General features: G+C 38.0%; 1 pseudogene; it reads right to left on the minus strand.

Annotated features, from left to right (window-relative positions):
• Positions 1–44782: 44782 nt before the first annotated feature.
• LOC149226975 (protein RRC1-like) lies at positions 44783–112960 on the minus strand (annotated as a pseudogene).
• Positions 112961–144179: the final 31219 nt, after the last annotated feature.

The raw sequence follows: 144179 nt of genomic DNA on the forward strand, positions 1-144179 counted from the left end.
GAGTTGAGGAAAATTCTTAAGACAATGGCAACCGAGCCATCATACCAGATGGGACTCCCATACCAAACGGTGTGAGTTCTAGTTGGGACTTCATACCGGGGCGATCCCTTGAATGTTGGTGGGCCCAATACCTTCAACACCTCTTTAAAAACTTTTTTAGGTATAAAATTGTCATATATCAAGGGTATATCATATATAAGAAGTCCTTTCCATGAGGTTGGGTTCAATGGGTCCCATTTTATCACAACCAACTCCCTTATAACTTCCTTCTATGTTTCCTTTTCTCTTACCAGATTAAACTTTGGATTTAGCTCTATGGATTTTCTTACCAACCAATCAGGCTAGTTTCCTTGTCTAACTATGTCCACTCCTGTCCTTGTCCATTAGAACGTTACTACTCCTATTTGTGGATGATCCCTACATTCCTTAGTAGTTTTCATCTATACATTCTAAAATTTATTTTCCTACCACTTGCAATGAACTGAGGACAATCCTCTATAGCATGATTCAATTATTTGTAGTATGTACAATTAGTAGAAGGGTTGGGGCAATCCCAACAGTATGTCATGGATGTGCACAATTATAGTATATCAATGGATCCCTACCTCTCCCAAATCCTCCTCCTCCTCTACCTTGAAAGAGTAGTCCTCTTTCGTGCATTCTGTTAGCACTCAGGTTGTTCCCTTTGACTCCAAAGGGAATACGGCTGAGGTAACCACTAACCAATCTTTTAGCCACAGGTCCTAGCCTACCTACAACCAGAGAGGGCTCTCTCTTTTTGATTTAGCTTTGTTTTGGTGTAATTTTAGGCTAGTTATGATGCACAGGATTTTGTTTTGAATTTGTTGGGATGATGATTTCAGTCAGAACTGGTATGTTTTTTCAGAATAATCTAGGCCATTGGGCATGGAGTCGATGATGGTGTACTGCTGGAAATGTTTCTTGAGAAAAAAGGTTATGCTACAGAGCCAGACAGGCATCCATGGAACAATTCTTCAAATCTGTAATATGATGGCATGAAATCAGGGAGTGAAAGGCAGCTAAGGATCTTTCACTATACTGATAGAGGGAAAAAGTGGGAACATTATCTAGGAGCATTTAAGAATTCCTGAATAACATCCATAATGATAGAATGAATACAAACATGAGCAGTTAAGAATTCATGTTTATGATTAATTCTGAAGAAAACACAATTAACAACAGAGATTGAGCAGAGGGTGCATTCAAACAAGTCCTCAGCTATTCTTTTTCTCTTTTTCTAAGTTAATGAAACATATATTTGTGTTAAGCAAACATAGAAAGACAAAACATGGTTTAGAATAACTTATTGCTTCATCAAACAACACAGGAATTCTGTAGCAGAACGCAGATCATCACTTTGCAATCAAACAATGCAGAGATCATGAACTTTCCCAGCCATTTGTATTAGATAGTCTGAAAATTTACAAGACAGTGTCTCAGAGAGAAAATCACCAACCCCAAATAAGTTCTATGGGGAGGTATATATACAAAAATAAGATACAAAATATCTAGCTGATGAGTTAATAGCTCATAACTGCTATGCCAACTCTTGAGGAATTATAGCTGAAAGAGTAAATGTTGCAGTAAATATTTAATGCATTAGCTGTCCATTTGTCAGAGAGTCTTGACTTTTGTGACCAACTGAGTTGGCTGGGGCTGCGTTGTCTAAAATCTGCGTTTTTTCCTTTTTGAGCTTGTTGTCTAAGTATTTTGCTGAGTCACTGTTCTCACCTGCTCTGCCTATTGTCTCCATGTTGTATTCAATTCCGTTGACCTGAGGTGGACCAAAAGAGATAGAACCGAGATCATTTTGGCAAAATTTGCAGCCTTGCTTGCCACCAATCTTCCTTAGGCAATTGGTGTATTCGTATTTTTATTAAAGTCTCATCTGCCTATTTGTATCTGTAAAAATTAGGTGGGACCTCAAACAAGTGATTAATTTCATGTTCAATGTAAAATACATTTTCCAGCTTAACATAGAGGCTCTGCCTTGATGGAGGTCCTGCTTCTTCTGAGGTACTTGTGGATGCTGTGATCTGATTTGAAATGAAATTAGTCATCCTGGTGGCATACTGCTCACGGGTCAGCAGTCTTCCAGTGCCGGTCAATAGGCTGGGCAATCCTTTACCTTGCAATGCTCCCATCCTCAGCTTGTAATCATCTACCTCTGCCTGCATTTCCTGACATTTTCTCTCCAAACTTTGCACAAAATTTCTAAGGGTCAACACCTTTTTTGCTGTTAAAACAGTCTCTGTTCTGTTACTGATGTCTAAGGCTGCCAACTCCTCTTTAGTGTGAGTGTTCAGGAAGTGTATCATCCTGCTAGCCTGCTCAGGCATATTTCCTAGTGCTGCTCTGGCCTTTTGGCTTTCAATTTGGGCTTGGCCTATTAATTCGATCTGCTCATGCACAGTTTGGATTGATTTCCACTGTCTAGTGATAGAGTGGTCAATCTTGGTCCACAAAATCTTCTTTATTTCAACCAGATTCTTTTCTAAATTCAGCTCCTTCTCCAAGGCCTTTATTCTGTCCTTCAGGGCCTTAATTTCTCTGGTCTGTTCAGCCACTGTCATTTTGGATTTATCATATTTTGCTTCTAGCTCAGGAAATTTTTCTTTGGCCTGCTTAATGTCTATTGCCTGAAGCTCTAGCTCCTTGACAACTTTTGTCAATTCATCCATGCTTATGCTAGTCTCAGGAGCTGTTGTTTTTGCCGCTGCAGCATCTGGTTGTTGTAGTTTCTGTAGTAATAGGAGGGGTCACTGCTGCTTGTGTAGCTGTAGCAGTAGTTGGGGCAGTTTGAGATGGCTGGGAGGTTGACTCTCCCTGCTTGTCTTGTAGTGCTCTCTCCAATTCTCCCTCCATTTGAACTATTCTCTCGTTCATTTGCATTAGCAGGTCCAGTATATCGTCAACTTCTTTCTCTTTCACCAGCTCTCCCGTTTGTGGGTGCATAGTCGAGGAGAGCCTCATTTTCTTTTTCAGGGATAGTAATATCATCCTCCTTTTTCTTCATTAGGGCCTTGATAGCTTTGGGATTCTTAGGATCATGCCCCAGGTCCATAATAATGTCCTCCAATGTTTTAATTCTGTTGTCTTTGGCTGTGGAGGATATTATTTCTAAATCAAGCTGAGTATTTGTGTTCCTTAGAGAGTCCTTTAACTCATGGGCCAGTGTGGCCTTGTCTACAAGTGTGGCATAGACCATTTCCCCTGTTTGCTTATGTAATTCTATTTGATACATGGGGTGAATGTCCTTTGCCATAACCTCTAACTTTGTCCTGACATAGTTTGCAGCTGACTGAGGCTGTTGAACCTTGGGGGTTTAAAATGGCTGAGAATCATTTTTTCTTCTTTGATGTCATATGCTGCCATCAACCTTTCCTACTTGGCAGGTGTTGCCTTAAGAAATTGGTCATATAATTGTACTCTTAACAGTTCATTTTGTGCCTTAATTTCTTTGAAGGTGACCTTGATGCTAGCTGGCCTCTTGCTTTGCTGTGTGGAGGAGGACACCTCCATGCCATGTTGTCTATCTTGTTGTTGTTGGGAAGAGCTTGTAGCTGTTTGTTGACTGTCTTCTCTATCTTTCCTTGGACTTCCAAGGATTTCTTCACTGAATTCCTCCACAATTGGAGAATCAACCTTTTGCCTCTTGGCTTCGGGCTACTGAGTGGACCCATTAGTAGGTGTGGAGTCATCTCGGTCTCGTTTCCTGCCTCTTTCCTCATGGGAAGGAGTTTGTAAGGCAGGCACTGTTGGTGCTTCTGTTTGTTGTAGAGGAGCCTGTACTTGAGGTTGCTCCATTGAAGAGGCAGGTTGTTCTGTAATCACTTCTTTCTCTGCATCCATTATCTCCTTTCCTTTTGTCGTACCTGTTGCTGATGTAGATGGTCCCTGGGCAGCTTATGTGGCTGCAGCAGCAGATGTGCCTTCTCCAATTTGATGTGGCAACTTGAACGTTACCTGCTGCAAAGAATCCAAGTCAAGAGTTTTTTCTAAATCCTTGACATTTTTCTCCATTATTTCCTCTTGAGTCAATTCCTCAACTAAAGTGCCTTGCAACCACTCATCTTGGTTGGCATATTGTTCAATTTGTGGATATTTAGAATGGTCATAACCTAGCAGCCTGTATTTAACTCTTCTGGCACTGATAAAACCTTCCGACTCATAAGGGACCCACCAGAAGCTCCTCTTTAACTTATATTTGTCCCTGAGAATTTGATCAGCATCTTGCCAACCTTCTTTCTTGTTCATAATGAAGGGGCCTAGATGGTCTTTGAATTTGAGGTGAGATTTCTTTTTGGCACTATGAAAATGGGTAAGATCAGAACTAATGAGTTGCCTATAGTATTCCAAGGCAAACAGTCTCATTGGTACATACCTTGGGAGCCTGTAAGGACAGAGCTCACAGCCATAGATTCTAATGACAGTGTGATTTTGATATAGGTACCAATCACCTATTTTATAACTCTTGGATAGCTGCAAGATCTTCTGTATCTCAAATGACAATTTGGGAGGAGGGGATCTCATTAGGAGGCAAGAGACCGGGTATACAAATTGGTCAATAAACTCATAGTAAGAAAATGGGGAGTTTTGAACTTCATGGAAAACTGATGACCAGAAGATGACAAACCTCTTTTCACCCCTAGAATCCAATTTCTTGATGGGGCATTGGAAGCTTTCAGACTGGTAATACATGAATAAGTGGTAGATATATGATGAATATTTGAATACTCCCTCCCTATCCACTTTCAATAGCTCATCATGTATTTTATTGGCTATGAACTTGGCATAGTTATACTTGTAAGTAGGGGGTTGTCCTGGACTATATGCAGCTAATAACACCAACACTGTTTCATCAATGTGCTCACTTGTTTTAAAACTCAGCACATAAGAGATCGTATCAACTAGTAACTTGCCCACCTCATTGAAATGGACATATAGGAAAGGAGGTGGTCCTGTAGGCTGGCGGTCTGCCCTCATGAATGTCTTGGTAATTTTTTCAATTTCAGAACTGGAGAGTTTGGAGCTTGCATCCAGCAAATAGTTCATGGAAAAGGAAAACAACAACTGAGTCTGCTTGAAGTTGAGCATTTGGTTGATGGAGTCAGGAGTAATGTGGAAAAGTATGCTCCCAGATGGAGACTTAACAGCTCTCTGAGTTGGCTCATAGTTCTCGGCACATAAGCGGATGATCTCAGGAAAAATATCGACAGATGGGAGGAAGTAATAAGGCAAATTGGACTCCCATATACCATACATGTCACAGTTGCTTTGATAGTTGTTTCTCAAGTGGAAAAAGGTCTGCAAGTGATTTCTGTCACCAACTAGATCTTGAATAAGGTAATCTCTATCAGCAAGAGGCATGGCTTCAAGATCTTTGTTTGGTGGATTCATAGGAGTGACACTAAGAGCTGATGGAGTAGCCATTATAGAAATTTTCAGATGTTATCTTTAGAGTGAAGTTTTTGAACAGGAACAGGCTGAGGATAACTACTTGTGAGGATTTGTAGAGGAGTGGCAGAATGAGTTCAGCTGAACCAAAAGTTCTCAATATTTGTGGCTGTGGTGAAAAGAACAAACTTTGCAGAGTTTGATTTAAGCTTTGGTTTCTTTTTAGAAAATTCTCTGAATTTAGAGACTATGAGGGCCAAATGCAGAGGGGAAATGGATCACACAGCTCAATGCACTGAGGTTTTGTAGTGAAACACGGCAAAAGGGAACAATGCCGAGCAGGTATAAAATTATATCGTGAATTCAAGCTCGAAAATGGATTTTGGCACGGTGAAATCGTGAATGGACCGTGGTTCTCTTAAACAGGGGGTGTATTAGTGAATTTAGGCCAAATTTATGAGGGAAAGAACTATTAACTTAGGAGATTGCAAGCAATTGAGTGAACAAATTCGAGAAAATGGGGCGAACAGGTGGAATTCGACAAATACCTGGTTTAGCTAGCGCCGAGGGTGGTTGAGTTGATTGAATGGCGAGTACTGACGTCAAATTTGTAGGTGGCGGCATCTGAATTGTTCAAATTTGAAATCTGGAGGCAATATGGTGTGAACAGCAAAACGGCGCTCTCCAAACTTTCTAATGAAAATGACCGAAAATGGTCACTTTGCGCATTTTTAATAAAAAAATTGGCACATATGCGCTTTTGGCGCTTTCCCGCGATGACGTTAGCATGACGTCATCGTCAGGTCCCGGGTACGGACGGGTGACGTGGCCACCGACTCGGATGACGACGTGGCGGGACACAGTGGCACAACGTGGACGCGGGCAGATAAAGTGGCGAGTGACGTGGGGCAGCGACGGAGACAGGGTGGTGACGTCATGGCCGAAGGGATTGCTGACGTGATGGGATGGATGGTGGTATCCTGTTTCCCCGCACCACCTTTGAGCAGAGGCGGTTTTGGGGGGGGGCTCCGAACACCCCAGGCGGTCGACACGTGGCGGGGGTACGGCAGGGGAACCACCCATCCCCCGGACGTTAACCCCCGACGTGTTGTGGGCTGAAAAAACCCGCCCACTGTTGGATCTGGTGCGGCGGGGAATGGATGGCTGGCGGGGCGTTTTGGAGTGGCGTACAGCTTTGGCGCGGGTCCCTCCCATATATTAAATAATATTGCACTGCGGTGGGTTGAAACTTTGGTTTAGGTGGGTTTTGTGGGTTGGGTTAGTGCGGGGTAATATAGCTTAATGTTTTAATTTAAAACATTTTAACATTAAACGTTGGGATTTGACTGCGGGGGAAAAATTGCAAGGTTTAGATGGGTGGGGGTTTAGGCATAGGTTATTAATCCTAACCAAAGGTTAGATTAATTCCAGGGTTAGGACGCGGAGGGGTTAATAATAGCCCCAAATGGACTAATATCTCCCATAACTATGTTACCTAGCTATAATGCTAGGGGGTGGGATAGTTAATATGTTTTTTGGGAATTTTATATAGTTTTTTGTAGAAAATAGGGGTGGGGATGTAACTAGGGAGCTATATAATAGAGTTAGGAGTTAATATGGGTATGTGAGGTGAAGTGTGAGGGAGAGATTAAGCTTGTGAACTGAAAAATTAGAAACAAGAAATGGATGAAATATGGAATGAGGGTTTTACACAAGAAATGTGGCTTCCTTTATTGAAGAAGGTCAAAACTTGACATGATTTTCTCAAGGGGGAAATGCAAGTAGGACTGTTTAGGCAGATCCTAAAGTCCTAAAGAGGATATTAGTAAGAAACATTTTAAGGGGAGTGAGGGGAGTTAGACATGATTTGATAGTTCTGCAATTTATACCATTGCTCTGACCCTTCTCTTATTGATGAGATAAGATATGATTTTCAATATATCAGGTGGTCAGACCTTGCTTCTGCAATCTCAAACTACCTACCCAGCCTAATACACCTAACATTTTTTCTTCTTTTGAATGGGTCCACTTAACCTTGAAAACCCTGATAATCCTCTTTTCTTTTGACTACCCTCCTATCTAAATCTACCCTTATCTCTTCCAAGGGCCCAGATTAAGCAGTTGGGCTCCTTTATTTCTCTACCTAGCTACTCATCTCCCAAGCTTGAACTATTTGGGCAGATATTCATTCCCTAGTCTAGAACAAGCAATTTAAATCATGGCATGGTCCAGTTTGAACTGTTGGGCCATCCAACAAGCTAGCAGTGGCATTTTGGTTAGCCACTTTCCTGGTCTTTCTTTGGGGTTCATTTCAATTATTTTTTCTGACGAATTCATTTTCTTGCCTTCTGATCATTCTTTTAAGGCATACCCTCTTTACATTTTTTAACTCTCTTTTCTTTTCACAAAATATGGAACCTTTGTAGCATCAAAGATGAACATTTTTGGCACTTCCACTGTCAATCATGAAAAATGAAACCTATTGGTATAGGAGACTAACAGTGGCTCCACTTGGGGATGGTTTTTCCAGATGAAAAGGCAAGAACAACAGGTCAGATCGCCTTATTTTTCCATTCTTGCTGTAGTCTGAATTTTCCTTCTGTTATAGACCATTGATCTGAATCCTTGTAACTTGTATGAAGTACCCTTTGAGCTGATTTTCTGTGAAATCACAGCTATGCTTTTACTGGTTTCTCTGAGTATTCATCACCAACTTCATAGCTCCCAAGTGTTTTCTCTTGCTTTCCAATGATAGAATCAAAACATATATCAAAAAATGGTGCAGTACCCTGATCTTCCTCAAAATCTACTTCACTTGGTCCTTTATCTAACCGCTTGTTGGGCTTCAGTTTTGATCTCTTTTTGCTTTGAGAAACTTATCTAACTATCCATTTATCCTTCATTTTCACTTCATCCATCTCATTTTAATGAATATTTGAAGTATAATCAGGTATTTAACTTTAATTTGTCAATTTCTAGAGTTTTTATAAAAGTTTGATTTTAAGTGCAATATTGGCAATTTCAGAAATTCCCGTAATCACTTTATGGTTGATATGGATGCAGGCCACCTTAGCACGAATGGGATGCATGAATGTAAAGCTTGGGAACTAGGACCAAGCCACCTATGCTTGGTTCAACCAGATCGAGCTTTATTATGCCTTTTTGGAGCTAGTCAATCATGACTAGTCATCCAGAAATCCCATCTAAATAGGGCTGTTTTGGGATTCCAAGATATTAGTCATATTTCTTGGGATGAGGAAGGTGGATTCGACTTGGATAGGTGGATTAGAGTAGATATGTTTGTTAGAGTGATTTTAGATCAGTTGGTTTCATGAACCTCTTATTTAAGAGCCACACTTTGATGGCTCAAAACACTTGACATATGATACTTTTATGCTGTAATATTTTTGGTGTGAAGACTTAAGTTGGAGACTTGTGTTACTTTCATTTTGCTGATCAATACATGGATGTTTTGCTGATATAAAGCTTCTGATATCATCTTCATAAGTGTGCAAGGCAAGGGTGGAGGGCCCCCACTCCAAGCTAAGTACACTTTCAAGTTAGACTAGATTTATTTCATTGCAAATCTGGTTGACGGTAGCTTTAGTTTTTCAAAGTTTTATTTCAGATTGCATCATGATTATGAATAGTGATTGATTTCAGTTGTTAATGGTTTATTTATCATCTAATTGAGTTGGGAAACAAATGTTCAAGTTGGGCATTCTCTCTATGAAATGGTGAATTAGAAGTAGTCTCTTTTATTTACATGCAAATAGTTTGTTTTCCTTTAGATTTATATCTTGAGATGAATGAGTTATTATGGAAAGCTTTAAGTGTCTCTTAAGTTAAGAGCCTTTTTGATGTATGATTTATGCATCTTTAGTTTCTGGTTATCATCTCTAATTCATGAAGTAATAATTGAGTTGGAAGTAGACTTCTTGAGTTCAAGAACTCTTTCAATGTTTCCTCTTTTAAGCTGATTGAATCAAGAGTTTTAAGATATATTTTCTCTTAGTTTTTAATCATTTATCTTTCAAAGTTTGATTGTATTTGATCTTCACAAATAGTGAATTTGCCTCCAAGAATAAACAACCCGGATTGATAAGTAAATAATTGTGTTAGTTTAGGAACATAAATTAGCTCAACATTTTGGCGCCGTTGCCGGGGAGGCAAATATCAGCATAGTCAATAGAGAGATAAAATCCAAAATACACAAAAACATTAGTTATATTTCATTTCTTTAATTATGTTTCTATATGCCTAGAGTTAGAGATCCTCAAGGTAGATTTATCAAAAACCCCCCACAAGTAGAGATAGGATCATCACATACACCTGTTACTGGTAATCCAATCATTGAAGAACTGATAGAAAAACAAAGAAGTGGCCAAAGATTAACCTTGATTGAAAGGCAAACTTTGTCAGCTTGGGAGACAAAGCAAAAATTCTCCACTTCCGGAAAACTAAAAGAAAAAGGGAAACAAGTTGTTTTTCCACCCATTGATCCTCCTATCTTCCCGCAACTTGAACCTCCACCTGAAATTGAAACAACTCCACAAATGGCAGAAGAAGAGGGACATGGATCCATTCATCTTACTCCTGAAGAACAAAGAGCTGAAAATGAAAGACAAGAAAGAGAATGGAGAAGGAAGAGAGAGGAAGAAAGGAAACATGAAAATGATAGGAAGTTAGAAAATGACAGGAAAAGACAAGAAGATGGACTTGACCAAGAATCTACTTTTGGTTTTCCAATAATAGATACAAGTGCAATACTAGGAGAAGAAGTAAAGATGAAAAACATTCCACCTTCTGTGTTGCCAAACTTCTATGGAATGTCTACAGAAGATCCGGATTCATTCATGTTTGAATTCGATATCTTATGTAGAACATATGGTTATACTGATGATGTCCATAAGCTCCGTCTTTTCCCTGCAACATTAAAAGCAGCAACCTTAAAATGGTTTATGGGTTTAGGGGAACAAACAATAGCCTCCTGGGATGATATGCGAACTGTCTTCCTTAAGAAATATCAGCCTTATTGCAGATCTAGAGATTCAAGGGAAGATGTGTTTAGACTGACACAGCAAGAAGATGAAAATCTAGAAGAATATTTAGAACGGTTTGCATATAATCTGCAGAAATCTAAACAACATTCCCTAAACCAAGAAACTGTTCGAACAATCTTCCTCAAAAGCATAAGAGATGAGTACCTTGACATTTTAAATGTAATGGGTAAAGGAGATATTTCAAATCTTCCATTTGATGAAATTGTCGAGTTATGTCAGAAATATTCTAGAGGAAGATCAAAAGCCGGAAGAAGGGAAGTGAGTTCCAAAGCAGCAAAGTCAGCCACAGGAGGGATAACAAGGGCTGAAATAGGAAGTCTATTGGAAAATTTCAAAACAGATCTTTTGAGTACATTAGGGACACAAGTAGATGTGCTAAAGGCAAATAAGAAAAAGGAGGAACAAGAACAAGCCTTAGCAATATTTTGTTCAAAATGTAAAAAGAAACATCCTTTGAGAGATTGTCCTTTAGATAGCATTCAAGTGTGTGGTCTTTGTACAGGCAATCATTCCACTGAAAATTGTGTAACATTAAAAGAATTACAAACTAATTCAATGGAAGAAATGCAAGGAGAAGAAGGCTTCTATTATGTAGCACCAAGAAGACCATGGCCACCTAGAATGCCACAACCGAATCAGCCACAAGTCCCTCAGCAAAATTATGCTTATCCATCTTATAATCCTTGGGCCCCTCCAATGCCATGGCAAGCTTGGCCTCCACAACAATATCCACAACAACCTGCACAAGGTTGGAGGGGATATGGTTATGGAAACCAACAGCCACAACAGTCTCAACAATATCAACAGCAATACCAGCAACAGTACCAACAGCCATTTTCATACCCACAATATCCTTCATCCATGCCATTTCCGCAACAAAATTCTGCATATCCATTCCAGCAGCAGAATCCACCACCATTCCTGTCACAACCACAACAGTTACAGTTACCTTCAAATCAACCCAGACCAACACAATTACCATCCCAACCGGTGGCAAATCCAAATAACAAAGCGGACAAATCTGCATATACAGTAGAGGAAGCAGCATATTATCCTGCATATTCAATTCTTCCTCTTGATGATGTCCACTTAAGGTCTGGAAAAGTACTTAAGAAAGATTCTCCAATTATAGAAGAACCAGTTGAACAAGGGGAATCATCTGAAACCACACAAACTAAGGTACAAAATCAGAAAGGAGCAAATATTACACAAACACCACCTTATCCTGAAAGGTTGGTAGAACAACAAATTCAAAATCAAATAACCCTTCCTGAATTTGATATCTTAGATGAGTTAAAAAATGCATATGTTAAGATTCCTTTATTAAAAGCCATCAAAGAAATACCGATATATGCAAAGACAATAAAGGAACTGTGCCTTAGGAAAGAAAGAAAGAAAAAGGATCCTGCAACAATCCAAGTCATTGGTAAATTAGCAAGTCTCATGTCTACTCAAACTGTAATAGAAAAATATATTGATCCTGGTATCCCAATGGTTACCATATCAATAAATAATTTCTCTGTACCTAATACATTAATAGACTTGGGAGCAGCTATCAACGTAATGACAATGGAAACAATGAAAACTTTGCAATTAAACAACATTAGATCAACCTCAACGGTATTGGAATTAGCAGATAGATCTAAGGTTGTTCCTGAAGGAATGTTAGAAGATATCATAGTTTCCTTGGATTCATGGGAGTATCCTGTTGACTTCTTGATCTTGCAACCAAAGACAAACTTGGGAGGACATCCTTTGATATTAGGCAGACCATGGTTAGCCACTGCTGATGCCTTCATAGGATGCAGATCTGGAAGTATGATAATTTCACATGGAGATGAGAGGAAGCATGTCACTCTTTATTCACCTGCACAAACCACTTCTTTAGAATCAATACTTGAAACCCAGGAAAAGCAACAAACAAAAGCAGTTTTAAGTATCAATCAATTCTTTGATTTTAGAGAAGAAGAGGAGAATGAAGATTTGATGGATCTCTTTATCTCAGAACCAAATATTTCAGAGCAGCTAAGGAAAGTTCAATATGAAGCTGCAAATGAACTTTTGAATCAATGTTTTCAGGAAACATGTACTATTAGAACATTGCAGCACTCTTTGGGAGACATCTTTCCTATAAACACAATTAGCAACCCAATAATCAAAACAATTGAGGTACAACCTGGAAAATATTTAAATATTGGAAACCAGCTGCAATCCAAACAAGAACAAGAGGTAATTGCATTACTACAGAAATACTCAAAAGCATTTGCCTGGGATTACACTGACATGCAAGGAATCCATCCTAACACATGTATCCACCACATCTATACAGATGATAAACTTAAACCTGTTAGACAACCACAACGAAGAATGAATCCAATGATGAAAGAAATAGTGAAAGAAGAACTGCAAAAACTGCTAAATGTTGGATTCATCTATCCTATTTCAGATAGTCAATGGGTTTCACCACTGGTTGTTGTACCAAAGAAAAACGGAAAATGGAGGGTATGTATAGATTACCGAGAATTAAACAAGGCTACATTGAAAGACCATTTTCCTCTACCATTCATTGACCAGGTGCTAGATTCTTTGGCTGGAAAGAAATACTTCTCTTTCTTGGATGGGTTTAGTCGATACAATCAGATTAGAATAGCAAAAGAAGACCAAGACAAAACTACATTTACTTGCCCTTGGGGAACCTATGCATATAATGTTTTGCCTTTTGGTTTATGCAATGCACCTGCAACTTTTCAAAGAGCAGTGCTTGCGATATTTGCTGATCTAGTCCATGAATGTGTGGAAGTTTATATAGATGACTTCACAGTGTATGGAAACACATATGAAGATTGTTTGAACAATCTTGAGAAAGTCTTGAAGCGATGTATTGAAACAAATCTGTCATTAAGTAACGAAAAATGCTATATGATGTTAACAGAGGGTATAGTTCTGGGACACCATATTTCCGGCTCCGGAATTAAGGTGGATCCAGCCAAAATTCAAGTCCTAGTTAACTTAATGCCACCTACAACTCAAAAGGAGGTTAGAAGTTTCTTGGGCTATGCGGGCTATTACAGAAGATTCATAGAAAACTTCAGCAAATTAGCTCAACCCCTGTTTAAACTTTTAGCAAAAGATGTTGAATTCCAATGGACGAATAGCTGTCAAAATGCTTTTCAAATTTTAAAAGATAAACTGTCAGTGGCACCCATACTTCGAGGGCCAAATTGGTCTTTGCCTTTTCATATTTCCACTGACGCATCAGACACTGCAATAGGTGCCTCTCTGGGGCAGAAAGAAAATTTGTTCAACTATGCAATATACTTTATCAGTAAGAATTTGACACCTGCAGAAACAAACTATACAGTCACTGAAAAGGAAATGTTAGTCGTTATACATGCAGTAAATAAATTCAGGCATTACATTACAGGATATCAAGTTTTTATTCACACAGATCACTCAGCAATAAAATACTTGATGAACAAACCCATCACTAATGGACGAATTACTAGATGGCTCCTATTATTGCAAGAATTCAACATTACAATCCAAGACCGGCCAGGTAAAGAAAACCAGGTGGCTGACTTTCTGTCCCGCATCCAATCACCTGAAGACCCAAATCCAGTTATAGACAACTTCCTTGATGAACATCTGTTTGTCATAGCAGTTAAAACACCTTGGTTTGCAGATATTGCCAATTACTTGTCATCTGGAAAATTTCCAACTCAATTCACTAGCAAGCAAAGAAAGAAAATTGTTAGAGAAAGTTCTAGATATAGTTGGGTGAATGGTGATTTGTTTTATACAGGTTCAGATCTAATGATTAGAAAGTGTGTGCGTGAAGATGAAATCCTAGATATTCTCAGGGCATGTTATGACGAACCATGTGGTGGTCATTTTGCAGACAAACGAACAACATATAAAGTGCTGCAATTGGGCTATTACTGGCCATCTATCTTCAAAGATTCTAAGGCATATGTCAAACAATGTGACAGTTGCCAAAGAATAGGGAGACCTATCATGTCAGATGAAATGCCGCTAAAGCCACAAGTCCTCATTGAGCCATTTGAACAGTGGGCACTTGATTTTGTTGGACCCATTAATCCATCATCAAATGGAAAAAGATACATCCTTGTGTGCACGGACTATGTAACAAAATGGGTGGAAGCTAAAGCAGTGATCAGAGCGACAGAAGACACAGTGGTTACCTTCCTCTTTGAAGAAATTTTTGTGAGATATGGAGTTCCAAGACAAATAGTGACAGATCAAGGAACGCAGTTTACCTCAAAGTTAGTGCGGGATTTGACAGAGAAATATAAGATAAAGCATAGGAAGTCTACTCCATATCATCCTCAGGCAAATGGTCAGGTAGAATCTACAAACAAAGTCTTAGAAAACATCATGACTAAGACAGTGCAGTAGAATAGAAAAGATTGGTCTGAAAAGTTGAAGGACGCATTATGGGCCGACAGAATCACATGGAAAAACACAACTGGTTTTAGTCCATACCAGTTAGTCTATGGGAAAGAGGCCTTGTTGCCTATTGAATTTCAGATACAAACCTATAGACTAGCAGCAGAATTGGGCATGGACCTGACTGAAGCACAACAACAAAGGATCATGGAACTCAACCAATTGGATGAACATCGTCAACAAGCAATTAAACAGACAACATTAGTACAGCAACAGAGAATCAAATGGCATGATAGATACATAAAGACAAAGACATTTCATAAGGGAGACTGGGCCTTATTATTTGACTCCAAATTCGAGGATTTTAAGGCGAAATTTACAACACATTGGCTAGGGCCATATGAAATCGAGGAGATCTTTGATAACGGAGCAGTGAGGATAAAGACCATTGACCAGGACCCCACCTCATTTGTTGTAAATGGTCATAGGCTGAAAGTTTATCATCAGCCTATTAGTAAAGAGACATTCATGAAACAACTGGTAGAAGAATCAGGACTGGAAATTATGGCTCTGCCATCTTCCAGTTCAGAAAAAGAATAAAAAAAGAATAAAAAAAATATCTAAAAAAAAAAAAAAAAAAAAAAAAAAGAAGAAGATATATGAAAAAAAAACAAAACAAAAAAAATTAAAATTGTTTGCTGGTGAAAGCCAGGCAACTGGCACTAAGAAAACATGAATTCATAGGGGAAAACCAGGGAAACTTGGACTCTATGAATTCAGTATTCTTGTTTTACTACTCTCACAATTTCAATGCAGGACCTTTGCACAATTGACTTGAGGACAAGTCAAAACATTCAACAAGGGAGAGTCTTGTAGCAACCTCTTAGCTGCCACAGCTAAGGGATTGTGTTGTTCACTTTGGACCTGAAGCAAATTTGTTGCAGCAGAACCAGAAGGGACCTGAGAAGAAACATTATTCAGTGGGACCTGAAGCAAACTCAGTTGCAGCAGATCAAATCATTCCAGAAGCATTGCAGAAGGGACCTGAGAAGAAACATTATTCAGTGGGACCTGAAGCAAACTCAGTTGCAGCAGAACCAGAAGGGACCTGAAAAGAGAAACATTATTCAAAGGGACCTGAACAATTCAAGAAATAGAGCATAGTAAACAAGGAGCAGTAATAAAAGTCTACTTTTCATCTATTCCACCTGTACAAACAACATTCAACATTCCACCTGTACAAACAGTATTCAACATTCCGCCTGTACAAACAACAACAAGGGAGTATATTCATAGCCATTTTGTGCTTGAAATTCAAATTTTTTTTAGAAACTTCTAGTTTTGATCTAATTGAAGTTAGTATCTGCAAATATTCATTGATATTCATTCCCAGTATATATACCCTACATTCCCTATTCATATTCCATTTCATTTCATCTCATATAATTTTCCCTAGGTATTTTCCTTAAAAGCAAAAGAATCAAACTGGGACCACTCTTTTCACCTGCACATGAACTCAGAGCATTAGAATGATTATAATTTTAAACATGACCCCAATGGTCATTTTAAAATTATAAAGTTATGTTATAAAGAAATGCGCTAAAAGAATATCAAAGTATTAAGCATATATATCAAAGGTTATATGAGCGCTAAGGTTCATACATTATAATTATATGAGCGCTCAAATTTTGTGCATAACCTAATACCATTGCAAAACAAACACGGTATGCACACATATATATATCAACGAATATGGTATAACATTATTGCGCATGCAATAAAAAGTTAGAGGATATATATTATAACCTAATGCTTATAACTTAATGCGCATTATTCAATAGACAAGGGCATATAACATGGTATATAAGGCCGCGGGTTATGATGAGCAAACAAAGCAATAAAGTGAAGCCGTAAGCATACAACACGATGGTAAGGAGTAATGATATGGTATGATGGTCACGGCAAATGGTATAACATTCAAATGATATAACGATTTAACCATAACCTTCAACGTATATCATAACAAATGTTTGGCGTATTATCACACAACCATATGATAATAACCATACAGTCATGCAACAGCCACGTAATGACATATTGTATGCAGAGGTCAGTGCAATGAGAACGCACGACGACGGCCAGCATCAACAACCAGTGCAACGCTACAAGGAATGATCAGCCATGAGTGCCACGATGGACAGCACACAGGTACGAGGAGGACACGGTGGTAAGGCAGCGTTTAAACATTGGGTAATGAAGCGGCGGAAGGACAGCCATGAAAACGCAGCTACCAAGTAATGAAGTGCCGGGTACAGTAAAAAACGGTCATAAGAAACCCGCCCGGCGTTGATTCAAACCACCATTCTTCATTGCCAGAGCTCAGAGAGTTGTGTTTGAAGCCGAGACGTAGCAAAGAGGGAAAGGAGTGTGTTGAGAGAGTTTTTAAAGAGAAATCTGAGTCGTATGAGCAAGGAGCCGAGTGTTGTAAGCAGATAAGGTGAGAGATTGAGTTTATTCCGCTCAGAACTGTAGATAGGGATGAGTTCGCCATTAACTCACGAGTCTTCATTACTTTGACACCAGTTCGACGGACCAGAGAAGGAGGAATTGAAAGTATTGTTTGCATCCCACGCGGCCATAAACAATCAGGTAAGCACTAAATCCGGGATAACTCCAAGTCTACAACACGTATGAATGGATTGACCAGATATTTATGCGTAGATTATGGTGTGAAAATAATGGTAAATCGTCGGCATTTAAAGTTAAATATGCATGCATAACACGGTAGCAGAGTCGAGTTAGAATGAGGAATGTAATGCATAAAATGCGGAGTTTGTTTAAATGCCGAGCGCACTAAGGATTGTGATATACATTGCCTGTCAAAACCTTCAGTTGCACCTAATCTCTAGTCGTTGCATTTAACCTTTTGTTTGCCTGCACGCTAAGTCTCGGTCATTGGCATATTGAAAACATTTTGGCTGTGTGTAAATTGTATTGGTTGTCATCAGAGGAGCGCCGAGATCATAGACCGTTTGTCATATATGTTTGCTCAGATATACGCACACGGATATATGGTTGCACAGAACAGAGAATGCATTAAAACACAGAGTATGGTCATATGTGTTTTGAATATGTTAAATCAAATTGCTGAGAGCTGTTATATATATGTATAGGCTGTAAATCGATGCGCATTTGTTAATGCTGAGAAGACTTGTCAAAGAAAACAGAGGAACGCTGTTCATACTTCACTGTGCCTGTATATTAACATGTTAATATATATGTTTGTGCCATGAAAATGCGTAGGGTTACTTTCATACATTCGATATTAAGTGCAGATCTTAATAGAAAACGAATGATGCATTGTTTTATCAGGAAGCTCTGCGTTTTATTTGTTTGACATTTGTTTGACATGAGCAGTGAGGAATATGAGGCGAGCGAATGTGATTAGACCTCTAGGCTATAGCTCTGTATTTACATTTGTAAAAAACGATGAGAATTCAGTGAGGCCGAGAGCAAATTCTTCGTTTATATAGTCATCATTTTTGAGAATTCAGTGAGGCCGAGAGCATTTTGCTTATATACAGTCATTATTTTTGAGAAATCAGAGAAAGGCCAGAACACTTTGCTGTAATATAGTCAAATTTTCTTGAGAGGCTGAGAATAATTTGTATATTATACAGTCATTTGTCCATTTGTGCACAAACAGAGAATAATGTGCTAATAAAGCATATTCAGCTGATTGTTTGCCTTAAACAGGGATTGAAATAGAGTTTGTGCAGAAGAAAGACAACAGAGGTTACAAAGGACAGAGTCAAGCAGATTAACAGTTGAGTCAGAGGGGGAAGGTAAGCCTCGTTGCTTTTACAATTTCATTTAAAAACAATAGCCATAATTTTTGTTCAAATGAAGTTAGTAACAGCAGAGGATTATATTGATTGGTTCACAGAAAACATGACAAACCGGGTAGAACCAAAATTTCAAATTGAGAGTTGGAGCAAAGAAACTGTAGAGAAATTGTATCAGTCAGGAATGATAGGATTCCTACAGAAATTTAATGGCTATTTAGATCAGATAACTAAAGACTTCATCCATAATTTCAGTCATGACCAAACTCAAGTAGGAGAAGTCAATATCCCAGTAACTCAAGAGTATTTGTCCAAAGCCTTAGAGTTACCGATGATAGGGGAAAATTATCACAAAGGTGTACATTTCAAGGAGAAAGGCTGGACTTTCTTCCTTGAAAAGAACCGAAAAGGAACATTTGATAGGACTAAGGGGATACTCAGGGAATGGTTCAATGAACCATGGAAGGAACTAGTCTTGGTTGTTTAGAAGTTTCTAACATGTGATCGTGGTTACAGCATTGCTCATTTATATCATGTTAGATTACTACAGCATATTAAAGGGGATGAAAGAATCAATTTACCATATTTCCTGCACAAAAGTCTTGTAAAAATGATTGAATCAGTGAAACAAGAAAGTAGGCCAAAGTCAGCACAAATCTATCATCAGGGGCTAATTAAAATCTTAGTGGAATACCAGGTAAAATCAAAGGGCCTAGAATGGAAAGAATTCATGCATAAAAATCATTTTATAGAACATCTTATTGATATACAGGAAAAGGTAGAACAAGAAAGTAGAAGCATGATGAATTCTCCCCTATATCCAAGGACCAGAGCTAGGAATATGGCCATGCATGAGACTGAAACATCTTTTATGTCTGTTCATAGGAATAGAACTTCTATTGATCTTGAGAAGGAAGTAGAAGTTTATTCTCCTAGAAAACCAGAAGAGCAGGATATAGCACAAGAGCCCCTTGAAAGAGATTCCATATATAATGATGCAGGAGAATCCTTAATGAAAACCACTCAGGATTTTGAAAAAGAAATTCATTTGGCCAAAATCCAAGACTTAACAGATCAGATAGAAATAAGCAAAATTGTGGAAAAGGAATTGAAATCAGAGAACAAGGCACAGAAAAAGGACAATGCAAAACTAATGAAAACAAATGAAAAGTTGCAAGAAGAAATAAGCAGGCTAAAAAGGAGAAATGAATTGCTTTCCAAACAGGCATTTCAGTGGTTAAAAGATAAAAACATGTGGAAAGCTAAATATGAAAAACAAAAGGTGAAGGCAGCGATGTTAAAGGCAGGGTAGGAATCAGAATTTGATTGTGTGAACAGGGAACCAGCTACAGGTACAGCGTCTACTTCAGAGGGCAGAAGGTCCAAGAGGAGCAAGCAAGCATGGGGACATGCTTGATCATAAGCATGGGAGAGATGTTGGGCTTCAGTTTTGATCTCTTTTTGCTTTGAGAAACTTATCTAACTATCCATTTATCCTTCATTTTCACTTCATCCATCTCATTTTAATGAATATTTGAAGTATAATCAGGTATTTAACTTTAATTTGTCAATTTCTAGAGTTTTTATAAAAGTTTGATTTTAAGTGCAATATTGGCAATTTCAGAAATTCCCGTAATCACTTTATGGTTGATATGGATGTAGGCCACCTTAGCACGAATGGGATGCATGAATGGAAAGCTTGGGAACTAGGACCAAGCCACCTATGCTTGGTTCAACCAGATCGAGCTTTATTATGCCTTTTTGGAGCTAGTCAATCATGACTAGTCATCCAGAAATCCCATCTAAATAGGGTTGTTTTGGGATTCCAAGATATTAGTCATATTTCTTGGGATGAGGAAGGTGGATTCGAATTGGATAGGTGGATTAGAGTAGATATGTTTGTTAGAGTGATTTTAGATCAGTTGGTTTCATGAACCTCTTATTTAAGAGCCACACTTTGATGGCTCAAAACACTTGACATATGATACTTTTATGCTGTAATATTTTTGGTGTGAAGACTTAAGTTGGAGACTTGTGTTACTTTCATTTTGCTGATCAATACATGGATGTTTTGCTGATATAAATCTTCTGATATCATCTTCATAAGTGTGCAAGGCAAGGGTGGAGGGCCCCCACTCCAAGCTAAGTACACTTTCAAGTTAGACTAGATTTATTTCATTGCAAATCTGGTTGATGGTAGCTTTAGTTTTTCAAAGTTTTATTTCAGATTGCATCATGATTATGAATAGTGATTGATTTCAGTTGTTAATGGTTTATTTATCATCTAATTGAGTTGGGAAACAAATGTTCAAGTTGGGCATTCTCTCTATGAAATGGTGAATTAGAGGTAGTCTCTTTTATTTACATGCAAATAGTTTGTTTTCCTTTAGATTTATATCTTGAGATGAATGAGTTATTATGGAAAGCTTTAAGTGTCTCTTAAGTTAAGAGCCTTTTTCATGTATGATTTATGCATCTTGAGTTTCTGGTTATCATCTCTAATTCATGAAGTAATAATTGAGTTGGAAGTAGACTTCTTGAGTTCAAGAACTCTTTCAATGTTTCCTCTTTTAAGCTGATTGAATCAAGAGTTTTAAGATATATTTTCTCTTAGTTTTTAATCATTTATCTTTCAAAGTTTGATTGTATTTGATCTTCACAAATAGTGAATTTGCCTCCAAGAATAAACAACCCGGATTGATAAGTAAATAATTGTGTTAGTTTAGGAACATAAATTAGCTCAGCACCGCTGTAAATGAAAATACTGGAAATACAAATATTTATGTACAATATATAGTTGTGTTGTGTTTCATCAAAGGGGGTCAAAATAATGTTTGAGCATCCTCCCATTGACTGGGCCTTCCTCAGTATTTAAGCCATCCAAACTCTTCAGAAAATAGGTGTTATTACCTTGTACAACATAAATGACATAAGGTCCCTTCCACAAGAAATCGAACTTTCCATGTTTTCCTTTGTCCTCTCTCCTGGAATCCCATCTTAGCACTTTTCTTCCTATGAAGAAGTCTTCATCTTTGGTTCTTTTGTCAAACATTCTTTTGAGCTTCTCTTGCAGTACTTGGGTTCTATGATACACTTCCTCTCTTGTTTGTTGTAAGTGAATTGTCTGATTGATCCTTCTTTGAATATCATTAGGCTCAGCTTGTATTTCTTGCAGCAACTTGATTATAGGGATCCCTAAAGATGAAGGAAATATTGCCTCCATTCCATAAACTAGCTCATATGGGCTTGTGCCAATGGATCTTTTGGTGGTCAATCTGTCTGCCCATAGTGCATTTACCAACTTCTTATGTCAATTCTTTTTGTTCTCCTCCAAGACCTTTTTGATGATGTTGATAAGACTTTTGTTGGAAGACTCAGCTAGGCCATTACCCTGAGGGTAATAGGCTGTGAAATGGCCCAAGGTCATATGGTATTTATGGAAAAAGTTGATCATTTTTTTGGATTTGAAAGCAGGAGCATTGTCTGTAATAATTTTGTTTGTACAGCCAAACCTGGAGAAGATGTTGGTTTCTAAAAATTGCATAATAATGGAGTCATTGGCTTGCCTATAAGGGATGGCCTATATCCATTTGGTAAAGTAATCTATAGTAGTCAAAATCCACCTATGCTGGCTAGAGGACGAAGGGTGGATTTCACCAATGAAGTCTAAACCCCATTGCTGGAATGGTCTCTCAGTTGAAACAGGTTTAAGTGGTAAAGGTAACAGCTTTCTCTTGCCTTCGAAAATTTGGCATTTGTGACAAGACATTACAAAATTTTTCACATCAGTAAACAAGGAAGGCCAATAAAATCCAGCCCTTAGGATTTTATCAGCTGTGGATTTCCAGTATAAGTGTCCTCCACAATCACCTGCATGAAATTCTTTGAGGACATTGTCAGTTTCATCCAATGTTAGGCAATTAAGTAAAATTCCTTCATGATTTCTCCAAAACAAAACATTGTCTATGATACAAAACTTTGATGCTTTCATTTTCAAGAACCTTTTCTTAGTTCTGGAGAACCCTGGAGTAGCTTGCAGGTTTAACAATACAAAACATATATCAGCATACCAGGGAGATTGCAAAAAGGCTTGATCGATCTGTGGAGTCGCCATCTCCTCTTCGTTGTCCAGTTCATTAATATCAAGGGATTGGAAATTGGTTTTAGTCATTAGCTTGGCTAGCCCTTGTCCTTTTATCAATTTGGTAGGCTTGATTTCAATGTCATATTCTAAGATATTGGCAATCCATTTGCCCCTTTTGCCTTCAATTCCTTCTTAGGTTAAAATGTCCTTAACTACTGCATTTGGGACATAGGCAATCACATGAGAGTATAAAATATAGATTCTGAAGTCTTTGATGGCCTTTACCAAGGCATAGGCTTGCTTTTCCATAATCTGATATTTTAAGGGAGCATCTCTAAGGGCTTTGCTAAAAAATGCAATGGGTTTTTCACACCCTTTGTCATATTTTTGTAATAGGACAGCAGCAATTGTATGCTCAAATGCGAAAGAAAAAATGATGAAATCCCTATCAAACCTAAGACTTGTGAGGACTGGTGTGTTTGTCAAAGCTCTTTTGATATCCTCAAAGGCCTGTTTAGCTTCCATGATCCATTTGACCTTACAATCCTTCTTCAACATATTGTTTAACAATCTTATGAGCTCAGCCAAATTAGGAATGAATCTTCTCAAGAAGTTGATCTTTCCTAAGAAGCCTTGTAGTTCTTTGATGTTTCTCGGATGAGGCACTTGAAGGATAGCTTGAATTATATCCGGGTCGATCCTAATGCCATCTTTTGAGATTATATGACCTACGAGCTTGCCTTCCTCTGGGCCAAACAGTGATTTCTTTGGATTCAAAGATATGCCATATTTTCTGCAAATTAAGAAAACCTGCCTCAAATGTTCTAAGTGTTCTTGATCTGATTTTGAAAAGGCAGTGAGATCATCAAGGTAGACTACTAGGAAATCATGGATTTCTTTGGCAAAGGCTATATCCATTGCTCTTTGGAAAGTGGCCCCTGCATTCTTAAGCCCGAAAGGCATTTTGACATATTTAAAAGTTCCCCAAGGTGTTATAAAGGCAGTTTTGTCTTGATCATCCGGGTGTACTAAAATCTGATTGAATCCAGAGAATCCATATAATAATGAGATCCTAGAGGCTCCCACTAACCTTTGTAGGATATGATGCATTTTTGGTAAGGGGTTATGGTCTTTGACAAAGACTTTGTTCAAATTCCTTAGGTCAACACACAGTCTAATCTCTCTCGCCTTCTTCCTAGTAGGCACTAGGTTTGAAATCCACTCTGAGAACCTGATTGGAGCAATGATTCCTGCTTCATACATACGTTTAACTTCTTTTTCAATGAGGGGAAGGAAAACAGGATTCACTCTCCTAAGCTTTTGTTTAAAAGGTTTTATGTTTTCTTTCAAAGGTATAGTGTGTTGGATGACTGAGGTATCATAGGACTTGAGCTCCTCATAACTCCAGGCAAAGATATCTTGGAACTCTTTAAACAATTCAATGTATTTCAACTTCTGATCAACTAGTAATGCCTTGGATAATTTTACCATTTTGGGGTCTTCTGTGGTTCCAATGTTACAGTCTTCAATTTCAGCATTCAGTGGTTGCATTTTTGGTTTCCTTGAGATATCATTTGAATCAAACAAATCCTCCAAAGGGGTTAAACCTATGGGCAGAAAATTGTCTTTTAGATTAATTACTTCGACTTCTGTCTCAGCTATTTCATCAAAATATGTTTGCTTCAGCTCCTGTACATTTTCGTTATTAAAGGTAGTAGGATGAAAAACCAGATTTGCTATTTCAGCTGATATATTCTGCTTAATTGTGTATGCCTGTTGTTGATCATCCATAGTGCTAGTATCAATGTTCATGCCGGAAAATTCTTCCTTTAAAGTGAGGAAGTTATTTATCTGTGTGTCACTTTCAAAGACTTGCCAATTTTTTATGTTATCCGGGACTGCAGGTCTATGTTTGATTTTAGCAGTGAAACTGTGGTTGGGTTTAAAAGGTAGCTTGCAAATGCTGGCAAAGGTTGCCAAGCTATGAGCATGTAAATTGAGCTTTCTAGAAATTTTAGTTAACTGAGATTCTGAGAAGGTGTCAAGTATTTGAATAGCTACTCCTTTATAAGCCCTTAACCTAAGATCATTTGTGATAAAGTTTCCCTTCATCTGTTGTATGATCAGATCTGAATCCCCTAGAATTGAAACTTTGGTTGCACCTAGATTTTTGATGAGTTTGAGACCTAACAAAAGGGCTTCGTACTCAGCCATATTGTTTGTGCATCGAAAGTTTAACCTATATGCATGGCCTTCAGCTTGGTCATTCTGCATATTGTGAATCCAGACCCCTGCCCCTGCTCCCAACTTGTTTACAGAGCCATCAAATTCTAAATACCATAAGGTTTCATGGTCAAGGTTTGCATTGAGACTTTTAGAAAGTTGGACCATGGGCAGATTGGTTTCTTGCAAGTCATTTGATGTGGCATTCTCCTTTGTTGTATCAATTATATCAAAAGTTTTTTGATCTTGAGAAGCAAATTGTTCATTCAACCCCTCTGTCTGTGCTGCCACTAGTAGTTTGGGATTAGCTTTGGTACACATGTCAGCATTATACAAAATGAATGAATCCATGTCGGAATGTATTGAATAGATGGGGAAGTTTTGGGGCTTTTCTTGACTACTCACCACATATTTCATTAATGTTTCACGGTATAACCTCTTTGGCTATCCAAAGACTGAAATGGTGGCATAGGACATGTCTAGTTGCAAAGATCCTTGGAGTTTGGCCCCCCAAGATCAGGATAAAAGCATATCGTACTTGGGTGGAATGTCAGCTACCACCACGTCCATCAAACTTTTTTTGGTTGGGTATTAGACCAGGGAAACACACAAATCTTTAATTAGGCCTAGACACCTGACTTGGCTTGAATCAAATGAGAACAGATCTTTATATGGTCTTGTGATATCTAGGTCTAGTTTTTCCATTACAGATTTGGGAATTAAGTTGTGTGAGGCCCTGGAATCAAACATTACATTGTGTAACACCTTGTCATGAATGTTTAAACTGACATAGAAGGGTGGAACCCCTCCATTTGCTGTCTTTCCGTTCACCTCAGGACCAAACAGTAATTCAGGTTGATCATCTAGAACATTCACAACATCCCTATTGTCTGATATTTGGAGTGACCTATTAATTTGCTGTCTATACACTTGATGTTTGGCCAATTCAGAAAGAGGAACAACTATCTTCAGCTTACTTATTTCTGTTTCCAAGTTGAAGGGTTTTTCCATTTGAGTCTTAGCATTAAGTGCAGCAGATTTTTCCTTTTCAGCTGAATTTTCAGTAACCCTTTCTTCATGATTGGTATGATTTTGAATGGAATCAGTCCTAAATTTATTTTCAGGAATGCTGTTTGAACTTGCTTTTGAGGGGAGGGATGGCTGGTTTCCCGAGGGCTGTACATCTGATATATCCTCCACAGTGACTTCTCTTGGATGTAGGTCTGTTTTATCAGAGGATTCTGGAAGAACAGTTTTATCTTTTGTCTTTTTTGGCTGTTTATTGTCCTTTGGTTTGATAGGTTCAGGCACATCTATGGTTCTACTCCTTAGTTTATACTGTTTATGTACCTCATAAACCGCTGCATCATAGCCTTCCCTAAAGTCAAATGACTCTCCTGATTTGGTTTGAAATTGATTGCAATTATGGGCCTCTTGATCTTCTTGTGTTAGAAAGACCTGATGTTCGTTGTCCAAACCCATTAGGTTGATGTGAGGGTCCTCGGTCGGTTCACTAGATGTTGAGGCCTCAGCATAATTTTCTTGAAAAGGAGGTCTAATGTTTTGGTTGGGATCAGCCCTTCCAACATTTGGATTTTGATTCTTTCTAAAATTTGGGTTTCTAGCAGTACTTGGTTGACCTTCCCATGATGATTTTCTCTCTATGGTTTCTACCCTGTCCCCAAGTCTGTCCATGCCTTTGATGATTGCATCTAGCTTTTGTTCAAATGCTGAAGGTTCTTCCTTAAAAGTAGTTCTTCTCTCAGCTCTTGCCCTATTTCTTTTAGCAATCGGATTTTCCTCTACACTAAAAACTATGTTTTACATGTCTGCCAAGGTTAGAGGGGCTCTTTCCCTTAGTTGATATGCCATGTCAGAATCAAATCCATCAGGGAATTTGATTAAGGCTAAATCAGGTGGAGGTCTAAGGTTTTGAGGGATGGCATTGTAAACATTGTTGAATCTTGCACGATAATCTAGGACAGTTTCTTGTGGGCCTCTTTTTATGCTGTCATACTCAGATAAGATATGCAGTGGGTCTTTTTTCTTTTCCCATATGTTTAGGAAGGATTGGTAAAGAGCACCCGGATCGGCAATGGAATTTGCAGCAAGTGCTCTGAACCAAGTTCTTATTTCACCTATTAAACTTTGGACAAAAATTTTCATTCTCACATCATCATCGTCTATTTCATAATTCTAAAAGTAGTCTTGCATTTTCTTGGTATGCTGTAAGGCAGTATATGTGTCGGTACCATCAAAATAAGTGATCTTACTTTGGTAGTCCTGAGGCATAGCCCCAAGATTACCAGGTAGCTATAAAGGGGCATAATGATTCACCATTTTTACAGGGATAAATGGGACAACAGGAAGGAAGGGAACGACTGGAACAACAGGGACAACAATGGCAGTTTGTGCAGTGGATGGAGGTGTGAAGAATATGTTTTAAGAAGTGGATGAGGAAGAAGGAGAAGAAGGAGTTATGTGAGGACGAACCAATGGTTTAGCAGGGGTTGGGATATAACTTTGCTGAACTGCTTCAGGGCTAGAATCAGTAAGATCTTCTTGTTCCTCTTGCCTCCTAAGAATCTTCGAGATTAAATTAGGATTGTCAAAAATAGCTGGAGGATCTGGGTCAGGATTTGACCTGGTATACCTAGTTTTCTTCTTGGGAGCCAGCTTCCGAATTTTTTTTTGGTATTTTTGGGAATGTTTTTAGAATTAACAAGGAATTGATAAAATTTTGGAACAATTATCTAGAGTTTAAAACTAGCATGAAGTTTGACTGAAGAAGCTTTTATTTACTCCTGTAAATGCAAAGCAAGAACAGTTTCAAAGGCTTTCTGGCTGACATTCAGGCTTCATCTGTAGTTTTAAAGAATAGACAGCAATTGAAAAATTCGTTCATCCCCAGTGGAGTCGCCAATTATGTTAACACTCAGGTTGTTCCCTTTGACTCCAAAGGGAATACGGCCGAGGTAACCACTAACCAATCTTTTAGCCACAGGTCCTAGCCTACCTGCAACCAGAGAGGGCTCTCTCTTTCTGATTTAGCTTTGTTTTGGTGTAATTTTAGGCTAGTTATGATGCACAGGATTTTGTTTTGAATTTGTTGGGATGATGATTTCAGTCAGAACTGGTATGTTTTTTCAGAATAATCTAGGCCATTGGGCATGGAGTCGATGATGGTGTACTGCTGGAAATGTTTCTTGAGAAAAAAGGTTATGCTACAGAGCCAGACAGACATCCATGGAACAATTCTTCAAATCTCTAATATGATGGCATGAAATCAGGGAGTGAAAGGCGGATAAGGATCTTTCACTATACTGATAGAGGGAAAAAGTGGGAACATTATCTAGGAGCATTTAAGAATTCCTGAATAACATCCATAATGATAGAATGAATACAAACATGAGCAGTTAAGAATTCATGTTTATGATTAATTCTGAAGAAACCATAATTAACAACAGAGATTAAGCAGACGGTGCATTCAAACAAGTCTTCAGCTATTCTTTCTCTCTTTTGCTAAGTTAATGAAACATATATTTGTGTTAAGAAAACATAGAAAGACAAAACATGGTTTAGAATAACTTATTGCTTCATCAAACAACACAGGAATTCTATAGCAGAATGCAGATCATCACTTTGACATCAGACAGTGCAGAGATCATGAACTTTCCCAGCCATTTGTATTAGATAGTCTGAAAATTTACAAGACAGTGTCTCAGAGAGGAAATCACCAACCCCAAATACGTTCTGTGGGGAGGTATATATACAAAAATAAGATACAAAATATCTAGCTGATGAGTTAATAGCTCATAACTTCTATGCCAACTCTTGAGGAATTATAGCTGAAAGAGTAAATGCTGCAGTAAATATTTAATGCATTAGCTGTCCATTTGTAAGAGAGTCTTGACTTTTGTGACCAAATGAGTTGGCTGGGGCTGTGCTGTCTAAAATTTGTGTTTTTTCCTTTTTGGGCTTGCTATCCTAGTATTTTGTTGAGTCACTATTCTCACCCGCTCTCCCTGTTGTCTCCATGCTGTAGTCAATTTCGTTGACCTGAGGCAGACGAAAAGAGACAGAACCGAGATCATTTTGGAAAAATTTGCAGCATTGGTTGCCACCAATCTTCTTTAGGCAGTTGGTGTCTTCGTATTTTTATTAAAGTCTCATCTACCTCCGTGTATCTGTAAAAATTGGGTGGGACCTCAAACAAGTGATTAATTTCATGTTCAATGTAAAATAAATTTTCCAGCTTATCATAGAGGCTCTGCCCTAATGGAGGTCCTGCTTCTTCTGAGGTACTTGTGGATGCTGTGATCTGATTTGAAATGAAATTAGTCATCCTGGTGGCATACTACTCACTGGTCAGTAGTCTTCCAGTGCCGGTCAATAGGCTAGGCAATCCTTTACCTTGTAATGCTCCCATCCTCAACTTGTAATCATCTACCTCTGCCTGCATTTCCTGACATTTTGTCTCCAAATTTTGCACAAAATTTCTAAGGGTCAACACCTTTTTTGCTGTTAAAATAGTCTTTGTTCTATTACTGATGTCTAAGGCTACCAACACCTCTTTAGTGTGAGTGTTCAGGAAGTGTATCATCCTGCTAGCCTACTCAGGCATATTTCCTAGTGCTGCTCTGGCCTTTTGGCTTTCAATTTGGGCTTGGCCTATTAATTCGATCTACTCATGCACAGTTCAGATTGATTTCCACTGTCTAGTGATAGAGTGGTCAATCCTGGTCCACAAAATCTTCTTTATTTCAGCCAGAGTCTTTTCTAAATTCAGCTCTTTCTCCAAGGCCTTTATTCTGTCCTTCAGTGCCTTAATTTCTTTGGTCTGTTTAGCCACTGTCTTTTTGGATTTATCATATTTTGCTTCTAGCTCAGCCAATTTTTCTTTGGCCTGTTTAATCTCTGTTGCCTAAAGCTCTAGCTCCTTGACAGCTTTTGTCAATTCATCCATACTTATGCTAGTCTCAGGAGCTATTGTTGTTTCTGCTGCAGCATCTGTAGTTGTTGTAGTTGCTGTAGTAATAGGAGGGGTCACTGCTGCTTGTGTAGCTGTAGCAGTAGTTGGGGCAGTTTGAGGTGGCTGGGAAGTCGACTCTCCCTGCTTGTCTTGCAGTGCTCTCTCCAATTCTCCCTCCATTTGAACTATTCTCTGGTTCATTTGCATTAGTAGGTCCAGTGTATCGTCAGCTTCCTTCTCTTTCACCTTCTATCTTGTTCGTGGGTGCATAGCCAAGGAGAGCCTCATTTGCTTTTTCAGCGCAGCAATATCATCCTCCTTTTTCTTCATTAGGCCCTTGATAGCTTTGGGATTCTTAGGATCATGCCCCAGGTCCACAATAATGTCCTCCAATTTTTTAATTCTATTGTCTTTGGCTGTGGAGGACATTCTTTCTAAATCAAGCTAAGTATTTGTGTTCCTCAGAGATTCCTTTAACTCATGGGCCAGTGTGGCCTTGTCTACAAGTGTGGCATAGACCATTTCCCCTGTTTTCTTATGTAATTCTATTTGATCCATGGGGTGAATGTCCTTTGCCATAACCTCTAACTTTGTCCTGACATAGTCTGCAGCTGACTGAGGCTGTTGAACCTTGGATTTAAAATGGCTGAGAATCATTTTTTCTTCTTTGATGTCATATGCTGCCATCAACCTTTCCTACTTGGCAGGTGTTGCCTTAAGAAATTGGTCATATAATTGTACTCTTAACAGTTCATTTTGTGCCTTAATTTCTTTAAAGGTGGCCTTGATGCTAGCTTGCCTCTTGCTTCGCTGTGTGGAGGAGGACACCTCCATGCCATGCTGTCTATCTTACTGTTGTTGGAAAAAGATTCTAGCTGTTTGTTGACTGTCTTCTCTATCTTTCCCAGGACTTCCAAGGATTTCTTCACTGACTTCCTCCACAAATGGAGAATCAACCTTTTGCCTCTTGGCTTCGGGCTACTGAGTGGACCCACTAGCAGGTGTGGAGTCATCTGCGTCTTGTTTCCTGCCTCTTTCCTCATGGGCAGGAGTCTGTAAGGCAGGCACTGTTGGTGCTTCTGTTTGTTGTAGAGGAGCCTGTACTTGAGGTTGCTCCATTGAAGAGGCAGGTTGTTCTGTAATCACTTCTTTCTCTGCATCCATTATCTCCTTTCCTTTTGTCGTACCTGTTGCTGTTGTAGATGGTCCCTGGGCGACTTGTGTGGCTACAGAAGCGAATGTGCCTTCTCCAATTTGATGTGGCAACTTGAATGTTACCTGCTACAAAGAATCCAAGTCAAGAGTTTTTTCTAAATCCTTGACATTTTTCTCCATTATTTCCTCTTGAGTCAATTCCTCAACTAAAGTGCCTTGCAACCACTCATCTTGGTTGGAATATTGTTCAATTTTTGGATATTTATAATGGTCATAACCTAGCAGCCTGTATTTAACTCTTCTGGCACTGATAAAACCTTCTGGGTCATAAGGGACCCACCAGAAGCTCCTCTTTAACTTATATTTGTCCCTGAGAATTTGATCAGCATCTTGCCAACCTTCTTTCTTGTTCATAATGAAGGGGCCTAGATGGTCTTGGAATTTGAGATGAGCTTTCTTTTTGGCACTATGAAAATGGGTAAGATCAGAACTAATGAGTTGCCTATAGTATTCCAAGGAAAATAGTCTCATTGGTACATACCTTGGGAGCCTGTAAGGACAGAGCTCACAGCCATAGATTCTAATGACAGTGTGATTTTGATATAGGTACCAATCACCTATTTTATAACTCTTGGACAACTGCAAGGTCTTCTGTATCTCAAATGACAATCTGGGAGGAGGGGATCTCATTAGGAGGCAAGAGACTGGGTATACAAATTGGTCAATAAACTCACAGTAAGAAAATGGAGAGTTTTGAACTTCATGGAAAACTGATGACCAGAAGATGACAGACCTCTTTTCACCCCTAGAATCCAATTTCTTGATGGGGCATTGGAAGCTTTCAGACTGGTAATACATGAATAAGTGGTAGATATATGATGAATATTTGAATACTCCCTCCCTATCCAATTTCAATAGCTCATCATGTATTTTATTAGCTATGAACTTGGCATAGTTATACTTGTAAGCAGGGGGTTATCCTGGACTATATGCAGCTAATAACACCAACATTGTTTCATCAATGTGCTCACTTTTTTTAAAACCCAGCACATAAGAGATCATATCAACTAGTAACTTTCCCACCTCATTGAAATGGACATATAGGAAAGGAGGTGGTCTTGTAGGCTGGCGGTCTGCCCTCATGAATGTCTTGGTAATTTTTTCAATTTTAGAACTGGAGAGTTTGGAGCCTGCATCCAGCAAATAGTTCATGGAAAAGGGAAACAATAGCTGAGTCTGCTTGAAGTTGAGCATTTAGTTGATGGAGTCAGGAGTAATGTGGAAACGTATGCTCCCAAATGGAGACTTAACAGCTCTCTGAGTTGGCTCATAGTTCTCGGCACATAAGCGGATGATCTCAGGAAAAATATTGACAGATGGGAGGAAGTAATAAGGCAAATTGGACTCCCATAAACCATACATGTCACAGTTGCTTTGATAGCTGTTTCTCAAGTGGCAAAAGGTCTCCAAGTGATTTCTGTCACCAACTAGATCTTGAATAAGGTAATCTCTATCAGCAAGAGGCATGGCTTCAAGCTCTTTGTTTGGTGGATTCATAGGAGTGACACTAAGAGCTGATGGAGTAGCCATTATAGAACTTTTCAGATGTTATCTTTAGAGTGATGTTTTTGAACAGGAACAGACTGAGGATAACTGCTTGTGAGGATTTGTGGAGGAGTGGCAGAATGAGTTCAGCTGAACCAAAAGTTTTCAATATTTGTGGCTGTGGTGAAAAGAACAAACTTTGCAGAGTTTGATTTAGGCTTTGGTTTCTTTTTAGCAAATTCTCTAAATTTAGAAACTGTGAGGTCCAAATGCAGAGGGGAAAGGGATCACACAGCTCAATGCACTAAGGTATTGTAGTGAAACACGGCAAAAGGGAACAATGTCGAGCAGGTATAAAATTATATCGGGAATTCAAGCTCGAAAATGGATTTTGGCACGGTGAAATCGTGAATGGACCATGGTTCTCTTAAACAACGGGTGTATTAGTGAATTTAGGCCAAATTTATGAGGGACAGAACCATTAACTTAGGAGATTGCAGGCAATTGAGTGGACAAATTCGAGAAAACGAGAAGAACAGGGGCGAACAGGTGGAATTCGACAAATACCTGGTTTACCTAGCGCCAAGGGTGGTTGAGCTGATTGAATGGCGAGTACTGATATCAAATTTGCAGGTGGCGGCATCCGAATTGTTCAAATTTGAAATCTGGAGGCAATATGGCATGAACAAAAAAACGACGCTCTCCAAACTTTCCAATGAAAATGACCGAAAACAGTCACTTTGCGCGTTTTTAATAAAAAATTTGGCACATATGCGCTTTTGGCGCTTTCCTGTGATGATGTCAACATGACTTCATCAGCGGGTCTCGGGTACGGCCGGGTGACGTGGGCGCTGACTCGGATGATGACGTGGCGGGACACAGTGGCACAACATGGTCGCGGGCGGACAAAGTGGCGAGTGACGTGGGGCAGCGGCGGAGACAGGGTGGTGATATCATGGCTGAAGGGATTGCTGACGTGATGGGATGGATGGTGGTATCCGGTTTCCCTGCACCACCTTTGAGCAGAGGCGGTTTTGGGGGGGGGGCCTCCGAACACCCCGGGCAGTCGACACGTGGCGGGGGTACGGCAGGGAAACCGCCCATCCCCCGGATGTTAACCCCTGGCGTGTTGTGGGTTGAAAACACCCGCCCACCATTGGATCTGGCACGGCGGGGAACGGACGGCTGGCGGGGCGTTTTGGAGCGGCGTGCAGCTTTGGCACGGGTCCCTCCCATATATTAAATAATATTGCGCTGTGGTGGGTTGAAACTTTGGTTTAGGTGGGTTTTGTGGGTTGGGTTAGTGCGGGGTAATATAGCTTAATGTTTTAATTTAAAACATTTTAACATTAAACGTTGGGATTTGACTGCGGGGGAAAAATTGCAAGGTTTAGATGGGTGGGGGTTTAGGCATAGGTTATTAATCCTAACCAAAGGTTAGATTAATTCCGGGGTTAGGACGCGGAGGGGTTAATAATAACCCCAAATGGACTAATATCTCCCATAACTATGTTACCTAGCTATAATGCTAGGGGGTGGGATAGTTAATATGTTTTTTGGGAATTTTATATAGTTTTTTGTAGCAAATAGGGGTGGGGATGTAACTAGGGAGCTATATAATAGAGTTAGGAGTTAATATGGGTATGTGAGGTGAAGTGTGAGGGAGAGATTAAGCTTATGAACTGAAAACTTAGAAACAAGAAATGGATGAAATATGAAATGAGGGTTTTACACAAGAAATGTGGCTTTCTTTATTGAAGAAGGTCAAAACTTGACATGATTTTCTCAAGGGGGAAATGCAAGTAGGACTGTTTAGGCAGATCCTAAAGTCCTCAAGGGGATATTAGTAAGAAACTTTTTAAGGGGAGTGAGGGGAGTTAGACATGCTTTTATAGTTCTGCCATTTAGACCATTGCTCTGACCCTTGTCTTATTGATGAGATAAGATATGATTTTCAATATATCAGGTGGTCAGACCTTGCTTTTGCAACCTCAAACTACCTACCTAGCCTAATACACCTAACATTTTTTCTTCTTTTGAATGGGTGCGCTTAACCTTGCAAACCCTGATAATCCTCTTTTCTTTTGACTACCCTCCTATCTAAATCTACCCTTATCTCTTCCAAGGGCCCAGATTAAGCAGTTGGGCTCATTTATTTCTCTACCTAGCTACTCATCTGCCAAGCTTGAACTGTTTGGCCAGATATTCATTCCTTAGTTTAGAACAAGCAATTTAAATCATGGCATGGTCCAGTTTGAACTGTTGGGCCATCCAGCAAGCTAGCAGTGGAATTTTGGTTAGCCACTTTCCTAGTCTTTCTTTGGGGTTCATTTCAATTATTTTTTCTGACGAATTCATTTTCTTGCCTTCTGATCATTCTTTTAAGGGATACCCTCTTTACATTTTTTAACTCTCTTTTCTTTTCACAAAATATGGAACCTTTGTAGCATCAAAGATGAACATTTTTGGCACTTCCACTGTCAATCATGAAAAATGAAACCTATTGGCATAGGAGACTAACACATTCCTTAGCATCTATTTGGATGGTTGTAAGCTCTTGGTTAGTTTTAAATCGACACTCCTCTTTTAGTCCCCTCGATTTCTTATACTTGATAGACATAGGAAGTGTTCTCCCTCATCAATTATAGCATGTGACATGTATGGTATCATGTCACATGAACTTGCAAAAGTCATATAAAAGATTCATGATTGAGCTTTGGTATTTTAGCATCATGGGGTCGGCTATTAGTAAATGACCTCGTACTCTGGAAATTTCATAGCACAGACCTTGCCTTGCACGAATGGGTTTGCGACCCCTGTAGCCATGTACTTTGTCATAATTAAGCACTCGTTTATGTGGTGACCTTGTTTTCCACATACAGTACACCATACTTATTCATGCCTATCCTTACCTTTGGTTGGTATTTATAATTGTAGTGTTAATGCCGCTTTCTATGACTAAACCTCAATCATTCTTGTGCTATTTTCACTTCCTATGGGAGATTCTTCTATTTTCATGGAAATTTCTAGGGCTTCAAACTACAACACAATATTTTGTTGAGTTAGTGGAATGCGTATACGAAGTAGTGATCCTATGATGGACCATTCCATGTACTGTGCATTCAAAATATGAAGTGTCAATAAATCCATAACACCTTAAATCTATGATCATAGTCCCATACTAACTTTAATTCCACATCCAACATGTGTCTACACTTGACATTTGAGTAAGCATACATGGAGATATGTTGAAACTACAATTAAAAAAAGTATTTTTCTTCTTTTTCCTCCAAAATATTCTCCTCGCGGGATAACATCATCATCTTGAATCCTATTGGTTCTTGTAAAGTTAAATTTTTTTGTACATTTTTTGTTTTGAGGCCCATTGTTTACCTAAAAATTCCCCTAGTGATTGCAGTTGAAATCAATGGCAACATATGCATAACAAATCATTGTGTCTCACAAATTTATTTATTCTTGAGAACATTCATGTGATTTAGCCACCACAAGCCAAAGTTCTCAACCATCTACAAAGGGAAAGGTCACTAAATCCTTAGCCATTATTATCCTTGATAGTAATTATGACAAACCACTCCCTAGGATCCCTTGGACATGAATAATATATTCATGGAGGGACTCATTAATCCTTCTCTAAGAATATTTACACTAGTAGAAAATGATGAAATTACTGACCAGGTGACTAAAAAATATAGTCACCACAACTTTTCCAATTGAAATACTACCAAAAATGAGAAATCGTAAGTGACCCAACTAAAAACGACTAACATAAATGACTAATTTATTCTTGGGCTAAAATATACGACTAGATATTAAGTAATACAACTAAAAAATACTAATGTGAATGACTAATTTAGTTTAGGAACAAAAATACGACTACTTAAAAAGTACCACAATAATAAAAATTAGTCATTTTAATTGTGTGACTTCAAGAATCTGAACTTACAAGTGATAAGGCATGAAAGGCTATTATAAATTGGCTGAAAGGTTATACTTCCTTGAACATTTCTTTATTGAATCAATAGATGATTAGAGTTATGGAGTTGATTAGAACATTCAAGGTTATATACTTTGATCACATTAACAAGGAATTAAATTCAAGGGCTTACAACTGAGTCAGATACATTATAAAGAATACCTGCAAAGAGAAGAATACATTACGGAGAATAGTGAAACAAACCATCTTCCTCAATATTAGGTTAACACCTAATTTAACATTGCAAAACAATAAAAAACAACAACAACACACCACTACCTATAAATAAATTTATGCCTTCTTTACTCTTTAATAGTTATAAAAAATTTAAAATAAATATATAAATTTATCTATAATTTCTTCCCCGCATCTATTCATTATTTCTTTCATCATAACACTTCCAATAGATATTGATGGTGTTCATGAGCCTTTTTTTTATTCTTTTATTTATGGAAACAATATTACCTCTGACACCATTACTCCTACCTTTGCAACTATCATTTTTAACTTCCATCCCATCGAGGAAGTAGCTTTTGTCGATGAATGGCTACACAACAGGGACCCTATGATCCAATTGTTCATGTCATTGATGTAGTTCCCACACGACACAAACATTTGATGGTCGATCATAGCCATACAGTCTATGATGGATTTCATAGTTGCCCTACCTATAACAATGAGTTGCATTATTGCCAAAACCTGTAAGCAATCAACAGATTATATTAAAGCGTATTGTGGCATGTTGCACTCGCATACTTATTTGAGTGTTGAGAATCATAATTTCTTCACTCTTTGTTTGATCCTCTCCTTAAATTATCACCTCAAAGGAATGCTTCAATTATATCTGTGCGGTGTGAGAATGATTTTTCTCTACCAAATACCAAAGACATATTTTATATCCTAGTAATATTTATAATTTCCCTCATTTTTCTCATTTCCTTTTATTATATGTATATGTGGAGATGTGAATACCTTTGTTATAATTTATAGGAGGATTGTGACATTGTAGGTGAGTAAGGAGGCCTAACCTTTTGATTTGTTTACATATTATTTGATATCTTTTCACACATTCTAATAACATTTCTCATCATTGATGTCACATAATCATGGTCTCTTGTGCTCCTAGGAGGTTAATCATTCTTCAATCTATTATGTTAACTTGAACACTAAACACAATTTGCAATATCCTTCAAATGCATGAACATCAAACAATATTGGCGATATACTCCATCCAAGGGCCACTTTGATTTTCATGATAAATTTTAAAAGTACTTTTAATTTGAAAACATAAACTAAAATGATTTTTAATTGATTAAATATTTTTAATTTTTTAATTTAAAAAATGGATTAATTATAGACTAAAATGATTTTTAATTGATTAAATATTTTAAACTTTTTAATATAAAAAATGGATCAATTATTGAAAATCCAAATATTCAAAAAAAAATTGAAAATTAAATTCCCGCCAAGCAAATTTTAACTAAACCAAACACAAAACAAAAACAAAAAAATGGTGTTTTCCCTAAAGAGTTAACGATATTTTGGTGGCACTTAACAAATATTTAAGCCTATAGGAAGGGTTTATAAAAACCCCTTTTTTATGTTTAGCTCTTTTGGGATAGGTTGTAGGAGGATCGTCTTTACCTCAGGCGCTATAGTGGACACAATATACTCGGAAAGAATTTGAAGGTCACAATGAAGCTCTTTAAAGAGGTGGTTGAAAGTTTTCTTCCACTCTCTATGTTCTCCGAAGAGCTTGGGGTTGTAGAGAATAAAACAACCCAAACACCATGCTCGCTATTGGTTGATGTGATGGATGAGTTGTTTAGCCTGTGTGAGGGCATCGTCCATCTTTCTCAAACACATTTTTGTGGGCTTCAACAACATTCTACGTTGATTTGGAATCAATTTTGAACATGGTCGAAGAAGGATGCCATGTGGGCGAAGTCCATATGAAGAAATTTAGGATTTTCCTCCAAATCAACGTCATCTTTGATCTACTTGATGACTACACCAAGAATGTTGTCTTCCATTTCCTTGGCCACATTGGTTGAAATCTCAGCGGCCATGGAATGAATAGAACCAAAAATGAAGGGGAAATAATAATTAAAATCCAAAGTGAACAGAAAAGGGGTGTGGCACAGTTAGGAAAATACGTGTCGGTAATGAGCAGAGAGGCCAAGCAGAGGTATTGTTGAACTAGGGTTCAAATATTTCTTTTACACATATACCTTCTCTGTTTAGGAAATGTTTGGATGAACATGCTAACTAGATGACCCTCAATGAAGAGAAGGCCTTCTCTCGCACACCTCTCATCAATTTCAAGCACTGATAATCGATATTCTCGTGCCAGGCTGTCATTGCCTTTTATTTCTTGGATATTAAGACAATTTCACTTCTCTTCCTCTCTTGGTCCAATGACAATAGAGGCTGCAGTGGACCCAGACAACGTCTTGTCTTTGAGAATTTATGATTTCACTCTTTCTAAATCACCACATGGTTCTTCACAGGATGCAGTTGAAGATACCTTTGAAGCCATAGATTGTTCAGTCCTCTCACCTCATGTGGACTCTGGACACTCCTTATCTGATTCAAGCGATGAACGTATGGCAGATGGGTCTCTGATAGAAAGGGCATGGAGGCATTGGAGGAAGTTTGGGGAGCCCAAATTGATAGTAGCACCCATGGTTGATCAATTAGAAATTTAATTCAGAATGCTCTGCAAAAAGTATGGGGTCACTGCTGCTTACACACCCATGTTTCATGCTCACCTTTTTGCAGAAAATACCAAATATCATAAGCTTGAATTCACCACATGTAAGGTAAGATTTTCTTCTACTTTTGTTTGTGTAGATGGACTTGATGTCCAGTGCCTTTTTCCTAATTAATTCCATTTTTTGTATGGTGTATACTCATTGTGAATGCAAGTATTTGGGTTGTGTGTGCTAATCTCAAAACACACTTAAGACAACTATTTAGCGTGTAGATACAGTATCACCTGATGGGTAGATACACATATTCTTCTGCCCATGTTGTTATCCTTTGAACTACTCGTTGTACACTCCGTTATCATGTTATTATGGCTTGGTTGGGAATATAGAATTATGCATCTTCTTTACTATTGGCTTAGCAGAAATGTATTCTTACTTCATACTAAGTAGAACATTGTGTGTTCTAAATCAATATATGTCTCAATGGGTTAGATTCTGTGTCTCAATGTGAGATCAATAAGCATCTCCCATTTACATAATTCTGCCATCCATCCTTTGGCCATCTTCCCACGCCTTCCCGAATCCTCTATTTCTGCACTTCAAATTGTTGGGATTCGAAGGTATTTTTCACTCTCCTTGTTTTTCTCTTTTTCGCAATTCAATTTTCTTGCTTTATTTTTGAGTTCTTCCTCTACTTTTATTTTCTCATTGAAATTTTATCTCTCATTGAGAAGGTTTTTCCACCATGGTATAACTGTGTGGACTGGAATTGGATTTATCACCGGGGAAAAATGATTAAACTGTAGAGGTAGTAAATTTGGGGTTTTGGGTGCTTTGGTGGTAAACCCTAGGGGTTATAGATCATAGATCCTTCCTTGATAATTGACATTGTTTTACAACTTGGCACTGTTTCTGCGATGGTAGCACCGATCTAGATCTCTGTGGCGGAGCTAGAGTTTTAGTGGATCTGCGTGTTTGGTGCCCCAAAAATCATGACATCTCAACCACCCGATTGATTTAAGATTCTACCAATGCTTATAATGGAAATTGAACTAGTGACAACTAGTTGGGAACTACCAAATGATCATATCATTAAATTGTTAGCCCTTAAACTCCCTGATTAAATAGAATATCATTTTATGATCTTGATAATTGGTCTATCAAAATGTTGATGGGTTGAAATATGAGTTAAGGAGTAGATAAGTTAATTTTCCTTGACATTGCCAAGAATATTTTGAACTTTTGGGGGCACCTCACGTGACACTACCATCACCACACCAACATTTATTGGTGAAGTTCCACTGCAAGAGGCATCCATTGATTCACGTTCCTCATCCCATGACCATAAGTATGATTATTCCTGAACATTTTGCCTAGATTTGGACATATAGTCTTTATCATCATCAAGTATGGCTTTTATTTCTTCCCCTGTGCTCCACCTTCCCCCTCCCAATTTTAAATAAGCATAATTTTTTCTTGCATGCTTCCCTCCGATTGTAAAGTTATACCCATACCTGACATCCTCATCTTGATCTTGGCTCTTATGCTTCTCTGCTTCTTCTAAGCTAATAAATTGGGAAACCATTACCTCCCTACCACCACGAATAGATAAACCATTTTGCTTACACTGGCTTTCAAGCTCCACAAGAGGAATACTAAACAATTCTTGAGCTGCTACTCCCTCTCTAATCGCCAGAGAAACATCTTGATTTAGACCATATACGTCTCTTATGTCTGTAAGATTGGATTCAAAACTATCAAGGTCCTTTAATGGTGGGGCATCTCCACACTTTGAATGAAAATGAGGGACACTTGAATTTCCATACTGAATAAAGGTAGCTCTTAGTCCATTCACATAAGCATCTAAAAAGAGAAACCAGTCTGACCAAACCTAGAGATATTTCATTAATCTCTCCTACAACGATGCCAGCATATAAATGTGAAAAAATTCAAAGAATGATCCACATAGTCATTACACTTATTATGATATATATATATATATATATATATATATATATATATATATATATATATATATATATATATACGAGTAAAAATTACCATCCGCCTTGGTAATTGATGACCAATAATGTAATCTTCCATACACTTTTCCCACTAATAGGATAAATCAAATATAAAATTGTCAAATGAATGGTAAATATAAGATAGACTAGCATTAAATTTCTTATAAAAACTCGCAAGCAACTCAAAAATTTCTAGGAATTACAAACACTACAATGGTACCAAGGCCACTATAAATGATCAAAATATAAAAACTTGAAAGTGCTAACATGGTACTTCTCAAAAATGAGAATCTAAATCAAATATAAAACTATCAAATAAATGGTAAGTATAAGATAGATTAGCATTAAGTTTCCTATCAAAACTCTCAAGCAGCTATAAAATGTCTAAGAACTACAAACACTACGATGGTACCAAGGCCACTATAAATGATCAAAATATAAAAACTTGAAAGTGATAACATGGTACTTCTAAAAAATGAGAATCTTGAAACCTAAGTTTTGTAAAGAACCATCTAGTCTTCCCTGCCTTGAACCTCTCCTCAAAGGAAGCTTTTACTCCCTTTAGTGCCACCACCTTCTGATCATGGGTCTCCAGTATATCAAAGGTAACCACATTCTTCAAATCTTCATCCAAACTATAATTGGTGGGAATGATGTGGTTGTATTTAACAACCTTGATGAAATCCTTCAACCTTCATTTCTTCGTCGTTTTCTTTGCAGACTCCTTTCTAATGACCTTCTTAGGGTATTCTGTGATACCACTACAAGGCAGTGGCCATATGCTCATCAAATAGTGCCATTGTTGAAGGTTTTAATGAAAATGACTTTTCCACCTTCGGAGCATCCCTGCAAAAGAATGAAAACTTTGTTTTTCTTCAGAAACTTCACCATTCTCGCTTATCTCTCTCCACCTGCTTTTGCTTTTGCTCTTCTCTGCCTCCTTTATTCTTCTTCTTTAAACTTATTATGATATAGATATTAGAAACATACAAACCTTCAAATATTCTGCAGTAATTCGACCAATGATGTTTCAGTATAAGTCATTAAAGCTTTCCATAATAGTACACAATGCTGCTTCAAAATATGTCATATATGAAGAAGAATTTTTCATAGGAGCACTACTATTGTGAAGAATATCATAAAATAACATAAGCCTTGAAACTTTAGTTGGAATAGGCATCTCCTTTAGAATCAAATACTCTATAAGTACCTCAACTACCTACAATGACTGCAAGGAACCAATTGAGTTGTAAAGAAATGATGTTGTCAAAGTTCTTAACCAAGAGACAAGATAAAGCCCGGAACTACATCATCATCATCACAATAATACCTTGCCAGTTGTGTCAACATTGTCTAGAGAAAACCCCATTGCTTCTTTTATCTGATTTCTCTCCAAGGTCAAAGCACGAAGCATGTCCTCAAATTCATCTCTTTGGCCCTCTGTTAAGGCACATTCCTAATCCACTCTCTAGTACAATTAGATCAAACTACAAATCAGAAACAACAGGGCAGAAAGTTGTTAAAACTTCAAATTCAAATAAATTTTATCATATGTTGACCCTTATGAATATTTGGTGAAGTTCAACATCACTAAAATTCGATGGGTGTCAATGTCTCAAAAATATTGAAATGACCTTTAATAAAGTATTAAAAAAAAGCAATGCCAACGTATGTTATGGTGCTTACCCTAGTCCTTCTAGCAATGTAATTTTTTGTTGAGTCTTTCTCATGCTCTGGACTCTTTATACCTTTTGTGGTAGACATGGTGGTATCCACCTAGATAAAAAAGTATACAGTCAATAATTGAAGGTATGATGATTCAAAATCAATATATTTATATAAAATATTTTTTCTTTCATCCAAGGCTTTGATGCATCATTCAAGTAAAGCTAAAGATTGATTTGATGTTTTGCAGCTAGTCCAGGTGAATCTTAACAAAATTATTTCAAGATGATCTGACAATTGCAACCAAAGTTTTTTGGAAGGTATTACAAACCAGATTTGAAGTCTACACATGCCATCAAGGATTTTTAACACATTAAAGAAGGCCCAAGCATAAAATAAAAAGATAGCCTTTAATAATAATTTCAAAATCATATATATGGTCATTAATATTGAAATATGATTCTCTATATAATTTTAATATGAAGGGTGACTTATCTTCATGTAAACATTGGCTAAAAATCGGGGGTGTTTAATAGTAATTTATGATATTAATCATATGTTTAGATTCACCCTTGTGAGAGGATAAGGGGAATATTCCCATATTACCCTTCAAGCATGTTCTCAATATTTATTTATAATTACAAAAAAAGGAGAAACATATCAACACACAAAGAAATGCAAGAAAGAGATATTCATGCAAGAATTAGTAAAAAAGGGTGTGTTTACTAATGACTATTATAATCAAATCATCCTTGCATGTAGTATTATCTTTTCATGGCTTGATTATAAAACAATCAGGCTCACCTATAAAACTATTACAAGCATTCTCATATTTCAAATTCTCACCACTATATTTGTGTTTAATCTCATTTTTGTAGAGTCTATCAGTATATGTACTCATTAAACATAAAAATGTTTCACTTAAAAAGAGACTAAAATGCCTACATTCTTTACAACCTTCAAAACATTTAAATTGGAAAACATAAAAATGGAATAAAAAGGCTCTCAATCAAATACACTCACTAACAACAACACCTGCAATAATGGAAAAATTAAAATTTAGGTCCCTTGGTAGATTCCATGAAACCTGTCACTTAGTCACAAGATAATGACGGTGTATTTCAAATAATTCACTTCCATGACCCCTAAGTTCAGCATAGAGAATACATGTAATATGGTAATAGTTATGGTCCACTGCATAAACTCTCTTCTAGTTTGAATACTCTGTTAGAAGGCTAGCCAGTTGAAGAACAAAATCCTTTGAAACATGGGGGATAATCAGCATCATAAGTGTGTATATTTTGGGTGTGTTGAAAACTTGTCAATAGCACCTCAAAAATGAGAGAACGTATAAAAAATAATTGTTTCATATATAAGGTTCTAATGCATGCACATTAGAATCAATTTCTATTACATGAGAAATGAAAAATTATGAGAAGTCACCTTCTATATTTTGAAACTACCTTAGTATGCTTATGGGACAACTCTACATAAAACTGAATTTCAATAATGGAATTCTGCATTAATAATGAAAGCTATAAAATATAACTTGAATATAAAACCTCTGAGGGAAAGAAACATTTCTTTAAACCTATAAATGAAAGAAAACCAACTACTTGTAAAGATATCACAACTCCAATAAAAATGCAGAGAGGACATATTAGCAGCAGAAGACACTAAAATAAATGATTAACTTCTTTTGCTTCTTTTTCCCTATCTTGATCCCTTTCCTTTTCCCTCTCTCTTTCTCTATCATGATCCATGTCCCTCTCTATTCCCTTGCCCCTATCCCTATCTTTGTCCCTATCTATGTCATGATTTTCATGATCTCTATTGTTGCTCCTCCTTCTCCCCCTTCCAACATCAGAATCACGAAGCCTATCTCTATTACCATCTCTTTCATGACAAATGAAAATAGAATCAAGATCTCGTTCCCCATCCCCATCAAAACCCTTCTATCTATCCTCTCTTTCCCTGTCTTTACTTAATCTATGTGAGGGAATCTTACTACGGTTCCCACTGTGACTACATTTTTTTGAAGATGAATCCCTATTATCATCTTTCCTTTCCTTCTATTCCAGGGAAAATTTCTCTAGTAGCACCCATCAAAAATTAAAATAAGTAAGCCACAAAGATATCAATCATGTAGATACTAGTTGTTATAAATATGACCTAAAATGAGCTACAATTTCCAAGCACCAGAGACTTCATATGGAACTCACTTCAATCAAATGAAATCCAGTAGATATACAATTTCATGCATTACCTACCATGCGAGTCAAATTCCTGTAGTATCCAGAAGATTATATAGTGTCTTTATCAATCACATGATATATTAACCCATATTCAACTTCTAATCTCTTTCTTTGGAAGATAATTTTCTTTCAATTTATTCAACATTCTTAGTTCCACATTCTTCAAGAGACTCGTGATACTCCATGAGTGTTACCTCCAATTGATGTATATTTTGCCTGATATTACATGTTTACAGTATCAAACTAGATGGTATATATATAAATGAACAAAATAAAGTAGCATCCTAGAGGCAAGGAGAATCACCTATGACCTTCATACATTCCACTATCATTAAGAGTAGAAGCAATGTTTTCCACTATGACTTCTTGCTTGTCTTCTTTTCCATAACCCCCAAATATCTCATCACTACCAAAAGAAGAGTAATTCAAACCAAGTCCCTTAAGCCCTACCTTGTCCTTTGTATTAGTTCCATCATCCTCACAAGTACACTTTGAAGGTTGTTAAAGGTTTTATATCTGGCTGTGGGACTGATGACTTTGAGGTCCCCACCACACAATTTTTTTTTGGTAAAGTTCCATTGCAAGAGGCATCCATTGATTCATGTTCCTCAACCCGTGACCATAAAGATGATTCTTGCTGAATTTTTTTCCTAGATCTAGACATATAGTCCTTATCATCATCAAGTATGGATTTTCTTTCTGCACTTGTGCTCCACCTTCCCCATCCCAGTTTTAAATAAGCATTAGTTTCTCTAGCATGATTACCTCCAATTGAAAATTTATACCCATACCTGACATCCTCGTCTTGATCTTAGTTCTTATGCTTCTCTACTTCTTCTAAGCTAAGAAATCAGGAAAGCATTACCTCTCTACCACCATGAATATATAAACCATTTTGCCTACAGTGTCTTTCAAGCTCCACAATAGGAATACTAAACAATCCTTGAGTTTTTTCTCCTTGTTCGATCGCAAGAGAAACATACTAATTTGGACCAAATCCATATATTATGTCTGTAAGATTTGCTTTAGAACTATCAAGGCCCTTCAATGATGGGGAATCTCCACATATTGAATGAAAAGGAGGGACACTTGAATTTCCGTATCAAATAAATGTAGCTCTCAGTCCATTCACATAATCATCTGAAAAGAGAAACCAATCTGACCAAACCTGGAGAGATTTCATCACTCTCTCCCTCAAAGATTCCACAGTAATCCGACCAGTAATGTTTTAGTATAAATCATTAAAGCAATCCATAATATCAGGAAATGTCGCTTCAAACTTGTCCGATATGCAAAAGATTTTTTCACAGGAGCACTACTATTGTGAAGAATATCATAATGTAACATGAGCCTTGCAACTTTAGTTGGAATAGGTGTCTCCTTTAGAGTCAAAGACTCTGTACGTACCTCAACTACCTCTCCAGCTACGTCGAAATTATCTAGAGAAAACCCCATTGTTTCTTTTATCTAATTTCTCTCCAAGGTTAAAGCACGAATCATGTCCTCAAATTGATCTCTTTGGCCCTCTGTTAAGGTGTGTTCTTGATACACTCTCTTGGTCATTCTAGCAGTGTAAGTTGCAGTTGAGGATTTCTCATATTCATGCACGTGTTCAGATTTAATTTCATGAGTGGGGGAACTTAGATGTATTCCAAATTGGTAAACAAGACTGTTTTGGAAATATGTCTGTAAGATTTATTACTTGCAGTGAAAGCTACATATTTTTTTCACAAGCATGAAAAAAATCATGTTACAAAGATTCGAAGGAGGGATTGATTTAAAAAGTAAAGTTTCAACCTACCTTTAGGATGGGTCAGTTCCTATGGAATCGTAAAGAACTTAAATATTGATCGCAAATAGGCCAACAAAAATGAATGTATACCAAACTGGAGCAATCAAAGCTATAGGTAATATGTTGAGATTTGGATTTGAAAAGCCTCTGGACTATGTAAGTTTTCAATCAATCTTTAGAGCGGACAAATGGTAGTCTTTTAGTTGTAGACCCAAGATATTCTTGATTGTTTTCATAAAATTAGAAAACGTGGAGAATATGAATCTCAGTGAAAGTTAAAGGCACTTGATATTCATACATTCTTTGTTTTTATCATTAATATCGTCAACATGTTCTATTATTTAGAGTGGGATTTTGTGAATTGGCAGGTGTGTTTTCCCACATTTATGTGTTTATACCATGCATAATTTGAATCCTACTACATTTGTCCCCCTCTACTTGCCCAGACTACATGTGTTAAAGAGGGTACAAAACACTAATGATATGTTCTTTTTCCATAAGTTCTTCTCATTTTTTGAATGGATTTTGTGGAAATTTTACACATGCTAATTATGTGGCAGGAAACAATGTTACATTATTCTTTTTTATTATCTCCTTTTTATGAGTCAGCATGCTTCTATTGTACTATTTCGTTACGCCTATGTCATGTAAAGATCGAGTTGAGTAGTTTTTACATTTGATTTCCACTATATTCAACAATTGAAAATATATGTTTTATGTGTAGGTTGGATGATGAGACGACACACTTTGATTTCCACTAGTGCTCTCTTTTTCACAGACTATCACAAGTGCAGAAATACAAACTCACTTTTCTTTTTACGTGGATAAGAAAATGATGACAAATTTCTATTTTATAGTGACAAGGATAACTATGCATTGGAGCTAGACCTCAAGACCTTCAATTTATCCTTTCCTTACCCAACACGACCATTACTATTGGTAATAGAGTTTAATTTTTGAACTAACATTTGTCTTCAATACTATTTCATGATAAAGAAAGCACATAGCCATTGTTGGATTTCCTTCGAGCACACAAATATATCCATGTCATTTTTATTTCCTTGTTTAATATGTTGGAAATAATACTAAGGGCGGGGGGGGAAGTGAATTAGTATTAGCAAATCAATAACCTTTTCATTTCCATTATCAGATTCATATACACTACTTCAGTTAAGGCAACCCGCATGTATACGCAACTGTGTTTAATGCAACTAGTGTATATCCAGTAAACTTATGATTCAGTTAGTTGATCTTTTAATGAGTGCATCAGAACATTATTAACCATATAAACATTAAATAGGTGCATTAAACAAAAAAGATCATCACACATAAGAAGCACACATGAACACCATGATATAAGGTGGAAACCCAATGTGGGTGAAAACCACCTGCTGCAATTCATCTCTATCTTATTTTAATGAGAAACTTATTTTTACAATATTTTTGTACTGGTGCAGTCTTATACCAGTACGCAGGATTCTACCTGCAAAAGGCTACAACCTTCTCTCATTCTCTAGGTTCTCCTGGAAGGGAGCTACAACCTCCTTAGCTCTTGTACTAGCTAATGTGCTAGTACGTAGGTGCTAATCTACAGAAGGTTACAACCTTCTCTTTTCTTCCAGGGACCACGTTTCATAAATTTTCAGACTCGATCCATAAGTACAAAACAATCACCAATGCAATATTAATGCCGAATCACCCAACAACTACATCACTGAAACCCTGTCATCAAAACACAGTCACCAGAACACAGAGTAGAGCCCAAAATTCTGCAACAACCACCAGAAGCACTAGCAACCTCAAATATCAAATCTCATAATGTATACGCTACTTGCCTGTGTCGAACCAACGTGTATACGCCCTTTTTCCAGAGAGAACCCACGTACAGATCTAAAAATGATTTCTTATACCTTCACTGCAATTTTCAACTTCAGATATACCCAGAACATAAGATATAAAGGATAAAACATGCGTCAGTATTTAGATCTATTCATGATCATACCATATAATTATAATGCATTTTAGTCTTCATGATCCTGATCCATCAACCTTTATCAACCACATAGGTGTCTCCTGGATTCAGATCAAGAAAAGCATCACAAACCCAGAACCAGCATACTAGATCTCACACTTCATCAGATATTCATCACTTGCAAACTTGCTCCACTTGGCCTAATGATCTTCTCCTTACATAGGTTTAGGACTCTCTCAATACCATGGTCCAAAACCACGTAGAACCAATACCTTGGACCCAATACTTGGGGTCAACACTTTGGACCAAATACCATGGACCAATACCAAAATACCATGAACCAAATACCACGAACCAAAACTTATATTCCCAACATGTACACGCATTTCCTTCTGTGAACCTATGTGTGTACGTATACGCACATTTTGTTCTACTAACCCACGTGTATATGCACTTTCATCAAGGTTAAATTGTGTATACCTATCTCTGATCATTAATTCTTTTTTGTTGACCTACTGCACTATGATCTGTCATCTGAGTGAGTTGCCATCAAGGACAACACCTGTATCATAATGCCAAAAATCTCCCCCTTTGGACTTGATGGCAACAACCACACCAAGTCACTCTCCCCCTTTGACATCAAGGGAAAAGGGTGGGCCAAGATATTCTCTTCCTTGATATACATTCTACTGTCCATACTCCCCTGAGTACCTGCTGAAATATCTGATTGAGCTCCCCCTTTGTACATGCCAAGATGTACCAATCCATCCATGCTCCCCTTGAGCACATGCAAGGTCTACAAAAGCATAACATGACTCTATACATACATCAATCTCCCAACCAAGTGGGGATACACCATTTTTGACACATCCACCCAACCAAGTGGGGATATATCAAAAGTTTATACATGACTCAAAAATAAGAAACATTACATCATCCATCCCATGCATAGTGGGGTTACAAATCAAAGACCAAAAATCTAATCAAGACCACGATAGTCATCAGCAACTATCATACACCATATATGATCTGCACCATAAGCATTAGCATCCAGCCCTGTAACTTGCATTACCATTCTTTTGACCAACCAGCCAGATGTATCATTTAACCACAGAAGCATCATCACCAAAGACTTCTAACCATAATGCCAACAATGCATTATTCGAAGCATATGCTCCCCCTGAGCCTGTGCCAACCATCATATACCATGACCGAACCATTTCCTAAGTCTATTCTACTGCTTTTTCTTCAGAGCTCCATATACACGACTCTACAACCTCTAACTCATCTATATACGTGACTTATCTTCATAATATCTACTTATGCAAATTGGAATACTGAAGGTCTACACTTTCAGTTTCCCTTGTGTCTATTATGTCAACGAAGTAAGTTATGCCACATCTTTCTATTTCTAATATTGTCTTCTTCAATACCTGGAATTGTGATGATGTATGATCCTCTTGCTTTGGAGTTCGAATTTTGCTCCTGCATTCGCTTACTTTATGTCGAAAATTGTTACATGCATAACATCTTACATGTTTCATATTCCTCCTATAGCAGTGAATGGCTTTGTGACCAAACATATTGCAAGCAAAACAATATCCCTTGAAGTACCTGGAGTGTGATGATATTTTTGTATGATGGTTTGGACCCATTTTTCTTCTTCATCTAGCTGCAATATGTCCAAAGTTATGACATACATAACATTCAACATTATTCATTTGAGGAAATAACCGACTATCACTTCCATAGTTAGGAGGAAAAGATCTTCTTTGAAGAATTTCTTTCCTTGGTTTTTGTTGGGGTTGACCACTTATCTCTTCATTGATCATTTTAGATTTTGCATTAGAATTCCTTTCCTCACCCTGTGAGCTAGATTCACCTTCGATAGTTTCATAAAAATCAAGACCAGTTTTGATAGCAGGGGAACTTTGACTACTGAGAATATCATCCAAAATCGTACTACTTTCTTGAAATCATAATAGTTTATCCTTTTCTTCTAATTTACCTTTTAAGATATTTACCTCAGCCTAATGTTGTTCTTCCTTTTCAAGATATTGCTTCCTTATGTTTTCTTCAGCTTTTCTTCCTTCTTCCACTTGTTGCCTTAATTCGAGCACTTCATGTTCTTGTTCTTCAAGAGCTTCTTTATTCTACTTCTTTGATTCTTTAAGATCTTCTTTTAGAGAGAGGATCTTAGATTCAAGTCTCTGGATTGTTATGCTCTGATCTTTTACTACATCTTACAGATGCTCCCTTACTCTAGTTACCATCTCCAGCTGTTCTTTTAATCTGGTAACTTCTTCTGTTTCTACGTCCTTATTTTCATATGCCATGAGAAGTCTAATGTCTTCATCACTATTGGATGAGTAATTACTTTTATCATAAGTATAATAACTTCTATTACCTTCTTCAGGCATCTTTTCTTTGTTATGAGGGCATCTAGCAGCGTAGTGACCAACTCTACTGTTAGTTTCAGTATCTTCATCCCTCCATCAGTGATCAAATTCTCTTGTTGCATGGCATGTTAGGTGTCTCATCCAATCATTTGCATTCCATTAGGGTCATGGATCATCTGATGGTAGTGGCATATTATACATTTTCCCTCTTGTTCTTTACCTGCTGGCTCATTTTCATACATTCAGGTCATTTACAATCATTTTTAGGGTTTTAGGTCTCATTAGGTCTAGGGTTTGTCCTCAAGGTCTTGTAAAAGCTCAATAATGGTCAGCAGGTGCATGAGGATGTCAAATAAAGTCTCAGCAACAATAATTTCAATAATCACATGTTCAGTGATTGATTTTTCCTCAAAACCCTGTTTTGAGGAAAAACGGAGTTTTTTATGTTTCATGTACAAATTTGATGTAATTTCATTTTTTCCATATGTAATAATTTTAGAGGCAGCCCTGGTCACCTTGCAAAGCCTCTGCAATTCCAGTTCCTGCAAAAGAAACAAAATGCTAAAGTATTTAGTCCATCAAAGGCAAAAAACCAAGCAAAATTCCAAAACAGAGTTTTAAAAGAAAGTGAAAGTCAAACATTAGCAAAGTGGGTTTTCTTGAGTAAAAAATCAAAGCCATTGCTATATAAAGTGTTTTCATGACAAAGAAGGCTCATTTTTGATCACAAGTGAAGGAGAGCAAGAGCATTTCCATTTCAAAACCCAAGAGAGCGATTTTTGTGCCAAAACAAAGAAAATCGCAGGCGCAGCGCACCTAGGTTAGAGCGTGGCGTACCCATCCAGCGCGGCGCACCGAACAGTAGTTAACAGTGTAACTTTACAAGGGGCATGGTGCAAAGAGCAAGCACGGCGCACAGAACTGCAAGCCCTGAAAACACTCACAACTTCCTACAAAATCAAAAAATCGCTAACTCCTCAATTATCCAAGTAAGTTGACACTCCTTCATGGCTAAGGAATGAGTTTATCTTGGTGTTTATGGTGATTTAATGGGAAATGAAACCCTATTTCCTTGCAGTTTGATGAAAAACCATTGCATAGGGTTTACAAATTGTATTTTTTGCTACTAAACCTACTCCTATCATTTTCACTCCCTAACTTCCTCACTCCCTCACTTCACTTTCTCCCTCCCTTTGCAATCATATTTCCCATTCCATATTCCCCATATCCTTAAACTACCAACCCTAAATCCCTAATCCAACTATCCCAAACCCTAATTGCTATTCCAAAACCCTAAATATCATCCCCTAAACCATTCTATTCTCCAAAAACCTATTAGCGGCATTTCCAAAACCCTTCATACACATTCCCTCCACACTCCCTCATGTATTCATATCTTTGGCAGCAAAAACCTATTGACACCATAAAATCTCTTCATACTCATTTAAGAAAACTCAAACATTGGCAAAAATGGAGTCAGATTCTTCTTATGATAGAAATGAGGAAACAGTCAGTGACTCTTCCAGAGAAACCCATACACCAAGGAGACCTCATAAGAGTGGAAAACATAACCGGGAGGAGCCTACTTCACTTGCTGAGCTTTTGGCCTGTCCTCTTGCTGTCACATGCTTCCAACATCAATCTTGGTACCAATTTTGTGAGATGGTGGAAAGAGTCAAATACCACCATGAGCTGGCCAGACTCTTTATGCTTCATCTTCATGATGGCCAAGTCAATTTGGCAGGTGTGAAATTCACCATGACACCTGAGACTATTGCTCAAGCAACCGGTATTCTGAATGTAGGTGAACAGTGGAATAAGGGGCAGCTAGTATACAGAGATCATTATGAGCATTTTATCAAGGCTGGTTTTCAAAAGGCCAAGAGGTAGATTTCATTCTCATTCAGGATGATGACACTGATTTGGGCTCAAAGCTCAAAGAGATCTTTCAGGAGCAACAAGATGACATTCATGTTTTGTATCTCAAACTAGAAAAATCCAAGTGGATAATCAACTACCTGGAGCAAAGCAACAAATAGTTAGAGGATCAGCAAACCATCATGGAGCTCCAAAACCTAAGGGCAAACCGGCAGGCTGCCAAGAGGAGGAAAACCAAGTCGACACCACTTGAACAAGAAATAGAAAGATGATCATGAATCTTGGCTTGAGAGGATAAACATACACTTGGAAAAGATGTTGGAGAAGGCCAAAAAAGAGAAAAACATGTTGAGGCACATGGCCTACCACTACTTGGCGAGAAACAAAAGTTGCAAAGCAAGAATCAGGACTTTAAAGGCCAAGTTGAGGAAAGAATTGAAGAAGAGAAAAGAGCAAGATAGACTTCAGATCTTGGCTGAGGCTTCCTTAGCGCAACACAACACTTGATGAAGGACGCTCAGCCCAAATTTCAAGAAATTTGGGAAACTTTTTGTAAATTTTGAATTTTTGGGCAGGTTTTCCTGTCTAGTGCGCTGTGCCACCTGGTGCGCGCTTTTGCTAGGGACCTCTTTTTGAGGAAATATCAGAATTTTTGGATTTCTCATGGAAAAATATGAATTCCCTCACATGGCCAAGAAATTTTGACAAGTTTTTAGCTTCCAAAAGGGTTAAAAACACCTCAAAAATGACCTTTTCGCCCTTTTTCGGCCACATAGGAAGCAGTGTTGGGAGAACTCATTTTTGGAGGGGAAAATGGAGACCAAATTAAGAAATTCCACTTGTACTGGAAAGTAGACAAGAATACCTTTCCAAAAAGCCAACTTGGAGCAAATTTGGTGCACTATAATGCCTCTAAAATCAGCTCCAAAGTAGCACAGCGCACAAGGATAGGAGCGCAACACATAGGATGAAATTTTCTCATTTTGGCCAAAAAACTCTGTTTTTTGCCTAGTTTCTTCTCAGTTTGACTTTTATCTCTCTAATAGTCAAACTCATGATGTTATTTGATGTGATTTGATGTGATTTGATGTATTTTGATGTAAATATGCTAAATTTTCACTCATGGAGGTAGATTCATCATGAAAAGGTAGTTTGCAACTGAATGAATCAGTTTCCTAGTTTTTAGAGGCAAACTGTTCCACTACCTACTTTTTAGTTCTTAGTTTAGATCTTATTGAAACATCTCCTAAACTTATGAACTCAGCCCCTAAAGGCTAGGATGAGTTGTTTGTGGCCTATATCTAGTACTTTTTCAGTCATTGGAAAAGGTTGGACTCTTGTGAATGCTTTGAGCAGCATTGTATATTCATCTCTGTAGTTTGGCAAAGGAATAGACCAGGGTTTGTAGCACTTTGTAGGATTCTTGTGGAAACTTTATTTGGTATTGTTTTTCCTTATGTAATGCAAGTTTACATGTGTTTATGTATGCCATCATCTCTCTCTGTTCATCTTAACTAAATGAAACAAGGATAAAGGTAGAATGCATTGAAATTGTAGTGCTCTACCAAGGGTTTGTTTAGTTATTTATTTTTTCTACTGTTTGAAGAGGATCCCTAAGAATTTCATGCCCTCTCCAACTCCTCACCAGTCTTAAGACTCTCCATCTCACTTATTTCAAAGTTCTAAACAATTTTCCTACCTTGCCCCATAGAGATCTCTGCAAGACTATGTCCATTCCCCGGACCCAAATCTGCCTTTCACATTTGAGCCAGAAAACCAAAATTAAATTCAATCAAACTCCTTTGAGCATATACCTAGCCTAAAATAAGTCTTTACATTAGTCATCTCAAGCTCTATTGACCATATTCTTCTGATAATGACAAGGAGAGAGCCCTCTCCCAATCTGGTAGGGCTAGCTACTAGGCTAAGCATGGTTTGATGTTACCCTAGACCTGCCTTTCTTAGCCTGATGTAGATTTAGGCCCTAACATCTACCACATGAAAAGCATTTGAAAGGTAGCTTAACTTTGAACCTTCCAGATCCCCATTCAAGATTCTTGACAAAATTTACCTCATATTCTTCTTCTAAAACGTATCCTAGCTCATTGAGTTTTTATTTTCCATTTGCTAATACTTTGAATGTGGCTTCTCTCATATCTGATAGTCCTCCTTTTATCATCTCAAAAGTAGTTAAGATTCCGTGAAGCTGCATCATAATGATTTTCTACAGATCCTCCTTTTCTTCTATGGCAGACACTTTGGATTCAAATTTAGCAGACAAGGATCTCAAAACTTTTTCAACTAAGACAACTTCCTTAATTTCTTCACCCAGATTCCTCATACAATTGACAATCTCATCTATACGCAGGAAGTAATTAGATGATTTCATTACTATGCATCTTAAGAGTTTCATACCATATTCTGAGAGTTTGAAGCTTAGCACGTTTTACCTAATCATCTCCTTTATAGCGTAGAATGATTTTGTCCCATATTTCTTTGGCTAATTTGAACTGCATGACCTTGACAAATTCTGATTGTGACAAACTTCCCAATAAGATAGTATCAGCCTTGGCATTGAGTTCATATTGCTTTCTATCTATCGTATCTGTAGGAGTTGCTGATCGATATGTATATCCTCCTTCCACAATTCCCCAAAAATCTTTTCCAAGCGATTGTAGATATGATGTGGTTCTTATATTCCAGTAGACAAAATTGCTCCCATTGAAGATTGGTGGTCTAATGGATCCCTCTCTTTCATGATTACTCATCCTGATGGATCTTCCTTCAAGAGATCAAGCTTCTTCTGAAGGACCTGCTCTGATACCAATTGTTGGAAATAATACTGAGAGGGGGGGCTGAATCAGTATTAGCAAATCAATAACCTTTTCATTTCCATTATCAGATTCATATACGATACTTCAGTTAAGGCAACCTGCATGTATACGCAACTGTGTTTAATGAAACTAGCGTATATCCAATAAACTTATGATTCAGTTAGCTGATCTTTTAATGAGTGCATCAGAACATTATTAACCATATAAACAGTAAACAGGTGCAGTAAATAGAACAGATCATCACACATAAGAAGCACACATGAACACCATGATATAAGGTGGAAACCCAATGTGGGTGAAAACCATCTGCTGCAATTCATCTCTATCTTCTTTTAATGAGAAACTTCTTTTTACTTTTTGTACTGGTGTAGTCTTATACCAGTACACAGGATTCTACCTGTAGAAGGCTACAACCTTCTCTCGTTCTCGAGCTTCTCCTAGAAGGGAGCTACAACCCCCTTAGCTCTTGTACTAGTACATAGGAGCTGACCTACAGAAGGCTACAACCTTCTCTTTTCTTCCAGGGACCACGTTTCATAAATTTTCAGACTGGATCCATAAGTACAAAACAATCACCACTGTAATATTAATTCTGAATCACCCAACAACTGAATCACTGAAACCATGTCATCAAAACATAGTCACCAGAACATAGAGCAGAGCCCAGAACTCTGCAACAACCACCAAAACCACCAGCAACCTCAAATATCAAATCTCATAATGTATACACTACTTGGCTGTGTCAAACCAACGTGTATACGCCCTTTTTCCAGAGATAACCCGCCTACAGATCTAAAAATAATTACTTATATCTTTGCTAAACTTTTCAACTTCAGATATACCCAGAACATAAGATATAAAGGATAAAATATGTGTTAGTATTCAGATCTATTCATGACCATACCATATAATGATAATGCATTTTAGTCTTCATGATCCCAGTCCATCAACCTTTATCAACCACATAGGTGCCTCCTAGATTCAAATCAAGCAAAGCATCACAAACCCATAACCAGCATACTAGATCTCACACTTCATTAGATATTCATCACTTGCACACTTGCTCCACTTGGCCTAATGATCTTCTCCTTATATAGGTTTAGGCCTCTCTCAATACCATGGTCCAAAACCACGTAGAACCAATACCTTGGACCCAATACCTGGGGTCAACACTTCGGACCAAATACCATGGACCAATACCAAAATACCATGGACCAAATGCCACAGACCAAAACTTAGATTCCCAACATGTACGCACCTTTCCTTCTGTGAACCTGAGTGTGTACGTATACACGGATTTTGTTCTGCTAACCCACGTGTACACACACTTTCATCAAGGTTAACCTGCATATACCTCTCTCTGATCATTAATTCTTTGCTCTTGACCTGCTGCACTATGATATGTCATCTGAGTGAGTTGCCATCAAGGACAACACCTGTATCATAATGCTAACAATTTCCCCCTTTGGACTTGATGGCAACAACCACACCAAGCCACTCGCCCCCTTTGACATCAAGGGCAAAGGGCGGGCCAAGATATTCTTTTCCTTGATATACATTCTACTGTCCATACTCTCCCTCAGTACCTGCTGAAATCTCTGATTGAGCTCCCCCTTTGTACATGCCAAGATGTACCAATCCATCCATGCTCCCCCTGAGCACATGCAAGGTCTGCAAAAGCATAACATGACTCTATACATACATCAATCTCCCAACCAAGTGGGGATACACCATTTTTGACTCATCCACCCAACCAAGTGGGGATATACCAGAAGTTTATACATGACTAAAAAATAAGAAACATTACATCATCCATCCCATGCATAGTGGGGTTACAAATCAAAGACCAGCAATCTAATCAAGACCATGATAGTCATCAGAAACTATCATACACCATATATGATCTGCACCATAAGCATTAGCATCCATCCCTGTAACTTTCATTACCATTCTTTTGACCAACCAGCCAGATGTATCATTTAGCCACATAAGCATCATCATCAGAGACTTCTAACCATAATGCTAACAATGCATTATTCGAAGCATATGCTCCCTCTGAGCCTGTGCCAACCATCATAAACCATGACCGAACCATTTCCTGAGTCTATTCTGCTGCTTTTTCTTCAGAGCTCCATATACGTGACTCTGCAACCTCTAACTCATGTATATACATGACTTATCTTCATAATATCTGCATATGCAAATTGGAATACGGAAGTTTCCCCTGTGTCTGTTATGTCAGCTAACTAAGTTATGCCACATCTTTCTGTTTCTAATTCTGTCTTCTTCAATACCTGGAATTGTGATGATGTATGATCCTCTTGCTTTGGAGTTTGAATTTTTCTCCTGCATTCCCTTACTTTATGTCCAAACTTGTTACATGCATAACATCTTACATGTTTCATATTCCTACTGTAGCAGTCAATGGCTTTCTGACCAAACATATTGCAAGAAAATAATATCCCTTGAAGTACCTGGAGCGTGATGATCTTTCTGTGTGATGATCTTGATCCATTTTGCTTTTGCATCTAGTTACAATATGTCCAAAGTTATGACATACATAACATTCAACATTATTCATTTGAGGAAATAACTGACTATCATTTCCATAGTTAAGAGGAAAAGATCTTCTTTGAAGAATTTCTTTCCTTGGTTGTTGCTGGGGTTGACCACTTATCTCTTCGTTGATCATTTCAGATTTTGCATTAGAATTCCTTTCCTCACCCTGTGAGCTAGATTCACCTTCGACAGTTTCATAAAAACCAAGACCAGTTTTGATAGCAGGGGATCTTTGACTACTAAGAATATCATCCAAAATCTTACTATTGTCTTGAAATCGTAATAGTTTATCCTTTTCTTCTAATTTACCTTTTAAGATATTTACCTCAACCTGATGTTGTTCTTTCTTTTCCAGATATTGCTTCCTTATGTTTTCTTCAGCTTTTCTTCCTTCTTCCACTTGTTGCCTTAATTCGAGCACTTCATGTTCTTGTTCTTCAAGAGCTTCTTTATTCCGCTTCTTTGATTCTGTAAGATCTTCTTTTAGAGAGAGGATCTTAGATTCAAGTATCTAGATTGTTATGCTCTAATCTTTTACTACATCTTGTAGCTACTCCCTTACTCTGGTTACTGTCTCTAGCTATTCTTTTAATCTAATAACTTCTTTTGTTTCTACGTCCTTATTTTCATATGCCATGAGAAGTCTAATGTCTTCATCACTATTGGATGAGTCGTTACTTTTATCATGAGTATAATAAATTCTATTACCTTCTTCAGACATCTTTCCTTCGTTATGAGGGCATCTAGCAGCATAGTGACCAACTCTACCACATGAAAAGCATTTGAAAGGTAGCTTACCTTTGAACCTTCCAGATCCCCGTTCAAGATTCTTGACAAAATTTACCTCATATTCTTCTTCTGAAATGTATCCTGATTCACTGAGTTTTTCTTTTCCATTTGCTGATACTTTGAATGCGGCTTCTCTCATATCTGATGGTCCTCCTTTTCTCATCTCAAAAGTAGTTAAGATTCCATGAAGCTGCTTCATAGTGATTTTCTGCAAATCCTCCTCTTCTTCTATGGCAGACACTGTGGATTCAAATTTACCAGACAAGGATCTCAAAACTTTTTCAACTAAGACAACTTCCTTAATTTCTTCACCCAGATTCCTCATACAATTGACAATCTCATCTATACATAGGAAGTAATTAGATATGCTTTCATTACTATGCATCTTAAGAGTTTCATACCGTATTCTAAGAGTTTGAAGCTTAGCACATTTTACCTGATCATCTCCTTCGTAGCTTAGAATGATTTTGTCCCATATTTCTTTGGCTGATTTGAACTGCATGACCTTGACAAATTCTGATTGTGACAAACTTCCCAATACGATAGTAATAGCCTTGGAATTGAGTTCATATTGCTTTCTATCTACTGTATCTATAGGAGTTACTAATGGATATGTATATCCTCCTTCCACTATTCCTCAAACATCTGTTCCAAGTGATTGTAGATATGCTATGGTTCTTATCTTCCAGTAGACAAAATTGCTCCCATCGAAGATTGGTGGTCTGATGGATCCCTCTCTTTTGTGATTACTCATCCTGATGGATTTTCCTTCAAGCGATCAAGCTTCTTCTGAAGGACTTTCTTTGATACCAGTTGTTGGAAATAATGCTTGAACGGGGGTGGGTGAATCAGTATTAGCAAATCAATAACCTTTTCATTTCCATTATCAGATTCATATACACTACTTCAGTTAAGGCAACCCACGTGTATACGCAACTGTGTTTAATGTAACTAGTGTATATCCAGTAAACTTATGATTCAATTAGTTGATTTGTTAATGAGTGCATCAGAACATTATTAACCATATAAACAGTAAACAAGTGCAGTAAACAGAACAGATCCTCACACATAAGAAGCACACATGAACACCATGATATAAGGTGGAATCCCAATGTGGGTGAAAACCACCTGCTGTAATTTGTCTCTATATTCTCTTAATGAGAAACTTATTTTTACAATATTTCTATACTGGTGCAGTCTTATACCAGTATGTAGGCTTCTACCTGTAGAAGGCTACAACCTTCTCTCATTCTCCAGCTTCTCCTGGAAGGGAGCTACAACCCCCTTAGCTCTTGTACTAACTGATGTACTAGTACGTAGGTGTTGACCTATAGAATGCTACAGCCTTCTCTTTTCTTCCAGGGACCATGTTTCATAAATTTTCAGATTGGATCCATAAGTACAAAACAATCACCACTGCAATATTAATTTTGAATCACCCAACAACTACATCACTGAAACCCTGTCATCAAAACATAGTCACCAGAATACAAAGCAGAGCCCAGAACTCTACAACAACCACCAGAACCACCAACAACCTCAAATGTCAAATCTCATAATGTATATGCTACTTCCTTGTGTCGAACTAGCATGTATATGCCCTTTTTCCAGAGATAACTCGCATACAAATCTGAAGATAATTACTTATACCTTCGTTGCAATTTTCAACTTCAAATATACCCAAAACATAAGATATAAAGGATAAAACATGTGTCAGTGTTCAGATATATTCATGATCATACCATATAATGATAATGAATTTTAGTCTTCATGATCCCGGTCCATCAACCTTTATCAACCGCATAGGTGCCTCCTAGATTTAGATCAAGAAAAGCATCACAAACCCATAACCAACATACTAGATCTCACACTTCATCAAATATTCACCACTTGCACACTTGCTCCACTTGGCCTAATGATCTTCTCCTTATATAGGTTTAGGCCTCTCTCAATACCATGGTCCAAAACCACATAGAACCAATACCTTGGACCCAATACCTGGGGTCAACACTTCGGACCAAATACCATGGACCAATACCAAAATACCATGGACCAAATACCATAGACCACAAAATAGATTCCCAACATGTACACGCCTTTCCTTTTGTGAACTTGCATGTGTACGTATACACACATTTTGTTCTGCTAACCCGTGTGTATATGCACTTTCATCAAGGTTAACCTGCGTATACCTCTCTCTGATCATTAATTCTTTGCTCTTGACCTGCTGCACTATGATCTGTCATCTGAGTGAGTTGCCATCAAGGACAACACCTGTATCATAATGCCAACATAATATGTTTCATCATTGTGTTTGATAGTTAATTCATTATTATTATATGCACAATCAATATCTATCAAATAATAGAGAAGGATGACTTGGATATTTTAGAGATATATAATATGAATTGATTAAAAATTCACAGGGTCTTACAGGTCTATATGGGAACATCACTCCCGATGATCAGATAAGCACATTAGGGTTCATCAAACCCTAATTCAGTTGCTACATGCCCTAGAAAAGTCATCAAATTGAATGCTTTCATCCATGAAAGTTTCCTGGTTTAAAACCCTGCTGAAATGCCTCCTTGGGACACCATCACAGCCTTGGTCAGGGGAAACTGTGCTGCATAGCAGGTAGGACCATTGAAACCTGCACTACAATGCACTTAGGCCCACTTATACCTGCATTGGGTGAAAGTGAGCGAAATTGACATAGGCTTCTAGGAATATTCCTTGATTCTAGAACATTCTAGAAGGATGCCCAACTCTTATCTCATCCTATGAGATCGTTTTTGGATACGCTATGGATCAATTAACCCTCTATCATCTCATGCCTTTCTCCATGGAAAATAACTCCAATTTCGGAAAACCATCCAATGCCCAATTTATAATGAAACCACTTGCATTTCCCTATAAATTGACCACTCATCATAGTGATCAACAGGATGGAATTTGGATATTGTAGTGAAATACTATTGGTTTGAGACTTGAAATCATTGTCAAGTAATTTTATGCTACTGGATTGATGTGCTATTGGTGTGATGAGGGTTTGGACTAAGTTGGATGAGTGACATGGGATCGAACCACATTGGGTGTAACTCCTCCTTCTATCAATCAATAAAGTTGTTTGTTCCTTTTCCCATATTCTTGTCTATATCTATGATGAATGTATGTTCAAATGTTGTCGATTCCATTTGTTTACAGTAGATAGATAATATGCTTTGATTTTTGTCGTCTTCTGTTTATGTTGATAGGTACCAATTGAGCAAATTCAGTTTGAGAGGAAGTGACAGGAGCAATTCAAAGGAGATCAAAGGAAGTGAAGGATCACAAGTAGGTTACTTTATCTTATCTATCTATCGTAGGAAAAGGTTAAGCCTACTTACTTCTATTGTTCTAAGTGTAACTACCCACTTAGGGAAGATGTACTTATTCGTAGGTATAAATTTCGTATAAAAAATTTGTGACCATACTGGGGAACAACCATCGTTCCGGGTAGTTTAACCTTATCATATTACATCCTAGTAGACTTTACTTGAATTCATTGATCTCCTTTCAGTCATCTTGAACGGTTTTTTTGGTCCTTAAATGTCTCCTGATTGGGCTCTCTGGCACCAGCGCAGTGTTGGTCTTGACACTATGCACTGTAGAGTAGCCATAGCTTAGAGACAGTGCTCTGTAGAACATTGTCTCCCACTCAGGGTTGCACTGATCCCTGTTAAGCTAAAAAACCCATCTTTTTCTTGATTTTTCCCAAAATTGTTTCTAATGTTGTTTGCTGAAAGATCAATGTTTTCTATGGCTCTGAAATCAGTTTGCATTTCCTCTCCTAGCGCTACTTTGTCCTTGATTGTTTAGTGTTTCTTAAGAGATTTATTTATCATTATCAATTCATTGTCAAAGTTAGCTTACATGGATTAGTCTTTTCTAAAAAATAATTGTTGTAAAGTCTTCATTTCTTTGAAAAAGAAAATGTCATAAAGTCTTTGTTTCTTGTGAAAAGCATTGATTGATCGTTTGTGCATTAGTTTCATTATGTTCATCTAAACATTAAAGGAATGAAAAGAAAAACATGCATAATGCATTTATAGGTTTTTGTGTGCTTGTAGGAATGGTACAGGGAAAGTTGCATTAGATGTGCTCGATGCTCTTTGTTTAAAGATTTTGATTGCTCTATCCCTTTTAGTTATGGTTTTCATTGTTTAAATCAAATGAAAAGAATGTTTCTAATTTTAGTTGCATTATAGGAGTTTCAAAAACATCACGTGGTGAACTTGAAAGGCAAACTTTTAAACAAGATCAACTAAAATTTATCGCAATTAACCTAATGGAGCATTATAACTTAACAGATAACATTTAGAGGTTTATGCTAGAGACGTGTTCCAGTGTCATTAAACATAGCATCTGTCACTAACGGTCTACGATACATTCCAAGTGTGATACCTCATTCCACGTACATAAGTATATCATAGCTCATCCATGTACTTTTGTATATATGGCGGTGTTATAGTACGAAAAGTATAAGGGAATGCTCTCACTGTGCGGTTTCGCATTAAACAATGCTAATACGGATTGGGCCTCCATGTAATTTCGAGTATATTTGGGACGACTACATTAGGTTGTTATCCATCCATAGGTAACCAAGTCAATCACCTTGTATACTGTGATATATTGAAAAAAAAATTCGGGGAGATTGCTTGTACGTATGTTAAGTCCTTGGTTTACTGAGGAAATATATTAGAGTTCACAGTTACTTGGTAATCCTTTTTCCTAGATTATCCCTCTTTTTCTTTGTTATGTTATTTTGATTAAAACAAAATTAATTGACCACGGATAACATCCTCCACATCACTCCTTAGTTGATCTTAGGTTGAGACATATGGCAACAACTCCGGAGTCCATCGATCAAGGAATTCCTTTTGATGGGAATCCTAGTCCTTTTCCTCATTTTGAAAATATTAGTGCTCCTTGTATGGCTACATTGTCCCTTCCAAGACTTACCATCAGTTTTCCAGTATGGTTGTTCTCAACCTCCTTGGCCCCGCAATTGAATATTCCTATAACTGGACAAAATCAACCTCTAGTTGATCCTAAAGTTGACCCTTTACCTTCTTCGTTGGTTGTTTCTTCCTCCCCTTCTTCCTCTTCACCTGGTGAAAGTATTGACACTAGTAACCAGGTGGATAAGAAGAATAAGAAAGGGAAGAAGAAGAAGAAGAAGAAGAAAATTCAGCAGGGGGAAACCAAGCAACCATTGCTTCAAATGCAACTTCTAATGAGAAACCATCCGATAAGCCTCACAAACTTCGATATCCTTGCAAAATTTGTACGGGAGACCATCTTCTTCGAAATTATTCTGGTATTCCTTAGATCTTAGAATAATTGTCTTCTCGTTCACATCATCTTGTTTCATCAACTTCTCGAGATCATGTTGGTGATGCACCATCAACTAGTGATAGTAAAGTTCATGGAAAGAAGGGTAAAGTTAAGTTTCCTTGTAGGTTATGTGAAGGGAATCACCCCATTCACCTTTGTCCCTATCTAGATGAAGCCCAAAAAGTGTTGGATAACCGTCCTACTTCTCCGCAACAACTTCCATCTAGTTATAGGAGACTCTCCCTTAATCCTTCACTAGTTGATGAAGTGACTGACCCAAATCAACCGTCAGTCAAACCCAATCTCTCTAAATGTGAATCCCATGAGTCTATACATGACCAATCATAGGTCGAGGAAACGGTTGAGCTGATTTCACCTTCAGTTAATCATACCTTTCTCATAGAGAGTGAGTATGATACCACTTAGGTTCTTTTCGGCTCTTCAGATTCCAATGAGCTTGGAGGAAACCCTCCTGTTCCATCAAGACAGGAGGAAAATCCTCCAATTCTCATAACTCAAGGTGGTAATTCTCCCATTCTTACGGTACCCACTCCATGTAGTCTGGTCATCCTTTGATTGGAATCGACTGGAAGGATGCCATCTTCCTTCTCATGTGCCTTTCCAGTTCATAGTACAGGTTTATAATATGATTGTATCTTGCACTATTATATATGAAGGTGCATCTGTGAGTATCCTTTCCTCCATTGCTTGGCAAGCACTCGGTTCGACGTCACTTGTGCCTGTTACCCAAAATCTATTGGATTTTAATAGAGGAACCAATCAACCATTAGGGATCCTTCCTTAGTTGCCTATTACTTTGAGAGAAAAAATTGTTTATCTCAATGTGATGGTAGTCCCACACCCTTTAGATTACAATTTAATTCTTGGACATGACTATGTTTATGACATGGGAGCTATTGTTTCAACACTCTTTCAAGTGATGTGTTTCCCACATGAAGGCAGAATTGTCACTGTTGACCAAATTTCATTTCCCGGTCCAAATATGGCTTCCAGTCAACCATCTTCCTTAAATGGTCCTTTTGTCCTAATGGTATCTTCCCCCCCACGGGTCAATTATGTGGAAACATGTTCCATTCCTACATCAACTGACGATTAATTCTGTTATGATGTGCATTATGTATTGGGGGCATTGGAACGAGATCTCTCTAATGGATTCCTTGCTATGTATCCCTTCTAGATAATTGTTCTCCCATCTGGTAAGAACCTCTTGGAAGTCATTACCTCTTATGGATCATGATCAAGGAATATGAGGATAGTTCTTTTACTGTGTCAACATCATTAAAAAATGAAACAGGTCCCATGAGCATAGTTCCTTGTCTTGTGTCAAGCTCGTTAAAAAAATAAACAAGGAATATGAGGATAGTTCTTTTACTGTGTCAACCTCGTTAAAAAATGAAACAGGTCCCAAAGCATAGTTTCTTGTCTTTTGTCAATCTTGTTAAAAAATGAAACAAGGAATCTAAGAAGAGTTCCTTGTCTTGTGTCAAGCTCATTAAAAAATGAAACAAGGTCCCTTGGAGCAAAGTTCCAATTCGAGTTTTGATTATATCTCGTAAAATCCCAGTCGATTCTTTCACTTGATCTTGTAAATGAACTTTCATTCCATCCACCTAATAGCCATGAGTAGCCTACTTAGGTGAATGTAATGGAGTTTGGGGGGTAGCACCTAGAATTGAGTCATCTTGCTGGGGGCATGTAAACCAATCTCAAACATAGTTTTTTTGATGGTTCAAGCTTGCATAAAAATGAACCCAGCTTGTGTAAAAAATGAAGCTGAATCCAAACATAGTTTTTCATTTCAAGCTTGTGTAAATATGAAACTGAATCCAAGCATAGTTCCCTATGGTTCAAGCTTGTGTAAAAATGAACCCATATCCATTTTAACCCTTGTGATTGCCATTCTATTAGCCTCTTCCATCAAATGAGCCTTGGTTTTTATCTTTCCATTGTCACTATCTGCTTGGCCGATCATATGCTTTCACTTGGTTGTTTTACCCTTTTTGAGGAACAATTGCAATGAGTGGTCCTATTAGCCAACCTCTTCACATAAATCAACAAGTTTTGAGAAGTTCCAACATCACCAGAACCAGTTGCTATCCTAGAAACCACTCGTTCCTCTAAGTGGAGTCCTCTTTAAGCTCTTTTCAGACTCTTGAAACATGAAAATATTGTCGAGCGCTTGTCCTTTTCAGCTCATAAACGGATTGGAAATGACATAAACTCATTGTATGTTTAACCCTTTTCCAGACTAAGATACATTAATTATGAAAAAGGAATACGTTGATCGAACATGATCAATAGGTTCTCTCTTGTATTATTTTACGCTTTTTCGGACTTGAGAGACAAATTTATGAAAAAGGACTTGTGGAGAGTTCTTTTTGTCCCTTTTCAAAATCTCTAAACATGAAAAGGACCGAGTTCTCATTATCATTAAACTCGTTAAAACATCAAATAGCTACAAACTTGTCCATCATGACAAGACCGAGTTTTAACTTTTCTAGACTCGTTAAAACATCACATAGCGATGGATTCACCCGAAGGGTGGAATTATACTACAATCATATGTTATCCTCCTCAAACTTGTTAAAAAATAAATAGGTACTAGTCAAGAGTGACTGGGGAAAATGGGCAAAGGGATAAATCACTTTATGGTAGCAAGTCGCTCTTGAACATGACACTTTATCTTCATCTCTGTGGCTATTTGGGTTGGGTTATCTACTTGATGGTTATCATACCTATGGTCTATCACACCATCCATCACTTTGTTTTTGGGTCAATGCTGCCAATTCATTCAATGTCACCGACATGTTCAAGAGAAGTTACTCAGTAAACTTCATCCTTTACAATACTCATAAACATTCATTTTCATGACTACCATTCCTGAACATTGTGTCATAAGTCACATTCTATCTTCAAAATCATTACACTCATTTCGTTTCATTGATGGGGGATACATCAAGGCCCTCCTGCAACGAGTCACTTCTTGTTGACATCAGCACATTATCCAAGAAGTTGACTTAGACACACCCTTCTAATACATTGAGGCTTGCATACATCAATGGCAAGTTTCTCACTTCCGGTGATAGGTTGACATCACATGCCTTCAACCAAAAGACTTTGTATGGTGTTCGACATCAAAACATCTATTCACACCATGTAGAATGTATTGTAGTACCTTGAGAATCATTATCATTATTGGTGATTTCTCTTGCGTCTGTTAACAGCTTACATCATTGGTTGGTAATCAGACGGTGTCTTCCCATGTTCGATTTCAGACTACATTTTCACATGGTTAGACTCGTACTTGATAAAACGTTTGGACGAGATAGAAGACCACAAATCTAGTTTCATCCATTCGGGTTACGATTTCAGGAGAGTACTAAATCATCTATACGATGGATTTACACAGATGGTCATCCTATCATGGGTCTATATCTGTAGACGACTATCTGATTTATGTACATGTAATGAAAATTTTATATGTTGAGTATGGGTATGACTTCCCTCAGCAATTAATTAAAAACTCAAATATATCATGATATTATGTATTGTAATTGATGCAGGTCACCGTTCGCTTTAGATCCTCCTCATCACATCATAAAGCATATCACTCAACATTATCATTTTCGACTTCATGCTTTAGGGGGAAACTGTTATAGGTATATTTGGGCACATCACTCCCGATGATCAAATCAATACATTAGGCTCATCAAACCCTAATTCAGTTACTGCATGCCCTAGACAAGTCATCAAATTGAATGCTTTCATTCATGGAAGTTTCCTAGCTCGAAACCCTACTGAAATGCCTCCTTGGGACACCAGCGTAGCCTTGGTCAGGGGAAACTATGCTACATAATAGGTAGGCCCATTCAGACCTACACTGCAGTGCACTAAGGCCCACTTATACCTACGCTGGGCCAAAATAAGCGAAATTGGCATAGGATTCTAGCAATATTCCTTGATTCTAGAGCATTCTAGAAGGATGCCCAACTCTTATCTCATCCTATGAGCTTGTTTTTGGATAGGCTATGGATCAATTAAACCTATATCCTCTCATCCCTTTCTCCATGGAAACTAACTCCAATTTTGGAAAGACATTCAATGCCCAATTTATGACAAAACCACTTGCATTTCCCTATAAATTGACCACTCATCATAGTGCTCAAGAGGCTGGAATTTGGATATTGTAGTGAAATACTGTTGGTTTAAGACTTGAAATCATTTTCAAGTAATGTTATGTTGCTGGATTGATGTGCTATTGGTGTGATGAGGTTTTGGACTAAGCTGGATGAGTGATACAGGATCGAACCACATTAGGTGTAACTCCTTCTATCAATCAATAAAGTTGTTTGTTCCTTTTCCCATATTCTTGTCTATGTCTATGATGAATGTATGTTTAAATGTTGTCAATTCCATTTGTTTACAGTAGATAGATCATATGCTTTGGTTGTTTTCATCTTCTGTTTATGTTGGCAGGTAAAAATTGAGCGAATTCAGTTTGAGTGGGAGCGACGGGAGCAATTCAAAGGAGATCCAAGGAAGAGAAGGATCACAAGTAGGTTCCTTAATATTATCTATCTATCGTAGGAAAAGGTTAAACCTTTTTACTTCTATTGTTCTAAGTGTAACTACCCACTTAGGGAAGATGTACTTATCCGTAGGTATAAATTCTTTATAGCACATGGCTATTTCGATTCTCATCTTTTTATTTCAATTATTTGGAGAAAACTATATATTCAAATACAAACTCAACTCAAATCAAACTAAAATACAGAATCCTAATTATGAAGATGTTTCTCTCTCCACTACCTTGCAATAACATTATTTTTCTGAATTATACTTGAAGTTCACTGATAATAACCTGGATTTTTATATTCCATTTAGAACCAAATTGACATCATAGTAAGAATGAAAATATCCCATTAAATATGACCTAAATATGATTCAAAGAATATCACCTTTAGTGTAAGCATGTGGCAGAGTAATTTCAGAGGTGTGAAGTTTTATTAGAGACATTGTTTGTTTGTTTGTTTTAGTTAGAAAAGTATTTGGCCTTTCTTTTATGTGACTTTCAATTTATCATATGTAGCATGTTGAGAAATGGGAAATAATAACGTGGCATTTATATAACAAAAATTAATGTTGAATGAAAGGATACAGAGTTTAACCAAGCTACAATAAGCTTTGGTAAAGGCAGAGGGACATCTTAAAAAACTACCTAAGAATACACCATATACAGAGTTTGAACATAAGTAATATATGGCTTTTTATTTTGTAGATATGTTCTTTTTTCTATCCAAGATATCACAACAAGAAAAATATTGATATTGTATAAATTGTTAGAGGACCTCATTGAGGTCGATTTTTTTGATGTCCTACTTGATTGATACCTTCTCATGACAAGAAGGCTTTAAATACGAATTAATATGTTCCCGAAACAAATTAGATTCAAAGTTTATAGATATAAAAGATAAAAACAAATGTCAATGCCTTCATTTGATTGTTACTTGACTCTGGTGTGGGAAGGTTACATGAAATGTGATTGGAAAAAGGATGGGGAGACAATGTAGATCACGTTTTGGATATGATTCATTTGTTGTTGGAGATCCTTCAGGCACCTAAGCCATCGACTTTGGAAATGTTTCTAGTAGGTATTCCTATGGTTTTTAATGTTGTGATTCTTTCACCTCATGGTTATTTTGGGCAAGAAAATGTTTTAGGAATGCCTAATAAGACATCGATGGACAGGTAAACAATTTTTTTATAATTGCAATGTCTATTCCATGATATCCTCTCTTTATTGTTTGATTGTTTTTTGAATGTTTATTTTGATTTTGTTTTGTATTTGAACTATAAAATTGAAAATATTTGGTATCATGTTCATTTAAATAACAACCAAAGCTTGAAGATGAAATTAGTATTATACGATATTGATTGAAATCCTTTTAACTATTTTGTGTTGAAATATTTTCATGACTATTAGAAAATTTTACTTTCATGTTGTTATTTGAGCACATGTTGTTTATATACTTGATCAATTTCATGCATTAGAGAAGAAAATGTTGTTGCGAATAAAACGACAAGGATTAGACATCACACAAATTATTTGTTTTGACAAGTTATTTATATCTTGATCATTTTAGCATGTAACTTAGTTGGCATGATTGTGCCTAAGCTTTCCCCGAAGGTTGATTACTAAGTTACTAAGATGTTCTTTTCTATGGTGACATTTATTTGTTTATATAGGTCATCTTGCCACATATTTTCCATTATTTCTCAACTAAAGAAAAGTTGTCCAAGTTTCTTGCTTTTATGGGGAAGAATGGCTTTAACATTGTTGATGTTGAGGTATATGTCATATAAATCCTTTATAGTCCACTTTAGTTTATATTCTAGTGTTAATCATCTTTCATGTCTTACACTCTGCACTGTATCTTCTTCTTTTTTTCAGAAAACTGGCTTACTATTGATGGTAAGCATCAAGATTTGAAGAAAAATGAGAGCACTAACACTGGAGCGAAAAATGCAAAAATAAAGAGAAGATAACTAATCTAGTGATACCCTTAAAGCCAATATCCTGCGTAAGACACACACATAAAGATTGATGTTCAAGTCTTCAAAGTTGGTGAATTCACCTGCAATGACTTGGAAACACAATGATAATGTTTTGTAGTGATGAAACAACATTTCATGTGTAAATTGTAGTCCAACCAATGTTAAGTTGGAAACTCATATTGTAATACTTGACATTTCATATAATATAATTTATGTGGTTGAAATTATTTATAGTTTCACTTGATATTGTTTAGTATTTTAATTAACATATGTAACTTTGCATTTTCATATTAGATGAACCAATGCACATTGTATGACATTTTTTTAATTTAGTCACAAAATCATACTAATTAATTTATGTTGATTAATAATGAACACATAAAATCAATATAAAAATATTAAATTAATAGTTTATATTGATTAATTATGAACACAAATAAAATGAATATATGACTAAATTAGTCGTTTATAATGATTATTAATGAAGATAAATGAAATGAATATAAAATACTAAATTAATCGTTTATATAATGAATATGAAGCTACCAAAAAATTATAAATAACTATTTCAAATGATTAATTTGTGATTACGAATGAAAACTAAATTTTGCATATATATGACTATTAGTAGCTAATTTACAATATCTTATAACACGACAAAAATTTAGTCATATTTGTTTGGTCATTAATTGGTTTCAAACAACGACTAACATTTCCATACATATGACTATTAGTAGCTAATTTACAGTGTCTTATAACACAACCAACATTTTTCTCATATTTGTTTGGTCATTAATTGGTTTTCTCGGATGATCATATAGTAATATATTTTGTTGTATATTTGGTCATTAATTGTGGAAATTAATGACTAAATCAATGACTAAATTAATGACCAAATTAATAATTAAATATACTACTAAATGATAAAATTGGACAACCAATTAATGACCAAGCTAAAAACAACTAAAAGTAGGTCGCACTATAAATTAGCTACTACTAGTCATCGACTAAAAAATGGTCATTTATATGCAAATTTTAGTTGTTGTTTTAGTAACTAATTAGCCATTTTGTACTAGTGTTAAATGAGAGTATTATACTATAATAAAGGTTGAGTCATCCTTTCTTTAGTCCCTCTTCAATGATAATGATAATTCTATGATGGAGGAAATATCACTTTACCCCTTCCCACCCCACCACCTTCAACAAGAACATTATTCTAGAGAAAGGGTTCGATGTCCCTTCATGAGGACTACCTCAATTAAAATTCCATGTTTTATAAAGGGTTGATCATCACTTTCTTTCTTCCTATCCTTGATAGGAATGCTATTATAGAGTAAGGTTCAATTTTCCCTTTCCTAGGATGCCCATCTATGATAATTCTATGTTGGAAGAAGGGTTAACCAACAATTTCCCTAGGTCACTCTTAGCATGAATACTAGGCTTGATGAATTAGTATTCAATCATCTCTTAGGGATTTCTTTCTTAATAATACTAATGTGAAGGAATAGTTGATAGACCCTTTCCTAGATTATCCCTGAATCATAATACTATGCACCAAGAAGAGTAAATAGACCTCTAATGAAAATATTGATGTGGAAGGGTTGATTGACCTATACCTTCTCTCTACCTTGATGAGAATATTAGTTTGAAGAAAGAATTGATTCGCCATTCTTCATGACATTTTAGATGAGATTACCTTGCATGAGGAAGGGTTTACCAATGCATCCTTAGGCTTCCCCTTGATAACAATTTTATGTGAGAGTAAGGTTAAATTAACCCTTCCTAAGACTCCTATTTTATGAGAATATTATTCTATAAGATGTGTTATCTTACACTTACATGAGTTTCCCACTAATGGAAGTTCCATTTTTATTATGAGGGGTCAAATAAACCTTTCCTTGGTTGATATGGATTTATTCAGGAATGAAATCAACCACAAATTTAAATAGAAACATAGAGCTACAATGAAAAATGAACTTCAATTAATTAATACAAATACTAAAAAGTGTTTACATGCAGAATGGAAATAAGCTAGCTCGGGTGATGGTAGCTTATCTCTGAGAAGATGTGTGATGGCTACATGCCTCTGAACTATGTTACAATGATGCACATAGGCCTTTTTGTCATAAGAAGAAGTGTGAAACTCTAACCCTAGGAGATGAAGTGCCAAAGGTTTTGGGCCCCATTGGGGTAGGTTGGACTGCCAACTTCCTAAGTTCGTAACTTTGGCATAAAATCTTTGTTTGGATATAATAATACCTTGTTCTACCCTCTCTTTGTCTCAATGGAAATGGATGCAAGTAAAAAGGAATGATACTTGTAGCCTATGGGATACTACAATAGAGAAATATTTTTTCTCTATATCTATCCACTCTCATCTATTCTATTCATCTATGGAACAAACTACACTCCAATAGAGTGGAACCCATTTTCCTCCTACTGGCCCAATTGTCAATGGTTGAGTTTGACTCCTTCAACTCAACTAGAATTATAATATTGAATCTTCCAGAGCCTTTTTCATCATGATTATGTATCTAGCCAATTTTACATGAATAATGGATGTTGACAAGGCATCCTCTTGAATCATGGTGGTCAAAAAAGAGAAGGTCAAGTTTTGGGTGGCATAACTTTTACTAGAGGTGCACACTTAAGTGGAAAAATTTTACCCCCAAAATATTTTGCTTGATGCCTCAAACTGCTTCTTCTAGAAGTTTCAAAAACCAATTTGCAAAACTAGAATCCACTCTTAAAAATGATCATATCAGCTAATTTCTCCAAAATTTTCCACTTTGAATTTAACATGGATGACACATAATATAATGATCCAATCTATATCATTACAAATTAATGGAAATGATATGTTGGTTGATGATTCAACTAACCATTCCACAAGTTACACTTATCATATGAATTCTATGTTGGAGGAATTGTTATCTAACCCTTTCTTCAATTCACCCTCTATAAGAATAACATGCTTAAGGCAAGGTTGGGCAATCGTTTGTTGAGCATAAAATTCTTGTATGTTGGAAAAATAGTTGTCCAAGCCTTATTGTGATTCATCTTCAATAGCAATAATATGATTGAAGGGTTGGATGATCCTTCCCCTACCTTCCTTTTGCTATCAACCTATTTTACTCCCCAGGCCTATTTCTTTGAGTCACTACACTATTGACCTTTTACCTTGGCTATGAATACTCTTATTCCAAGTATTTCTCCCCAACCACAGGTAGAGCAACTTATGAGTCCGGTTGGAACCTTCCAACGACACACATGACACGTCTTCCTTGCATTTATAGATGGGATTCACTAGTTTTGTGCATGTGGTTGGGGAACTTATTCTAGATGCTTATGGTTTCTAAGAGATCAGTTCGACTCGTCACCTTATCTCATCTATTTGGGCTAGCTAGGACACATTATTGAGAAGTCTATTTAACTTATCTTTATCCTAGGTGTCCGCATTCATCCTCCAGGGAGTCTTCTTCTTCCTATTTATACTTTGTTATCATAGAGGGTCGGGCAAGTCAGAATCTGCAAGCTATTGTTAGAGAGTTTGAGATATAGAGAGCCATATGATGCTATCATGATTCAGATTTTGAGAGCTACATGTTGCCTTGAGTCCTTTTTCATCATAATGGGGAAAATATACCAAAATTAGGAGAGGAACACCAAAGCTGAAGGTATTGATGTACATTTGATTTATGGTTAATGAAGATTCATGTTCCCTTCCTTTACATCAATGGTTGTAGTAATTTACATTCATGTGTTTCTTCATGTTTTGAGCTAATAGTCTTCTGCAAAAGACTACTTATCATCTTTGTTTGTTTGTGCTTATGTGTAGGCTTGGGATCGATAATGGAAGAGAGATATATCTTGGTTGGAGCAAGAGAATTATGCATCAGACCCAAAACCCTTAACTAACCTTGGAGGAGGGAAGGTATCAGTTCAAACCCTGTAACATTAGGAATTGTATGAATGTTTGCTTGCATGATCATTTGATTGGGGGATTTTTGTTGTCTCGATTTAGCCATCCTTACTTTAACTCTACAAATGATGTATTTCTATTAAAAATTATTAAAAATGATTATTAATATTAAGAAATATTATTGATATATGATTTTTGGAATTCATATTCTAGTATTTTTTACTTTTCTATTTTCTTATTTACAATATTTTCTTTATCCCTAAAAATAAAGTATCAACCAAAATTAGTTAATTTATATGCATGTATTTCTATATACCAATTAAAAATTTAATTAAATTTATTAATTATAATCTTACTTGATATAAATCATTTTCCATTATTAATAGATAATGCTCGAGTAATAAATAGAAATGGGAAAAAATTAGAAATAATCACCGATTGACATTCTTTTACTTCACAGTGATGACTGGTAAATGGAAAATGCAAATACATTTCAAAATCAATAGTAAAAATAAGACGAGATATATATGTATTTACATTTAATATAATTATAGCTGTTATTACATTTTCTTATGATAGGGCAAAGCTTAGCAAGTCATTGACCATACCTTCCATTGTATAAATGAGTTGGCGAGAATCTGGGATATGAGTGTTTCATGTGGAAAATGAGTTAATAATAAGTATGATATTTGTTTAGGTGGATAAACTTCAGATTCCAAAATTTTCTATTGATTTTTTAATAAATTAATAATTTAATATAGACAGATTCCAAAAGCCATAGGTTCAACATATTGGTCTAGCCATAGGTGAATAGCCATGGGTGAATGGTCGTTAGAATGCCAATTATAAGTTGATATTTTGTATACTACTAGATACAGTGTGTATGTATCAGATTTGGTAGGAGCAATCCTTGCCAGCCGCCATGGAAAACCTCTGAATGCGACCTGTTGGTTCACTATTTTCTAATGCCGTGAGACGTTTACTGTGATGTCTGCTTTGCAAGTGGTTGATAAAAACAAGAACACAATTAGCTGTCCCTGCAATTACATCTGCATGTAACAACAAGCTACACACCATAGCTGTCCAAGTTGTTGATCAGTACAGTGCTTGAAAGGTATAAAGCAGTTATCTTAAAACTTGAATGTCTAATATTATGCATAAATAAAGATAATTATTTGGTTATTTCTTAGGCTTTTCTAATTGCCTGACACATTGGCCTAGAAATATTCGCTTAATAGGAATCAAAGAAAGTTGTTATTCCCCATTAAACTATTATGTATTCTACCTTTCTATGTTAATATGTTAATTTATTTATTTATGGTGTTTTTGTTTTTAATTATTTTAGAAATTTGAATATAAAAGTTTATATATATATATATATATATATATATATACTTATAATTGAAATTGTTTCTCCTGTTAACCATGTTCAGTTAAATCATTGAATACTAAGCAATTAGTGTAACTCATAATATAAAACAATAAAACATATCATTATCTCATAAACCATTTACACAATAAATAAGAGTTAGATATATGGGTTTTTTCTTTTCATTTGCAATGATCAAACATCACATTTTCCACCAAATGCCAATTAACTTTGTAGGTAAGTTTTCATTGATGGTTGATGAACTTCATGAAGCATTGATTATTTTAAGGTATGGATGAGGAGATATTCCTATAATTCTCTTCACCTAAGGGTTTAGGGAAATATTGATGGGCCTATTGGCTAATTCCTATTAAATGTAGTAATGTGTGCTGAGTCATTTAAGAGAATATTCTTATAATATGCTCTCAAGGCTTTTAGATGTGCTAAAAATGTGATAACGTGTGCCTTTTTTCTTAACATTAATGGAGACATTAAAGGGAACTAAAGGAACATTTTATAGAAGCATTGCATTGGTTAAAAAAAACACGGTTTCACATAATGCTAGTGCATAAAAAAACAATTAATGGTAAATGTAACACACAATGTTGAGTTTCAACCTAAATATCTAGCAAATCTAGTAATCATGATAAAAAATTCATATATTTCCAATTCCGAGATCCATTTCTCATACTTTAAATTCATATTCAAAAAATGAATTCACTCAATTAGCTTAGTGTTTAGAGGAGGAACGCTTTCACTTATGTGATCTAGAATTGTCACATGAGGGGTTATTAATTGTAGGAAGTTAATTTCAATGTTTAGCATAAGTTTTCTAACATAACTTTGTTAGTTTCCATCAATTATAGTTATGGTGGTGCCTAATATACTTAGATTCTATCAAATTTTATAAATTTTCGCTACTTTAATATTGAATTATTTTTTGAACAACAAATATCAATTTATAACCTTAAGTTTTTTCTATTTGTGGATAAAATGCCTGCCAAAATACCCATTGTAACCCTAGAGACAACATATGGATAAAAGGAGGTAAGTGCCTAGGACATTCATATAGTTCAAACAAAGATATATATATATATATATATATAAAATTTGTTTTCTACTTTTTCTGAGGGACAACCCTTGGGATGTAAGGTGATTTAACATGTGGAAGAATAAACAAACTGCTTCAAAATGACCTGCATATATGTGGTTACAGTCCTTTATGAAGTTGTAGTATGGTGAGAAGAATTTGAGAATAAATATAAAATGTATAGGGCTAAACAAAATCCTATGCACCAAATCTTAGCAGAAAACATGAAAAGAAAGAGGATGAAACGATGAAATTGTGGAGCACTTCATTAAGGCTTCCTTAAATAAATATTTACAAGTATCCTTTATTACTCTCACAATGTTGAAAAATTTGTTTAATGAATAAAGAAACTAGTGGCTAGATACACCAATTTTAGAGAAGAACATACACCATGAATGAATTACAAAGACGAGAAGCAGATATTGTAACCAACAAACATATGGAATCACTTTGAAACTTCATAAATATTCCATAAGATCTCCCAACATTACACGAAAAAGATTACCAAAAGTATCTAAGGAAAAAACTTTGAACTCCCTCAGATTGGTTCTTCCCCTCTTTTTAAAGAAATATTACTTTGAAGAAAAGTTACATATCATTATCAAACTATCCAAATTTCTAACTCTCTAAATATCTCTTAAATAAAACTTATACATTGTTACAAAATAAGATTTTTTCTTCCTTTAATAATTTGAATGGGTAATGGAACTTTTCCCTTAGGGTTCATCACATGGTTCCTCAACTTTAGTTGTAGCTTTCTAGAGTAAACTTTCACATCTTTCCCAAAGAATTTTATTTAGAGTTGGACATTGAGTCATCTTTTGGAAAGCCACATGTAAGTCTGACATTATGGTGTAATTAGGTGTTGGTTCAAAGAGGGTCTTCATCAACCACAACAACTGAAAGTCTCTCTACAAGAAATTGACCATTATTTTTCCCTTCAACACTACAGTCATCTCAAGTGATGAATATAGTCTACACATGGAAGCTATTAGTTCATGTCAATAGTTTTTCCTATGTGGCAAAATTTCATCCATAATCTAGCATCCTGGAAACCCAACTCTCTATCTTTGATCAAACTTGGAATCAAAAGCAGCTACAGATTTTTTTATTGTCTCCAATTTTCCCTAAGTTTGGATGCACAAGTGGTTTCTCCCAATGGCTTTGATGATCTCTAAAATAAATGTATCCCTATCAACAATATTCATTTTTTTCAAATCTACTACAGATTTTTCATTTAGAAACTTGATGATCTTCCTAGCTCTCTATGCTTCTTTCTGCATTTCCTACTTACATGAAGCTACAACTTCTATGATACTAGTGATATAAACTCTTTCCTCAAAAATAACTTGAAATAATCCCCAAGTTGAATGCACTTTCTGAATTATGTCATCCCAAATGACCTACCTGGCTTCAATTAAGGACATGTTGCCCTTCAATTTTATATTCAAATCCTTTATTTCTTCTTGAGTTGACTTGTATTTCTAATATATTTTTTGATTTTCTATCTTTGTAGACTCCAATTGTTTCTCTTTATTGTTGAATTATGCCTGAGAGTTCAGTCATTACTTGTATTAATTTGTTTGTAGGGACTTAAGACTCATTAGACACTACAATTGTGCACACAATATTTTTTATAGTATCTTACAGGTCTTAGATCTTTTCTTTTAAGTCTATCACCTCTTTATTTCTGTCTATGAGCTAAATTATCAATTGTTCCTTTTCTTTCTCTACAAAATCAAATTGAATAGTCTGCACATGTTCTGCCATAGGAATTTTCAACTTATGCCTGAGTGATTTCATTTCAATTTATGTTCCTTGTATCAAATCTTTAGTAGATTCTCTTTCATTTGGGTTAACACCCAGCTTGATAATCAATTCCTTATAACCTTCATGTTGCACATATAGATCTCTAGAATTGGCCTTTTCTTATTTGATTATGTTTGAGGATTTTTCTAAGAGCTTCTTTTATTTACTAACTATCAATGAACCTCTGATGAAGTCATTATATATAATCTCACTTATTTTCCTATGCAAATTAATCTTATCGGGTAAAGGAACATCAACAGTGTTGAGAGATAAATCTATTGTCTTAAACTCAACATCTTAAGGAAGTGAATGTATAATAGGATGAAACAAATACAATTTCAATTGGTTCCTTTCTAGGTCCATTGCTAAAAGCAACCTAGTCTGGAAAGAAGAAGACGTCTTAATGGCCAATCAAGACATCATGTCACCTTTCACCTTTTGACTATTCTCTTGAATGGCTTAGTAGTTCTTTAGTGTTTTATCAATCACATAAGAAATTCCTCCAACTATGGGAACTGTCAAATATGTAGATCTATAGGGCATGGCAAGCTTAGGGTTTTCCAAATTCATTTGAAAACCTCGTTGTCCAGAGGTCACTTATGTTAGCTTCACTTACATTTCCTCCTCACCTTTAGACTTTATTTTGGATTTCCTATATGGTTGTACCTCCTCCACATCTACATCAATTGCTTCACCAATATTTCTTTTTAGAGACTTCTCTTTGGCTACAATATTCTCAATTTCTATATTTGAATTAATATGCCAAACTTCTTTATTTTCTTTCCATTCAATTTTAGCACTTCTTTCATTGGAGTAAGGAGTTGCATTAACACTTTTTCTTCTATTAGAAATGACATTTTGAGGGTCATATTTCCATTTCTCTCCCAATTCAAAACGAAATTCATTCAACATTTATTCTACCTGAGTAAGGGCATATCTTGAATTCACTATGGATGGACCAACAAAATTCTCCAATTTAAATAGATACCCCCTATGCCTAGGAAGAAAATGAACTTGGTCTGCATGTAGGCTCTTTCTTATGAACTCTAGGGAGAATATTCTCATAGGTAGGAAAATGGGTAATATCAAACCTACCTATCTACTTCCTCCCTTCTGTCAATATTTTCCCTGAAATTATTCGCCTCTGCTGTGAAAACTATGACCCAACTCAAAGGGCAGTCAAGTCTCCATTCGGGAGCATTCTCTTCCATATAACTCCTGACTCAATCAACCAAATGCTAAACTTCAAGAAAAGTCAGCTTCTGGTCCCTCTCTCTATGAAATTCCTACTTGATGAAGGTCCTAAACTCTCCAGCTCAGAGATAGCACAAATTGCCAAAGTATTCATGAGAGCAGATTGCCAGCCAACAGGGCCACCTCCTTTTCTCTATGTGTGCTTCAATGAGTTGGGCAAGTTACTAGTTGACATGATATCCTATGTACTAGGTTTCAAAACAAGTGAGCACATTGATGAAACTATACTAGTCATGCTGTCTGCATTTAGCCCAGGACAGCCCCCTGCTGTCAAGTATAATTATGCCAAATTCATCTCCAACAAAATACATGACCAACTAGTAAAACTGGATAGGGAGGGAGTCTTCAAATAATCTTCTTACATCTACCATCTATTCATGTATTACCAGCCAGACTGTTTTCAATGCCCCAGCAAAAGATTGGACTCTAAATGGGAAAAGAGGTTTGTGATTTTCTGGGCCTCAGTCTTTCATGAAGTCTAGAACTCCCCCTACTCTTACTGTGAGTTCATTGACCTGTTTGTCTATCTAGTTTCTTGTCTCCTAAACAGAACCCCTCCTGCTAAGCTATCCTATGACATGCAGAAAATATTGCAGCTTTCAAAGAACTACAAAATAGGTGACTGGTACTTTTACCATAATCACACTGTCATTAGGATATATGGCTGTGAGCTCTGTCCCTACAGGCTACCCAGATATGTACCAATGAGGTTGTTTTCCTTGGAGTATTACAGGAAACTCATCAATTCAAATTTAACTCATTTTCACAGTTCCAAGAAAAAGGCTCGCCTGAAATTCACAGACCAACTAGGCCCCTTTGTCATGAACAAGAAAGAAGGTTGGCAAGATGTTGATCGAATATTGGGGGAGAAACTCAAGTTGAAAAGGAGTTTTTGGTGGGTCCCTTATGACCCAAATGGCTTCATTAACGCCAGAAAAATAAAATATAGGCTGTCAGCCTATGAATACTGTAAAATCCCACAAATTGAACAATTTGCCAACCAAGATGAGTGGGTGGCAGGGACACTAGTCGAAGAGTTCACTCAAGAAGAAATAATGGAGCGAAATGTCAAAGATTTGTAAAAAACTCTTGACTTGGATTCTTTTGAGCAGGTAATATTCAAAGTGCCACATCAAGTAGGAGAAGGCACATCTACTATTGTAGCTTCACAAGATGCCTAAGAAAGATCTACACCAGCAATAGGTATAGCAAAAGGCAAGGAGGTGATGCATGCAGAGCAGGAAACAGTGATAGAACATCCTACCACCTCAAAGGAGCAGAGTCAAGGGCAGGCCCCTTCACAACAAACTGAGGCACTACAGGTGCCAGCTTTATAGACTCCTCTTAATGAGGAGAGAGGTAAAAAGTAGGATAGGGAAGAGACCACACCTCCAAGTGGGTCAGCACAGCAACCAAAAGCCAAAAGACAGAGAGTTGATCCTCAAGTTGAGGAAGAAATAAGTGAAAAATTGATAGAGAGTCCAAGGAGGGAAAGAGAAACTAGCCAGGAAACATGTACTAGCTCATTCTAGCAAGAGCAAGAGAGGCAGCATGGTATGGAGGTGTCTTCCTCAAGGCAGCAAAGCAAGCAACCACCTGGCATCAAAGGAACTTTCATGGAAATCAAGGCCCAAAATGAGTTGCTAAGAGTACAACTATATGATCAATTCCTCAAGACAACACCCTCCAAACAATAGAGATTAATGGTAGCCTATGACTCTAAGGAAGAGAAAATGATCTTAAGTCATTTTAAGCCAAAGATACCACAGCCACAAACAACTGCAGATTACATAAAGACAAACCTGGAGGTCCTTGCCAAGGACATACACCCGATGGACCAAATAGAGCTGCACAAGCAAACGGGTGAAATGGTCTATGCCACCCTAGTAGACAAGGCCATGCTAGCTCATCAACTGAAGGAATCATTGAAAAATACAAACACTCAATTGGATTTGGAGAGAATGTCTTCCTCGGCCAAATATAATAGAATAAAGACATTGGAGGAAATCATTTTGGAACTAGGACATGATCCTAAGAAGGATGCTAAATCCATCCAGGCCCTCATAAAGAAAAAAGAGGAAGATATTGTTGCACTGAGAAAGAAATTGAGGCTGCCTGCATTATGCACCCTCAAACTGCAGAACTTGTACAAGAAAAGGAGGGAGAAGAGACCATGGATCTACTAATGAAGATGAACCAAAGAATAATTCAGATGGAGGAAGAATTGGGGAGAGAATTTCAAGGAAAGCAGGGAGAGTCGACCTCCCAGCCACCTCAAACAACTCCAACTGTTGCCACTGTTCCTCCCACACAAGCAGCAACAATCCCTCCTGTTATCCTAGCATCCACAACAACTACATCAACTACATATGCTAGAACAGCAACAACAACAGCACCACAATCTAGCATGAGCATGGAAGAAATGATGAAAGCAGTCAAAGAGCTAGAAGTTCAGGTGACAAAGGTGAAAGAGGCCAAAAAAAAGTTGGCCAAGCTGGAGGCAAGCTATGACAAGTCCAAGATGACAGTGGCTGAGAAACAAAGAGAAATAAAAGCCTTGGACAACAAAACAAAGGCCTTAGAGAAGGAGCTTACTTTAGACAAAACTCTAGCTGAAATCAAGAAAATCTTTTGAGCCAAAATTGGCCAGTCAATCACTGACCAATGGCGATCGATTCAGGCCATACATGAACAAATAGAATTGATAGGCCTAGCTCAATTTGAGACTCAAAGGGCTAGAGTAGCATTGGGAAATATGCCAGAGCAGGCCAATAAAATGATTCACTTCCTGAACACTCATAACAAAGAGGAATTGGCAGCATTAGACATCAGTAGCAGGACAAATACTATTCTGACAACGAAAAAGGTGCTGACCCTCAGAAATTTTGTGCAAACTCTAGAAAGAAAGTGCCAGGAAATGCAAGCAGAAATAGATGATTTCAAGCTAAAGCTTGCAGCATTGCAGAGCAGAGGATTTCCCAGCCTATTAACCAGCGCTGGAAGACTGCTGACCCGTGAGCAGTATACTACCAGGATGAATAACTATGTTTCAAATCAAATTACAGCATCGTCAAGTACCTCAAAAGAAACGGGGCCTCCCTCTAGACAAAATCTTTATGACAAGCTAGAGAATCTATTTTACATTGAACATGAAATAAATCATCTTTTTGAAGTCCAACCCAACTTTTATAGATACACTGAAGCTGATGAAACACTCATAAAGATATAGAGACATCAGCTACCTACAGAGGATTGGTGGCAGGCAATGCTGGAGATTTTACCAAGGTAATTTCGGTCCTTTTCCCTCTTTTTATCAGCTTCAGATTTTTGATCAGCTACAGATTAACAACTCTAAATGCACGGGCCACAGGTTAAAGCATGAAAACAGCACACAGAAAAATTCAAATTGTGACTACAACTCGTTTAATAAAAGACCAAGTATAGATGACAAAGCGGCAGGACAACAGAGCACTAAAGACAACAAGATAGCAAACAAAGGAACCACAGATTAAAGACGCAGCTCCAGCTGTCTCACTCAGTCTTAAAAAAGTCAAAAATCTCTGACAGACTAAACCGCCAGCACACCACCATTTACTCTGCTATTTATTTCTCTCATTTACTTCCTTTTCAAGAGTTGGTGAACAAAGTTATTGCATGAAGTCTTATCTACAAGATATTTTCTATATCATTTTTGTATAAATACCTCCCTATAGAATGTATTTGGGGTTGGTGATTTTCTTTGTAGACTTCGCTATAATTTTTGAGACTCTCTAATACAAGTGGCTGTTGAAGTTCATGGTTTCTGCATCGCCTGAATGTGCAAATGATGTTCTGGGACCTGCTACAGAATTCCTGTGTCATTCAATTGAACAATAAGTTATTCTAAACTGTGTTTTATGTTTTCTGTGTTTACAAATTTCATATATGTTCCATAATCTTGGTAACAGAGAAGAAAGAATAGCCCAGGATTTGTTTAAATGCACCTTGTGTTCAATCTCTGCTATTATTTGTGTTTTCTTCAGGATTAGCCATAAATATGAATTCTTAACTGCTCATGTTTGCACTGATTCCTTCATTTTGAATACTATGTAGGAATTCTTAATTGCTCCTAAATAATATTCATGCACTTTCCCTCTACCAGCAGAATGGAAGATTCTTGATTGCCTTTCATTCCCTGACTTCATTCCATCAATTTCAGATTTCAAAACTGTTCCAAGACTGTCTATCTTGCTTTGTAGTATCACCGTTTACCCAAGAGACACTTTCAGCAATACACCATCATTGACTCCATTGCCCAATAATATAGACTGTTTTGGAATTGCATCCCAGCTCTTCCTGAAATCACCATCCAACAAACTTAAAACAAAACTCTGTGCATCATAACTAGCCTAAAATACACCAAAACAAAGCTAAATTACAAAGAGAGAGCCCTCTCTGGTTGCAGGTAGGCTAGGACCTGCAGCTAAAAGGTTGGTTAGTGGTTACCTCAGCCGTATTCCCTTCAGCAGACAAGGAACAACCTAAGTGATAACAGAACCTTCCAATGACACACATGACACGTCTTCCTTGCAGTTATAGATGGGATTCACTAGTTTTGTGCATGTTGTTGGGGAACTTAATCTAGATGCTTATGGTTTCTAAGAGGTCAGTTCGACTCGTCACCTTATCTCATCTAATTGGGCTGGCTAGGACACATTATTGAGAAGCTTATTTAACTTATCTTTATCCTAGGTGTCTGCATTCATCCTCCAAGGAGTCTTCTTCTTCCTATTTATACTATGTTATCATAGAGGGTCGGGCAAGTCAGAATCTGCAAGCTATTATCAGAGAGTTTGAGATATAGAGAGCCATATGATGCTATCATGATTCAAATTTGAGAGCTACATGTTGCCTTGAGTCCTTTTTCATCATAATGGGGAAACTCTACCAAAATTAGGTGAGGAACACCAAAGCTGAAGGTATTGATGTACATTTGATTTATGGTTAATGAAGATTCATGTTCCCTTCCTTTACATCAATGGTTGCAGTAATTTACATCCATGTGTTTCTTGATGTTTTGAGCTAATAGTCTTCTGCAAAAGACTACTTATCATCTATGTTCGTTTGTGCTTATGTGTAGGCTTGGGATCGATAGTGGAAGAGAGATATATCCTGGTTGGAGCAAGAGAATTATGCATCAGACCCAAAACCCTTAACTAACCTTGGAGGAGGGCAGGTATCAGTTCAAACCCTGTAACATTAGGAATTGTATGAATGTTTTCTTGCATGATCGTTTGATTGGGGGATTTTTGTTGTGTCGACTTAGCCATCCTTACTTTAACTCTACAAATGATGTATTTCTATTAAAAAATTATTAAAAATGATTATTGATATTAAGAAAGATTATTGATATATGATTTTTGAAATTCATATTTTAGTATTTTTTACTTTTCTATTTTCTTATTTACAATATTTTATTTATCCCTAAAAATAAAGTATCAACCAAAATTAGTTAATTTATATGCATGTATTTCTATATACCAATTAAAAATTTAATTAAATTTATTAATTATAATCTTACCTGATATAAATCATTTTCCATTATTCCATTATCTATTACATGATGCTCGAGTAATAAATAGAAATGGGGAAAAATTAGAAATAATCACCCATTGACATTATTTTACTTCACAGTGATGACTGGTAAATGGAAAATGCAAATACATTTCAAGATCAATAATAAAAATAAGACGAGATATATATGTATTTACATTTAATATAATTACAGCTGTTATTACATTTTCTTATGGTAGGGCAAAGCTTAGCAAGTCATTGACCATTCCTTCCATTGTATAAATGAGCTGGCCAGAATCTGGGACATGAGTGTTTCCTACTATGATATTAGTTTAGGTGGATAAACTTCAGATTCCAAAATTTTCCATTAATTTATGGGTGTTATGAATTTTATAACACCGTTGTAGCCATACCCTTATCAAAATCCAGTGTGTATAGATACAGTGTGTATGTATCAGATTTGGTAGGAGCAATCCTTGCCAGCCGCCATGGAAAACCTCTGAATGCGACCTGTTGGTTCACTATTTTCTAATGCCGTGAGACGTTTACTGTGATGTCTGCTTTGCAAGTGGTTGATAAAAACAAGAACACAATTAGCTGTCCCTGCAATTACATCTGCATGTAACAACAAGCTACACACCATAGCTGTCCAAGTTGTTGATCAGTACAGTGCTTGAAAGGTATAAAGCAGTTATCTTAAAACTTGAATGTCTAATATTATGCATAAATAAAGATAATTATTTGGTTATTTCTTAGGCTTTTCTAATTGCCTGACACATTGGCCTAGAAATATTCGCTTAATAGGAATCAAAGAAAGTTGTTATTCCCCATTAAACTATTATGTATTCTACCTTTCTATGTTAATATGTTAATTTATTTATTTATGGTGTTTTTGTTTTTAATTATTTTAGAAATTTGAATATAAAAGTTTATATATATATATATATATATATATATATATATATAATTGAAATTGTTTCTCCGGTTAACCATGTTCAGTTAAATCATTGAATACTAAGCAATTAGTGTAACTCATAATATAAAACAATAAAACATATCATTATCTCATAAACCATTTACACAATAAATAAGAGTTAGATATATGGGTTTTTTCTTTTCATTTGCAATGATCAAACATCACATTTTCCACCAAATGCCAATTAACTTTGTAGGTAAGTTTTCATTGATGGTTGATGAACTTCATGAAGCATTGATTATTTTAAGGTATGGATGAGGAGATATTCCTATAATTCTCTTCACCTAAGGGTTTAGGGAAATATTGATGGGCCTATTGGCTAATTCCTATTAAATGTAGTAATGTGTGCCGAGTCATTTAAGAGAATATTCTTATAATATGCTCTCAAGGCTTTTAGATGTGCTAAAAATGTGATAACATGTACCTTTTTTTTTAATGTTAATGAATACATTAAAGGGAACTAAAGGAACATTATATAGAAGCATTGCATTGATAAAAGAAAACATGATTTCACATAAAGCTAGTGTATAAAAAAACAATTAATGGTAAATGTAACACACAATGTTGAATTTCAACTTAAATATTTAGAAAATCTAGTAATCATGATAAAAAATTCATATATTTCCAATTCCGAGATCCATTTCTCATACTTTAAATTCATATTCAAAAAATGAATTCACTCAATTAGCTTAGTGTTTAGAGGAGGAACGCTTTCATTTATGTGATCTAGGATTGTTGCATGAGGGGTTATTAATTGTAGGAAGTTAATTTCAATGTTTAGCATAAGTTTTCTAACATAACTTTGTTAGTTTCCATCAATTATAGTTATGGTGGTGCCTAATATACTTAGATTCTATCAAATTTTATAAATTTTCACTACTTTTCTATTGAATTATTTCTTGAACAACAAATATCAATTTATAACCTTAAGTTTTTTCTATTTGTGGATAAAATGCTTGCCAAAATACCCATTGTAACCCTAGAGACAACATATGGATAAAAGGAGGTAAGTGCCTAGGACATTCATACAGTTCAAACAAATATATATATATATATATATATATATATATATATATATATATATATATATATATATATATATATATATATATAATTTGTTTTCTATTTTTTCCAAGGGACAACCCTTGGGATGTAATGTGATTTAACATGTGGAAGAATAAGCAAACTGCTTCAAAATGCCCTTCATATATGTGGTTACAGTCCTTTACGAAGTTGTAGTACGGTGAGAAGAATTCGAGAATAAATATAAAATGTATAGGGATAAACAAAATCCTATGCACCAAATCTTAGCAGAAAACATGAAAAGAAAGAGGATGAAATGATGAAATTGTGGAGCGCTTCATTAAGGCTTCCTTAAATAAATATTTACAAGTATCATTCGTTACTCTCACAATGTTGAAAAATTTGTTTAATGAATAAAGAAACTAGTGGCTAGATACACCAATTTTAGAGAAGCACATACTATAACCAACAAGAATATGGAATCACTTTGAAACTTTGTAAATATTCCAAAAGATCTCCCAACATTACACAAAAAAGATTACCAAAAGTATCCAAGGAAAAAACTTTGAACCCCCTTAGATTGGTTCCTCCCCTCCTTTTAAAGAAATATTACATTGAAGAAAAGTTACATATCATTATCAAACTATCCAACTTTCTAACTGTCTAAATATCTCTTAGCTAAAACTTATACATTGTTACAAAATAAGATTTTTTCTTCCTTTAATAATTTGAATGGGTAATGGAACTTTTCCCTTAGGGTTCATCACATGGTTCCTCAACTTTAGTTGTAGCTTGCTAGAGTAAACTTTCACATCTTTCCCAAAGAATTTTATTTGGAGTTGGACACCGAGTCATCTTTTGGAAAGCCACATGTAAGTCTAACATTATGGTGTAATTAGGCATTGGTTCAAAGGTCTTCATCAACCACAACAACTGAAAGTCTCCCTGCAAGAAATTGACCATTATTTTTCCCCTCAACACTATAGTCTTCTCAAGTGATGAATATAGTCTACACATGGAAGCTATTAGTTCATGTCAATAGTTTTTCCTATGTGGCAAGATTTCATCCATAATTCAACATCTGGAAACCCAACTCTCTATCTTTGATCAAACTTGGAATCAAAAGCAGCTACAGATTTTTTTATTGTCTCCAATTTTCCCTAAGTTTGGATGCACAAGTGGTTTCTCCCAATGGCTTTGATGATCTCTAAAATAAATGTATCCCTATCAACAATATTCATTTTTTTCAAATCTACTACAGATTTTTCATTTAGAAACTTGATTATCTTCCTAGCTCTCTATGCTTCTTTCTGCATTTCCTACTTACATGAAGCTACAACTTCTATGATACTAGTGATATAAACTCTTTCCTCAAAAATAACTTGAAATAATCCCCAAGTTGAATGCACTTTCTGAATTATGTCATCCCAAATGACCTACCTGGCTTCAATTAAGGACATGTTGCCCTTCAATTTTATATTCAAATCCTTTATTTCTTCTTGAGTTGACTTGTATTTCTAATATATTTTTTGATTTTCTATCTTTGTAGACTCCAATTGTTTCTCTTTATTGTTGAATTATTCCTGAGAGTTCAGTCATTACTTGTATTAATTTGTTTGTAGGGTCTTAAGACTCATTAGACACTACAATTGTGCACACAATATTTTTTATAGTATCTTACAGGTCTTAGATCTTTTCTTTTAAGTCTATCACCTCTTTATTTCTGTCTATGAGCTAAATTATCAATTGTTCCTTTTCTTTCTCTACAAAATCAAATTGAATAGTCTGCACATGTTCTGCCATAGGAATTTTCAACTTATGCCTGAGTGATTTCATTTCAATTTATGTTCCTTGTATCAAATCTTTAGTAGATTCTCTTTCATTTGGGTTAACACCCAGCTTGATAATCAATTCCTTATAACCTTCATGTTGCACATATAGATCTCTAGAATTGGCCTTTTCTTATTTGATTATGTTTGAGGATTTTTCTAAGAGCTTCTTTTATTTACTAACTATCAATGAACCTCTGATGAAGTCATTATATATAATCTCACTTATTTTCCTATGCAAATTAATCTTATCGGGTAAAGGAACATCAACAGTGTTGAGAGATAAATCTATTGTCTTAAACTCAACATCTTAAGGAAGTGAATGTATAATAGGATGAAACAAATACAATTTCAATTGGTTCCTTTCTAGGTCCATTGCTAAAAGCAACCTAGTCTGGAAAGAAGAAGACGTCTTAATGGCCAATCAAGACATCATGTCACCTTTCACCTTTTGACTATTCTCTTGAATGGCTTAGTAGTTCTTTAGTGTTTTATCAATCACATAAGAAATTCCTCCAACTGTGGGAACTGTCAAATATGTAGATCTATAGGGCATGGCAAGCTTAGGGTTTTCCAAATTCATTTGAAAACCTCGTTGTCCAGAGGTCACTTATGTTAGCTTCACTTACATTTCCTCCTCACCTTTAGACTTTATTTTGGATTTCCTATATGGTTGTACCTCCTCCACATCTACATCAATTGCTTCACCAATATTTCTTTTTAGAGACTTCTCTTTGGCTACAATATTCTCAATTTCTATATTTGAATTAATATGCCAAACTTCTTTATTTTCTTTCCATTCAATTTTAGCACTTCTTTCATGGGAGTAAGGAGTTGCATTAACACTTTTTCTTCTATTAGAAATGACATTTTGAGGGTCATATTTCCATTTCTCTCCCAATTCAAAACGAAATTCATTCAACATTTATTCTACCTGAGTAAGGGCATATCTTGAATTCACTATGGATGGACCAACAAAATTCTCCAATTTAAATAGATACCCCCTATGCCTAGGAAGAAAATGAACTTGGTCTACATGTAGGCTCTTTCTTATGAACTCTAGGGAGAATATTCTCATAGGTAGGAAAATGGGTAATATCAAACCTACCTATCTACTTCCTCCCTTCTGTCAATATTTTCCCTGAAATTATTCGCCTCTGCTGTGAAAACTATGACCCAACTCAAAGGGCAGTCAAGTCTCCATCCGGGAGCATTCTCTTCCATATAACTCCTGACTCAATCAACCAAATGCTAAACTTCAAGAAAAGTCAGCTTCTGGTCCCTCTCTCTATGAAATTCCTACTTGATGAAGGTCCTAAACTCTCCAGCTCAGAGATAGCACAAATTGCCAAAGTATTCATGAGAGCAGATTGCCAGCCAACAGGGCCACCTCCTTTTCTCTATGTGTGCTTCAACGAGTTGGGCAAGTTACTAGTTGACATGATATCCTATGTACTAGGTTTCAAAACAAGTGAGCACATTGATGAAACTATACTAGTCATGCTGTCTGCATTTAGCCCAGGACAGCCCCCTGCTGTCAAGTATAATTATGCCAAATTCATCTCCAACAAAATACATGACCAACTAGTAAAACTGGATAGGGAGGGAGTCTTCAAATAATCTTCTTACATCTACCATCTATTCATGTATTACCAGCCAGACTGTTTTCAATGCCCCAGCAAAAGATTGGACTCTAAATGGGAAAAGAGGTTTGTGATTTTCTGGGCCTCAGTCTTTCATGAAGTCTAGAACTCCCCCTACTCTTACTGTGAGTTCATTGACCTGTTTGTCTATCTAGTTTCTTGTCTCCTAAACAGAACTCCTCCTGCTAAGCTATCCTATGACATGCAGAAAATATTGCAGCTTTCAAAGAACTACAAAATAGGTGACTGGTACTTTTACCATAATCACACTGTCATTAGGATATATGGCTGTGAGCTCTGTCCCTACAGGTTACCCAGATATGTACCAATGAGGCTGTTTTCCTTGGAGTATTACAGGAAACTCATCAATTCAAATTTAACTCATTTTCACAGTTCCAAGAAAAAGGCTCGCCTGAAATTCACAGACCAACTAGGCCCCTTTGTCATGAACAAGAAAGAAGGTTGGCAAGATGTTGATCGAATATTGGGGGAGAAACTCAAGTTGAAAAGGAGTTTTTGGTGGGTCCCTTATGACCCAAATGGCTTCATTAACGCCAGAAAAATAAAATATAGGCTGTCAGCCTATGAATACTGTAAAATCCCACAAATTTAACAATTTGCCAACCAAGATGAGTGGGTGGCAGGGACACTAGTCGAAGAGTTCACTCAAGAAGAAATAATGGAGCGAAATGTCAAAGATTTGTAAAAAACTCTTGACTTGGATTCTTTTGAGCAGGTAATATTCAAAGTGCCACATCAAGTAGGAGAAGGCACATCTACTGTTGTAGCTTCACAAGATGCCTAAGAAAGATCTACACCAGCAATAGGTATAGCAAAAGGCAAGGAGGTGATGCATGCAGAGCAGGAAACAGTGATAGAACATCCTACCACCTCAAAGGAGCAGAGTCAAGGGCAGGCCCCTTCACAACAAACTGAGGCACTACAGGTGCCAGCTTTACAGACTCCTCTTAATGAGGAGAGAGGTAAAAAGTAGGATAGGGAAGAGACCACACCTCCAAGTGGGTCAGCACAGCAACCAAAAGCCAAAAGACAGAGAGTTGATCCTCAAGTTGAGGAAGAAATAAGTGAAAAATTGATAGAGAGTCCAAGGAGGGAAAGAGAAACTAGCCAGGAAACACGTACTAGCTCATTCTAGCAAGAGCAAGAGAGGCAGCATGGTATGGAGGTGTCTTCCTCAAGGCAGCAAAGCAAGCAACCACCTGGCATCAAAGGAACTTTCATGGAAATCAAGGCCCAAAATGAGTTGCTAAGAGTACAACTATATGATCAATTCCTCAAGACAACACCCTCCAAACAATAGAGATTAATGGTAGCCTATGACTCTAAGGAAGAGAAAATGATCTTAAGTCATTTTAAGCCAAAGATACCACAGCCACAAACAACTGCAGATTACATAAAGACAAACCTGGAGGTCCTTGCCAAGGACATACACCCGATGGACCAAATAGAGCTGCACAAGCAAACGGGTGAAATGGTCTATGCCACCCTAGTAGACAAGGCCATGCTAGCTCATCAACTGAAGGAATCATTGAAAAATACAAACACTCAATTGGATTTGGAGAGAATGTCTTCCTCGGCCAAATATAATAGAATAAAGACATTGGAGGAAATCATTTTGGAACTAGGACATGATCCTAAGAAGGATGCTAAATCCATCCAGGCCCTCATAAAGAAAAAAGAGGAAGATATTGCTGCACTGAGAAAGAAATTGAGGCTGCCTGCATTATGCACCCTCAAACTGCAGAACTTGTACAAGAAAAGGAGGGAGAAGATACCATGGATCTACTAATGAAGATGAACCAAAGAATAATTCAGATGGAGGAAAAATTGGGGAGAGAATTTCAAGGAAAGCAGGGAGAGTCGACCTCCCAGCCACCTCAAACAACTCCAACTGTTGCCACTGTTCCTCCCACACAAGCAGCAACAATCCCTCCTGTTATCCTAGCATCCACAACAACTACATCAACTACATATGCTAGAACAACAACAACAACAGCGCCACAATCTAGCATGAGCATGGAAGAAATGATGAAAGCAGTCAAAGAGCTAGAAGTTCAGGTGACAAAGGTGAAAGAGGCCAAAAAAAAGTTGGCCAAGCTGGAGGCAAGCTATGACAAGTCCAAGATGACAGTGGCTGAGAAACAAAGAGAAATAAAAGCCTTGGACAACAAAATAAAGGCCTTAGAGAAGGAGCTTACTTTAGACAAAACTCTAGCTGAAATCAAGAAAATCTTTTGAGCCAAAATTGGCCAGTCAATCACTGACCAATGGCGATCGATTCAGGCCATACATGAACAAATAGAATTGATAGGCCTAGCTCAATTTGAGACTCAAAGGGCTAGAGTAGCATTGGGAAATATGCCTGAGCAGGCCAATAAAATGATTCACTTCCTGAACACTCATACCAAAGAGGAATTGGCAGCATTAGACATCAGTAGCAGGACAAATACTATTCTGACAGCGAAAAAGGTGCTGACCCTCAGAAATTTTGTGCAAACTCTAGAAAGAAAGTGCCAGGAAATGCAAGCAGAAATAGATGATTTCAAGCTAAAGCTTGCAGCATTGCAGAGCAGAGGATTGCCCAGCCTATTAACCAGCGCTGGAAGACTGCTGACCCGTGAGCAGTATACTACCAGGATGAATAACTATGTTTCAAATCAAATTACAGCATCCTCAAGTACCTCAGAAGAAACAGGGCCTCCCTCTAGACAAAATCTTTATGACAAGCTAGAGAATCTATTTTACATTGAACATGAAATAAATCATCTTTTTGAAGTCCAACCCAACTTTTATAGATACACTGAAGCTGATGAAACACTCATAAAGATATAGAGACATCAGCTACCTACAGAGGATTGGTGGCAGGCAATGCTGGAGATTTTACCAAGGTAATTTCGGTCCTTTTCCCTCTTTTTATCAACTTCAGATTTTTGATCAGCTATAGATTAACAACTCTAAATGCACGGGCCACAGGTTAAAGCATGAAAACAGCACACAGAAAAATTCAAATTGTGACTACAACTCGTTTAATAAAAGACCAAGTATAGATGACAAAGCGGCAGGACAACAGAGCACTAAAGACAATAAGATAGCAAACAAAGGAACCACAGATTAAAGACGCAGCTCCAGCTGTCTCACTCAGTCTTAAAAAAGTCAAAAATCTCTGACAGACTAAACCGCCAGCACACCACCATTTACTCTGCTATTTATTTCTCTCATTTACTTCCTTTTGAAGAGTTGGTGAACAAAGTTATTGCATGAAGTCTTATCTACAAGATATTTTCTATATCATTTTTGTATAAATACCTCCCTATAGAATGTATTTGGGGTTGGTGATTTTCTTTGTAGACTTCGCTATAATTTTTGAGACTCTCTAATACAAGTGGCTGTTGAAGTTCATGGTTTCTGCATCGCCTGAATGTGCAAATGATGTTCTGGGACCTGCTACAGAATTCCTGTGTCATTCAATGGAACAATAAGTTATTCTAAACTGTGTTTTATGTTTTCTGTGTTTACAAATTTCATATATGTTCCATAATCTTGGTAACAGAGAAGAAAGAATAGCCCAGGATTTGTTTAAATGCACCTTGTGTTCAATCTCTGCTATTATTTGTGTTTTCTTCAGGATTAGCCATAAATATGAATTCTTAACTGCTCATGTTTGCACTGATTCCTTCATTTTGAATACTGTGTAGGAATTCTTAATTGCTCCTAAATAATATTCATGCACTTTCCCTCTACTAGCAGAATGGAAGATTCTTGATTGCCTTTCATTCCCTGACTTCATTCCATCAATTTCAGATTTCAAAACTGTTCCAAGACTGTCTATCTTGCTTTGTAGTATCACCGTTTACCCAAGAGACACTTTCAGCAATACACCATCATTGACTCCATTGCCCAATAATATAGACTGTTTTGGAATTGCATCCCAGCTCTTCCTGAAATCACCATCCAACAAACTTAAAACGAAACTCTGTGCATCATAACTAGCCTAAAATACACCAAAACAAAGCTAAATTACAAAGAGAGAGCCCTCTCTGGTTGCAGGTAGGCTAGGACCTGCAGCTAAAAGGTTGGTTAGTGGTTACCTCAGCCGTATTCCCTTCAGCAGACAAGGAACAACCTAAGTGATAACAGAACCTTCCAATGACACACATGACACGTCTTCCTTGCAGTTATAGATGGGATTCACTAGTTTTGTGCATGTTGTTGGGGAACTTAATCTAGATGCTTATGGTTTCTAAGAGGTCAGTTCGACTCGTCACCTTATCTCATCTAATTGGGCTGGCTAGGACACATTATTGAGAAGCTTATTTAACTTATCTTTATCCTAGGTGTCTGCATTCATCCTCCAGGGAGTCTTCTTCTTCCTATTTATACTATGTTATCATAGAGGGTCGGGCAAGTCAGAATCTGCAAGCTATTATCAGAGAGTTTGAGATATAGAGAGCCATATGATGCTATCATGATTCAGATTTGAGAGCTACATGTTGCCTTGAGTCCTTTTTCATCATAATGGGGAAACTCTACCAAAATTAGGTGAGGAACACCAAAGCTGAAGGTATTGATGTACATTTGATTTATGGTTAATGAAGATTCATGTTCCCTTCCTTTACATCAATGGTTGCAGTAATTTACATCCATGTGTTTCTTGATGTTTTGAGCTAATAGTCTTCTGCAAAAGACTACTTATCATCTATGTTCGTTTGTGCTTATGTGTAGGCTTGGGATCGATAGTGGAAGAGAGATATATCCTGGTTGGAGCAAGAGAATTATGCATCAGACCCAAAACCCTTAACTAACCTTGGAGGAGGGCAGGTATCAGTTCAAACCCTGTAACATTAGGAATTGTATGAATGTTTTCTTGCATGATCGTTTGATTGGGGGATTTTTGTTGTGTTGACTTAGCCATCCTTACTTTAACTCTACAAATGATGTATTTCTATTAAAAAATTATTAAAAATGATTATTGATATTAAGAAAGATTATTGATATATGATTTTTGAAATTCATATTTTAGTATTTTTTACTTTTCTATTTTCTTATTTACAATATTTTATTTATCCCTAAAAATAAAGTATCAACCAAAATTAGTTAATTTATATGCATGTATTTCTATATACCAATTAAAAATTTAATTAAATTTATTAATTATAATCTTACCTGATATAAATCATTTTCCATTATTCCATTATCTATTACATGATGCTCGAGTAATAAATAGAAATGGGGAAAAATTAGAAATAATCACCCATTGACATTATTTTACTTCACAGTGATGACTGGTAAATGGAAAATGCAAATACATTTCAAGATCAATAGTAAAAATAAGACGAGATATATATGTATTTACATTTAATATAATTACAGCTGTTATTACATTTTCTTATGGTAGGGCAAAGCTTAGCAAGTCATTGACCATTCCTTCCATTGTATAAATGAGCTGGCCAGAATCTGGGACATGAGTGTTTCCTACTATGATATTAGTTTAGGTGGATAAACTTCAGATTCCAAAATTTTCCATTAATTTATGGGTGTTATGAATTTTATAACACCGTTGTAGCCATACCCTTATCAAAATCCAGTGTGTATAGATACAGTGTGTATGTATCAGATTTGGTAGGAGCAATCCTTGCCAGCCGCCATGGAAAACCTCTGAATGCGACCTGTTGGTTCACTATTTTCTAATGCCGTGAGACGTTTACTGTGATGTCTGCTTTGCAAGTGGTTGATAAAAACAAGAACACAATTAGCTGTCCCTGCAATTACATCTGCATGTAACAACAAGCTACACACCATAGCTGTCCAAGTTGTTGATCAGTACAGTGCTTGAAAGGTATAAAGCAGTTATCTTAAAACTTGAATGTCTAATATTATGCATAAATAAAGATAATTATTTGGTTATTTCTTAGGCTTTTCTAATTGCCTGACACATTGGCCTAGAAATATTCGCTTAATAGGAATCAAAGAAAGTTGTTATTCCCCATTAAACTATTATGTATTCTACCTTTCTATGTTAATATGTTAATTTATTTATTTATGGTGTTTTTGTTTTTAATTATTTTAGAAATTTGAATATAAAAGTTTATATATATATATATATATATATATATAATTGAAATTGTTTCTCCTGTTAACCATGTTCAGTTAAATCATTGAATACTAAGCAATTAGAGTAACTCATAATATAAAACAATAAAACATATCATTATCTCATAAACCATTTACACAATAAATAAGAGTTAGATATATGGGTTTTTTCTTTTCATTTGCAATGATCAAACATCACATTTTCCACCAAATGCCAATTAACTTTGTAGGTAAGTTTTCATTGATGGTTGATGAACTTCATGAAGCATTGATTATTTTAAGGTATGGATGAGGAGATATTCCTATAATTCTCTTCACCTAAGGGTTTAGGGAAATATTGATGGGCCTATTGGCTAATTCCTATTAAATGTAGTAATGTGTGCTGAGTCATTTAAGAGAATATTCTTATAATATGCTCTCAAGGCTTTTAGATGTGCTAAAAATGTGATAACATGTACCTTTTTTTTTAATGTTAATGAATACATTAAAGGGAACTAAAGGAACATTATACAGAAGCATTGCATTGATAAAAGAAAACATGATTTCACATAAAGCTAGTGTATAAAAAACAATTAATGGTAAACGTAACACACAATGTTGAATTTCAACTTAAATATTTAGAAAATCTAGTAATCATGATAAAAAATTCATATATTTCCAATTCCGAGATCCATTTCTCATACTTTAAATTCATATTCAAAAAATGAATTCACTCAATTAGCTTAGTGTTTAGAGGAGGAACGCTTTCATTTATGTGATCTAGGATTGTTGCATGAGGGGTTATTAATTGTAGGAAGTTAATTTCGATGTTTAGCATAAGTTTTCTAACATAACTTTGTTAGTTTCCATCAATTATAGTTATGGTGGTGCCTAATATACTTAGATTCTATCAAATTTTATAAATTTTCACTACTTTTCTATTGAATTATTTCTTGAACAACAAATATCAATTTATAACCTTAAGTTTTTTCTATTTGTGGATAAAATGCTTGCCAAAATACCCATTGTAACCCTAGAGACAACATATGGATAAAAGGAGGTAAGTGCCTAGGACATTCATACAGTTCAAACAAATATATATATATATATATATATATATATATATATATATATATATATATATATATAAAAATTGTTTTCTATTTTTTCGAAGGGACAACCCTTGGGATGTAATGTGATTTAACATGTGGAAGAATAAGCAAACTGCTTCAAAATGCCCTTCATATATGTGGTTACAGTCCTTTACGAAGTTGTAGTACGGTGAGAAGAATTCGAGAATAAATATAAAATGTATAGGGATAAACAAAATCCTATGCACCAAATCTTAGCAGAAAACATGAAAAGAAAGAGGATGAAATGATGAAATTGTGGAGCGCTTCATTAAGGCTTCCTTAAATAAATATTTACAAGTATCATTCGTTACTCTCACAATGTTGAAAAATGTGTTTAATGAATAAAGAAACTAGTGGCTAGATACACCAATTTTAGAGAAGCACATACTATAACCAACAAGAATATGGAATCACTTTGAAACTTTGTAAATATTCCAAAAGATCTCCCAACATTACACAAAAAAGATTACCAAAAGTATCCAAGGAAAAAACTTTGAACCCCCTTAGATTGGTTCCTCCCCTCCTTTTAAAGAAATATTACATTGAAGAAAAGTTACATATCATTATCAAACTATCCAACTTTCTAACTGTCTAAATATCTCTTAGCTAAAACTTATACATTGTTACAAAATAAGATTTTTTCTTCCTTTAATAATTTGAATGGGTAATGGAACTTTTCCCTTAGGGTTCATCACATGGTTCCTCAACTTTAGTTGTAGCTTGCTAGAGTAAACTTTCACATCTTTCCCAAAGAATTTTATTTGGAGTTGGACACCGAGTCATCTTTTGGAAAGCCACATGTAAGTCTAACATTATGGTGTAATTAGGCATTGGTTCAAAGGTCTTCATCAACCACAACAACTGAAAGTCTCCCTGCAAGAAATTGACCATTATTTTTCCCCTCAACACTATAGTCTTCTCAAGTGATGAATATAGTCTACACATGGAAGCTATTAGTTCATGTCAATAGTTTTTCCTATGTGGCAAGATTTCATCCATAATTCAACATCTGGAAACCCAACTCTCTATCTTTGATAAAACTTGGAATCAAAATCAACTACACATTTTTTTATTGTCTCCAATTTTCCCTAAGTTTGGAGGCACAAGTGGTTTCTCCCAATGGCTTTGATGATCTCTAAAATAAATGTATCCCTATCAACAATATGCATTTTTTCAAATCTGCTACAAATTTTTCATTCAGAAACTTGATGATCTTCCTAGCTCTCTATGCTTCTTTCTGCATTTCCTATTTACATGAAGCTACAACTTCTATGAACTAGTGATATAGACTCTTTCCTCAAAAATATCTTGAAATAATCCCAAAGTTGAACGCACTTGCTGAATTATGTCATCCCAAATGACATGCCTGGCTTCAATTAAGGATATGTTTCCCTTCAATTTTCTCTTCAAATCCTTTATTCTTCTTGAGTTGACTTGTATTTCTAATATACTTTTTGATTTTCTATCTTTGGAGACTCCAATTGTTTCTCTTTATTGTTGAATTATGCCTGAGAGTTCAGTCATTACTTGTATTAATTTGTTTGTAGCGTCTTAAGACTGATTGGACACTACAATTGTGCACACATGATTTTTGATAGTATGTTATAGGTCTTAGATCTTTTCTTTTAAGTCTATCACCTCTTTATTTCTGTCTATAAGCTAAATTATCAATTGTTCCTTTTCTTTCTCTACAAAATCAAGTTGAATAGTCTACACATGTTTTGTCATAGGCATTTTCAACTTCTACCTGAGTGATTGCATTTCAGTTTATGTTCCTTGTATCAATTCTTTAATAGATTCTCTTTCATTTTGGTTAACACCCAGCTGATAATCAATTCCTTATAACCTTCATGTTGCACATATAGAGCTCTAGAATTGGCCTTTTCTTATTTGATTATGTTTGAGGATTTTTCTAAGAGCTTCTTTTATTTACTAACTATCAATGAACCTCTGATCAAGTCATTATATATAATCTCACTTATTTTCCTGTGCAAATTAATCTTATCGGGTAAAGGAACATCAACAGTGTTGAGAGATAAATCTATTGTCTTAAACTCAACACCTTAAGGAAGTGAATGTATAATAGGATGAAACAAATGCAATTTCAATTGGTTCCTTTCTAGGTCCATTGCTAAAAGCAACCTAGTCTGGAAAGAAGAAGATGTCTTAATGGCCAATCAAGACATCATGTCACCTTTCACCTTTTGACTATTCTCTTGAATGGCTTAGTAGTTCTTTAGTGTTTTATCAATCACATAAGAAATTCCTCCAACTATGGGAACTGTCAAATATGTAGATCTAGAGGGCATGACAAGCTCAGGTTTTTCCAAATTCATTTGAAAACCTCGTTGTCTAGATGTCACTTATGTTAGCTTCACTTACATTTCCTCCTCACCTTTAGACTTTATTTTGGATTTCCTAGATCGTTGTACCTCCTCCACATCTACATCAATTGCTTCACGAATATTTCTTTTTAGAGACTTCTCTTTGGCTACAATATTCTCAATTTCTAATTTTGAATTAATATGCCAAACTTCTTGATTTGGTTTCCATTCAATTTTAGCACTTCTTTCATGGGAGTAAGGAGTTGCATTAACACTTTTTCTTCTATTAGAAATGAAATTTTGAGGGTCATATTTCCATTTCTCTCCCAATTCAAAACGAAATTCATTCAACATTTATTCTACCTAAGTAAGGGCATATCTTGAATTCACTATGGATGGACCAACAAAGTTCTCCAATTTAAATAGATACCCCCTATGCCCAAGAAGAAAATTAACTTGGTCTACATGTAGGTTCTTTCTTATGAACTCTAGGGAGAATATTCTCATAGGTAGGAAAATGGGTAATCTGTAAGGCCACACTTTACATCCAGATAGCCTTATTTCTATGAATTCATCAAAGAGGTACCAATCCCCAACCTTGATATCTTTACTGATTTATAACAATTTCTTATGCTTTGGTAGAATTCTTGGAGGTGGTGCACCATTTAGAATAATGTATGATGTTTCCATGTATGTGGACAAAAATTTGAGAAAACCCTTCATTGTCTGTCTTTATTTTGACTACATGTTGCCATTCAATTACTAAATTCGTCTTCTTCTTCGAATAAAAAATGCTCAGACATATTCAAAATTATCAATATGAGTGTACAAAAGAAGATAGACTAGAATGGAAGGATTTATGAAGCAATTGGCCAAGTGGAAGTTCTTAAATTGGAAATTGATGGATTGAGCTAGGTATGAAGGTATGTCCAAAACCACATATGGTAGTAGCATTTGAATTAGGAACCCTAGAGTTGGTATGATTACATTTCTTATATCATCGTCACCATGTAACAACAAAATTGTGGCTAAAATTTTATGTGCATCTTTGGAAGACATAGACAGAGAGTAAAAATCAGGCATTGGTGGAAGCTGTGACCCTAGAAGTAAAATCTAATTGAAGAAAGCTTGTTTTTTCCTCCAGCAACTGAGTGAAACTAAAAATTAATGAATTATTGCGGGTGGAAGCACCCTAGGGTCTTGGGTTGAAAAACCCAATAGAGCGGAGGGCATACAACATAAAGAAATATGCAGACAGGTAGTCTAAATCCTTAAACTACTGAAGTAGGAAGAAGAGGTATTACCTGGAGGTCCTATGTTCAAGGTCGATCCCGCATCGTCCAAACCCTTTTCTCCTTCTGATGCCTTTAGAACCTGTAACTTATCCAAGAAAAGCATATACAACAGCAGTAATAGAAAGCATGTTCATGATATAGGTGCTAAATCATAGAAGCAGGTGAGAAAATGAGCATTAACATAAGATTCATAAGCAAATCATAACATATATTAATGCATAAACACAATAAATATCAAGAACACAAGAACATTTCTTTATTGATATATGCTAAATGAAATGTGGAAAACTACAACCTGAGTCTTCCTCCAGATCCAAGTGGAACCATCCTCCGGATCCATCCTGACCAGGCCTCAGCAATCTTCCTCCATCAATACACACAAGGATGTCATAAAAGGTTTGAAGGACATCACAAAGAAGGAAACAAAGGTTTCCTATAACTTGGGAGTGCAGGAGGCATAGGGATTTCTTCAGACTTGATCAGGGATGTAATAAACTATAATATCAATATCTCATCTCTCCTCCCCTTAGGCCTTGCCATGGAGGTTTATTTATACTTCTCTAAATTACTTTTTTCAGTTGGGAAACAGTTGGGCCATGAGATATAGTAGGGGAGTAACAGGTAAAACCCCTAAAACATGCTCGAATTTAAGGAGATTATATATTTTTTAGTGTTTTAACACATATACACGGGTTGGGTATAGACTGACCCACATGTACATGCTTTTTATACAGGGAAAAATAGCATATGGGAAGTAAAACACTATTTTTTAGAATTTGGACCAAGTCTAGAAAGGAAGGGTTGCCCTAGGCCATAACCAGAGCATCAAATCTACCAAGAGTGGTAAATGGTGCTATAACAGATGCCCCCTAATATATGAGGTTAGAAGGGGTACATGATGGCCAAAATGTATTAAGTGTATAGAAGGAATCATGTCGAGACCTGAGAGGAGTTCACCAGAATTTAGCCTGCCAAGCCAGTGAAAGAGATCAGAAAGAAACTTGTTGTCTGAGGTAGGCATACCCATGCTCAGAGATAATAAAGCATGTCCGCTTGTCAAGTAAAAAAGAGGATCCAATATGTATACAAGTATAAAAAGACTGAAAATACATAGTGGATCATCTGATCATATCTATAGAAGTACATGTCTTAATATCACACATAAAGAACTGATCAATGATGTTGAAGTAGAAAGCTGACCACTGAAGTCATAAATCTGATCCAAAAAGTACCAAGTCAAATGGTGGAACAAATGGCACTACACCCAACTCGAGTGCCAACATATAGGATGCCGTTGTAATGAACTGCAACATATAAGGTCGATGGTGTCACCTAGCAGAAACAGGAGCAACTGACAAGTGAACCAAGAAATGATGATGCAAACCCAAGGTCTTCACCAACTGCCATGGCACATTTCTACAAAATGGGAATAAATGATCTGAAGTCTACCATGTGAGAAATCGTTTGATTATTTGTCATTAATGTATACCATTAACAAACCCAAGACTACTCACTAATAATGATGATGAGAGCCAAGGTACCCAGTACAATCTAACAAGTGCGAATAAATGAGTTGAAGTCCAACACTTGGAAGAATCTATCAATCAGGAGAAATGATGTTTTCCCACTATCTATAGTGAAGGAGTCTGCCACTAATGACTGCAAACCCTATGGTACTGCCAAATGGACTCTAGACCTTGTTCCTAGAGCAAGGAGTTGAAGTTGATGGGAATAGATATGTTGGAAGTAAGGCATTAAGGAATCCTTCATCAATCAAACGCGAGTGTAACCCATAGGGCAATAATGTGGAAGGAATCAGGTAAAGAAAGATGTAGTAAACCAACCAAAGCACATTTTCGGTGTACACAAGATGTAGCTAGCGCATGATAGAAACCCTCTAAACCAACCAATAATGAAATCTAACACAGAGGCAAGGAATACACCAATAGGGTCAAATGGAAACCAAGTACTCTACGAATCTCAATGCATGATAATGAAAGCTGACGTTGAACACAAAGGAAACCACATAATCAAAGACCCATGATACTAATCGATGCTGAGCACAAGGTGACCTATCAATAATGAAAATACGGTGAGGGTGCGACTCTAGATCTACTCTTAGAGAAATTTGTCGTAGTTGATAAGACAAGACCTTCCAGCAAGAATTCAATGGAGACCTTCTCAAACCAGCACGAGCAATGGACCAAATAGTTGATGTGATAATGAACATGACTCTGACAGCCAAGGATGGTCGACTAAAAAATAGTTCAAGAGACACCGCAGAAAGGTCAACTCAAGTTTACTTCCCTTGAACAAGAGCATGACACAAATGTGACTACATGGCAACATATGATAACTTTTTATAAGTCTGTCATGCAGGAAGCATAAGAAAACTCTCCATATGATTGGAAGAGATAACCAATTGGAGGAGTACTGACTCAATAACAAGGTTCAGTCTCTCTTAAGTCAAACTAAAGCCCATCCCAATGGAGGAAAGACTTATTTTTTAGTGTTTTGTTCAAGGGTGACACAACTGACTCTAGCTGCCATCGATCATGGAAATAATGTCTCATTCCCGCTCTTTTTGAAATATATAATTTTTTTTGTCTTTTTCATATTTATGAAGTCTGAAAAAAGAATAAAAGAATGCTATAGTACAGTGGAAAGAACGAGTGTCCAAATACAAATGCATTAGTTCCTGGGAGGGGAACATTGCTATGCTCAATCCAAGGTGATGAAACTGGTCAATGACACTCAAAGGAATGTTCTTGCCACAGGTAAGAGGGTGTCAAGTTCTAGAGGCTAAGTGATTGCAAGGTTGATTTTGTAAAAGACATGGTCAAAAGGTGGCTTAAACACGAGTCCAAGTGAAGTCAACTTAAGGCCAAAAGGTACAAATGGTCAACATGCAATGCAGTAGTACAACTCAACACAAAGGAGCCTCTAGGGTATAAAGCTAGAAAAATAGCGAAGAAGTAAGAGAATGCATCTTCATCGCAGAATACCAAGCTTGGCATCAGTTCACCACTGTTGACCATCATGAGGATGTCGAAGAGTTGGTATTCCCATAGTTGTCTGAGTCATACTGATGTCTTGCATGGCTTGCTCAAGCCTATTTTCTCTCACATGGGTACATGTGCAGATTTTATTTAACGTCTTATCAAGTGGAAGTTCAAGTGTTGATAAGTGAATGTAACTGTCATAGAGTAGTTGAAGAGTCATGAAGGTAGATGAACGGTCACAAAGGGGAATGTCAAGGGAAACCCCACCCTTTGCTATATATAGTCCCTCATAACTTATTATAGAGGCTTTTGGTCAGCCAAGCTTCTGATAGGAGAATCTTAGATAAATCTTGGAGACTATTGTAATTAGACTTGGCTTCTCCACAGTGCAGAGCTAGTACATATCTTTGGAGGAGCAGGCAGCAGTCACTGTAACGTTCCATTATTGGGACTAGTGGTTGGTCATGGTTGTATTGTATGATTGAAACTTTCACTTCTTAATATAATAGAGCCATCATGTTTCAAGCATATGTTGTTATTGTATTTCAGTTAACTTATTTACTCTAATGATATATGTATTTGTTTTCTTACACATGTATGTATGAACTCTTTCTTTATATGTATGTACGAATCTTACTGAAATGTGTTGTTGGTTTAACCATCACTTTGGATTGTTGGTTCACCTTCCTTCCAACTTGTGATCCATCTTTTCTCATGTTTTCCCTTTCAAGATGCATGTTTACACTAGTTTCCAAGGGGCACACTCACCTCACTCTTAGTGTGTTAGAACCGTTCATGCACCTTCCTTAACTTACCACATATTTCACACCCTTGCTACCATAGGGACATCTTACTTTCCTCTACACTCAACCGTGGTCAAGGCGATACCATATGACCCACTATTGGGACTCCTACGCCAAATGGTCTGAGGTCTAGTTGGGACTTCTTACTGGGGAGATCCCCTAACATGTTGGTGGGTCCAACACCGTCAACATTTTTGGTGCTAGAAGGAGGGCTAGATGACAAGATGTGTCCTCTCATCCTATTTTGAACCTTTTCACATCTATCATGGATTATATTACACTCATCCCTCCACGATGTCTTTCGCATGTCGAACCTCTCAACATCACGAGGGAGTTTTTTAATCTCTTGTCCGAATTCACGTATGATGGTGAAGGTGAAGTAGCAAGGCCTGAGTACTTAGAATAATTCTAAGTATTCCTTGAGAATGCAGACGATTTATATCCAAAAGAGGTCATTTTGATACTTTCATACACACTTCACAGATCCCCACAACGGTGGTGTTGGAGTCTTCCTCCTAGCAGGTGCACTACTTAACTAGATCTGTGATCTCATTAAATCTACTTTCCATCATTTTGATCCAAAAACTCTTGACAAAAAACTATTACAACAATGGAAGGCCCCGCATGAATCACCTATGGAATTTTGGGACCACTTTCGAGTGTTGCAATTTCAGGCTCTGAAAATTCAGATGAAATTCTAGTATCTCATGGATAGATTTGAGTATTGTCTTACCAAATCTATTAATCCTAAAAGAAATTTCAAGCCCAAGCCCCATTTAGCATACTTCAGTGATGTAGCTTCTCAATCACAGATAGACATGGTCGCTCTCACAAGTGATTTTCTGTCATCCCCTCATCAAATAGCTCCATCACTGCAGAACGATGTGGGAGAATAGGCACACACATCCATTCCACTTCCACATCCTCCCAACATCACTTCTCTCAATTTTCACGCAGATTTGGTTGCGAACCCTGTGGGTTGTCACATGCCTATCTTACCTCAACCTTCATCTTCATGTTATGATGATCCTCCATATTGCACTCTCTTATGTTCTTCCATTCCAGACTCTACACATATTTTTAATGAGGATCAAGCTATCTACGAAGTTGGTGTTGCATAACCAACCTGCGCTATCATTCATCAAGAGTATGACTGGGAGCTTGAGCATCAACCCTCAACGAAGGATGACTCCCTTCTATCTGAGCCTACTCCATTCTTTCCTGACATATTTGGTGATTCTGTCATCCATGATTTCACATGTGTATCTCTGTCTACGGATGCACCCATTTTTTATCATTTGTAGAACACACTAGATATCAATGCATCATCCTACAATGGAGAGGATAAATTATTCATTGAAAATCCACTTTATTTTTCATCTTCTTTTTACACAAACACAAAGGGTGAATTTTTCTGCTTCTCATCTACCCCTCTATTTGATTCATCAAATCATGAGGATGCTGATGAAATCATTGATTTTTTTGATCATACTTGTCATGATCTATTTACTCCCGCATTCGATCATGATGATGATTCTATCACAGTTGATTGCCACTTTTTTATGATGATCTGTCTGTTAATGAATTTGAAACTCCATAGGCTGTCTAGGCACTTCAGCTTGAGCTGATGGTTATGTCAGGCCCTCGCTATTTTGAGGTTGGTTTCACTTCTGATTAGGAAACTGTTGAATCACTCGAGGCTCCTCATCACTCATATGTATGCATTGAAGATAAATCTCACACACAGATTATGCTTCCTCCACTTGAAATACACAATCCCATCGCTCATGCATTGGAGGAATCTTACGTAGAAAGAACATGTGCACGGTGCAAGTTGTCTTTGCTTCTTTTTTTTGCTTGCATGTCATAGTCAAGAGTATGCATATGCTTAACAGCTGCAAGCAGTGTCACACAACACCATGAAAAGTCCACGGATTGCATGTCACGCACTTGCACTCACTTATGTTCTGTGGACAGATATAAAATTGGAGTGTGTTGGTATTCTTTTTTATGTCTTTCATGTCTTCTGGTTCACACAGCTATGTTGTTCGCGAAACATGCCTTCACCAACATGGGTCGACCAATGCGTCGGTGGCTGCATTATAAGTATCACTTCATGTGAGCAGACCCATGTACCATTAGATTAGGAGTAGGAGTAGTGTTTTCTTTTGGTTTATTTTCTTGCATGTATGTTTGCTTCTTAACTTGCATGTTTGTTTGCTTTCATGCTTGTTTTCTTATTCTGTTTGCTTACGCATGTATTTCTACTTTCACTTTTTGGCTTTTTCTTGTTTGCTTGTTTTACGTTCGTAGGTTAGTTTCACATGAAACCATGTGCGACTCTTGAAAAAAGATGGGTAAAGTACAAGAGGACTTGTGTAGTTATCAATAATTGGATATCTATTGTCTTGACTCTATATGAAGAACTTGTTATCATCAGTCCATGATATATCGATGGAAAATACATATTGTTTGAAGTGAGCCTTGGTGAAAATACAATGCTTGCACTCTAACTAGTGTCACCTACTCTAGTCAGTTGTTTTTGGGTTAATCCTTGTCAACTTAGTCTGGTAGAGTAAGGTGAGGGGGAAAACCTTAACGAGCATTTCAGAGGTATATATATAAACTACTTCTCTGAAGGAACAACCTCTTCCGCTCTTAGTAAGTAGGGATCCCTATTTTGCCTCTGAATGAATAAGTGCTATGCACAGTTACGAAATATGAAAAGAAAAAAAAAAATGAAGAGTGAAATTTTTTGATAAGAAAATGAAAATGAATAAGGCGAAAGAAGAGAAAGGCTTCCTGCGTAGAGAGGTGATGCAAGTAACTTTGCTAGGTACTAACCAAGCTCACTGGTAGCGGAGTGATGCTTGCATTCTTGCGTGACTCTAACAGGGTACTATCTAGGCCTATTGGCAATGGAGCAACACCAGAGATGAAACTAAAACTCTGACGACCATAATTCTTGTGAACCAATATAACCCTCCTCTGCAATTGAAACAATTGTGTTGGCTTAGAATGGAATGTATGTCAACTAACCAAGGGCTTGGAAGATGTTACATCCTACAATCAAGAAAGTGTGGAAACCAAGATGAACAAAGAACTGAACAATACTTCCGGAGGTGTTAGACTTTCTTTACGAACAAGGTCCATTCAAAGAGCTGGACTTCTACCAGTGTGTCACCAAGTGTTGTAACTGCTACAACCACCCTCCAAAGTTTTTCCTTAGATTTGTTTTGGAGCCTTCTTGCCAACCATCCCAGCAGCATTTATTTCACTTTCAAGTACATGAGCTTCATTGGTCCTCTAGCAGCTTGCCAGCTTTTGCATGATTATTTTCTTCACTCCCCTTATAGGCTACCATTCCAGACTTGGTTCCGCTACTGGATGAGTAACTCCCTTAGAAAATTGCACAATCTTGGAGGGGAACTAGCCTCCCCTCTAGAAATTGTGCAAATCTAACTGGCAGTCTGTTGGGCTAAAAAATTGCGCAATCTTGTCATATAACCTTCTCGTGGGAAATTGCGCAATCTAGCCCAGTAGTGCAGCTCAGCCTGGAAATTGCGCAATTCTGGGTAGCAGCAACTGCTCCTCCCAGAAATTGCGCAACCCCTCTAGACAACCAGCCCAACTTCCTCCCAGAAATTGCACAAAAATATCCCTCAGTCAAGCAGGATGTTGCATGTGCCTTTAGGTTGACCAGTTCCCTCCAGGATTGAGAAAACCTGACTTGCATGCATGGGCTGATTTTTCCCTAAATAGAAAAAAGAAATATTCAAAAATCATCCCTAGATTTTAGGATCTATTTTTAGAAGCTGGAGGTTAGATGCAAAGATAGTTTTAGAAACTCCCCTCCAAGTGTCGCATTTTCCTAGATTTTTGGCATGCGCGTCATAAGCCTCAAAATTATTTATTTGACGCTTTAGAGCTCATTCTTCACATCGATCCTGGAGCTATGACATCCCACAGTGCATCCAGGAGTCTTCAACACATCTAGCTAAGATATTTCTAGGTAAGTCCGCTTAACTTGTATTTTGCAACATTTTTGTTGCTTTTTGTGTTTTGGTTTATGTGAGTGTTATCTGCTTGCTTTTTGTGAATTCTTGTTTTCATTTTCATGCATGTTAGCATGTACAAGCACCATTTTAGTTTTCATTAGCATCTCATTATTGTCGCATGCATGACACTGTTTTGCACAAAAAATCGTCGTTTCAGCGAATCGTTTCACACACATGCATGTTGTTCCATTTTCTGAATCTTGCATTCATTCTTTGCATGCATGATCATTCACCTCTTCTTACACTCTGTTTGCCATGCATTCACATCTTCATTTGCTTTCAGTTGCCCGTTGGCAGGTTTGGGAAAACTTTTCCCAGACTCTACCTCACCCGAATAACATTGTGAAATTCTAAGAGGGAAGGCTCTACCTTCCTCCCAGAAAATGCACAAATATTTCTACTCACTGCCCTCCAGTCTGGATTTGCGCAATTCTTAGAGGCAGTGACAGTTGGTCCAAGAAATTGCGCAATGCAGTCCCTAGGCCCGCATCACTTTCCAGCTGAAACTGCGCAATGCACAATCTCAGGACCTAGCAGGCCAATCTGGATTGTGTATTGCGTAATTATTGCAGTCAACCAGCCTCCCGATAGTCTGGACTACATTTTTCATAGTTCTGGTAGTTAGTCTCCCAGTCTCCCAGTGAAAATTTCATAATCCTTGCCAGCAGTTGTTGGCTTGTTGGGGCCTGACCCAAGTTCAGAAGTGTTTTAGCCAAACAAATCCCGAAACTATTGGCCGTTTAGGCAACAATCTATAGAGCGTGGACTAAGGTCTCACCCGAGGTAGTATGGGAGGGTACTGGAACCAAGTTTCTGCACCCAAGGGATGTCTTAATGAGATTTGGAATAGTCACAAATCGATCCTACGTGCTAGTGCAACTATGCGTAGCTATCTGCCCCTCGAGTAGCTCTGTACAGAATGTGAAGGGGTGATATCTAGATCCTCTAACCTTACTGTGTTATTATTATAGATCTGACTTAATTTTTTGGGCCCATTAATCTTTATTAATCATTCAACATTTATAACCAGTGCATGCAACCATAAACTGTAAAAAGATGCTTAAACTTATAACAGAAGCATAAACATATAGATCTGCAAATGGATGCACAATATTCCAAAATCAACTTAGATTTTATTAACTTATGTCCCATGACAATCCCAACTCCGCCTGCACACTCAACTGTAGGGGTCTGCGCACACAGCTGCAGACTCTACCAGGCCTCTACACACACAGCTGCAGAGCCTACTCTTACTCCTACCAACCACGACTCAGACTTACAAACTCAGAGAGAATATTGCATTCAACAACCCATAACACTTATGATCAGAACAGAAACCTACCTTCTACACTTAGAGCCTCACTCTATTTATACATTCCCATGGTTTGCAGACAATGGGTAGGCTGACACATTCTATATTAAATTACAATATTTTAGGGCAGACTACCCTCGAATCTCGCGCTCCGCGCCCACATTTTGCGGGGTCTTTACATTACCATTACCCAAAATTGTGGGCTTTATGCCCCAAAACCATTACACAGGGGATCTGTTGCCCAATAGGCCCCCAACACAAACATCATGACTTACCCTCGAGTCACCTTGTTGGCGTGGTGAGTCACGCTGCCAAGGCTTCGCGGTCCACCATCCCTATGAGTGACGCACTACAATCTGTCACTCCGTCATTGCCTCCTGCAACACTTCTTCAAGCTCTTGCTCCATTGCCCCTCCTAATTCTCTTAACTAATGATGCTCATTCTTCTCTACTAGGTTAAAAAAAGCAACCACTCATAGGATTTTATCTCTAGCTGAGATAACAAATGCATAAAATTTTTGTGCAAGAGCAGCATGCTTGCGATCTCTGGTTCAGAATCCTCAATGTTTGCTGAAGCTTTTGTTACATTTTTGCAAGAGATTTGTTGCTGTCCACAAGGTCCCACTCTTCAATTTTTGTCATGGGCACATAGCCCAGAGACGAAGTTTTAAATAGAATTCCATATTTTGTCTCAAGATTTATTGTCTTGCCCTTATCTTTCATAGAACGCTTAACAGACCGCAGGTTTCGTGGCGACATCCGGACCGGTCCTACTACTTTTCTAGGTGTTTCTGGTACATCTCCCATTGTTGGCATTGGGCTTGGTGCGACGTCCTTGGCTGTCAACATTACATTGTCCTGAAGATCCTGCATCTCTTTTGGCAATGTTGCGAACACTAAGCTTACTCTCAAGGTGTCGAAGTTCGACGGGTCCATATCTATTGGATAGCGCAATAACTTAATTATCAAGATGCTACAGTTTGTTCAGTGGATGACTGGTTGTGATTTATAGGCCTGTTGAAATTCAAATTTGACCATTCCCCCTTTATTCGGGTCATTAATGCGAGATTTACGGTAGAACATTCTGAATCTGGCTCTTAATTCGTATCTTAATTTCCCACTGCCTGCTCCTTTTCACCTTAACTCAGACATCTTGTCATGAATAGTGATACCAATGGTCACTTCCTTGTCTATCAGCACAGCAGCGAAGCCCCTTATGTGCAACCACAATCCTTGTGACATACCTACCCTGTGCATACCCCTGTTGTCATGCAGATCCCTAACAGACTGTTTTATAGTCCCACACTCTCTTTCAATTGTCTGGAGCGATGAGACTGTGCTTCGGTCAGTTAGTCAGACAGCCGGTCCACCCATGTAGGGCTTCAGGTGACTGCCATTTACTCTTCCTGGGAAGGGCTCTCCATTAAGTTTGACTAGCTGGACTGCGCCTCCGTTTGTGACCTCTTTTACCACATATGGCCCCAACCAATGCATTCAGAATTTTCTAGGAAATTTTTTAAACTTGTTGTCATACAGAAACACTACATCATTTATCTTAAACATGTGCAACTTGATATGGTGATTGTGCCAAGATTTCTTGCACTATTTCTGTACCTGCTGATGGAATCCTACCAGAAACCATTCTTCCTTAATTTCTTCCAATTGCGCGAGCCTCTTTTCCAAATCTTTGCGGTTTGACATGCCTGTCATCACTACTATCCACAGATTGGGTACGATGTATTCCATTGGCATGACTGCTTTCGTGCCATATACTAACCTGAAAGGTGTCTAACCCGTCAACTTCTTGCATGTAGTTTTCTATGTCCATAATATGGTAGGTATCCACAAGTCCCAGTCATTTCGCTATTTATTACATACTTTGGTCAGCGCAGTCTCTAGAATCTTATTGAATGCTTCCACTGTCCCATTAGCTTGTGGATGGTACAATGTACTTTGATGATGATACACCTAGAATTCCTCGGTGAGTGCGCTGATAGTTTCATTTAGGAAGTGTGTTCTACAGTCACTCATTAGAATTTTTGGGCATCCAAACCATGTCAGCACGTTGTCGAACAAAAATTTTGCAGTTGTGGTAGCCGTGCAGTCCTTAACCAGCGGTGCTTCTGCCCATCGAGTCAGGTACTCTGTCGTGGTAATGATGTAGCGCGCACCCGTCTTTCCCTAAGGTTTGATCAGCCCCACAAAGTCTATCACCTATTTTTTGAATGGATGCAGCGTCATCTGTGGATTGAGTGGCATCTCATCCCTTCGCGATGGTTTCCCAGTCTGTTGACATATGTTGCAATCTTGATAGTATGCTATCGAATCTTGATGTATGGTTGGCCACCATAGTTCGGCGTGAAGAACCTTTTGTGCCGTCACCCGTCCCACATAGTGTCCTCCTGTAGCCCCCCCATGTGGTTTTGCAAGGATCTGTCCTCGTTCAAATTCAAGTACATATCTTGGTAATATCTCATCATTTCCCATTTTGTAGAGGCGCCCCGCGATGACAGAAAAATCTGCTGCGCGTACCACCAATTCTTTCTTCTGCTAAATTGATTATCCCTGCGGAACAGTTCCTGTGGTTAAGAAATGGATTATATCTTTGAAGTGGCCGTTCGCAACAAACACTACATAGAGTTGTGCATTAGGTAGTCCTTCCTCCAAATTTTTTGGCTCCTTGCCATTCTCAATTTAGGATAGGTGATATGGCCCTGCATTTAAGTGTCCCGGCTTTATGATGAACTTGAAGTCATACTCTTGAAACAGTAATAGAATTCTGCATATGCACCCCCCAACACAAGCTTTTTCACTAGGTATTTCAATGCGGAATGATCGGTATACATCTTGAAGTGCCCACCAAGTACATAATGATGGTATTTTTGGAGCACATATACCATTGCCAATCCTTCGCGCTCAGTAGTAGAATAGTTATTTTCAACTTTGGACATCCTTTGACTCATGAATGCGATCAGGTGAACCACGCCTTTCGCACCTTCTTGCGTAAGTACAATGCCCAGCGTGATACATGACGCATCCACATGTACATGAAATTTGATGTCCTATTTTGGGAAGACCAAAATGGGAGCGGATGCAATTTTTTCATTGAGAACATCCAAAATTTTCTTACAATCATCATTCCAACAATATGTAGCATCCTTTTTCAACAATTGTTCCATTGGTGTTGTGATTTGTGCAAAGCTCTTAATAAATTTTCTATAGTAACTAGTGTGCCCCAATGTGGCACGTAGTTGTTTGACACTTCGTAGCGCTTCCAGATTAAGAATAACAGTAATATTCACAGGGTCCACCATTAGGCCTTGTTTGCAGACCACATGGCTGAGCATATTTCCAAAGGGGATGAGGAAGGTGCACTTCTTAAGATTCAACACAATTTGGTGTCATCAGCAAGTATCCAACATCAATCATAAGCTCGCTATATGGTTTTTAACTAACCCAAATATAGTCCAATCATCCAGATAGACCTCCAAAACTTTGTGGATGTATTCCTTGAACACGGCCACTATTATGGGCGAAAATATCGCTCGCACGATTTTGAGTCCAAAGGGAATAATGGTGTATTGAAAACAACCCCATTCGGTTGTGAAGGTTGTCTTACTTCTATATTTCGACACAATCTTGATCTGATGGTACCCTGAGAAGCCATCCATGAATGAGTAAGCTTCCTGTCCGCCAAAATTCTCCAATACTTCATCTGTAAATGGTGTCAGGAATGGATCATGAACACATGCATCATTAAGATTCCTGAGGTCCAAATAGATTCTAATTTCACCCTTTTCTTTTCTCTCCTGTACGACCATAGGACTCACCTAATCTGATTCTTCCACTAGTTCAATAATTCTGGCTGCAAGCATTTTGTCTAATTCTTTGCAGACCTTTTCTTTATACTTTGGATTCAAACGGTAAGGTCGTTGCTTAACCGGCTTCGTGTTTAGTTTCAGAGTCATCTTGATCATCCCTATGTCACCAATGATCCCCTTTAAATCCGTGATTTTGGTTGGGAACAGATCTTGATATTCGCAGAGTAACTCAACGACCTTATCTACCATCGCATTGTCCCAATAGTCCCCAAGCATCGCATACTTCGGCTCCATGTCTGTACCAATGTTTACCTGCTTTGTCTTTAGTAGCGCTGTGATGTCGGGGTCCTCAATTGATGGTCCGTGAACTTCGCAACACCCTTCAGTTTCTGGAATATTAATGTTTCAGGGGTCATCATCATCTTCCTCTACTTGTACGTTATAACATTCTAGGGCATGGCTTAACTAGGTTACCCATGCTAGTTGAACTTCTTCCTATGGTTCCTGTGGTATTTTGAAGATGGCAGCCTTCACAGCTTGCAGCGCGTTGTCAACCATATCTGACCATCGGTCTTCAAATGTGAATGTTAACAAAAATCCCTTGCGCAAAACATCCCATTCACCCGTACCATGTTGGAGTTCTATCTCAGTATACCAATTCATGGGTATGACATCCAGGGTATGATAGAATAAGTGTACCCATTCAAGCTGAGGTTCTTCTCCATAGGCCTTGGTCCATTTTGCGAGGTGTGTGCGTGGGTCATCGCGTCCATCATATTTATCTGCTAGCCGTAGCTCTGGTTTCCCAAATCGTAGCCGCATCATCCTCCTGTAGCCATGCTAGTTTTCAAAACTTCCTTAATGTGTTCCCCACCAACACGCAAGTGTCACACGCAGCACCCACTTCAATGCATCGAACCACTGTTGCTTTGGTACTGCACTCTCAAACTTGCTCAAGAATTCATCCACCGCTGTCAATCCATCATATGTCGGTAGATCTCGGGCCTGGGCTATTACGCAACACAGTGATCTAGTCATCATGTTGCAATTCAGTGTTGTTACTTCATTCAACCAATTGTGCTAGTGTTCGTCTTCTTCGTCTGAATCTAAGGTGCAGGAACCTGTGCATTCCAACGATATTCTTCCATCTGCAGTTGGATTCACCCAATCTTGATCTTGTGCAGTTATCTTGTACATACAATCTAGCTCATCATCACTTCCATCATCACGCACGGGTTTAGTGTAGTGCATTCCTTCAGTTGGATCTAGCAGAATGACTATGTGTAGAGACTTTTCCTCGAATATCATCTTCCACTTCTTCAAGTTGATAACTCCATTCATATCAGTGGCCCAGCCTATTCTTAGCAATGCGGGGTAAAGGTTGCTGTCATCCATAATCTCTATTACCTCAAAGTTTGTCTGTGTGCTCATGCCTTCAATATCCACTGCTACCCCTTGCAACCTTCCCATCAGCAAGATCTTTTGTTGGTTCACCATCCATAATTGAATAGGTGACGACTGTAATGCGGGCCTGCCCATGCATTCCCATGTCTGCTTTGGTAACACATTCGCGTCCGAACCCAGGTCTAGGTGTTACACTAAAAAATGTCACCATGACTATTTACAGTTAGGATGACTCTATCAACAGTCATACTACCCTCTTAGGCAAGTCTTATGCCTCTGCTCTCCATGTCAAACTCCAAAAAAGAGAGAAAGTCTTTCTAAATGTATTTATCTCTAGGGACGCAGGTTCTCTCAACCTTACCTGCGGGGACGCACCCAAGGTTCACAAAAGCTGCGTCTTTGGACGCTCTGTATGTAAAGGTGCAGGTGCGTCCCCCTGAAAAGGTTAAAATGCGCAAGTTTCATCTTTAAAAAGTCACTTGTGGTCATTTCTAGAGCATTCTAGAAGGTTGTTCGACGTGTATTGAGCGCCTCCAGATGGTTCATGCACTCCTACCAAAGAGGAACTTATCCCATCAATAGGGGAGCTATCCCAACCAAAGAGGGGATTATCCCATTGATGGTGGACCTGATTAACTTCCTCTTGAGCACTATAAATACAGGCATTGGGCCAAAAGGAGAGGAGGTTGAAAGCTATACATTTCTAAGGGTAAATGCTGCAGGAATTAGGACTCCCATTTAGAAGCTTGTGAGGAGAGATTGCCATCTTTGCTTGTTCTATTTGGAAGTGGGTGAGCTTTGTCAAAGTAAAGGAGAACTCTTGTGGACCCTGGAAGGAGCTTGCACAACACCAAGGCTCAGGTTGTAATGGTTCCTTTTGATTACCTTTAATGCAAATTAGTCCATTCTTCTCAATAACTTGTTGTTTATGAGTTATTTCATGTACTCCTTGGTCTATATGGTCAATATGCTTTGTTTTATGTTATAATCAGGTGTTATTTAATGGTTTGACTGTTGGTGATTGCAGGTTTTGGAGAAAAGGAGGAGCTCATCCAGATCAACAAAGCTTGGACTTCTACAACAGCGTTTGGACAAAGGTAAGAACAAAACACTTGATTTCTCATATCATAATGCATGTTTAGAGAAGGATAGCTCTAGTTTGTTTTGTTTGTCATTAGAATGTCTTAGACTTCTAGGAAGGTCGGTTGTGTCCACACTATTGACTGATTCCATGTGACAAATTGGCGACTCCACTGGGGATTCCATTGATGAGAAAAGTCTTTTCCTTTGTGTGAACTTTTCTTTGAGAAAATTGGTTTATTTTTCTGGTTTTGGCTCTGTGACTTTGTCTGTGGGTGGGTTAGCTTAGGATTAGATTCATTTTGGTTTTTCTTGAGTTTTTCAGTAGGACGCACCCTCTGAGTGCTGCACAGTGCGTCCCTGGACGCACTTTTGCTGTGTGCACAGAGCGGGCCCGCACCTGTGCTAACGGGTTGCCTGCGTCCCCTGCTAAAATTTGAGAAAATTCGATTTTTTGCATTTTTGCTCTTAGATTTTGTTTTTTCTTAGTTTTTACTGCCCAGATTCATTAGTCCCTTGTCAAAAATCTTCACCTGAACTTGTTTCGATAGCATTGAGTGTTTTAGTGGATTTCATCGAAGTGTAAGCCCTAGGGTTTGATTTTGAGTAGGTCTTGTAGTGACTTTGGCGGTAGAAGTTGTCAAACCTTAGATCTCTCTGGTTTTGTCAGCATTCTAAGAAGTCAGACCTGTCCTAAAGTCTACCTGTGAGAGCAACTTACCATTGAATTGTCTCTTTGGGCAAATTTCGAAGTGCTTGTTGATTGAGTCTTGAATTCCATTTTACAAAAAGAACAAAAAGATTTGATTTTTGTTTTGACTAGTCTTTTGATTCTACATTAGCTGGTCCTTGATTTGATTTTGGTCAAGTAAAACAACCTAGAACCATCTTTGTGAGCTTTTGCCTTGTTAGGTTTGCTTAGAGTAATTTCCTTTTTGATTTGCTTGTGAGTCAAGTTTTCATAGATTTTATAGCTTTTGAGATTGTTTTTTGTTAAGATAGGTTTATATGCTTTATTAAAAATAGAAAATACAAAAACATCTCCTTTGAAAAGTTTTGTTTCAAGTAGCTTTGAAAGGTTTTGAAAGAAAAAGAGTTTTTTCGTGCATGTAAGGAGTGGTCATGTCTGTATGCTTGAAAAGATAAAGAGAATTGTTTCTTTGATTGTCTTTTCTAAGAAAGTGGTTTTCTTTAAAAATTTGCATTCTCTCAACTCTCTTAGTTAAGAATTTCATTGAAAAAGGAAAGTAGCATAAATCATCTTAGGTGCATCTTTGTAGTGGTTTGAGTCGAGTCTACACACCATTGGTTTCACTTCCACTACCTTTTGTCTTTAAAGAAAAACCATAAAATTAACGCTTAAAGTAAAATCGACGTAGTAACTTTTATTTACTAGGGCTCTGAAACACCAATTTAGATCAGGCTAGTGTCTTGGAGTAGGTGAGTAGTTAATCTCCAAGACAACAAAACCAAACAAGTAGCTTATCTTGTGATAGAATAAATCCAATTGTCTCACTTGTACTCTGGGAAAGCTCCTCTTAAAGGAGAAGCACGAGCTCGTGTCCGAACCAGTGAGGGGATCAATCCCCCCTCGTTGGGAACGACGCCAGACACGCACATATTACAAACGGTAAACCTCGGATTAACCATTGTCGAGGAGCCAGGGGTCACTTGTCGGTAAACCTTGGATTATTGTCAAGGAGCCGGCAAGGGGATTGAGCTTGCTACTCTGCCCTTGCGTGCTGTCGGAGTTTAGACTGTTCCCCTAGGTGCATTTGTTGCGGTTGGTAACCTTAGTGACCATTATCTTTAGGATTCTACCGAGGTGACGGTGGAGGGAAGGTCCCACTGTACCTGGAGCAGACGTCAGCTAGACTCACTTGGATTTTCTGGGGGGTTCACTTCACTCGAGACGGTTAAAGTGGAGGAACTTGGTCCAGTCTATTCATTAAGCAGGTTGCCGGGGTAACTGTTCCACCCGCCACTTCTGTACTGAATCCAGCGATGTTGGGCTTCATCACCAACTAGCGCTTTCGGTCTGGAAGGCTACTGTTTGTGCTTGGTTTGACACTCTAGATTCTTTAGGCGCGTGATTCAAATTTGTTTGGTTCTTTAGAGACTTTAGGTGGTTTGATTTGAAATTTTATTTTTATTTTCGTGTGTAGTAGTTAAAAGATTTTTAGCTGTGGCGGAATTACCGAGACAGTCCCGTAGACTTCGGGGCCAGTCTCCTGAAGTTGTTTCTGTGGCTGAATTGTTGAGAAGATCCCGTAGACTTAGGGGGGAACCTCCTCGAGATGACCCCAGTCATCTAGAAGGTTTGAAGGTCCTTGTAACTCCTCCTAGTGGCAGTAGAGTAGGTCACCTGAAGAAGGAGAATCTTCCTTGGTAGTCCATTCAGATTACCAAGGCTTAGAGACAGGTTATAATCCCGAAGCTGTTACAGTTTCTGAGCTTGTTGGTAGTTTTTCGTCTGCTAGTGATACAGGCGAAGAACCAGAAATATCTGAACCTGTTACTCCGACTTCTAGTGTTCCTGATTCACCGAGAATAGAAAGAATTATCACCGAAAATCTTCCTACTGGTTTGATTTCTATCGAAGAACTTGCTCCAGAGGAAGAAATAGGCGTCTTTAATCCTGAAGATCAACTTACCATTGATCTAAGGGAGCGTGAATCTATCTTTTACAGTCCTCCTAGAAGTACTACTTGGTACCTTTCGTTAACCAATTATTTAGACAACTTTGGGCTAGGTTTTTCTACACCTCGTACTCCTTTTCCACCTGGAGGTATTCACACTCCTGTAAATATGGCTGGTTCGTCGTCCGTGTTTTCTCAAAGTCCTGAATCTTTTTTACATGGCGGTCCTTCTGTTCCCACTGGGTATCAATCTCTTTCTGGTACCTTTGCGGGGGCATCTCCTCAACCCGTTGATCATGGGTTATTAGTTGGAAACAGTGGTAAGGTACCATTGGGTGTAGAAGACATTTACATGATGTCAGGTTCAGTTCCCGTTTCCCAACCTCAAGGTGGCCAATAACCGCCTGGGGGGCAACCTCAAGGTACATCATTTGTGTCTGGGGGGCAACCTCAAGGTCAGTACGCGCCTATGGGGCAATACATACCTCAAGGTCAACCCCAGCCTCAATATGTACCCCAAGGTCAACCTCAGTATCAATATCAACCTCAAGGATGACAACCTCAAGGATGGCAACCCCAAGGGTATCAACCCCAAGGGTATCAACCTCAAGGGTACCAACCTCAAGGTCAAGGTCAACCCCAGTATCTGTATTTACCTCAAGGTTATCAACCTCAAGGTCAATACTCAAGTCAAGGTTATCAACCACCTCAAGGTCAATCATATGGTCAAGGTATGGGAACTGCACCTTACAAATATCAATCCTATCCTCAATCCGGCTATGGATCTCAGTATCCTCAACCTGTTACGGGTCAATACCCTGGAATGTTAGTGTGGGATCCGTCACAGGGTCAACAGGTGTTGCAGCCAAGTATACAGTTGGTACCTCAAGCTGGACAACCCGTAGTTTCTGGTCCACCCCAGCAACCGCAACCTGTCCAGTCAAGTGTTCAAACTTCTGTAACTTCGGTAGTTACTCAGCCGCCAATTGCACCTAGTACTCCATCTCAAACGGCTGCTGCAACTACCGCCACATCTACCATACTTACTTCTGGAGTATCGACGGCTCCAGTTTCTACTGTCTCTGTAACCACTCCTCAGACATCTTTACCGTTGTCTGGATCTACGATTCAAACCACAGTCCAGATGCCTATAGGCCAGCCTGGTATAAGTACGGTTGTCACTACTCAACCTCAATTTATTCACCAACCGTACCAGGGACAGTATCAACCTGGGCAAGCTGTCCAACAACCGGTTTACCAGTATCAACCGTATCCTGGGTACACTTATCAACAACCTCAAAAACCCCAGTACGGTCCGGTTAATCCTGGTTTTCCAGGAGGATATAATATCCCAAATGCGACTCCTGTTCCTAGTTATCCTGGATATCCTCCTACTGGGGCCAGTATTGTGACCCAGAGTTTTAGAGATCCTAACCGGTAGTTACCGTTTATCGCAACTTTGGATTTACCAGACTTGACACACCTAACGAACGATCCAATTCAATATCTTCCGTTTTGGCCGCCAATGCCAAATACGTTTCCCAGTGATATACCCAAGTTCGAAGGTAAGTCTGGAGAGGATCCGTCCAATCACGTGATGACTTACCACCTCTGGTGTTCTTCGAATTCTATCTCGGATGATTCGATCCGCTTACGTCTTTTCCAGCGTACACTCATTGGTCTCGCAGCCAAGTGGTACATTGAGTTACCACGGGCCTCTTTTTACAATTTTAGCCAGTTAGCTACCTCGTTCTTAACTCACTTTCAGTTGCCGGTCAGATACGATAACGGCACGGAGTTATTAACTTCACTAAAACAATCAACATCCACGTATATTTCTGATCACATTCATGAGTGGAGACGTCGAAGAAGGCTAGTGAAAGTTTTTATCCCGGACCAAATCTTAGCTGAATGGTTTGTTAAATCATTATTACCGAAGATTACTGAAGATGTAGCTAAGGCCGGAGTAGTTACTGAGGAGCAAGTCATTGCTCAGGCGCAATACCTTGACTTAGTTTACACTCAGTCGGGTACATTACACGAGAAGATTCTGGATCTTCCAAAGTCGAATCAAATCGCTGCTGCTCCTTCGGGATCTCATGCCGCTGATGGTATGATTGGTATCGTGAATACAAAGAGCAAGAAGAAGTCTTCCAAGGCTTCAACTACTCCTATTATCACTTTGCCCGATTCCCCGACAGGAGAGTCTTCTCCTGAACTTACCGCCGATATTCACGCTGTAGAGTCATCTACGGCCAAATCAAAAAATGGCGGAAAGAAGAAAGGAAAGAAGAAGGCTAAAGCAGACAAGGCTCCGAAGGAGAAAACAGAAAAGTCGGAAACCAATGACGAAAAGCGCAAACCTCGATATCCTTGTCTTATTTGTGAAGAGGATCATTTTACGAGAGATTGCCCTCATCGGGCCGAGGTTGTGAAAATAGTCAAAGGTTCTCCCACTCCTGCTGTGTTAAAAAATCCATTTTCGGAGCAGGAGAATAAGATGATAGGTTCTTCCTCGAATGCCAGTGAAGAACCCATTTTGATGATGTCTCATGTGAGGATTGCGACTCGATCGCAAGATTATGGTAGTAAGAATCCTGTTGATGGTAAGGAAGCAGAATCTTCTCACTCTAACCCATCAACCTCAGCTCCTGGTTCCGATCCACTACAGATCGAGAAACCTAACCCGAACTTAGTAATTAAACCGCCCGCCAAGGGTGTACTTCGAAGGTCTGCTTTCAATCCACATGCGAGAGCAGCCCAGAATTACAACATTGTTGAGGACTTAGCTGTTTCACCCTCAGCAATGTCGGCGTTAGAAGTGTTGCAATCATGCCCAGCACAACGAAAATTGCTTTTGTCGGCTATAGGAGCTGTTGATGTTCAGGACCCGAATCTAATAATCTTCGATCTAGAAAATAGTACACTGCGTCTCCCCCATCAAATGGCTTTCCAAATTCCAGTGATAGTCAAAAACAGGCCTATTCATAGGACTGTGATTGATGAGGGAGCTTCTACGTGTATTATGTCGATTCAATGTTGGAGATCCCTTGGTTCTCCTTCGTTGAACCAATCCCCCACCATCCTTAAGGCCTTTGATGGCCGTGGGTTCCGTCCGTTTGGTATTCTACAGGAATTGCCTATAGGGGTAGAAGGTAAAACCGTTAGTCTGGATGTGGAAGTGGTTGATGCCCCTCTAGACTACAACCTTCTTTTGGGTCGAAGTTGGTCATATGCTATGACGGCGGTCGTTTCATCGGTCTTCAGAGTAATTAAGTTTCCACATAACGGTAAGATCGTGACTATTGATCAGCTGACATACTTTTCATCCGACCCAGCCTCTTCAGAGAGTATCCAGCATGTCGGTAAGACGACAATCCCTTATAGGGACGTTGGTGTAGGTTTAGTTAAGGATTCCGGTTTACTGGGAACTTTTCCTCTCCCTCCACTCAGCGTAGAACCTTCATTTGCAACAATTCATATGATTACATCAGAAAACATTATTTATGATGATCCTTGGATTGTCCCATCTGACTCTGAGATAGACTCATTCGGTGATGCTATGCCCTTGAGTCCATATGAAATTGCTTATGAAGCTCTCATGTCTTTTACCGACTCTCATTCAACCGAGATCGACCAAATGAATGTGGTCAGTGAAGAATCACTTTTCACCTCAACCTTAGAACGGATAGCGTTTCCCGAAGTCGTGTCATCTGACGAACAACTTCGCGAAATCCTAAGTGTAGACGATCTACCATGGGAGGATCTCCATCACAGATCTTCGTTTTTACCTAAGGATGATGCATTTGAAAATGATTTTTCATCTATCTTTACCGCTGAATATGTCAAAGACGCTCAGGATCCAACGAAACATTCTGATTCAGAGTTGAATTTAGGGAATATTTCTCGTACTATTCCCATTGATATTTCAGTGAAGCCCGGAATTGAGGAGAACATTCATATAGGTGCCGCATGTACAGAAGATGAAATCCAAACTTACAAGGCCCTATTCCAAGAATTCCGCGATGTGTTTGCCTGGTCTTACGAGGAAATGCGGGAATCGATCCTGCCATTGTTGTTCATGAAATAAAAACCTACCCGGATGCTAAACCCGTCCGGCAACGGTTGCGTCAGATTCACCCTCGAAAAGCGGCTGCGATTAAAGCAGAAGTCGAAAAGCTGTTGAAAGCAGGTTTCATTTATCCGATCCCGTTAACGGATTGGGTATCGAATATTGTTCCGGTCAATAAGAAACAAGGAACAATAAGAATCTGTATCGACTATAGGGATATCAATCGAGCTTGTCCAAAAGACAACTATCCTACGCCTTATATCGATCAAATTATTGATGATTGTGCCGGAAGTGAAATGTTTTCCTTCATGGATGGTTTTTCGGGCTATAATCAAATCAATATTCTACCTGCCGACCAACCAAAAACGGCATTCATTTGTCCATGGGGGACATTTGCTTATTGCAAATTACCTTTTGGGCTTAAGAATGCCGGGGCCACTTTTCAACGGGCGATGTCTTACGCATTTCATGACATCAAGCACATTGTGCAACCGTATCTCGATGATTTGCCTGCTCATTCATTACATCGAGCTGATCACCTTGTCCACTTACGAGCAATCTTTATGAGGTGTAGGCATTATCGAATTCGGTTGAATCCCCACAAGTGTGTTTTCTGTATAGAAACAGGTCGATTGCTGGGATTTGTTGTTTCAAAAGCCGGCATTGCGTCGATCCCTCGAAAGTCGAGGCTATCATCAAATTGCCTCCTCCTTCGAGTTTGCGCCAACTCCAAAGTTTGCAAGGGAAAGCGAACTTTTTACGCCGATTCATCCCAAACTACGCCGAGGTCACTAAAGGTTTTACACGGTTGTTGAAACAGAACGTTCAATTCTTTTGGGATGAGATTGCCCAACAATCTTTTGATGCACTTAAACACGCGTTGACCCATGCACCGTTGTTGCATCCTCCCAACTACAACCAGGACTACTTCTTATACCTCGCAGCTTCGCATTCCACCATTGGAATGGTGTTAGTTCAAGAAGATGAATTCGGAGCGGAGCATGTGATATATTATCTTAGTAGGACCTTAAATCCCACTGAGCTAAAATATTCGCATGTGGAGAAATTGGCCCTGGCAGCCGTTCAAGCTGTCCAGCGTTTTCGTCACTACATTCTTCTCCGTAAAACTACAGTTATTTCGGATTGCAACCCTATGATTTACATTTTGACAAAACAACTGCTAGGGGGCAAGTACTCTAAATGGATCGTTATCCTGCAAGAGTTCGACTTGGAGTTCGAGAAGTCCAAGTCTAAGAATCCTTAGTTTTTGCGGAATTGATGTGTGATTTCCCGCGTACTGACACAGAGACTGTGGCAGAGGAGTCCATTGCGGACGAATCTTTGTTTCTTATCAGTACATTAGATCCGTGGTACGGGGATATAATCATCTATCTCCAAACCCAAACCTTTCGGCCTGAAGCTTCAAAGGCCGAACGTCGAAAAATTCGGTTTCAATCCCAGCAATACAAAATTATTGGAGATACACTTTATCGCCGGGGGCAGACTTAGTTTTTCGACGTTGTTTAACTCACGAAGAGGCTGAGAGAGTTTTGAATGATTGTCACTCTGGAGCATGTGGCGGTCATATGTCTGGGTATGCCACAGCTCAGAAGGTGTTGCGCGCTGGTTACTTCTGGCCATCTATGTTTAAAGATTGTATCATTGCAGTCCGGAAGTGCCACAACTGCCAAGTGTTTGATCGAAAGATGCGCGCACCACCTGCTCCTCTCCACCCTATAATTGTTGTTGGTCCATTCGCCAAATGGGGTATCGACTTTATTACTTGTAACCCTCACTCGGCCGGGGGGCATGCGTATATCATCCTCGCGGTTGATTATTTCACTAAATGGGCCGAGGCGATGCCTACATTCGACGCAAGCGGCAAAACAGCTGCAGTTTTCGTATTCAATCATATTATAACTAGGTTTGGTGTCCCACAAGCAATCATTACTGACCATGGGAGCCATTTTCGAAACATCATGATGACTGAGCTTACAAGCCAGCTTGGTTTGCGCCACGATAGCTCTACTCCTTATTATCCGCAAGCCAACGGTTTGGTTGAGTCTATCAACAAAGTTCTGGTTATCATGATCCGACGAACCATTGGTATTCATCGGTCGAATTGGCACAAAATGTTATTTTCGGCGCTATGGGCATACCGAACCTCAGTGAAAACCTCAACAGGGTTCACTCCTTTCCAGCTAGTTTATGGCTTGGAAGCTGTGTTACCCATTGAATGCGAAATCCCATCACTTCAAATGGCTGTCGAATTACTCCCAGCTACTTCCGAAGAGGAGAAACGTTTATTGTACTTAGCTAAATTAGATGAGACTCGACGTGACGCTGCATTGGCAATCGAGACTCACGCGAAGCAAATGAAAGCTCAGTATGATAGAAATGTGACCCCTCGAAGTTTTTCGGAGGGAGACCTAGTGCTATTATATGATCAAGCTAACGATAAGCTAGGTGCTGGAAAATTTGTTCCTATGTGGCATGGACCCTATATTGTAAAGCGAAAGCTAGCAAAAGGGGCTTATGAGCTGGTAGATTTTGATGGGGACTCTTTGGGTAAACCCAGAAATGGACTTTACCTAAAGAGGTATTATGCTTAAATGGTGGGTATGGAGAATTTTTAGGTTAGGTTTTCTTTCTAGCTAGTATATTTATTAGTTAGTCGGTGTGCTTAGCTTAGCGAGTGTGTTTTTCGTCGTTATTCTGGCTTATCTTGGTTTTACTCTTGATATTGCAGATGTCGACGCCTCTCCAAACATACATTGGATTTGCTGATGGTGCTTGTCGTAGTACACGGAATATCTCTTCCGCAGCTTGGGTTATCTATTCACCCTCTGACGAGTTAGTTTCTATGCATGGGGTAAGCCTCGGTCAAACAACGAACAACATTGCAGAATACAGTGCAGTGGTTGAATTATTATACGAATCTATTTCATTTGGAATTCGACGTTTGATAGTGAGGTTAGATTCTGATTCCTGAACTTGTTGTATTACAGCTTAATAGAGTTTATGCCATTAGGAATCCTGTGTTATTAAGGTTGTTTTTGAGAGTGCGTCTCTTGGAACGTGAATTTGATTACATTGAATATCAGCATATTCCAAGGTCTTTAAATACATTAGCAGATGCAATTGCTTCTCGAGTGTTGGACAGACATTTACGATAATCATGCAAGTAAATTTAAAAAACATTTCATCACATATGTTAAACAAGATAAGCCGGTAATAGTGATATATATATAAATAGGAGTGTGTCAAAAAATATACATCGTCTTCGATCATAGGTTGAAAAACACCTTATGATCGGCAAAAATGATAAAGTACAAAAAGTCAAAAATGTCACATGTGTCTACAAAGTGACTAGCCAATCACTGGTGGTGCTCCCTATACGACACCACTACATGGGCCACCTTACGCAAAAATCTCCTAAACGGTCCAGGGACCACGACTACATAGCGCTGAAGTCTGATAGGAATATCATCCATAGTAGTCTCAGGCATATCCGCCGTCAGACGCTCTAGATCATGCTCCAACTCAGCTAGTACCTCTGCAGCCGCCGCGTCCTGTGGGGCCGGTACCGGTGCAACTGGATGTCTCCTCTCAAAAGGTCGGAGGTTGGCTGGGCGCTGTGGACCAACATCTGCATTTTGAAAATTTTACTGTCAGTTTTGAGATGATATATATAAAAAACAAAAAAATACATAATTTGAAAACTTGTGAAAAATAAAGTACCTCTGTCATCCCATTGTTCTCCCTGTGGAAGAACCATGTCCGGATCACCTCGAAAATCTACTCCGGCATACGGAAAGTCCTGGATCGAGAAAACCTGGTCTTCCAACCAGTGAAAGTAACTATCAGAAAATCGAACAACTGTCGCGCCCTCGTCAGGATGCCGGGCCATCACCGCAACCCATCGTACCAGCTTTGGCTCCCGAGGACCCAAGATATCAACAGTGAGTTGCTGAGGGATCAGCATCGGAACTCTCTCTAAGGCAAAGCTCACGACTAAAGGCCCATATCCAAAAGTTTTCAGTCGTCCGTTCTTTGCCTTAGTCAGTTGGCTCTTCACGTTAGCCGACACAGCATCACACCAGTTGAAAATGGTGCCTTGGTAACAGTCAATTGCCATCCGCATTTGGGACCCGGAAGCAATGTGTAAAGCAGCCGCGCCGCAAATTCTGGTAACCATGAATGCTATAACTTTGAGTTCGCGCAGAGAGATGTGTTTGATCTCCACGCCTTTCGAATGGTGTGCACCAATCTTCCCGGAGACTAACAAGGGATTGGCCACCCAGCCTAGTCCCGGCTAGATTGAGTTGCTCGCCTCTATTTGGCAAGCCAGTGAGAAAGTATACATCTGAGGGCCCTATCTCGAGCTGGTGCCCTCCTATGTAAAAGCATTGCTCTTGAACGTTCCATCTCCCAACCAGCCATTCTAAGAATCTTACCTAAGCCCTCATGCCAGGTATGGCCCAGTATTTATATAGCCCGCATTCTTTTAGGGCATCAATGGAAGGTTGATGTTCAATTGCAGCTAAATCAACATCTTCATGCTCTCTTTCTCTCCAATCCAACATGGTGAGTGCCCTACACACCAAGAAACAATGATTAGAACTGATTTGGGGAAATTTGAATGGTTATTTGTGGAGATTGGGGTTTTAAAATCCGCCTTTCACGGAGGACGCACCCCGCGTTTACAACACAGGGTGTCCGGACGCAGCTGGCCTGAAGGTGGGCTGCGTCCCCCGACCATTTTCCTGTATAGGAAAAAGTCGGGGGACGCAGGTCACCCGAAGGGCACCTGCGTCCACCGAGGGGCGCATTCTAAAACCTAAACCCCCCCTAAAAAACAAAACTAAAACCTAAAAATCAACTTTAATCAGATGAAATTGAAGAGTAGGATGTTGTAAAATACCTGGAAGAGACGGCGTTCGATTCTGACGGTCGGATTTTCCGCAGCGACCACGGGAAGTTTCTTGCCAAAAGCTCTTTTTTCAACCTCAACAGTCAAACGGTAAAAATGACATGGTAAAAAGTCTTTTTATAGGGTTTTTGGATGAATTTGTTCATTTTTCACCATGGAAAGATGTTTCTCGATGTATTTTTTGCCTATCTTAAATAGGTATGAGTAATGTGTTGCTTTTGTGCAGGACAAAGGGACTTAGAGGGAAAATTGTCATTTTTCACGAACCAAAATATCAGAGTCATCTTTTAAGCCCTTTTCTGACTCCTAAAAAATGAAAAGATTTCCGAGCATTTCTTTTACACTCGTTAAAATGGAATTAAAAGACGGTCCCCTTATAGCTCTTTTCTGACCGTAAAATCAGGAAAATATTGCTGGGTTTTTGTCGTTTCAAACTCGATACGGAAATAAAACGACGTGTTTTTTATCGCTTTTTACTTTTCAGGTCAATGACACTAATTATGAAAGTACTCCTTGGTCGCAAGATCAAGCGGTTCCCCCAGGTATTATTTTATACTTTTTCAGGCTTGAGGGACACAAATCTATGAAAAAGTTCAACTTGGAGTCTTCTTAAGTTTTTCAGACTCTCTAAAATTGAAAAACACCGAGTTTCTCCTATACTGGGCTTGTTAAACATTTCACAGTAAAGGACCTGTTCAATTACAAATAGGAACGAACCACTCCTTCCTAGGGTTCGAATCAAAACTAGGTTGGACTCATTCGAAGGATGAGCTTATAATCAAGCATATGTTATCCTCCTCAAGCTTGTTAAAAAGAAAGAGGTACTTGCCAGAAATGGTGGGGGAAAAGAGAGAAGAATGAGCCTATTTGTTACCTTTTGTCTCAGAAGAAACTTTATTACCACTCTTGAACACGACACTTTTTCATTCACCTAGGTTGGGAAATCCTTTACCTCACAGTTGATCAAACCACTTTGAAAGTCTTCAGCCGGGTTCCGGGGATTAACTTTGAGTTATTCAGCACCAAGCCATCTGTCGTGTCGTTATGTGTTCAAGAGGTCTGCAAGCAAAACTTTCATCTGCAAAATACTTGTCATCCATTTGACCATCCCTGAGTCAGTCCTTACAGCAACATTTCTTCAACTTGAACAATGATTTCGTGTTGTGGGCTTGCCTGCAACGGGTCGCTTTCTATCGACATCAGCACATTATCTAGAGAGATGACTTAGAAATCGTCAGTACCTTGAAGTCTGCATGCATCAATGGCAGGTTTCTCGCCTTTGACATCAGTTTACATCATTGACTTTCGATCGAAGGATTCCGTGAAATGTTCGACATCAACACATTCATTCACATCTCATGGAATGTACTGGGTACGTTGAGAACCATTGACATTACTGGTGGTCTCTCTCACGCTTGTTAACAGTTCACATCATCGACTGGTAATCAAGTGGTTTCTACCATGTTCGACATCAACTCATTTATTCGCATGGCTAGAATCGTACCAATTCGAGAAGTAGGAATGAAGACCCTGGATCTAGTCTCTACCATCCAGGCTGCAAGGAGTTTTGTATTCATTATCTAAGTAGACTAATCATAAACAGATGGCTGCGCCCATACTGTGTCTACAAAAGTCTATGATTATGATGTACTGCAAGATCATTCCTGTATCAGAGTAGTTAGTCTGTTAGTTAAAGTTTTAATCTGAGTATGGGAATGCCTACCTCAGTGATGATATAATCTTATACATGTATTTTGTGTTGAAAATTGCAGGTTCTGACCAGGCTCTCCACGAGATAATCCTTGAAATGATAAAGCGCTTCACCCTTCCTAGATAATACAAAACCCTAATCTATTCCAGGCTTCGCACTTTAGGGGGCAATCTGTTACACTAAAAAATGTCACCATGACTATTTACAGTTAGGATGACTCTATCAACAGTCATACTACCCTCTTAGGCAAGTCTTATGCCTCTGCTCTTCATGTCAAACTCCAAAAAAGAGAGAAAGTCTTTCTAAATGTATTTATCTCTGGGGACGCAGGTTCTCTCAACCTTACCTGCGGGGACGCACCCAAGGTTCACAAAAGCTGCGTCTTTGGACGCTCTGTATGTAAAGGTGCAGGTGCGTCCCCCTGAAAAGGTTAAAATGCGCAAGTTTCATTTTTAAAAAGTCACTTGTGGTCATTTCTAGAGCATTCTAGAAGGTTGTTCGATGTGTATTGAGCGCCTCCAGATGGTTCATGCACTCCTACCAAAGAGGAACTTATCCCATCAATAGGGGAGCTATCCCAACCAAAGAGGGGATTATCCCATCGATGGTGGACCTGATTAACTTCCTCTTGAGAACTATAAATACAGGCATTGGGCCAGAAGGAGAGGAGGTTGAAAGCTATACATTTCTAAGGGTAAATGTTGCAGGAATTAGGACTCCCATTTAGAAGCTTGTGAGGAGAGATTACCATCTTTGCTTGTTCTATTTGGAAGTGGGTGAGCTTTGTCAAAGTAAAGGAGAACTCTTGTGGACCCTGGAAGGAGCTTGCACAACACCAAGGCTCAGGTTGTAATGGTTCCTTTTGATTACCTTTAATGCAAATTAGTCCATTCTTCTCAATAACTTGTTGTTTATGAGTTATTTCATGTACTCCTTGGTCTATATGTTGAATATGCTTTGTTTTATGTTATAATCAGGTGCTATTTAATGGTTTGACTGTTGGTGATTGCAGGTTTTGGAGAAAAGGAGGAGCTCATCCAGATCAACAAAGCTTGGACTTCTACAACAACGTTTGGACAAAGGTAAGAACAAAACACTTGATTTCTCATATCATAATGCATGTTTAGAGAAGGATAGCTCTAGTTTGTTTTGTTTGTCATTAGAATGTCTTAGACTTCTAGGAAGGTCGGTTGTGTCCGCACTATTGACTGATTCCGTGTGACACTAGGATTACCTGATCCATTTCATACTCACCAATCTGTGCCGCCAATCTCATTTCCCTCCTAGTGTGCAAGGCATGCTTTCCTAGGTTCTGCACTATGCGCGGTTCCTCTGATCCTACGCACCTAGTTATCAACTCTTGTAGCCCTTTAACTACCTTATTATCGTGCAACAATTTCATGCATGTCTCTAAAAAGGTAGTTAGCATAGAAGGATCCATTCTTGTCTCTGGCTGATCCGTACTACCTGAAGTAGAGGCCTCCGCAAAGCTCTTCTTAGCTTCCATAAACGTCTCCTTTGCGCGTTCCAAGTCAAACTCAAGTTCCTTTATAGGATCCTTATGAACCGATGTATCTTCCTTGGGCTGCTTCCCCTTGTCTTCCCCTGTGGTCACGCAACTTCTGAGCATCATGTTCACATTGGGCTCTTCTTCACGCAGTTTAGACCTCATCATTTGGATATTCTAGGTTAGAGTAGGTTGTAGTACCTCTTTCTCGTGCATCTGTGTGATCAACGTAGGATAGTCTACCATTTCATGATCAAACTGCTCACAGTATGAACAAGATATTCTCATTGGGTTGGTACAATCACAGGCGTAGTGTCCTGGTCCTCCATAATTGTAACATATTAACTACCTGTGGCCCCTTCCCGGCCCCATTCCTCCTCGTCCTTGACCTCGGCCCTGAAATCCAGCGAGCGCCATCACCGCGGCTAGGTAAAGGCCTCGAGTTTCTGTCTGAATTCTATATGCTGGGGTCCACTCCATCATTAACTTGTAGCTGCGAAAAGTATGCTTGTTGTGGCCCACCGATCTACAAAAATTGCAAAACAGCTATTAGGGAGTCTGCGTATACTTCTGTAACAAATGATAGTTGTCCACCGTGTGCTTTCCTCCCACCTGATAGATCGTGCACCATAGCATGAGTGCTACACTTGGCCCCACTTGTGCCTCTGGTCTCAACGACATTGGTCCCCCTCTTGCCAAATAGTTTTCGAATACTAGACAGTGATCCTTATTATGGCCCTAGCATTTACATTTTATGCACCACACTTCTTCACACGCTTCTAGCTGGGATGCCCTATCCTATTTCAAACTCTACATCTCCAAGCATAGGTTTTGTAGATGCGTGTGGATTTGTTGGGCTCCCAGCCCCAGATCCTATATCGGTGTTTCATGCAACCTCATCACCATTTCTAATGCTTCTGCCTGGGTTGAAAGCTTCTGTTGTGATAGCACTTTCCTCTGGAGTGGTGTCAAAGACGCCACAAACCACACATGGTGTTATGCATCTGTTAGTGTCATATTAGCCTCGCGGATCATACTTTTCAGTCTCTGATCTAGATCCCAGGGGGTCTCCCTGGAAGCATTGCAATCTCCTTAAATCCGATGATTGACTAAGTCTCTGCCTTCAGTCGGCTAAATTCATTGTTCAGTGCATTCTGGATATCCACTATTCCTGCATTTGGGTGGTCGTTCGAGTGCTTGATATACCATGTTAGTGCAAAATCCCGAAGCATGCTCACCAATGTGGCCTTCTTAATGTTGTCATTCGTGACCCCATGTGCTTCCCACACTACTCTTACCACAAACCAGAACTTATTCGGATCCTCATTCCCTACTCCTATGAATACGGGTAGCTTGATCGCGCTCACCATGCTGAACTACGGGTCTGGTGGAGGTGGGGTGGTTGAAGATGGAGGTGAAGTAGGTGAAGTGGGTGATGGCGTAAGGGGAGGTGATAATTGTGGAATGCGCTGCCTTATCAAATTGACCGCATTCCTTGGAGAAACCTGAGTGCTCTCTTCCTCGCTCTCTCCCAAAGGTGAAATTAAAGGACTATTCCCTAACCCTTCGATCCCTTTGTAGATCTTTCCACTCTGCATTGCTCCACTCATTAATGTATTTGCATAACCCGCTTTTCACATAACAACATCTCAATCAAGGCATTCAGGGATTTGATGTACCTGCCTTGCGGTCCCTTGAGAAAATGTCGTTCTACTTCACTATAGCTCACAGTTGTGTCTATCACGAACTCATTGATAAACCCCCCTATTATCCGGTCGAGCCAATGGTCCACAGCCCGCGTGATCTTATCTTCTGTTGCCTCTAGTCTATGCACTAACTCTGGAGTCCACACTATCGGTTGATCGAGATTGTACCTTCCTTGGCTATCGACTAACCTCACGATACAATCATATAGCTCTAAATAGAAGGTTGCGAAGAAGATCTCGTGGATTTCCATATATACATAGCAATCCAGCCACCTCTTCTTGGATATCTGTGGAGTCCTATTTTCCTGTGTCACGAACTCGTGAAGCTTCTGATCCAACCAATCTTCAATTTCCTTCTTTGTGGGGTTCTAGTGTTCTCACATCATACATCCCTTAGGCACATCCTAGTCCCAGCAACGGAACCATTTGTTGGCTTGTTGGGGCCTGACCTAGGTTCAGAAGTGTTTTAGCCAAAAAAATCCTAAAACTACTGGCCCTTTCAGTAGCAGTCCGCGGAGCATGGACTGAGGTCTCACCCGAGGTCATATGGGAGGGTACTGGAACCGCGGAGTAAGGTCTCACCCGAGGTAATATGTGAGGGTACTGGAACCAGGTTTCCGCACCCTAGGGATGTCTTGATGAGATCTGGAATGGTCGCGAACCGATCCTGCGCACTAGTGCAGCTCCACGCAGCTGTCTGACCTTCGAGTAGCTCTATACAGAATGTGAAGGGGTGCTATCTAGATCCTCTAACCTTACTATGTTATTATTATAGATCTGACTTAATTTTGTGGGCCTAGTAATCTTTATTAATCATTCAACATTTATAACTAGTGCGCGCAACCATAAACTGTAAAAAGATGCATAAACATATAACAAAAGCATAAACATATAGATCTGCGAATGGATGCACAATATTTCAGAATCAACTTAGCTTTTATTAACTTTTGTCCTGTTACAATCCCAACTCCGCCCTATGCACTCGGCTGCAGGGTTCCGCACACATAGCTGTGGACACTGCCAGGCCTCTACGCACACAACTGAAGAGCCTACTCTTACTCCTACCAACCATGACTTAGAATTATAGACTCAGAGCGAACATCGCATTCAAAAACCCATAACACTTATGATCAGAACAAAATTCTACCTTCTACACTCAGAGCCTCACTCTATTTATACATTCCCATGGTCCACGGACCATGGGTAGGCCGACACATTCCTTTATTAAATTACAATATTTTAGGGTGGACTATCCTAGACTCTCGCACTCTGCACCCACATTTTACGAGGTCTTTACATTACCATTACCCAAAATTGTGGGCTTTAGGCCCCAAAACCATTACACGGAGGATCCGCTGCCCAACAACAGTTCCTTGGGTATGTTGCATGTCATCCCTCAAGTTTTCTTTGTTTTTAACTGATAAATTTCTTGGCATGCATGTCACCATGTATCCAGATATAGTAGGTTTTCATCCATCTCTCAGAAGTTCAAGATCAATGGCCTCCAAGAAAGCAGGGTCAAACGACATCGACGAAAGCACAATTGGAGTAGTAGTTGAGTGAGTGTCTACAAGTTTGTTGATCTATGAAGACACCAAGATGATCGTAGACAAAGACATCAAGCTGAAATGGAAAGAGGTCAATGATGAATTATTTCGCACATTTGGGGAAGATCTCAAAGACCACCAAGTCTATGTGAACATTCACAAGTCTAGCTTGTACCGGATTGCATGTAGGTATCCCACATTCCCATGCACAGACATGATACATTGGATTGTCTTGTACACTGGTCTTGAGATGATGACATTGAGCAGTGTCAAGGGGATAGAGATTGGTACCTTCAAGGCACAAGATTATCAACATATGTACCACTTTCCAAAGCCAGTGATCACCATGGGGACACCCTTTAGCATACCCAATAGCAATGCCAACTTCAGAGATGTCTTGAATAATTGGGTGAATGATCTAGCCAAATTCTGGATGACACCAAACCCCATTTACAAGACGAAGATACTGTGGAAGGCGTATCAATACTTGGTCATCTTTTCATGTCACTTGTATGGCTAAGAGAGAACGGAGACCTTCCCACAGATTCCGTTGATCGCGTTGGACCAACTGGACAGTGAGGGAAAAGCATGCAACTGGTCCGACATGTTGCCTCACAGTCTGAAGGAACAAGTAGCAGGATCTTGACAACCGCCCAAATGTCAACAAGTAGAAATCTACATGTCCGCCTACATCTTGGATGTAATCTATGCTTGTCAGGAGTTCCCAGGCATGAAGTGGGCATGGACATCAGCGGAAACCTCTATTAATATTTATTATAAATTGTTTTCCAAATGCAGCTTCAAAGGGGTTATCACACAACTATCAGATCATTTTGTGACCCTGTTGTATAAGATGATATTTGAGCAGGATCCACCTTACATGTCGAAGGTAGCGATGGAGGCACTGATCGAAATACCAGATTGGTATGCCTCACCATCTGGCACCTTCATATGAATGTACATCACAAAGAAGCCTCTGCATGTTTTGTTGAAATTTTTCATGGACAAGCTCATCATGCAAGAAGTGTCATACCACATCTCAACTAGACTGTCAACTAGGCTACACCGGAAGAATAAGGTGCCTTGGTCCACTCTTCCATTTTGGGTCAGGTTGTACAAGATATGAAATTTTAAGCATGACAATGTCGAAATAGAGGATATCAAGAAATATCCTTTCGACGACTAAAGTTATAGTCTTTATGACCCGCATTGTTTGGTGAAGGATCACTACGTGAGAGTACAGTTTCTGTGGATCCACAGGGCATGTCATTGGGTATAGGAAGACCCATCGAGATATTGTTACAGTGTCTCCAAGCCCAATGAACTGGTCGGCATCACTGTGGAATAGTTAATGAAGCAGCATCTAGGAGAGCACTAGCAACAACAACAACATAGGTAAACATACCAGCGCACGACAAAGGCAAGAGAAAGATTGTCAACAGCACGGAGGTAGAGCAAAGATGCAAGTTCATGATAGACCCAAATGTGTAGAAAGTAGCTTTGGAAATAGAGGCGAAGAGGCAATAGTGCAACAGGAGGAATGCAGAAAGGCAGAGAGAAAAACATGGGATGGAGGAAACAGTGAAGGAGTTGCATGAGTTGAAGGAGAAACCCCAGAAGGAAAAGGAGTTGCATAGACAGGAGAAGGACGCGTATCAATAATAGGTACAACAAGGGGTGCAACATGTACAAACAGATGAAAATGCACACATTTAGGTAGTAAACTCATCCGAACAACTGGCACAAAGCACACAAGGTGAGAAGTCGTAGGAGTAGGACTTCTCTCAAGAGATTGAACGAGAACTTGAGCAAATGGATATGGATATGGAGCAGCAAGAGTTAGAGAAAGAAATCAACCTCATACCTTGCCACCAAGAGGTTGAACCACTAGCTTCACCGGATTTGAAGGTAGAGCAAATCACAACCAACCAAGGATACATTGATATCCCTGGAGACAATCCAAAGGAAGATATGCACAACATATCATTCGACGAGTCGCAACATAGAGTTGTGCAATCATGCAGAGTGTCTACTCCGGATGAAAACACATCCCCTGTGTAGTTTGAAGAACAAGTTATCGTGTCTGACATGCTCAAGCATCCAACAACATTGGCTGATGCTACCAGAGCATATGTTGAAGCCACTAGCTCGAGTGTTCACTTTTTTATAGTTGAGAATGAGAGAATGGCTAAGGAGTTACAGCTGACAAAGCAGGGAGAAGAATTGGTTACAACATCCACCTGAGCAGAGTTGAAGAAGGTGATAATGGATGAAGTATCATCCCTTGAGACATTCATGTGGACGTTGTATTCCAAGTTTGGTACCATGCATAAGGCAGTTGTCCATCTTAACGGTTGGCAGTAGCGATGTGCCAGGAGAGCATGTATCTTGTCAAACGTGCATACTGATGTCGACTACATGCAAACATGGACAATGAGATACAAGGGAGCCCCATTACACTTGCCTAAGATGATGAAGCCGAGAGTGGTCGAGCTGAAGGCATGCATCTAGAGTCAGGTACAGAACTATGAAGAACTCCCATAGCTCATCACTAGTTTGCCAGATTCCCATGCATAGGTATTCAGAAGCATCGATGTTTTTGTGCACACACATTCGATCCCATCTATTGGGATACTCACCAAGGAAAAGAAAAAGGCACAAGTCCGACTGGAGCTTGACTTGTAATTTGACGAGTTGATATGCATAGCCACCAGCACAGAATTAGCAATTAGTGTAGACACCATGCATCTGTATGTCACTGGTTCGACTACACTCAAGGCAATGATGTGCATGTTATTAGATGCATTGTACAGAGGAGTGAGAGCAATGTACCTAGATACAACGGAGGCAAGAGTTTGTTTCTAGAAAGATGTCACCACAGAGTACACGGACACCGTCGTGGACTACCGAGCTTGGCATCAGTTCGCCATCGTTGACCATCATCATGATGTCGAAGAGCTGGCCTTCCCATAGTTGTATGAATCATAGTGATGCCTTGCATGGCTTGCTCAAGCCTATTTTGTCTCACATGGGTACATGTGTAGATTTTATGTAACATCTTGTCAAGTGGAAGTTGAAGTGTCAGTAAGTGAATGTAACAATCATACAGTAGTTGAAGAGTCATGAGGGTAGATGAATGGTCACAAAGGGGAATGTCAAGGGTCACCCCACCCTTTTCTATATATAGTCCCTCATAACTCATTGTATAGGCTTTTGGTTAGCCAAGTTTCTGATAGGATTATCTTAGGGAAAGCTTGGAGACTATTGTAACGAGCCTTGGCTTCTCGACAGTGTAGAGCTAGTACATCTCTTTGGAGGAGCAAGGGAAAATGACTATAATGTTTTGTTATTGGGACTAGTGGTTGGTCATGGTTGTGCTATATGATTGGAACTTTAACTTCTTCATATAACAGAGACAACACGTTTACTCTAATATTTCAGTTAACTTGTTTACTCTAATGATATATATATATATATATATATATATCTATATATATATATATATATATATATATATATATATATATATATATATATATATATATATATATATATATATATATATATATATATATATATATATATATCTATATATATATATATGTTTTCTTATGCATGTATGTATGGACTCTTTCTATATATGTATGTATGAATTTGTTGATGCCTCAAAAATCGTTGCAAAAACATCAGCGATAACCACCCGGTCCGGACCTTAAAGGCAACTCCTTTTCTGTTTGGTGTGGTGGCTCCGACTGGAAATAATGGGACCAGTTTCCCAATGATTGGTAAATAAGATGGATAAGTGGTTGATTCTCTGATATCTAATGATAATGGATGAATGATTTAATCTAAAAGTAAAATTATAAACAACTATCCTATCCCGGGAAATTTCTGCTTTTAGTGTAACTTTTGATGGTCTTCATTCACAAACAGGCATATAGATGACTCTATTGGTAAACAAAGATATTTATTCATATGATAATTACTAAATTCAAATAGTTGAACAAAGCAATCAAGCAAGCATTATTACACTATCCTTCATATATATCATAGACATAAATATGATTGAAAGAATAACAGTCCTTAGATATTCAATAGTGAAAAGTACAAGGATTGTTGTTAAAACACATACATATATCCAATGATAGCAAGATTAAACAAATGTCGATTCACATAAAAGAATGACACAAGAGCATAGATAGTAGTACCATATGTTATTTAGGTCACTCCCGATATCAATTTCATTCAAATTCCTTCTTATAACTTAGAAACACTCCCACAAAAGGCAATAGTGCACATGTCATCAAAGCTTTCTTTGTTAAAATTCAGAATACTGGCCCAGTCTTCATAAAAAATAGATCAGAAGCACAATAGTGTGACTTACTGATTTGAGTTTATACAAAAACTGAGGACCCTTTCTAAATGCATGAAAGGGCCTATAAATACTAATTAAGCTAACTAATTACAAAATAAAAGTGCTATTAATTGGTACAACTATATTATGAATATCTCCTCAAAATCAGCTTGTCTTCAATTGGCAGCATGATTCATTGTTTCGGATGATCTCCCTTCGACTTGAGCTGGCAGATAGCTAGCATCGGTTGCAGTTCTGGAGGGCGACTTAGACGAGAATGCAGTTGGGCTGAATATGTGGCATCATGGATCTTGAGAATCATGCAACTAATGGCATCAGTTAAACATTTGAGTGCAGCCCTCTGACTGTATGACTTAATTAAGAAAAACCAAAAGGCATCCCAAGTTAAACTTTGGATGCCAGCGATTAGTCTTCCATTCTTTTCCACTTCCTGATTGCATGTTTGTTCCAAGGCTTTGGCCGATGTCAATTTACCTGGATTGCACTATAAAATCATGTTAGATAGATAAAGAGTGTCATTGACCAATTCAAATAAATTACTAGTAGATAATCGACATCTTGAGATTTCTCTTTCTGCCTTCATCAGTTGTGACTGCCATTCTAGGAAAAGGATGTCTTTGTGTGACTCTAGAATTTTGGGTAGATTCGCGGCTTGTTCTTCACTGGTGTCTTGCCAAGCAAGAAAGTTGGTTAAGGTCTCGTCGGCCTGTTCTAAATCATGCCTGGCATCGACTGATTTATCAATTATCAATGTAGTAATATCACAAAGAGACTCAACCAGAGAAATGTTATGACATAGTAGTTTTAGCTGTGTAATCAATGCCTTATTGATTTGTAGAGCTTCGGTTCTGAACTCTGCTAATTGAGGAAGATTCTTGAACTTTTCTACTTCTTGTGACAATTTAGTGATTCGCTCATCCTTGGTCTTGCTCATTTGTTCATTCATCACCTTCAATTTGGACAATGCTTCAGACAATTCCTTTTGTTTCTGTACTGCGCTCAAGTCTATCCTCTGCTTCTCTTTGAGCAATTGTTCATTTAATTGATTATTTGTCTACCACTGTATTGATAGTTTTTGTTCTAACTCTTCTATTTTCCACTATGCTTCGGACACCTGTGACTGCAATGAAACAATTGTTTGATCTTTTTCCTTAAGTAGATTGCTTACTTCCAAGGCCTTATCCATGGTGGCTGCCGAATAAGCTCCGACATACTGAGAAAGTTTTGTAAGGTCATCGGAAGGGTTAAATTCCTCTTTCCACACCACATTAGCCATCTCTGTTTGGCCTGGTAAAAGGGAAGATTGATCAAGTCTCCTCCTTTTCCTCTATCTTTTCACCACAGCCCTGTGTTTGGGACTGTAAAAGACATCTAATGGTGGTATGTCTTCTATCTGTAAAACAATCTGATCGGATGGATCTTTAGGAATTATTTCTGCATCTTTGCTAATGGGTAGGCCGTTGGTCCCTTCAATTGGAACCGTAGTTGTGGTCGTTTCTTGACCGACTGTTACTTGGGGTGTGCCAAATCCTTGGGAAGTCTTAGGATTTCTTATAATAGAGTCAAATTGTTGCCACTCTTTGAGGAGTTTGGGATCAATTTGAGCCTCTAGATCAATAACTTCATTGTCCTGCTCTGTTTCCTACTCTTTTCCTTTTTCGGGAATTTTCTCTGTAGCAGGAGGTTTGTCAATAATCTTTTGTTTAGGCTCACTTGACTTAGTTTTTGGCGTAGTAGCCAATAAGTCCAGAGGCAGAGTTTGCAACCTCTGTTCTATGAACCTATTGAATTCCACCAGTCCTTCATCATTATATTTCATCTTGGCCAATGTCTTAACCTGAGACAATGATTCAGCTGAAGAAAATAGGTCGTCAAATTCATCTTTTTCATGGTCAAACTTAGTAAATTTTGCCTGTTCAAGCACATTATAGGCAACCTTTCGTGGATCGAATTGTCTGTTAGGGATGGTTGCAAGATTGAGCATATTTATTTTTCCTACCTCTTTCTCTGCATGTTTGTAATCATGTGGTGTATAAACACTGCATCTCAAAGGAAATATAGGCCATGACTGCTTTTTAGAAGTCCTAAGAGTTTTGGATGTTCCTGCTGTTGTTAGTTGGTAAGCTAACTCTTGTTCCAACAGCTTATCAGGGACATACATTGGAAGGACATGGGGTCTTGTGAGGCTACCATACACCATTATATATGTCAACTTATCTTCCCCAAACCAATTCCCGACAGCAGTCAAGTCAATTTCTTCCTCCTCGGAAATCCTTGGGGCAGGCTTATCAAAAATGGCATAATAGATAGGCAACATGAAACCATTACAGATTTGATACAAGTGGTATTTATAATGCGCCTTCCATAAAATCTGATGATAAATGTGGATTGGCTTAGGGTCCTGTGGCGTCCATCTCCACCCAAGTATCGGGTATTGGGAATTAAAGCAAAGAATATCCATAACATAAGCACTGTAATAGAAAGGGGGAATAGTCCTGGTGGTTTTGCGTGAATTGAATCTAAAATCAAGAATTGTAGAGGCTAATTTATCGGACGATATATTCGCCCAATCCATGACATAACTACTAACAGCCGCTTCCATTAAAGGAACCATTTTGATAGTAAACTTTGCTAAATCATGCATTCCCCATATCCTACACATCATTGCCCCAACGTAACAGTAAGGAGATGACAAGGAATCCACGGAGTACTTACCCGATGATTCATGTCTTTGTTTTGCGAGATTCTATCTCCATTGCCTAATTAGGGCTAATTCCGTCTCCTTCTCCTCTACGAATTTTTCCAGAAAAGCTTTGTTGTATTTATTTTCAGGTTTGGGCAAATGATACATCTTCCTCAAGTCATCAAGCTAAAATGAGCCAAAAATTCTTCCGTCCACTATGCAAAATGTTCTATTTGAAACTGGAATTTTTTCAACTACCCATCTGACTACATTAGTGTATGGAAGAATTTTCTCCTGAGTTGCTATCCTGTGCAAAAATGAGTCAGCTAAATCTTTCTGGGAGGCTTCTGATTTATTAGTCAATCCTGCAGTAGCTTCTTCCGACACTTCCTCAGGTTCTTCTGCTTCGATTAAATTATAGATGGTTTGCCAGCTTGTATTTCCAAGGCCGAGACATGTAGTGTCTGAGATTAGGCCCTTTTTACTTGGTCCTGGGTCATTGGTGGGCTAGACTGTTACTGTAGGGGCCACTGCTACTTCGGATCTCTTGGATTTCTTTCCCATTTGTTTAAAACTTGTTATTTTGATGGAATTCTGCACAAGGAATGAAACCAGCGTGATACAGGGAAATAGGTAGCATGAGCCAATATGAAAGAGTTATATCTATTATCGAATAA

Source organism: Pinus tabuliformis, chromosome J, assembly GCF_031772625.1.
Source record: "Pinus tabuliformis cultivar Carrire ecotype Pingquan chromosome J, CPIR1, whole genome shotgun sequence".
Taxonomy (NCBI): domain Eukaryota; kingdom Viridiplantae; phylum Streptophyta; class Pinopsida; order Pinales; family Pinaceae; genus Pinus; species Pinus tabuliformis.